General features: G+C 43.7%; 1 long non-coding RNA gene across 1 annotated transcript; it reads right to left on the reverse strand.

The window, feature by feature from the left end:
- Window positions 1-34,965: 34,965 nt before the first annotated feature.
- On the reverse strand, window positions 34,966-101,798 carry LOC146348056 (uncharacterized). Its single transcript, XR_014790512.1, has 4 exons — window positions 101,681-101,798; window positions 93,435-93,509; window positions 41,718-41,762; window positions 34,966-35,659 (listed from the first exon to the last, which is right to left on the reverse strand). It is a non-coding gene; the product is annotated as an uncharacterized LOC146348056 (long non-coding RNA).
- Window positions 101,799-144,179: the final 42,381 nt, after the last annotated feature.

The following is a 144,179-nucleotide window of genomic DNA, read 5'->3' on the forward strand; positions in this document are numbered from 1 at the left end:
CTCCTGGAAGAGATGAAAACTGTTTTGTTGATATGGATCAACACCAGTGCCTGAATTTTGGGACTCTTCTTGGTGGCATGGCTATGATTACTGTTATGATGAGTGCCAGCAGTTTGAAATTTAGCACTGGTGCTAATAGTTTTGCAACCTAGTAATGTCCTAGATAGGCTCTTCCATTTAGCTCTTCCATTCATTGCACACCTTCTCCTAGGATTCATGCTGACCACATTGGCTACAACCAAGTTCACTAACATCACTTCTTTGAGGGCTTCCCACCCATACCATCTGTCATATGGACTGAATCTCAGCATCAGGGCTGGCCATTGTTACGAGGCGCTTCCATAGTCCAAGATCCACAAAATGCCAGATTTTGGATATATCTACAAAAATATTCTACAGGTATAATGATGGAGAACTCTGGGGGAAATTCAGAAAACACAGGAATCTTTCTTTACTAAGCTTGCCACATTACACCCTGCAATCTAGTTAGTTGCAAAATTACAGCTTGAATTTGGACCTTCATGGATACTGTTTCTCCTGGGAAGTTATTGTGTGAAGTGGCTTCCCATGTAGTCCGGCCAATTTCATCCACACCAATATAACCACTACATAAAGGGGCTTGCAGGAGTGGATTGGGGGGGGGGGCGAGGAGACTAGATTTTTTTAAAAATGAAAACACTAATTTATTTCTTTATTTTGAGAAAAGATAAATCAATAGGCACACTGTTCATCTCAAAACCTCTGGACATCAGCCTATGGTGCTAAATTGCTTCATATTGAAGGATAGACACACTGACATGAAACACCAAAGTTGCTTACCAAAGAAAAATATAACTATCAAGCCATGGGGGTGAAAAAGGAGGAAATCCACAAGGGTATAGGGAGAGATGAAATCTAGTAAGTTTTCTCTTCTTCTTTTGGCTGTCAGCTCCTGTATTCTGTGGCTGAAAGCATGCAGGCTCTCAAATCCACCTGGTATGTTATTTCAAATTTCAGCAGTAGGGTGGAGAGAGAGTTGCTGTCATCTACAAATAAGATAAACGTCAGCCAGGTGCTGAGGAATTCACTTGGTCTTGCACTGCCTTCAGCTGAATGACAACTTTTCCATTATCATTATGGCTCAGATATTACCAAAGCGTTGCCCCTGGGGTGAAGTGGAATTCTGTTTCATCCCCATTTATTTAGCTGTATGAAATAAATACACAGTTAATTCATCTACATGCTTTGTATCATCCAAAATAAGTTAATAGAATTAAATGGGAATCACTTCAGAGGCGATGGGACCTCATTTGGTTTTATTATCAGCCATGTCACCTTCTTGCAGCAGAAGGAAAGGTGAAGCTGCCATTTCGCTCCTCCTCTCCCAGAACTGTCTCCCACAGTGGGCTTATTAGTTATTTATTAAATTTATTACACACCTTTCCCTAAAAAAGAGAACCAGTGTGGTGTAATGGCTAGAGTGTTGGACTGGGAGTCGGGAGATCTGGTTTCTAGTCTCCACTTGGCCATGGAAGCTCACTGGGTGACTTTGGGCCAGTCACAGACTCTCAGCCCAACCCACCTCACAGGGTTGTTGTTGTGAGGATAAAATGGAGGAGTAAGAGGATTATGTATGCTGCCTTGGGTTCCTTAAGAGGAAAAAAGGCGGGATATAAATGAAATGAATGAATGAAAGAAAGAAAGAAAGAAAGAAAGAAAGAAAGAAGACTCAAGGCATCTTACAGCAGGGTTTAAAAGAGTTAAAATAATTCAAAACACCTAAAAGCAATTAAAAATGCCAAGAGACCTGGTAAAACAACTAAATTAAGAAGCCCCATTAAATGCCATCTACCCAGGAGTAGAGGAAAGTCTTAACCTGGCACTGAAAAGATGACAATGTTGGAGTCTATGAAGAATTAGTGCCTGAACTTGCTTGTTTCCTTATCCCTCCCACCCCCCAGTTCCTTTTTCCTTTTGTATCTTGTCTGTTAGATGGAAAGTCTGTAGACATGTACTGTGTAGTTGTTGTTGAAATTTCTGAAGAACACCAAGAAAACTCCAGGTGTGTGTTTATAAATAAATAAATAATTCCGGATCTCTCACGCTAAACCAGTATATGTGATGAATGAGGAAGCATGTGCAGAATCCAATTCATTGTCCCAGTTCAACAGCCCGGCCTGCGCTCTTTTGAAAAAGCTGAAATCCAGCTGATCAGCTGTTCAGGAGGTAGACAGGGGCCTGAACCAACCTCCTCCACTTCCCTTTCACTACTGAGGTTGACCACTTAAGCATCATCAAAGAAAAGGAAGTGCAGTATCAAAAGAGGAGGACAACAGAGGACACCATTTTGTTTAAAATGTGCACATGTTACTGTATCTATGTAGGTGCACATTTAGAAATAATTACTGTAATTTTAATAGAAATACAGTACATCTCACCAGAACAGGGAAGACTGGGGCCAGGTGAGCGGTGTGCCTGCTCTGTCTGCAGTCCAGGTGCTAACTGCTGATGAGCAACTTCAAGGCCTCTGTTGCTCTCGTTTGTATGGTTCTTTAGACTGGACTTGGGATTGGACAGCCTTTCAAAGAGAGGACACTGTCAAACAAAGGACTGTCCTCTGTAAAGAAGGACACATGCCCATCCTATGCATCTCCCTCAAAAAAGCTGATCAGGGGATTTCAGATTGTGTGTGTGTGTGTGTGTTTTAAAGTTGTATGTATACAGCACATCTGTTCCATGCATGTTCGGCTGGAGCCTCTTCCAGGGTAGAACCACCAAAGATGTAGACATGTGACCGTCTATCTGCAGCACTTCTAACATGACCCAGATTCAGCTTTAAGTATCTGCTTAAGGCAGCATGGTGTTTGATACCATCTGCTCATTAACTTAAATTAGAATTCCTTGACATTAATGCACATGGATCACAAGGATTTTGCTAGCCATATGGCTTCCCACTTCTCAGCGGGTATCTCTTTGTTCAAATCAATTTCCCACACTTTCATGTAGCTTAACACATTTTCCCAGGTAAGCAACTGTAAAAAAATTTTTTTCTAGATTAGAGATACCATTTTATTATAACCCAGTGTTTTATTTTATTCTCAGAACTGGTCATCTCTCTGTTCACTTGCTGAATTAGAATTTTGGCATATCGGAAATGTTTTTCAATCACTTTTTAAAAATATTAGGTATTGTTTGAGCAGAGGCTCAGCTTCGAATCTGAGTTCCCCCCGCTATGAAGTGAACAAAATGGGTAATGGCTTTTGTCCAGCTAATTCAGAGCAAGAACATCAGGTCCTGGGTTCACCTGGATGTAGCCCTAGAATCTGGCATTGTCCCTTGGCAGGTTCGAGGAAGGGCCATATCTCAGTGGTAGAGCACCACTTTGCACACAACAGGTCCCAGGTTCAATCCCTGGCTTCTCCAGGTAAAGCTGGGAATGGCCCCGGTCTGAAACCTGTCTGAAACTCTGGGGAGCCAGAGGTGGGCAATGTTGCTTTCCAGATGTTTTGGCCTACAACACCCGTCAGCAACAACCAGCATATCTGATAGTGAGGGATGATGAGAATTGTGGGCCAAAACATCTGGACAGCTGCAAGTTGCCCACCTTTGGTGTAGACAGTGTTGAGCTAGATTGATCTGACCCAGTACAGGGCAATGTCCTGGGTTCCTAGGGCTCAGCTCTGGCACATGTGAAACAATGCCTCTGAGCATGAGCAGAGTACTATCCCCTCTTTCCAAGCCATACTCCAGACATCTGATATTTGGAGGCAGGTCTTCCTGTCAGAGGAATGGGTTTCAGGCAGGTTTGATCCTCTCTTTTTAGAAATGTATCAAGTGCCGTGCCAATTCCCCACCACCACCACCACCGCATTTTTGGACTATACCCATTCAATTTGATAGGAAACAAATTGCTTTGGAGGGAACAAATCAAAATAGAATAAAATTTCAATGACATTCTTAGGGGTGGGGTGCAGGGTTCTTGCACTTTCTTTAATTAAGAGGGGGTGTCAATGTCCTGTCTTTCATTGTACAATCATTTCACTGGTGGCCTGCGGCCTCCCCAGCTTCCTGGGCTTTAATTAAAGTCCAGGGGAAGATGTCAAGAGGAAACTCCTCCCATGGGGCTTCTTCAAATTAGGAAGTGAGGGCAGCCAGGGCGGCTGCAATGAGAGGGAGAGATGTATAATGTGGGGGCAGGGGGAATACACAGCACCCTTGGCCACCTTGCAAGCATAAGGTATGCTCAAAAACACAACCAAGAGAAATTCAAGTGAAGTTCTAGAAAACCTTAGAAATTAGGTAGAAAAATTGTACAAGAGCCAGTGTAGTGTAGTGGCTACAGTGTTGGACTGGGAGTCGGGAGATCTGGGTTCTAGTCCCCACTCAGCCATAGAAGCTCACTGGGTGACTTTGGGCCAGTCACAGACTCTCAGCCCAACCCACCTTACAGGGTTGTTGTTGTGAGGACAAAATGGAGAGGAGGAGGATTATGTACGCTGCCTTGGGCTCCTTAAATGTGGCAAAAAGGCGGGATATAAATGTAATAAATAAATAAATAAATAAATAAATAAATAAATAAATAAGCAAGCTTTCAGGAGGAAACTGGAAGAGGACAAATTTTGGCATACCACTAAAATGCAGCCAACTAACTCTGGACTAAAAAAGGGATGCAGATACATGTGGCTTCATCAGTGCTGGCTTTAAAAAACAAACAACCCTGAAGACTCATTTATTCCAGTCTGCATTTGGTGCATTTTGGTGTCGGAGGAATAAGTCCGGGGAGGGGGGAGTTCACTGAGCTTTCAGCAGCTTGGCCCCCTGGACTCCAGCTCACTAACCCGCGAGCTGGCCCTACTTGATCTGTATGAGTCAAGCCAGCTCACAGATTTTTGTCTCCCCCTCATCGCCAATTACACAAATTGCGGGTGCAATTTGTGCAAAATTAAGCATATTACCGCTGCAATTTGTGCAAACTAAGAACATTACAGCCACAATTTGCAGAAATTACACAAATTGCAGCCACAGGTGCAATTTGTGTAAATGCTGATGGAGGGAGAGGGAGACAAGAAATAAGCCCATGGCTCAGCTTGCAAATGCAAGCCAAGCTGGGGCCTCTAGGGAAATCCAATGAGCCCCCAAAAGGCAGGAGTCCCCCATGACAGCCCTCCCCAGCTTAAAATCATTAACTGCTGCTGCTACTACCGCTGTGTGTGTGTGTATTTAATTGCAATTGCATGTTCATGTTGTTGTAATATTGTCAGATGCCTTGGTCAGTGCATCCTGAAAGGCAGATTAAAAAACTCTTAAATAATAAATAACTAAACTCAGTAGAAAATGGATTGGAATCTAACGTGGGCATGCATAAGGGACACATGATGCAGGCCTCATCATGGGCATGAAGTAGACCTATGTTTGTCAAAATCCCCCCCCCCTTTCTAAAAGTATTCTGTTTGCTGAGAGAACTAAATGTATTCTGTTTGTTAATCCAATGAGCCATACTGGGAGTGGCATTTGGAAAAGACAATCTAAAAAGTCCCAGTGCATTCACAGCACACAGGACTCTTTGGATCCTACCATTAGATATTCAAAAATTCAGTGAATTACACAGGGCAAAACTATGTGTCACATGGGACAGCTGTGATTCGATATCTCAATTTCCAGTGCTACTTAGTTAATACCAATTTATATGACCGTTGTTAAAGTAGATCATGAGATTACTTTGCCCTAATTTTTCATGACGCCAAAGTCTTTATGGATGCATCATCTTGTGCTAAGAGCACCAATAATTTCCATGTCTTGAAAATCAAGATAGGCGACTATTAGGCCCATGAGAAGGAAGGAAAATATTGATTATTTATTCATTTCTATTATTTATATTCTACTCTTCCATATCAAGATATATGGAGGCTTGCTCATAAGGATTTAAAATACAATGCAATAAAATATCAAAACAAATTGCATCAATACAGGTACAGATGCATGAGGGATCTGTTTAATCTAATTCAGAGCTCCCTGCAACTTTTTAAAGGTAATCCCCCCCACATGCATCCCCCCCAACACACACACACACTATTGAAAGATCTGATCGTAGATCTTTCATGTCACATATGGTTTAGCTCTGTATCAGCCCAAATAAAACAGCAGTTGTACCAGTATATCCCAAGTAATAATAACCATGCCCATAGGGGGAGAGTGTGTGTTCACTTGATCGGGGATGCATGGTAGAATTCCAGTCTGTCTCTCTTGACACTCACGTGTATATGCTCACAAGCTGAGACCTACTTTTCTTCTTCCCTGATGATCTAACAATTAAGGGTGCAATCCTATGCATATTTAGACAGAAAAAACTTCTACAACTTCTTTCTGTCTAAATATGCATAGGATTATGCCCTTAAAGCTTTTTCTCAAGTTTGAATCCTGTTTGTCTTCGGTGCTGGATTTAATCTTGGCAAGTACTTTGGAATTTCTTCACTGCACTCTCGGTGGTAGACACAATGAAGACTGTTCTTGGGGCGAGAAGTATGTGAGTGGTTCTGCTCTGCACCAACCATCAGCAGCATCCATCTTGATTAGCAGTACAAGCAAATTGCTCTTTATTATGACTTAGGTACAGGGGAAACTTACTGGCCTTCTCTCAGCCAGGATAACAACAACCCCAGATTTCATTTCATTTCATTTCATTTTTTCTTTTCTTTTTCATTTCTCTACCACTCAATAGCCAAAGCTGTCTGGGCATTCACAAACATTGAAGATTTACATGGGAGTTATTTCTTTTGGCTTGGTGTGCCTGTTATTTGAAGTCAAGCATTGCTCCCTCTGCTGGCCCAGTCTCTAGTCATATGGTGCAGAGGGAAGGCCAGATTAAGGTAAAAGAGCTCAAAATTTCCTTTAGCAATTACAGCTTGGAGTTAAATTTGATTACAATTACTCCAGGGCTTAGGAGAGGCTCATGAACCTAGTAATCACATCTAGGGGTGTACGAAACCCCACTTACCTGGCTCCGCCAGGTTCCGCAGGTGGGGGAAGGCAATCCGTTCCTCCCCCTGGAATCCTTGACGGGGGGGAGGAGGCATCCTGCCTGGCCAGGCCACGGAGCCGCCAGCCGGGCCAACTTGCAGTGGGGCCTCCAGCCGCTGCCAGGCTGCTGCGGTCGCAAATGGTGTCCTGCGTAGGGGACGCCATTTGCGTCCCTACGCAAGCCCGTGATAGGCTACATAAATATTTACGTAGCCTATCACGGGCCAGCGTAGGGATGCAAATGGCGGCTGCTACGATGGCCACCATTTGCAGCCGCCGGAGCCGCTGGAGCCACAGCCGCAGCCAGGTAGGCTCCGTTTCATGGGGCTTTCACGGGGTGGTGGGGAGGGGGGCTCCGTTCCGCCATGGATTCCGGGGGGCCGAATTCACTGGAATTCGGCCCCCAGGGATCCATGGCAGAATTCTCTAACATCCCTAATCACATGTTTCAGCAAGAAAGCAGGTTATCGTTGAGGAATCTTTGTTAAGGTAGCCTTTCTTTTTAGAAAGGAGAGACATATCCAGCAGAGGGAAGGTGGTTGGAGCTGATCATTATCCCATGAGATATCCTGCAAGTTAAAATGGGGTCTGGTTTCTGTCTTTGTGTGCTCCTCCCCCTTCCCAGCACAAGCATATGTGTCTACTCAAAAGTAACTCCCATTGTGCTCAATGAGGCTTGCTCTGGAAATGCAGGTGCATCTGGACTTTCTGGGGAAAGGAGAAAGGAGCAGGGTAGATGGTGGGAAGCCTCTCTTATTGGTTGAGCAGCTGCCAGTCAGATGACGTTCACTCCCACCCCCTAACCCCACCAGGAAGTATGTTCTGTGAAGTGATTTTTACTGGTCCAGAAAATCTGCTTGTTGAACCCTGCTCATAGCAAAGCCAATTCCTTTTAAAAAATCCGGTACTCATCCATTAGCTTCTCCTTCCATTGTTGTGGAAACACAACCCTGGTTTTTATTTTACTTCTTAATATGTTTTTTAACTGGGGAGGCTGGCATCCTGCAAAGTGTTCTGCTGCTCTCCAGTGCCATCTTTATTTGGATTCCAAAGAGTGATTTTGTATTTTGGAATTCAGACACACACACACACCCCATACTTAGGTTCCTGGGCAAGTTTTCTTCTAACCTCACCAGTTTGCCTTCTGGGAAATAAGTGTTTTGCAGCCAGCCATGCCCATCATAGCAGCTATTTTATAAATGGGCAACACCACCCTATCTCATGGAAACCATTTTATGAAAGGGGAACCTGCCCATGGCAGCCATTTTGTGGGAGTCCCCACAATACTCTCTCAAAATCCCAAATATACCCACTGACCAAAAAAGGTTGAGGACCCCTACTGTAGAACACTACATAACAGATACCAAAACTGTCAGTCTGGAGATTATGTTAATTTTTGGATGCAATTAATGTGAATGTTTTTGTTATATAAATAGTGGTCAAGGAAAAGCCCCAGCAGACCTGGAATAGGGGGAGGGGGAATTTAACTCTTTCTCTCCCTGCCTTTGGTATGAATGACAGCTTCCCTTGAAATGCAAGTAGCAGTTTCAGAGAGGTGAGTTTTGTGAGGACCACAGCAGGAAGAGGAAAAGTTACATCCCCCCATTCTCCTGGTTCCAAAAGCATCCCTCAGCTGATACTGACATAACAAAAAAGTGCACATTAATTGTATTCACACAATTAATGGCACATCTAGGGCCAGCTAAAGCAAGTGTCCTATTCATGGCTGATAAATTTGCAAAAGAATTCTCATTTGCAATTTCAGACCTCCCTGTCACAGGAGAAAACAAAAATAACTCATTGCAGAGCAATCCATGCTATAGTTTCCCAGGATGTCCACAAAAACGTGATGCAAGCATAGATTTCCTTGAAGCACCTTGGGTAGCTCCTTTAGAGTTCTGACTGAAACTGGAGTAGATTCACTGCCTCACAGACATTGGAACCACCAGCCTCCACTGGTTACTTCCAAAGGTAGCCCCAAACCTCCTAAGGGAGGCTTCCCCAACTTGGCACCTTCCAGATGTGCTGCACTACAACTTCCCTTGCTGGCTCAGAATTGTGGAAGTTGCAGTCCAATACATCTGGAGGGTGCCAGTTCGGGGAAGGCTGTCCTAAGGGCTCCCCCAAGTTTGAGATGTGCCACTGGACCCTAAAACAAGTGATTATATCCCATCTGGAACAGACTCGACTCTATAGTATTATTTGAGCTAAAAGCAATGGATTTTTGGATTCACTGCTGATTAACCTAGGGCATGTTTCCACACTATTGGCTTCACTTTATTTACAACTTTGTTGAGATGTTTCCCCAATCGCAGCTTCTCCTTTTCCAGTTTCCACAGTGCTTAAAGTACAAGCTTATCATTGCTGTTGCCTGGGGCTCCTGGCTCTGTGCTGTTTCCACTGAGCTCTAATTGAATTATTTTCTTGATGGCTGGGTGGAGTCTGGGTTGGGTCTGATTACCTCATCAGTGTTCCCACCTCCTTGGCCATGTTTCCAGGACAATGGAATGAAAAGCTAATGGAGGAGTACAGGATTTTTAAAAAGGAATTTCCCCCTCTCTCCCCTTCTCCTTTCCGCTGAAAGTCCAGATGTGCCAGCATTTCAGGAGGAAGCCTCATTGAGCACAATGGGAGTTACTTCAGAGCAGACACACATATGCTGGAAAAGGGGGGGAGAACCCAAAGAGGGAAACTAGCCCCCATTTTAACCCAGAGCACCTCATTGACCACAATGGGAGTTACTTCTGACAAGAGAGTAATGGGAAAGAGAGTGAAACCAGACCCCATTTTAACACACAGGATCTCTATATGGAAGTTGTGAATGAGCTACTTCCTAAGGCAATGGACCGGAGCCTCAAGATCACGCTTAATCGCATTTAAGGGATTGGGCTTTGATACGTCACGTGTGTGTCAACTGAGGGGCTTCTCTGTTATTTCTGTGGTCATTGAGAGGGCAAGCCTCATCAGCACAGTGGGAGGAAACGCCCCTTGACTGCGGCCATGGGTTGTGATCTAGTGCTTATTTTCAATGATGTTTTAAAAGTTCGTCCTTTTGCAGCCTGCTCCAAAATGGCAATGAGACCTCCAGAAAACAGGGAGGGAAAGGGCTGGGTCACTGAGGTCAGAGCAACACACCCACAAAGGCTGGGCTACATGCTCCATGGGCAGGACTACAATACCGGACCCAGTGCAGTTGTGGACAGAGGTCAGTAATGGAGCCGTGGTAAGCTGGAAAAGTTGGATTATAAGCAGTCTCAGAAGAAGTGGTTGTTCAGTGATAAAATGCGGGGCTGGTGCTGAATAGCCACGATGTTATGGAAACACAGAGACCTCACCGCACAGCCAGGTTAGAGGAAATTGCTGGTGGAAATACAGCCCCACTTCAGCAACATAATGGTTTTCGTTTTACCAGCTCTTTGGGTTCGAGGAAGAATGTGAACAGAGATGGCCACATCCTTTCCTAATGAAAGTTGGCACACAGGTGCAGTCAGCTCAATACCTTGTGGAGCAGTGGTAGATGTTGAAGTGCAGGTGCTCATCACGACAACTCCCATAGCCCCGATCCCAAGGAGAGTCCAAAAAGTGCAGACAGCTGTGTGCCTTAACTGCCCATTCAAGACCAAGCCACCCCAAAATACTTTGCACTATAACATGGAGCAATATATTGTTACTGTGAAATTTTATTCTCCCCAGCTACTGTGAGGCTTGCAGCTAAACTCGGAGGGAACAGGGAAGCCTGAGGGGTGCGGGGAGATGATGTGATCATCCCTGCTCATCAAAAAGTGCAGCACTGTGTCTCTGTGAGCCCTGCTTCTACAACACCACTGTCTATACCTCCAAGTCAGCTTTTACTACCTAAGGGCTTAGTCTAGTATCTCATCACCAAGTTTCACTACAGGATTTAAACTAAAGGCTCATTAACACCAAGAACTAAGTCTCACACTCTGCCTTTTTCTGTAATTACTGCTTGGCAGGCTTTTATCTGATTACCCATTATTGTAGAGCACTAAACAAACCTACCCTTGGCTGGCCAAGAGCTTTTCACTGACTTCCTCCCCAAAACTCTGAAGGTAAGAGGTCATGGATGGGTCCCAAAAAGGTGCTTTTTGCATATGCCCATCTGGAAATACTCATCTAGTGGTGGAATGGCAAATAAATAAAACAAATAAATTGCCAGAAGACATTAAAGAGAGATAGAGCCTAATAGGATATTCTGATCCTCTACCATCCCCTCACAAGCAAAGTAGTTTTCATGTTGCATAACGGACTGTGCATCCTAGCTGGGTTTATTCCTCAGGTTTCTTGGCCATGTTAATTTTTCCAGTTGCTGATGGGTGGGAAACTCCTGCAGTTTCAGCATTGCAAAGATTCCTTTAAATATTTCAGTATCTGATAGTGCAATCCTATGCACAGAATTAACTCCTATTGAATTCAATAGAAATTACTCCCAGGTAAGGACATCCTAGAGAGTAAAGTCAAGTGGGCCTTAGGAAGCATTACTAACAACAAAGCTAGCAGAGATGACAGTATTCCAGCTGAGCTATTTAAAATCCTCAAAGATGATGCTGTTAAAGTGCGGCACTCAATATGCCAACACATTTGGAACACTCAACAGCGGCCACAAGACTGCAAAAGGTCAGTTTACATTCCAATTCCAAAGAAGGGCAACACCAAAGAGTGTTCAAACTACTGTACAATTGCGCTCATTTCACATGCCAGCAAGGTTATGCTCAAAATCCTACAAGCTAGGCTTCAGCAGCATGTGAACGAAGAACTACCGGAAGTACAAGCTGGGTTTTGAAGAGGCAGAGGAACTAGATATCAAATCGCCAACTTTTGCTGGATCATGGAGAAAGCAAGAGAATTCCAGAAAAATGTCTATTTCTGCTTCATTGACTACGCTAAAGCCTTTGTGTGGATCACAACAAACTGTGGCAAATTCTGAAAGAGATAGGGGTACCAGACCACCTTACCTGTCTCCTGAGAACCTTTACGAGGGTCAAGAAGCAACAATAAGAACCAGACATGGAACAACCAATTGGTTCAAAATTGGGAAAGGAGTACGACAAGGCTGCATATTGTCGCCCTGCTTATTTAACCTATATGCAGAGTACATCATGAGAAACGCCGGGTTGGATGAATCACAGGTCGGAATTAAGACTGCCGGCAGAATTATCAACAACCTCAGATATGCAGATGATACCACCCTAATAGCAGAAAGTGAAGAGGATCTAAAGAGCCTCTTGTTGAGGGTAAAAGAGGAGAGTGCAAAAGCTGGTTTGAAACTCAACATGAAAAAAACGAAGATCATGGCATCTGGCCCCATCACTTCCTGGCATATAGAAGGGGAAGAAATGGAAGCAGTGACAGATTTTATTTTCTTGGGCTCCAAGGTCACCGCAGACAGTGACTGTAGCCATGAAATTAAAAGACGCTTGCTCCTTGGGAGGAAAGCTATGGCAAACCTAGACAGCATAGTGAGAAGCAGAGACATCACCTTGCTGACAAAGATCCGCATAATCAAAGCTATGGTTTTCCCAGTAGTAATGTATGGCTGAGAGCTGGACTCTAAGGAAGGCTGAGCGCTGAAGAATTGATGCTTTCGAACTGTGGTGCTGGAGAAGACTCTTACGAGTCCCCTGGACTGCAAGGAGGTCAAATCAGTCCATCCTAAAGGAAATCAAGCCTGAGTGCTCATTGGAAGGACAGATACTGAAGCTGAAGCTCCAATATTTTGGCCACCTAATGCGAAGAGAAAACTCCCTGGAAAAGACCCTGATGCTGGGAAAGACTGAAGGCAAAAGGAGAAGGGGACGGCAGAGGATGAGATGGCTAGATAGCATCACTGATGCAATGAATATGGACTTGAGCATGCTCTGGGAGAGAGCGCAGGACAGGAAGGCCTGGCGTGCTATGGTCCATGGGATCACGAAGAGTCGGACACGACTGAACGACTGAACAAGTATGTGTAGGATTGTAGAATCAAGAACTGCAAAATGGTAGAAAGCAGTCTCTACAAATAATATTCATGCACACATACTCACACACTGATAAACTCCTCTGAACTCTGCTTAAAGAGTCTCTAATGATTTTGCATGTGTTCCAAATTATTCAGAGCCTAATTAACAGACTGCCTACCTTCTCCAGCCAACCTTCTGAGGGTAGCACACACAATATTCTCTTTCCACTCTAGTTCTCCAAAAGCACACGATCCTTTGCATGTAAGGATGACATACACTCACTCCTCTGTGATCCTAGACACTGAGTGCAGGAACCCAGTTATCCATGGAATTCAGTAAGGTCAGGGCCAGCCCAATATATTTTGCTACCTGAGGCAAAGGACAAGATGGCACCTGCTCCCCTTTCCATGTACTGACAGCTGAATTGTACTTCAACACTGGTGATGGGATAGTGTCCACCACCACACCTGAGGCAGCAGGTTAATTCTGGGCCCCAGAACAGGTTGTGTGGCATATATAGCTCTGCCCTCCAAAAGGGGAGTAGCCAGGGAGTTGAGGAGAAACAGCCCATGGGCAGCCCCACTTAGCACCTGCTGCCTGAGGCAATTGCTTCACTCTGTCTAAAGCTAGGGCTGGCCCTTTTAAAGATGGATAGCGAGAGGTGTTTCAAGCACAGATTCACCCATCCAGGCAGAGTGTGTTGAGTGCTTAGCTCTTAAATGTCTGGGTTTGAAACCCGTGTTTGTGGTGCTGAATTAGCATTGCCACCACTTTTTTCCTTGCAGGCTCCTCATCTTTAATAGCTACATGGCAGGCAAGCACCATGCTGGAAACAGCTATACCTGTTGAATTTGGGCACTGCAGGTAGACGAGAATTTCATTCCATTAACTTTTCATTTGTTTTTGTTTAATTTAATTTATCTGTAAATGGGACAGAAAGGGAAAGGAAATGCATGTGGAAGAAACCAAAACTGACTAATTTGTCAGTTGCTACTTCCAGCATTGATCAAGCTGTTCATGTGAATCAGATACAGATCTGCCTATTCTGCAAACTCCCTGACATTAGCTCTAAGCAATAATAGGGCAAAGAGTGATGCTTCCTTTAAATGAGACACTAACCTAACCTAATTGTTTATGGTAACCAATCACTCAGAGAGGAAACATCCAACTCTTTTACTTAATATTCATCTTTATATTAGAGCAGCATCCTAAAGCCCAGTCTAGATCAAATCTACTCTCAGCAGTTTTTTGTGTTTTTTTTGCAAAAATACGAAGCTCTTGCTGTTTTCTATTAACACTGGGTAAGCCATGTTTGAACACCCCATCCCCAGGCACAACTGCTTGTGTGTTTTTAAGTGCATGTTCCAAAGCACCTCATCTGTCAGCTGGGGGTTGGGCATGGCGGGGGGGACACACGCTTCCACTGCCAGTGATTGAGTTGTCACTCCACAACACCCCACCTGATCAATGTCACCCTGTGTATCGCACTTGTGGCCTGACAAATTTGACAAGAGTTTTTGGTGCAGTGGGCAGGGAAGCAGTCAGCGGATGGACACAATATGTTATTATCACTCTGCCAACTTAATGTATTATGACGTGAAACATTAATTGCTGGTTTGTTTAATAATCATTGCCAAAGAAGATGAATGTTTTGCAATTTAGAGCTTGTCTTAGTTACTTAAAGCAGCCCTGGTTTATCATTACTTCAGAAAAGCAGAACTATGAGGTGTTCATTCAGACTAAATTAAAGAAGTTTATTCAAAGTTTGTAACCACAAAAATAAGTTTAAGATCCACCTGTTCTGTTTTCCCAGCAATTCACAAGATTAGTCTTATAGTCTTTATGAACTATCCTTAATATGCATCTAGGGTAGCATTAAACTAGGTCTTCCCATTCTGTCCAAAGAGCTCTTCCACAAACAACACTCTGTCATATTTATTTTCTCCCTTCATCAAAAATTGACTTCAGAGTGGTATACAATAATACAGCAACAACAACAGCAACTACAAAACATCCCAAATAAAACCATAATACACAGAGATAAAAACAGCAGATAAAAGTGTACAGATGTACACTTTATAATTATAATTACTTTATAATTATCTGAGCATAGGAACCATGGGAAGCGATCACTGCCATTATCAAACATTATTTGCAACAACTATTCATTCTGGAGCTGTGACATTGTAAACTGACTAGCTCAGCCTTCCCCAACCTTGTACCCTCCAGATGTTTTGGACTTCAACCACCATCATCCCCAGCCAGCATGGGCAATGCTCAGGAATCCTGGGAGTTCTGGCCCAAAAAACTGGAGGGCACCAGGCTCAGGCTGGGAAAGGCTGAACTAGCTACTAAGGCCTCTGGGCAATTGTAGGACCTCAAGCTCTTACCCAGGAGGCTACACGTCAGCCCCCTCCCAGTTCCATTGACAGAACTGCTTCCATCAGTGGCACGGCAGCATCGGATACAACTAGGGATGTACAGACTGTGTAAAATCTGCTCCGTCTGTGTTTCACAAATTGTCAGGCGCCTTTTGTTCCGTTGTCCGCTCACAGGTGGATGTGAATTTTTTTCGTCATGTGGAAAAATACGCAAATAATTATGTAAGAGGTTTTGTAACAATTTACATAATTTAGGGAACAATCCTATGGCCACTAGATAATGGCTAGATGGCCATAGGATATCTTGTTTTCTGGGAACCGACCTCCCCCCACTTCCGCGCTGCCTCAGAGGCAGCACAGAACAGCCCCGCCCTCCTCACTCACAAGAGGAGCATGGAGAGGCCGAAAAGGGGCGTGGCTGGGGGCATTCCAGGGTGGGGAGGATGAAAATGCCTGTATGACACATCCAATGTGTCATACAGCAGCCTCCTTCCCCACTCAGCCCTCCTGCGGCTAGACAGCCACAATTGGCTGTCTAGCTGAAAATGCAGGGCAGGAGAAGAGCAGAGGGAACAATCCCCTCCATGCTTCTCCTGCCCTGCAATGCATAGGCAGTCACCTTCAAGTTTGGAGGCGGTCGCCTATCTGGATAGGACTTAGCCCTTACCTTAGTAAGTAACATTTAATGTACTGTCCCCTATTCAATTCCACTTTTCCTCAGTCGAAACTTGCATATTTTCCAATGAATAAATATACTTAAATTTCAGGAAAGTAAAAAAAAATCCAAAAGTCCACAGTCTCCATGTGACCTGAGGGGGTCGCTCTGCAGTGGATTTTGCAGGTCAGATTCTTAGAAATCCGAGCTCATTTTAGTCCGTCTTAAATTCACCAGAATCCCTAGATACAACCCACAATAATTAGCAGTTAGAATCTTGGAAAGCACATGGCAAACAGTCCTAGCGTTATCTTAACTGTAAATAGGCTTGTTCCATTTTGAAAGAATGTGAGAACCTACCATGTGGGCTAAGCAAGTCAACCCCTGAAACACAAAATGTCATTGGAGAGGGGTGGAATCTATAACATCCCATTTGGTACAGACAGACCAAGGTCTGAAAATCTTGTGAGCGCTCCATCACTTTGATATGCAATACTCTCTCAGTGCTTTAGAGTTCGGGTAAAAAATAAGGTTTCTCATTGGATGCCACTGCCTAATGATGACAAAGTCGGGGTCAGCCCTCTCATAAGCAGGGTGGTGAAGTGACTTCCTTCAGGCAGCATCGTGGGAAAGGCAAGGGGAATAGGTGAAAACAAGAACCGGTGTCCGGTGCAGCAAGACTTGGTAAAGTCTTGCCCCTAGCAGGAGTGGGACTGCCATTTGGGCTCTGCTTCATATAGCAACATGTCTTGGCCTAGACAAAGTTCTTACTAGAAAATGACCTTTACTTCCAGATTATATAGCACATTGTATCTGTGACCAAACAGCTTGTTCCCCTCCATCTGTTCTACTCACAGAATTTGCAACTAAACACATGTCTGAATTAAACAATTAACTGCAAACTTATGCTCACTTATTTGGGGGTAAATGTCATTGAGTTCAGTGGGACTTGGCTTTAAGTAAAGATGCATAGGTGATTTCAAAGCCCCAGAGTAATACCCAAAACTGGCAGCCTCCTAACACCAATGATGTTGTGCTAGTGAAAACCAAAACTGTCTGGCAACCATCCTGGAGAGCCAATGCCTTGCTCTGAGGGGTTCTCAGAACAAAGCGTTGACCCACCAGCACTCTGGAGAGCCCACATAGTCCAAATGCTTCACTCTGAAGAGTTCTTCCTCAGAGTGAAGCATTCTGGGTGAGGTGGACTTGGTGGTCTCCAAGGCCACCTCTCCACCAATGCCTTGCTCTGAGGAAAGACCCCTCAGGGCATTGAAGGGGTGGCAGGCAGTTTGGGGCAGGGAGAGGAGGAGAAGGTGGGAGGTCTGGCACCAGCACTGATTTCTGCTAGCCTAGCACAACATCATTAGCACTAGAGGAATGCCAACAAAGGATACTACCTTTACATGGCACAATTTACTCAGAGATAAGCCCCACAGAGTTCAATTGGACTTCTTTCCTAGTAAGTGTGTATAAGATGTAGGGTGGCCCAGTGAAAAAGAGGACTGAGCTCCTGCACCTTTGTGTAGAAAAGGGAATTTTAGGTGGTGTCAGTTGCACAACAATCTACATCTGCTGAAATTCCCTCTTCTGCACAACTGTTAAAGGTGCAGATGGGCAGTCCTCTTTTTCACCTGGCCATCCTAATTGAATAACAGCCTGAGGCATCAATCCTATTCACACTTACTAGAGAGCAAGTACCACTGAAAACAGTGGGAGCTACTTTTCGGTAAACATGCACATGATTACACTGTTACGAGATTAGAACATCCAATTAACAACAACAACAACAACATTTCTATCCCATCCTATAGCTGAAGCTCTCTGGGCAGTTTACAGAACTTAAAACATTAAAATACAATATAAAAGGTTTAAAAGCCATTTACATAAAAGCACACAGACAATATACACAAACAACATATAACTAAAACAACTTTGAACAGTCACTCATAACTAAAGACACATCCAAGACTGATTAAAACCCATCATGTGAGTTTTAAATAAATAGGGAGTGGTTTGTGAAACCAGAGTCATTTGACATTATGGCTGGAGATTGGAGATTATACAGGTTGGGGTATGTGTGTTAGGACTCTCAAACAAATTTTTCCAGCTCAAATTATCATTATTTCATCATTTTAGTGCAAGTACAACTGGGTAGAGATTAATAAAAAGAAAGAAATACAAGAGAATGCAACAAACTCTCCATTTCATTTTTATGAATTAGGTCTCATTAGCAGACATTCACTCAGCACTGATAATTCATATACATTTATGGTTAAGAGTAATTAAGATCTTCTTGAGGAGGAGGAAGAGGAAGAAATCTAAAACATCTGAATGCCATATGTGCTGCTTCATTATTCCATATCACACTTTGCATGGTCGCTTTCAAAGTTAATAGCATTGCCTCAAAATCTTTGCCTTTCAACAGCATTGACAGTGTGTTCATTAGGTGTTCTGAGCAGATGAAGGTACTGGAGGCAGGGAAGCTGTTTGCATCTGTGACAGCTCTTATAATTGTCTAGCACACCACAGTATAAAATCTTGAGGAAGGTTAACCCAGTTTTCTGCCTATCACCGCCTCCACTATGTTCCCTTTGTTTATGCAGAAATATGGAAGTTCTGGTAACCTGTAAAGGTAGAACAACACTTCCAGAAGCTTCAAAGAAATGTGGCTGAGTGGATGGCTCAGTGATGATCAGTGGTTAAGCACATGCTTGGCACACAGAAGGTCCCACCAGGTTCAGTCCTGAGCAGAGCATCTCCAAGCAGGGTGAGGAAAGACTCCTGTTGAAACCGTGCAGAGCAGGGCGGAGGGGCAGAAACTCAGGCCCAGGGCTGAATCCAGCCTGCCTGGGCCTATGGGATTCCCCAGGTGGCCACACACCCTCTTTCCAACCACCAAGCACTTGGTGGTTTTCCAACTTTTGTGCAGTTTCCCCCCCCCCATTCTAAAAGATTGAAGTACCTCTCCTAAGGCTTAGTTACCAGAAGTAAGAGCTTCAAGCTAAAATAAGCTGGGATGGGGGGCTGGCCCCATACTTTTTACCTTTGGCCCTGCCCCCTTTGCCTTCCGCCCAGCCCACCATCAGGATGCAGCCCCTGAGTGCTTCTCCAAAATTGAATTTGGCCCACATGTTACAACAGGCACTCCACCCCTGCTTTACAGGGACAACTGTACAGAAAAAACATATGGCTGCCCCTATGGGCAGGCCATGGAGGCAGCCATTTCTTTTTCTGCACAATTGCCCTGCAAAGGAAATGAAAATGATGTCATTTCCATTCCCTCCCTACCCAGAGGCATTTGAGGATCTGTATATAAGGAAGGCTGAGCGCCGAAGAATCGATGTTTTCGAACTGTGGTGCTGGAGAAGACTCTGACAAGTCTTCAGACTGCAAGGAGGTCAAACCAGTCCATACTAAAGGGAATCAACCCTGACCGCTCGTTGGAAGGACAGATACTGAAGCTGAAGCTCCAATATTTTGGCCACCTAATGCGAAGAGAAAACTCTCTGGAAAAGACCCTGATGCTGGGAAAGACTGAAGGCAAAAGGAGAAGGGGACGGCAGAGGATGAGATGGCTAGATAGCATCACCGATGCAATGAATATGGACTTGAGCACGCTCCGGGAGAGAGCGCAGGACAGGAAGGCCTGGCGTGCCATGGTCCATGGGGTCACGAAGAGTCGGACACGACTGAACGACTGAACAACAACAATATCCCTACTGTCCCTGATCTGAGCCACAGGCAGCTCAAGTCAGGGATGGCAAGGATATACAGATGTTATAAAATAAAAATCCATTCCATCTGTGTTTTGCAGATTGTCTGGAGCCTTTAGTTCTGCTGTCTGCTCATTCATGGAACTGGATATTTCCTGAATTTGCACAAATTCACACTTGCAAACATGTGCAAATCACACACACACACCATGCTCATTTTCATGCTTTAGCCTGTGGGGGGAATGCACATTTTCGCCTGGTGTTTTTTTTACTTTATGTATTTTTCTATAACTAAATTTGCATAAAATTCCACAACATTTTTAAAAAACAGTCCACAAGTCTGCAGAATCTGTGTGACTTGGGAAAAGCCAGTGTGCTGCAGAATCCGCAGACTGGATGCGTAGAAATCCAAACTCATTTGATTCCTCTGTGGATTTTTCCAACATCCCTATGCCTTGGCTTTGGCTGCCTTAATTATTTGCATCTGAAAAAAAGAAAGACAGATTAGCCAGCCAGCCACCCACCTCATGTCCTCATCTCAAAATAAAGCATCCCAGCATCACCACTTTCAAGGAAATTGCAATGCAGGCCCTATTGATCATGAATTTAATTTAATTTAATTTAGGGGGAATAATGATGTGAATGATTAACCTGAATGCGGGTAATTTATCAAAGGAAAATTCATTATGGAGCAGGATCTGGATAATCTGGGGGTTAATTAATTGAATAAGATCACTGATTTGGGTGACCCAGGTGGGGTGCAAATTGATTTAAGTATTTGGGAGGGGTAATCTGTATGAGAAATTAACTGGTTTGCCTTCCTTGAAATACAAATTCAAGCAATTATTTCCAAATTTGCATATATACATATAAATTAGCACATGCAAATTCCATGCAAATTAGTGTCATCTTTTGCCTTCTTTATTGGTGGTTCATGCTGCCCGCTTTTTTGATGATGTGTAACTGGCCACTCTACTTGATCATAGCACTATCACGGCTACAGGAATACAGTGGAGTTTGCTTCTGCCACCCTGATGCTAAACACATTTCCTAGGGAACAAGCACCATTTTTGGTGGGAAATGACAGTACAATTTGAAAGTAAAAATAATAAAACAAGTATCTCTAACCATGCACATGCCCAGCTGACTATGAACCCGTGCATGGGCGTTATGTGTGTATATATATATATGTGAAATCAAAGATGCTGGGGTGAGCAGCATTATTCCTGGTGGGCCCCAGCATGCCCATGCCTGTCCGGGTGCTGATGATAGGCCCATTTACTGCTGCTCCCATCACCTGTTGTTCTCTGGGTTTTGGCCCAGAGGTCTTGCTAGGGATGTCAGAGAAATCCGCAATGGATTCAAATGCGTCCAGTTTTCTATGAATCTCACCTGTGGATTCTGCAACAGATTGGCTTTTTCCAAGTTGCGTGGATTCCATGGACTTGCAGACCAGGTTTTTTACTTTTGAGGGGAGCTTGGTACAATATAGTATTTGCACTAATGCACATTTGTGCTAATTCACACTTGTGCTAATGTACATTAGTGCTAATTCATACTTGTGCTTATGTGCATTAGTGCAACTGGAACAAAATTCCCTACATCCCTAAAAAAATCCGATTGCGTTAATGAGCGGATGAGGGAATGAAAGACGCTTGACAATCCATGAAACACAGATGGACCAGGTTTCACAAAATCTGTACATCTCTAGGTCCAGCCCTAGCTGCCCCTCTGCTCACTGCAATGTTCCCCTGAAATAACTAGACAAAATGGTTTCTTTATTGAACCAAACTAGCAGTTTTATCCTTTCATTAGCTGCTTATATCAACTTGCTATATTTTCATTTACAGTTGCTTAAGTTGTCAATGGCTTTTAAAGGCTCTCCAACCATCATATGGCAGAATCTAGTGAAAGTGATTTGATAGGAGATATTTGAGTAAAACATAAATAATTGTGTGCCCATCATTGGGGATATTTTCAGCTTCTTGCCAGCCCAAAGGATGCTGTCCTGGATAAATGTCCTGGATAAACTGAAGCTAGCAGATGTAGCAGACTGACTATCAGCACTACAGTGCTATATTCTTGAGTCTGCCCTCATACATCATTTTCTGTGTTGAAATCAGTGGGATTGTCAAAAGAGAAGCGGAGATATTATTTTAAAACACTATGTTATTACAATAAAGGTGCGTGAGATAAGAGCTTGCCACTCTCCAGGTTAATGCTCCAGTACAGTGGTCACCAAACTTTTTTGATCGCACACCCCTATCAGCAAAAGTGTCTTGAGCACACACCCCTAGTATATGTATATTTATAAATGATATACCTGTACTACTGTACTAATATGTACATTATAAAACATATGCAAAAATAGAAATTAAAAAAGGATGAGATAAAGATGAAATAAATAAATTAAATTATTTTTAAAATATTGTTTAATGGTATAAAAAGTCTTTTTGCTCTCACTAAAAATATCTTGCTAATAATATTTTTAGTGAGAACAATGTGATTGAATAGGCTTCATTAGTTTTGAAAATCTTGGTTAAACACTTTGTGATACAGCAATTTGAAGGTCTAGTTCTTAGTTCAGTTTATTTTGATACTTGGTTTTAATGGGTGTCATAGCTGAAAAAGACACCTCACAAAGATATGTAGATCCAAATGGAAGAAGTGCATAATTGGCTGTGCTTGCTAAATCATGATATTTATTTTTCAGTCCTATCCACCAGTTATGCAAAGGTTTTTGTTGAAATTCAGCTAGTAAACTTCCAGCTTCCCTGATATCAATCAGTTGTTCTTGAAAACTAACCAGAAGGTGTTGCATTTTTATATTTTTAACAAATGGGTTGAAAATCCACTGAAATTCTTCATTTGGAAGATTTTTAAGCAGGTTAGAAAACTCCAGGTCCAAGTTTTTAAAGGGTGCAGATATGAGAGTTTCTATAGGTTACAGCACTTACACTTACATTGGTTTCAGCAACAAAATCGCATACCGATGGAAACATTTCCAAAATCCACTTTCAAAATGCTCTCCCCATAGCACAAGTTTCTTTCGAAAAGCAGTTACTTTCTCACTCATTGTTAAAATGTCACCTTTACCTTGAAGGGACAGATTAAGGGTGCAATCCTATTCGGATAGGCAGCCGCCTCCCAACTCTGGACTGCCCATCCAATGCACGGCAGGAGAAGCATGGAGGGGATCAATCCCTCCGCGCTTCCCCTGCCCTGATTGTGGCTGTCTAGCTGCAGGAGGGCTGAGTAGGGGAGGAGGCTGCTGTACGACACATTGGATGTGTTGTACAAGCATTTCCGCCCTCCCCGCCCCGGAATGCCCCCCGGAATTCCCCTTTTTGGCCACTCCACACTCCTCTTGCGAGCATGGAGAATGGGGCTGTTCTGCGCTGCCTCTGAGGCAGCTCAGAAGTGGGGGGAGGTTGCTTCTCTGGGAATCGACTTTATGGCAGTCTAGCCGCTGTCTAGCAGCCATGGGATTGTTCCCTAAGTGTGTTTATTTTTTCAAGAATATCTGCTAGGTAGCATACTACTGACAGCCACTTGTCATCACAGAAAAGATCAGCAAATTTGGAACAAATCCCCTTCAGAAGGATGGCAGCTGCTCCAGTACCATGGCTGAGCAAGCAACTGCACCTTCCTCTGCCATGCCTGGCACAGACTGGCGCAGTTGCTCTCCGTGCCCGTGGCAGAGGCGGGATAGGACTGGAGCCGAAAGAAAAATGCCACGGAGCTTTCCTCTCGGCTCCCATCCCATCCCATCCTGCTGCCTCTGTTGCTGCCATCATTGCACACAGTGGCAGCTCGTCGGGGCAGCAGGAGGCTGCTCAATTATCAGGTGGCTCGTGCACCCCACTGGATCATCTTGCGCACCCCACTTTGGAGACCACTGCTCTAGTAAGTAGAAAACAGTTCTTAAAGCCAAAGTTATGAGGTGTGGAGGAACCTTGTACCAACCTCACTCTCTCTTGGGTCATACGACTATGCTAGGACAGCCATGAGTCCTCTTTTATAGAGGACAGTCCTCTATTTGAAGAATTGCCAGAGGGCTGTCTTCCATTTTGAAGGTGTCCTCTATTTGAAGGGCTGTCCACTCCAAGTCTAGTATAAAGATTAAGTGCCATCAGAAGGAAGAGCTTGAAGCTGCCCATTAGCAGCACCTGGACAGCAGACTGAGTAAAACACCACGTATGTAAATTTTATGCAAATCAGCATCCTCTCTTGTCCTCATTTTTTGGTGATGTATTTCCTCTTTTTTGGTTATTCATAAGTGGACACCCTATGGTTGAATCCAGGAGCTGCCTCGTGCAAGAGGAAGGGACCTTCCATGAGAGGAAGTGTTCTACTTGCAGAAAGTCTCTCCACCTGTTTTGGGAGGATCTCACCTCCCCCTACCCCCATACTACAGTTCACCCCATTCAACAGAGTCTCCTGAGTCTGTGTAGTATAAGGGGCTGGAGGACCTGCCATGGTAAGGAGCAGGATGGAAAGTTCTACTCCCACCAGTGCAGTTGATCCAATGTAAGTATGGATCCAACCCCTAGACAATGCCTTTAATGTTTATCTTAATACCAGCATGGATCTGAACATAGTCCCAGTATAGACCCAGGGGTGGTGGTAGTGGAGGGTTCAGATACATGACTGCCTTCCACAGACTTGCTATTGGTAGACTCCAAGACATCTCCCCCCACTTTTGTAAAAACATCAACCTCATATTCTTATTTGAGCCCTCCCTTGAGCAAGATTTAAATTATACCAGGATGTATAGATGGCTCTGTACTATAGTTGGCTTATGTACATTTGTTTTTTTCCCCATCTTCAATTTTATTCTGAAACATTTAAAGCTTCTGCCACAGACCACTGGTTTACCAAGGATGTGGAGAAAATGTCTCTTAGAATGTACTCCTATGCATGTTTAGATAGAGAAAAGGCCTACTCAGTTACTCAAAGCCAACATAGATTTGCCAAGAACAAGTCCTGCCAGACTAATCTGATCTCATTTAATAATTGTAAGTATAACTGCTACTGTCCTGTGTGCATGATACTCTGCAGGCCTTCACTGCCTCACAGTGAGCAAGGACATGGCAGGAAGGAATCCTGTTTTCATTCTCCTCCACTCTGAATCATATGTGAAGTTTTTCCATTCCGCAAAAGACTTTTGCACATATATAGCTGATATTTCACTGAGCTAACCAGCATGACTTCTAAGATCTCTTTCCTAGTTAGCTACCATCACTAGTTTAGAAATACACTCATATCATCCTCATCCTGTTACCATGCTTACTTAACTGAGAATTCTATTTCTATTCCCTTTTGTCTCCTAGGCCGACCTACTGAGCTTATCTCATTTATCTCATTAAAAAAAATATTTCTGTATTAGAAAGATTAGAATTGTCTCTTTCTCTTAGTATCTAATCTTTCCTCTAACCATTTCAAGAAGAGTTTTTGTTTCTTCAGATTTATTTCATTTCTGTTCCTTTTTCTACAGTATATCTTCATTTTTTTGAAGAATCTCCCTTCTTTCCTCTTCTTAAGAAAAGCCAAATTGCTTGTGCAGATTCCCTTTGCGTATGCCTCCACTGCTTTCAGCTCTCTTCTACTATTTACTCTCTACTTATAATTTGGGGGGTGGGATGGGGAAGTCTTTCAAATCTTCCCCATGCTTCACCACACTTTTTATCCTGACCCATTAAAGACTTCAACCACCGCATTCTGTTACCAAGTTGATACGCTTTTCCTAATCTTCTGAACATTTTAATTGCCCCATGGTCTGAAAAGATTATAGGCTCTCTATCAGTTTGTTTAACAAGAAGCTAGAATGCCTGAGAACGCCAATAAATGAGCAATTCTTGAATATGAATTGTAAGGTACAGAGAAAAATGTGTGTCCCTACAGGTTGGGTTAAAGGACAACTATATCATAATTCTCAATTTTTTGGTAAGAAAATATTCCTGTGACCTTCCTCCTCCTGGGACAGCTGGTGATGATGGGATTTGTAGTCCAGCACATCTGGAGGGCACTGGGTTGGGGAAGTCAGCTCTGAGCTAAGTTTAATGATAACTTTTCTTAGGTTGAGTGGGGGGTGGAATTCCACTTGGGTCTCTTCCTAAAAAGATTTCACTTTCACAACAAGCGATACAATTTTTGTCATAAAAATGTATTAAGGGTGTATTGGGGGCAGATCCACTCTGCATGGTGAATTGAACTCCCTGTTGACCTTTAACAACAATAACTCTATCATTAAGGTCTGACAGGATGCCTTCTAATTTAGGTATTATTTATTCCTTATCAAGACAGCTGCTTCCTTAGATTTTGTACCTGCAACAGCTGAAAGGACTTCTCCATTAAACATAGTTTCCCTCTTCACCCATCTTTCAGTCTTCCTCCGTTGGAGCCTAGTCACATTAAAAGAAACAATCATTCCCTCTAACAGGAAACTCAGGCGCCAATGGGACTGAAACAGTGGGAGAGAGGTGTCATCATGCTCAGGTGAACACTGATGGAGAAGTACAAAACATTAAGAACTGGAGAGGGACAAAAACAACCCAATGAGGACTGAGCATGCTCAGTGGCTTCCAGGAGCCACTGAAAGCTGAGTTTTCACTGGAAAAGAAAAACAGAAAATGGGGTGGGGGAGTGAATAGTCCTGCATGAACCCCTTATCCTGGATGAAAGCATGGATGGCAGGCTACAGTCCTGACCAAGAGCACTCCTGTTAGGTGGTGAAGATATATTGACAGCATATTGTTATTGGTCCCACCTGTGTGTATTAACTCCGTTCTTTTAGAAAACAGCAAGCTTCAAAACAAAAGAAATAGAGATTCTGTCCCTTGTTAATGATCTGCTGCCTTTGTTATCTTTTATCACTTCTATCTGTGTAATTAATAGAAATAGAAGAGGCAAAGCAATGTTTAGGTGTCGGAGGGAGCAATCCTACGTCCGCTAGACAGCGGCTAGACTGCCATAGGATATCGTGTTATCTGGGAACTGACCTCCCCTCACTTCCACACTGCCTTGGAGGCAGCGCAGAACAACTCCGTCCCCCGTGCTCACAAGAGGAGTGTGGAGCGGACAAAAAGGGGCATGGCTGGGGGCACTCTGGGGTGGGGAGGGTGGAAATGCCTGTACGACACATCCTATGTGTCAAACAGCAGCCTCCTCCCCTGCTCAGCCCTCCTGCGCTAGGCAGCCGCAATTGGCTGTCCAGCAGAAAATGCAGGTCAGGAGAAGCATGGAGGGAACAATCCCCTCTGTGCTTCTCCTGCCCTGCTTTGGATAGGCGGTCGCCTTCAAGTTCGGAGGCAACCGCTTATCTGGATAGGATTGCGCCCTTAGAGAGGAGGAATAGATTTCAAGGTTTCCAAATTTTCTTCCATGATATTGCCTTCTTTCTGCACTTAGGTTTCCACTTCAGTTCCTTACTCTGGGCAGTATCCAAGCTGACATGAGCACTAACATAAATTGTGTTACGGTACTGTAAGAGATCCCTAGAGCAGCATCAATAGCATTAGCTGGCGCAATGGGTTTACCAGGGAATCGCATCGCACCAGCTAACATTATTGGTGTTGTGCTAGAGACAGTCCTTATGCCAGTGCAATATAATTTACATTAGTTCTTTTGACATGGATACTGCCCTATGCCTGTATATGCCTCCTTTTTAAGGCACCTAAAACTTGTTTGCCTCTTCAGTTGCTCAATCACATTTGTCTGTAAATATTATTAACTTAACTGGAGTCCCCCATGTATACCTAAGACCAGCTTTTTGGATGTCCAAAGTCAGGGACTTCACCTCTCCTCTGATTCAAAGTAACTGGGCTTTTACCAACCAGAATTTGTTTATGTGAACAATCCAATGAGCCCACATTGCCTTTGCTGCCCATATTCAGAGTCAGATATGCAGAGTGGAACAAAGACTTAACAAAGTGGAACAAAAGACTTAACAAAGTCTTCACAAAGACTTAACAAAGACTTAACCACAAAGACTTAACAAAATATATGAAACCACCCAAATTAACCACCAGAAGTATCAAACACTGGGTGCTCATTTTAGGCATATGTGGTGGGATTGTCCATTCATTCATAATTTTTTGAAGACAGTGTTACATAAATGTAAGAACAGGGAATATATAAATATTTGATACTTTTACAGTATCAATGAACAGTTTATAATATAGATTAATATTTCAAAAGAACTCTGGTACACATAAGAACAAGCACCGTATTAAAATGTGTTAGGAGCTTTGATTGTAACACAAAGCCCTAGAAAACCAAAAGTCCATTGCCAGCCTGTCTGCATGTTTACTCAAAAGTAAGACCCACTGATTTCAGTGGGACTTACTCCCAAGTAAGCATGCATAAGATTGTAGCCTGAATGGGCCAGAATGACTGAAGAGATCTTTATCCATAGCAGAAATTGATATATCAATCAGAAATCGGGGCAAAACATACATTGACTTGAAGCCAGACTTAACCATACTTCGCATAGATCTATTGAAATCAATGGGAGTTAAATAAGTCTAACACCCTTAAATAAGTCTAAGTGAACACCCTTGTTTAGAGGGTGTCTACTGGTAATATATGTTTGTCATTATATATTATAGTACACACATACATGCATCCCTACATTATATCTGATGACTGCCTATTTAGGTCTACCTATTTTAGATCACTAAAAAATGTCAAACATACAGGAGTATCATGAAAGATGATGGCAAAGCAAGCAATAACATGCACATTATTTTTTATGATAAATCTGAATCACTTGTTTTGATACAAAGTGGTCAGAAAATGAGGACATGATTAATTGAAAGGCTCAAGGACCATTAGGCTGGAATATAGAGCACATGTCCCAGATGCCTTTATTTTTCTGGGACAGTCTCCTAACCTTGATAATGCAGAATTACTGGCTGTTTAGGAACCAGCATTTTCATCATAATCCCCCCCTAATTTGTCTCTTGCATAGCATTTTCTCTGCCTGAGTTGTGTTAGTTTAAAAAGCTGAAATTGCCCAATGAAGGAGGACCCACATGTGACTTCACTATTTTGAACAGGTGTCTTTGTGGAGGAATTGCCTCCAGATGTGATGCAAAGCAGCTACAATCAGCTTTCTCTCAGTCAAAGCCACAAATATTGTGAGCCGGTGCTTACTAGTGGCTGGCCTCAGAAAGAATAAAATGGGATGTGAATATCAGTAATATAGGGTCAAGCAATAGGGCGATATGATCTCAGCTCATCTCCTGATGGACAGGAGCATAAAATGGGCTTCAACAGCTACAGTATATGATCTATTTACAGTCCTTAAATAATGTTAAAGTTATGCAATGTTTTCTTTCAGTATGGAATAACTGAGTCACATTTTCAAGGTGACAGATGAGAAGCTAGGCACTGACTTACTGCAAGGCTTTGTGAGGGGAGAAGACCATGCAAAGTGACAACCTTAAACCTTCTCATTAGCACTGTGCATGAGCCCAACTAAGTAAACAGTTCAGCCACTAAACATGCCTGATGTGGAGGAGAGAATCAGAGGCTTGCAACTCTGGCCAGGATAGACAGTAGCAGGGGGGCCTTGTGCCCTCTTTTACATAGGACAGTCCTCTATTTGAAGGTGTCCTCTGTTTGAAGGGCTGTCCAATCTAAGGCCAGCTTGAAGATAAAGAACCATCTGAAGGCAGAGCTGGGGCTTTAACTTGCCCATCAACTTCATCTTGCCAGCAGACTGAGCAAGGAAGGCACACTGATCTCCTGATTAAAGTCATCCCTACTATGGTGAGATATTTCTATTTAAATTACAGCAATTATTTGTAAATTTGTATCTGTTTCTGGGCAGAATTCAAAGTTCTGGTTATGACCTCTAAATCCTTATATGGCTTGGGACCACGCTACCTGAAAGACCAGATTTGCCCATATGAGCCTGGTTGGGTTCTAAGATCTTCTGGAGAGGCCCTTCTTTCAAGATCACCACCTTCAGAGACACATTTGGTGGCAACGCAAAGGAGGTCCTTCTTGGTCACCACTCCTAGGCTGTGGAACTGCCTGCTGAGGGAGGCTTGGTTCATTCCATCTCTGCTTTGCCAGAAGGCAAAGACCTTTTTAATCAAGCAGGCCTTTGGCATGTAAGCAGGTCTGTTGGGTTGGATGCTGATTAACTCTGTTACTGGTGTTTTTTTAATTGTGTTTTAATACATTTCTTTTATTGTAGTTTTAACCAATTTTATTCATGATTGAAAGCTGTCTTGACGGCCATTGGTAGAAAGTTGGGGTACAAATCAAATCAAATAAACAGCATATGCTAATTATGTGTAAACATCTGTTTTCTTTTGTCCTCTTTTTGGGTGATGTGTGAGTGGCCATCCTAGTTCACCCAAGCATGCTGAAACTTCTCTTATGTTTTCCAGCAGCCCTGTTTTGGCTGCAATACTATCGGCAATGCAAGTGGCCACCCTAGGCAGCAGGCAGCAGGTTGTCCTTCCCAAGAGCTTTCTGAGCTTGTTGAAATCTACGTGAGCAGAGAAAAGAGCACTTAAAGTTCCAATAACATGGGACCAGTGAATGGTCTGAGAGCACCTGATGTTGAAGAGTTGCTGAAGCTAGGTGGAGGCAGACCTGATCAGTCTTCTGGGATGGAAGATCACTGGGAGCCCTACATCAGAGAGTGACATAAATATGGCAGCCATGTTGTGAACTGGGACCAGCTGCTGCCAACTTGCTATGCCAGTACTTAGAACTTCACTGGCTACCAGTCTGCTTCCGGGCCCAACTCAAGGTATTGGTTTTGGCCTTGAAAGTCTTAAATGGCATGGGAAAGTCTTAAATGGCTGCTTTCTCTCTCATGAACCTGTCCATTCGTGAAGATCTTCAGTGAAGACCCTTCTCCAGTTCAGGATGTGGCTACTGGAGAGATGGCCTTTTCTGGGGAAGAAACCATAGTATTTCTCCTAAGATACTCACCAGGTGCCTGAATTATTGTCTTTTAGACACCTGGCAAAATCTGCTCTGTTCACTCTTACTTTTAATGGCATTTGATTTCTTCTAAGGTTACTGTTTGTTTGTTACTGTTATCTGCCTTCAGGTTTCAGCAACCAGATGGGATATAAATCTTGATATAAATCAATGATGGGGAACCTCCAGCTGCAGCCAGATGTGGCCTCTGGGGGGGGCATCCCATCCACAAGCTTCTCTTGCTCTTATCTCCGATCAGCAATCAGATATAAGACAATATTTAAAGTCAATCATCCTTTGAATGCCCTGCAAAGAATCCAGCTGATGCAGAAATTTTGAGCCGTACATTTTGTTGGGAGGAGAGCTGCTGCACAGTATTGAGGGGTGCATTTTGTGGACAGGAGACCTGCTTGTTTATCAATAGAAATACAGAGGTTTGGTATTTCAGACGCTATTTAAAAGTGCTACTAAATGATTCAGCCCTGCTTACTTCTGGGTAGACATGGAGAGGTCTTGTTCCACTTACTTCTGAGTAGGCTGTAAATGGTAAAAATCACTATTGGCCCCACTCACTCTGCCTTTGGCCCTGCCCACAGATGGAAGGCATACCTGAGAGCTTTCCCATTTTGCAATTTGGCCCCTGGGCCAAAAAAAGTTCCCCTCCTGATTAGATAGATAGATAGATAGATAGATAGATAGATAATGTGTGTGTCCAGGAATGCCATCTCCTCTTTCATTGAGTCATAATAGTCCAAAAATTATTTCCATGGGTGACTGAAGAGCCAATGGTTTTCAAAAGTAAAAAGAGAGAGAGGAACATTATGTAAAATTCATGATTTGTCTGTTAATGCAGGTAAATGAATAGTGTACATAATTGAATAAACAGTTGTTAATAATATTTCATTTTTCCAAATCTAAGTTTTCAGATATGTTTGGTGCTTGATACTTCCCATTAATGAACAGAGTAGCATTAATCATCACATTTTCCAAGAAAAGATAAATTAATGGATCAAAAAATATATGAAGTCAACAGCACAAACAAAACATAAACTGTGAAATTCTATGCATGCCTACTCAGAAGTAAGTCCTGTTGAGTTTAATGGGACTTACTCCAGGTATGTAACTGTGTGTGTGTATGTGTGTATTACAGCCTTAAATATCAAGCTTTTACTAAGGTAAAATATGTTATACACAAAAAGTAAATAAATTTTGCTGTACATTTTGTTATGCACAAAATAATGAGATAAACCTAGATACTGTAATTTCATGATAATTGTATACTTTTACCTCTGAAAAAAGTTTTTTAAAAAATTCCATTAGCATGAGCAATCAAAATTCGCAATTAAAATTAGACATTCTCAATTGCTTCCCAAATGAATCTTAGTAACTTCATTAATCTAGTATGATTAGGCAACTGCAATACTTAATGTACTGAGAAAGACATGTTACATTATACAACATGACATAGAAAGTTTTTTAGCTAATCCCAGTCTGGAAGTTAGTTTAACAGCAAATATTTGACATTCATATTGACCCCTGGACTTCATTAGGGAGCACAATCCTATGCATGACTACTCAGAAGTATGCTCTGGTGAGTTCAATGGAACTTACTCCCAGGTATGTGTGTAGAGGATTGCAGCATTACAGTGCAATACTGTGTATGTCTACTGGGAAGTAAATCCCATGGAGTCAAGAACATAAGAAGAGCCAAAGGTCCATCTAGTCCAGCATTCTGTTCATACACACAGTGGCCAACCAGCTGCCTACACAAAACTCACAAGCAGAACATGAGTGCAACAGCACTCTCCCACCCATATTCCCCAGCAACTGGTGTACAGAGGCATACTGCCTCTGATACTGGATGTAGCATATAGCCATCACGACTAGTAGCCATGGATAGCCTTCTCCTCTGGGAATTTGTCTAACCCCCTTCTAAAGCTATCCAAATTAGTGGCCATAACTATGTCTTGTGGTAGCAAATTCCATAGTTTGACTATGTGCTGTGTAAAGAAGTCCTTCCTTTTATCTGTCCTGAATCTCCCATTAATCAGCTTCATGGGATGACTCTGGGTGCTAGTATTATGAGAGAGGGAGAAAATGCTCTCCATGGGCAAGTGTGTACAGGACTGCAGTCGTAGTATCAGCAGAATCCAAGGTATCAGTATCTGGATATTGTGTATATGCGCCGCTCAACTGCATATTGACTTGGTGCCTTGGCTTGCAGACATGGTAAGACTAGAGAGGGAGCACAAGCTTATCCACCCTCCCACACCACACATAGAAGCTTCCATGTGAAATGGTGCTGGTGTGTGTAATGCACACATCTGAATAGTGTTCCCCCACCCTTATGCAATCTCTCCACAATGGAAAGGGGATGTGCCAACAGGACTTATTTGCACAGCCATTTGGACACATCGACGTCTGTTCACATTGAGCTTCCTATGCATGGTGGAGGACAGCAGCCATGCCCAAGGTTTACTCCTGTTCCCCACTGAATAGAGAACCTACCTACCCAGGCCATGTGTGATGCAGTCCTCAGTGAGGTCATATTAAGGACAGGGTAACTAAGACGACCACTTAGGCATTGCCAAAGAATGGGAAATGCAACGCACAAAGAAGATGAAAAGGGGAAAAGAGATTTGCATAGAACGGATATGTGCTAATTTATGCATATAGATGCAAATTTAGAAATAATTACTATAACATAAATAGAAAAACAATACATCTCACCATAGTGGGGAAGACTGTGACCAAGACTGTGACTTGGATGCCTGCTTGCTCAGTCTGCTGTCCAGGTGCCACCTGTCAGAGGGCAACTCCAAAGCCCCTATTGCTCTACCTTGATGTGCTTCTTTATCTTTAAACCAGACTCGGGCATGACAGTCATTCAGATAAAGGGCACCTTCAAATAGAGGAGTGTCTTCCTTAAAGTAGGACACATAGCCACCCTCAGGATAATTGGGCTGCATCCCATGACCCAGCATCTCAGGGGGACTACCAGTGTCCTAGGCCCACCTCCAAAATTTAGTATTTATTAGAAGTATTTTTAAAGGGCCCTTCATCCAAACAGATACCAGATACCACCAGGGTGGTATAGCACAGGCATGAAAAAACGAAACACGTCACACAATCTGATGACAGAGTAAAACAACATAATAAAATGTAACACTTATCTTATCATGTATATTCCCTTCTCCGCGTTTTCACTTGTGCACAAAAGCCCAAGAGGAAGTCCACACTGCCACTCACTGCCCAGAAATGGGTTGGGTGGCATTCCAGAGTATTCAAAATAAATTGAAATTATCTTAATTACCTAAATAAAAGCTCTGTCTTTGAGGGTTCCTTGGTTCGTTTCTTAAAGGGCCACTTCCTAGTATGCATTTGAATGAGATTTCTTATCTTCCTATAGTGTAGTGCTCTACAGATTAAAAACAAGACCGCTTGAGCAAAAACAAGTGCAGCTCAGAAACTCTGGGAGTGTCACTCAACCCACCCCAACCTCTGTCTAGCACCACCTCTGCTGCTGAGGTCTGTGCCATCCGCCCCTCGCCCACCACCTGCATGTTCAACAGCCATGTGAAGGGAACCTACATGCATACCAATATAGGTGCATAAAGGTCCCCCATGCAAGGGAGGTGGGAGGGGGCAATCAGGGTCCCGTCACAAAAAAAGGAGCTTTCCATGTGTATATCTGTATGCACGTAGTGCTCCTCCGCATGGTTGCTGAACATATGTCTGGCACGCACAGCAAGTGCAACCCTACAGTCTCCTCACATGTTCTTTTGATGTGTAAGGGGGTCCAAGTGAACCTCCTCTTCTCTCTGAGACTCCTGTTTTGGGTTTATCACATCAAAATTATAGCAAAAGAATACAGCAAAGTTTGAAAATGAGTGCAATTGAAGAAATATCCTGATGAGAACTACGTGCTGTCCCTAACCTTTTACCCAGAAAAAAAGTTTGAAGTTGCAACCTTTTATGTTATTAGTGGACCAGCTCACAGCTTATCTCAGCAAGCATCAAAAGTCCTATAGGAACTTTTCATACCATTGGAAGCTCCCCACAGAATGCAGTGCTGTTCAGGAGCCAGGTGAAGTAGCGGTATAAAATGGTGTCATTTTTTATTCTGAAGACTTAGGTCATGGATTGAAAAGAGAAGACCCTTTTACAACTTCACCAAAAAACATGGAAATAGGAAAAATCTGTGGCAACATTGCCAATTACATGTTGGGAAATTATGTGAATTATGCTATTCCTGATATGTTTGTCACATTTAGGTTTTCCAGTTTCAAATAGCAAGGCTGAATATTCATTTTCCAAATCATCACTGATTTATTTAAAAGAGCATCACTTCAGATCAATACAGTTGGAGAGCAGGTTGAATGCATTGATGTCAATGTCCATCAAAGGTGACTTGACAAAGAATTTACCATTTAATTACAAATTATGCCCAATTCATGTGTTAAACACACACAGAATGCTCATGTGTTGATGTAGGAGGGAACTAGCAACAGAGGGGACTAGCAATATAGTCCTACACCAGAGATGGGGAACCCCAGACCCTGGAGTTCCAATCAGGCCCTCCTGTGGTCCCAATCTGGCCCTCTGGGGAACCCCAGATGGCCGTGCCCCCTTTCCAAGATAACGTTAACTGCTTTTGGTAGGGTGGCAGGGGATGATCATCTTAGAATAAGCATGTGTATCATAAGAGAGTGGAGTTTAAAATATGTCTGAACATTATTAAGTAGAACAGGACTTTATATGCTTTAATATAAATTTCATATGTAAATGTGAATCCCATTGCAAAGTTTTGGAGGTGGAACCTTAACCATGTTTTACTGGGAAGGAAGGTCTTTGATCACTATTTGCTAGTCACCTTCGAAGACATGCATTGAGATCAGGAGAATCATCTGGAATTTCAGTTCACAGCAAGGAAGAGGATGGAGGCAAGGCAGATGTGCAAAGCTTGCTCAGGAGCCCCAGCTTCTCTCCCAGAAGTGCCTTGTTTTCCTTTTGCAATATTGAAGAAAAGTGCTGTTAGTTCATAGTGAAAAGTAAATAAAAATGTCATTTCATGTGCAAACAAATGAACTTGTCAGCTATGTTGCAATGATCAAAACCTACTAGTGGGAGATTGAAAATTCCATCTTCGTTTGTTCAGACTACTAGTCAGGCTAATTAGAGTAAATCTAATGCCGTAAGGACAACAGTGTGGGTGACTAGCCGGAGGGTAACACGGCTGCTTGAACAGAGCCCCATATCAGGCTATGGCAGAACAGCAATCTGTTTAGGCTGAAAACAGACATGGATGGTTGCTAGTCAGACGTACTCATCAACTACTTTAGCATTTTAACTGCTTTGGTAATGTAAATAAGGTGAACTCTGCTCACGCTCCGGGAGAGAACGCAGGACAGGAAGGCCTGCCGTGCTATGGTCCATGGGGTCACGAAGAGTCGGACACGACTGAATGACTGAACAACAACAACTGCTGCCAATATATTTTAATGGAAATTGGATGCAGTTCCATTAATTCTGGATATTGATCCAGCCATTCCCAGACTCCACCATGCGTCTGATGGTTCTTCCAAATGCTCAGGAAGCTTTTATTCTTCTTATGCTTTCATGCACAACTAGTGATGGCACCAGAGTTCAGAATTTAAGGGGTGGGCAAAATGGTTAACTGAAGACATACCCATATGCATTATACGCAAAACTGAAATCTCTGCTGAAGTTTGGACCCAGCACATAATAAGTTCACCCAGACACTAGGGCTGGATGGATCAGTCTACTTCCAGGCCATGTCAGTTTTGCATGTGTTCAGTTATAAGTTCATTCCGCCCCATTTCCATCCCTATGTATTAACAAAAACTGCATAAAAGTGTGCATTTAAATTGTATATATTTCCCCTAAAATATGCATTTTGTTATCATTTCCCCCTAAATATATACGTTTGTATGCATCTTTCACTGAAGTATGCATTTTGTATGCATTTCCCCTAACATACTCATTTTTGTATGCATTTTCCTCCTAAAATATGCATTTTTGTGTGCATTTTCTGAGCGAAGAATTCCACTGCAAAAGCTGGACAAGTGCACTATGTGAAGAATAACTGCATTCCAGTCTGTGTATTAGTCTGGGAAGTGTGAATGCTGTTGATCTGCTTAAAAATGCAGACCAAACAAAATTCTCCAATGTCCCTACCATACATTACTTGTTGCCCTTCCTTTCCCCCAAACATTTACTCACTTGTGGCCTCTATTTCTTCTTTGTATCTGAACTGGCATTATCCCAGGTGCCAGGAACCATGGAACATTAATTTCTAGGGCACCTAATGTCCATACTAAGTACTCAGGAACCCTGATAAAACTACATGTCTCAAGATCCCTGGTGCTTGGGACAATGTCATGGCCCAAGGGGCAGGCTCCTGATGATCAGGAGAAGCGTTTGAGGAAACCATAAAGTAGGAAGAATGGGCATGGGGATTACCTACAGCATGAACTCCGGAAGACAGAACTCTGGCAGAATCCTCAGTATGAGAGGAATCACACCAGATCACTGCCCCTACCATTCGTATGGCATGAGGATGTCACTCTACCCTCCTCCTCAGAGATCTACATACTCAGATGCTCCCCAGTTCTGCAACAGCCAGCGCTTGCAGAATTAAGCAGGCCACAAGATGGAGGTTGCCAGTTTATCACATAAGAAGGAAATAATGGCCAGGTTCATGGTTTTAGTGTGTATATGAAGATAGATAGATAGATAGATAGATAGATAGATAGCCTGTACAGCATGAAGAACACAGTGATGAAGTACACTATACCATACTCAGGGTGTATTGAAGAAGGGAAGGATAACTGCTTCTAGGAACTTTTTTTAGTGTAGACAAGATGATCAGGTTGAGATCGTATATAATTTTAGTTTACTATAGCAAAATGCAATGTATTTGTACATTTTTGTTGAAGTCACGTTGAATTAAGAGGAGTAGTTATGAGAGGGGTAGTTTGGACATTCTCCAGAAATTGTGAAGGAGGAGCATGAATGATTCACACTTCCTCTCCCAGAGCTTCCAGATTATATCTGAAGGGGTGGGGGACAGATGTGCATTTCCCACTTTCAAGCAAGACTCAAAAATTTGGGAAGAGGAAATGCAACAACAACCAAGGTAGCCATTGGTCTGTTGTAGCAAATATTAGCAGTCCTGTAGCACCAGAAATCTAACCAACATATAGTGACATGAACTTTTCTGGCCAAGAACCTATTTGTAATTTTGAGGACTCCCACTGTGTTTTGCAGTCACCATTGCAAAAATTCTCATTTCTAGTATCTTATCCAGGTACAGTAATTAAAGGGGAACCTTAAAAAAAAGTTAAAAAAAAAACAGTCAGTGGAATCCACATGACTTGAAAAAAGCCAGTCCGCTTCAGAATCCACAGTCGAATGTATAGAAATCTGAACTCATTTGAATCCATTGGGGAGTTCTCCAACATCCCTAGCTGCAGCCATGGGACTTAGTTGGGGGGGGCAGAATTGATGATGGATCCCCGTGACACCCTCCACTTCCTCTTCAGAGTCACTGTCCAGTAAAATCAGATGCTGACTAGGGATGTGTGAATACTCCTCAATCTAGAGTGAGCTTTACTCTCCAATTTTAACTCCTGCAGCAAATATGCAGAACATGCCTCACAAAATCTGCTTTACCAAAGTTGGATAGGAACAGGCTAGAATACATTAGATATAACACATGCTAATCACTTAAAAACAAATTACAAAACTATCATCTTTTACCCTTGGCAATATCTCCATAAGCTTGGTGGGCAGAACAGAAGACACTATCTCTCAAATAACAAAAGAAAGATAAATAACCCAAAGGCAACATTTGATTAAATTCATCATACTGGCATGCACACTTTGCAAAGGGAGAGAAAAATCTCAGACATCAACCTTTCATAAACCTTCTTTGCTTATTTTCTCAGGGCAAGTCAAAGACAGAGCAAGTGTTCCCAAAAAGCAAGCTACCCTGAAGTCATCAGGAAATAGATGGGAACAAATAAAGCCAGTAAAGAGCTCAACCGTCTCTGGGAGGTTTATTGAATTAAATTACTTTAGACAGTGGTCTGCATTATGTGAAGGTCAAGCGTTATTCTAATGAAGGCAATAGAGTTATGCCTTTGCAAATAGGCTAAAGATGTGATCCTTCGAACACTTCCTTGGAAGTAAAATCCACTGAAATCAATGAGATGTCCTTCCATTCAATGTATTTAGGATCACTTGCTAAGAGAGGGGGACAGACCAGGCTCAGAGATTGCAGTAATTTATTTCAATGAGTGCTTTGCTGATGTCTGCAGGGGTTAGTTTGCTTCAGAAAAATAGATGAGTTGAATCCCTGCAGAATGATTAACCTTCTTGGAAGTAGTAAACAAGGCTGGCATGGAATTGTTCTGCTTTAAAAAGGTATTTGCTTTGAGACATTGATTAGCACTGCAGCTTCCATTGATCCAGGTTCAGCAGCAATTCACTGAAACTGCACAATGGATCTGGTGCAATAAAACCAAAAAAACACAAATTAGAGAGCAGTCAATGTAGTTCTTCTTAAAAGGGCAACCAATCAGCAAGTGGAGGCAGCTCTTAAAAAGGGAAATCCTCAAATATATTTGTACATAGTTTCAAAACATACACACATGCTACCAGAGTGGATATCAAAGGGGAGAGGTGCTCCTCAGCAACTCCAGAGATCTGTGAGTCCAGTTCAAACTTTATTCCCCATTCAGATTCACCTAATCTGAAGTTGGGGAGGGAAGAAGTCAGGGTCAAGGCTGGTGACCAAAGAACCATATGTTGACATTTTCCTACTAATTTATGCAAAATATGTTGTTGTTAAATATTTGTAGAGCATTTTTGAGTGTTGAAAACACTTCACAAACACCATCTTTTTGGAATCCATAAAACAATCTTGCAAGATAGGTGAGTAGTATTATAACCAGATCGCATGGGATGTCAGGGTTGCCCTTGAGCGCAGTGATTGACAGAGTAGCTCAGAGTCTGAAGAGGAATCGCAAAACATGGGGGAGGAAATTTCTCAGGCCTGGACAGAGATGGATAGGCCTACTCCTCAAGCTTCAAAGGCACAGCTGGATGGAGAGGGCCGCTCTTCTCCCATCCCTGTGAGAGATAGCGAACAGGGAGGGGGGGGGGGTTGGTAGAGCCTGAATTCTTAGACACTAGATGCAGATGCAAAGACAAGAGAGAAATGGCAGGGGCAGAGCTTAGGCGATCTGCCTGATTGGCCTTGAGGGAACAGCTGTGCTTAGAGTCTTCACGAGATAGAGGCAGATCCCCCCCCCCTTAAGTTAGGACAGCAAGCTTGCCTGTTCTTCAGACAGTGGGCAACTTTCATAGCTTTCCTTTGAACTCCCTGAAGGTATTTCTTTTGTGTACTGTGGGTCACTGACAATTAGCATCTGAATGACCCATTGAATTAAGTGGATTAAAAGCCTTGGAATTGAAGTCTCTTGTCTGTGTTTTGAGTTGGCTTTTGAAGTTTTACAGCAGTGGCAAAGGGAAACGTGACAGCTTGCCCACTGTCTCAAGAACAGGTGAGCTTGCTGTCCTAACTTAAGGGGTAGCAGGGGATCTGCCTCTATCTCGTGAGGACTCTAAGTGCATCTGTTCCCGCCGGGCCAATCAGGCAGATCGCCTAAGCTCTGCCCCTGCCATTTCTCTTTTGTCTCTGCATCTGTGTCTAGTGTCTAAGAATTCAGGCTCTACCATCCCCCGCTGTCCCTGTTCGCTATCTCTCACTGGGATGGGAGAAGAGGAGCCCTCTCCATCCAGCTGTGCCTTTGAAACTTGAGGAGTAGGCCTATCCATCTCTGTCCATGCCTGGGAAATTTCCTCCCACACGTTTTGCAATTCCTCTTCAGACTCTGAGTTACTCTGCCAATCGCTGGACTCAAGGGCAACCCTGACGGGGGGGGGGGGGGGGCTGAGGTTGAAATAAGGCCACCTAATGAATTTATGGCAGAGGCAAGATTCAAACCAGGAACTTCATAATTCACAGCTGAGTTTCTTAGCCAGCTTTCTCAAAATCTAGTCTCAGATAGCTCAAGAACCCAAGTGCATAGCATCATCTATGCAAGCCAATACCTGGAGGAAAGATTATGGAGTAGTAGTGTAGCTATTTCTTTATCTTGCAAGGCAGAAGAAGGTCAAATCTCTTGGGATGAGGTATTAACCATTGTTCTTCTTTATATTACCTCCCCTGCTTCCAGGACTGTTTCCATGCATTATAACAACAACAACTCCTCTAAGAAGCTCAGGGTGATATACATGGTTCTTCCTCCTCCTCCTCCTCTACCACCACCACCACCATTTTATCCTCACAACATTCCTGATCTTGTAGTTGGAGGAGATGCACCCTCAGAGAATAAAGTGCCATCTTCAGATGGTATAAAATCCTCTTCCTCTAACATAGTAGAATCCAACTGCTAAATGAATGAATTCGGCATTCTCCAAATCACACAAAAGAGCAAAAGGTAGCTGTTTGCTTCATAAGAAAAAATGTCAAAATCCATATTAGGGCAATACCTTTATTCGGCCAACCAAGATGTCACAAAATAGTGTGCAAGCTCGCAAGTTCTCAAAAACTCCTGTTCAAGCTAGATGGTAAATAAAGACCAGGGTAGGGTGGGGGGTGGGATGGAGGGAGAAGAAGCTGGCTGAGGTTGAAGCCTGCAGCCTGCATATAGACATAGTTTTAAGACAGAATGTGGGAGGAGGGGGGGAGTCACCCAAATCAGGGACCTTGTGCAACCATGCTCATGATTTCTCTGGCTAATGTTGAGCAATTCCCTCTCGTCACTGCAGCCCCATGAGACACAGACCACAATGTTTGGGAGGTCCCCCTAACTTCTGGTGAGATCTTTGGGTGGGTGCAAGAGGGAGGAGGGGAAGGGAAACATCTGTTGTGCTAGCACTTGTGTCCCACTGGATATCACCTTGCATTCTGAAGCATTAGATTTCACCTTACGAACATGACATCGAAAGAATGGCTACAGCTATCCCCACGCACCGTATCTGGATGCAGCCACCTCACAGTTGTTGTGTCCAAGGCTACCTAGGAAGTAAAGTAAATCCAATTTTTCACACTGAAGGATACTGATGATATTTCTTTTCACTCCTGAGAGGGCTTAATAGTTTCCATGCATCATTGGTACACATAAGCTATGGATCTTTCCCACTCACATCTTCGTGCAGTATATAATATGAAATGTATTCAGAAATGGCAAAATGAAAAATAGTTTGACTGAAACAAATGATATATACATCTAGAAAACATCTTCTTGGGAGATGCTCTATGGTCCATATTAATTTTTTTAAAAAATGTATAACCCTTTAAAAAAAATCCACCAGAAATTGGTTTCATGACTGATTGGCATCAAATAATTACTTTTCTTGTTGAAGTCACAAAATGTGCACTGAAAGCTGGTTCGTAATGCCAACATACAAATATAACTTCCATTTTCATGTGCAGACTACTTGAACATCAGTACAAACCACACAGAGAGGGCTGATGCAAAGTAAAAGTGACGAAGTTCAGCTTGCATTTTGGAATTACATTCCAAAGAAAGCAATATTTCAGACACATCAGTGATAAGAATCACTAGATTTATGACCAAAAAAAATGTATCCTCAAGACAGGTGTGAATAGATCAGAAAAGCAGAAATGAAACTTTCACTCAGATTTTTAATCCTCCCCCCACCCCGCATTTTGGAGTAGGAATATTCACCTCACTGCTCCCTCACCCAGCGTATATTTTGTGCCCCACTGCTTTGCTTCTTTTTTTCTGGATTGTTTCCTCAGAGCAAAGTATGGCTAGTTTCTGTAGTGGCTAAGGACCTCAGTTCAGACATTTCTGGACCAGATGAATCCTGGGATAAGAGGCCTTTGGAAAGGGGAAAATGTTCTCTCTTGATATTCAAGATGACACCATTGAAAAATCGTTACCAGAAAAGTGAAAATATTGTGAGGAAGAACACTAGGGACTATATTCCCTTTGTCACCTTTCCCTTACTTCCCAAACTCTTTCTGTGCCAGTGTTCTCAGATTCAGGTTCCTCCCAAGAAAGTCCTTCCAAAATTCCCTCAGCTCCTGTTATCCTTTCTTTACCACAAAATCTGGCAGTGGGTACATCAGTAGACCCAAAACAAAGAGGGAACACGTCTCAGGATGCTGGAAAAATGAATGCTTTATTCCAAGATAAGCCCAACGTGCTTCAGCCCTGTTTTCTTTGGGCCTTCTTCAGGGGTCATATTAAAACAGCCCACAGAGATCTCTGATAGATGTAACTCATGAATTCAATAACTGGACAGTAAACCCCTGAAGAAGGCACCAAATAAAACAGGGTTGAAATGCATTTGTCTTATCTTGGAATAAAGCACTCATTTTCCCAGCATCCTAAGATGTATACTTTCTTTGTTGTGTGCTTGTAGTGGATGCTCTCCAGTTTTTTACATATATCAGTAGACTCACCAGCATGAGTATGTGCCTCATAAACAGAGAATGACCCCCTTTAAATGGAATCTAGTCTCATCCAGAGATGTGAAACCAAGAACACAACATCTCCCCACAGCACAGCAGTATCTTAGCCCGCACTGGGTTTCTGACCAATATCTGACTTGCTGTCTGAGTCAGGCCTCAGCCTTGCCTCTAGCTCCCAGTGATCCATCCAGCAACCTGAGGCTGTGTGTAACCCCCTCAATGCCTGCATGATTAGCACCACATGTTAATCACTGTTTGCTGGCTGTCCACCCATCACTGAATTTGTTTATTTATTTATTTATTTATTTCTATACCACCCAATAGCCAAAGCTCTCTGGGCGGTTCACAAAAATGTAGCTATTGCCAACACTGCAGGCAGTCTTCGCAGCCCTTCTCCAGCCCCCTTTTTATGAGTTTCAATCTTGAAAGGAAATTTCCCAGGCTCCAAAGCTGGGTTGAACGAATAACCCATATAAGGTACGGAGGCCCTTTCAAGAGGTCCTCGCCACATCAGGGAGAAACAGGTGCACAGACCCACACAATGCTTGCTGTGGTATAAAGCAAAGGAAAGAGAGGGATGCGACACACCTCTTGATTTTTCCTGCAAAGAACTCATCCTTATTGTTGTTGTTATTACATTTATATCCTGCCATGCTTCCATCGTGGAACATTAGATTCCCAGGTGGTCTACCCTCCAAGCACTGACCAGACCTAGACCTATTTAGCTTCAGAAAAGTGGCTGCCTCATTTGTCTTCAGACCATGCCCTGGGACCATGTTTAAGTTATCTGGTTAGCTACAGTGTGAAATAGGATGCTGGACTAGATAGGCCTTTGGCCTGGTCCAACAGGGCCTTCTTATGGCCTCACCTATGCAATGCTTAGGAAATGCATCAGGTAACGGCACCACATTGCAAGGCCTTGAAGAGCCTGGAATACATTTGAAATGCTTGATTTGAGAACTGACAAAACCCTGAGAGCTTCCTGTGCATAATGGCCAATTGTTCTTGGAACACATTCACAATGTTGCTTGGAGACCTTCTCCTGTCACCCTGCAACTGCTATGTACACAGAATGGCTTCTCAACCATTATGAAGCAATTATTTCTACATCTCCCTTCAGGATGCCAATTACCACTTTGGCCTCAGAAATTCAAAATGCTTTTTTCGAGATTCAGAATATTTACTATAGCCAATCCAAGCTAATGCAGCCTAGGTGAAAAGGGGCACACGTTTCCATTTTTTTATATGCATTTTAAAACTAAACAATTTATCATGAGAAACTCATATTTTTAACTGTGTTTATCTATAGTATATTCATTAAAGAATGTGAAATTATCTACTGTCAAAATGCTGCAGTGGCATCTCATTTTACGTGTATGCATGTTTTGTATTATATTTTGCCATTGTGTGGCTAGCAATGCCAGGAAAAGCATGAGTTCATGAAGTTTCCTCAATATAGAAAATCACACTGGTAAAGAGTGACTGCAGGCTTCTTCACACAGAGCTTTTATCCTGCTATTGAGACTCACGGAGGTTTGCGGGTCCTTTAGATGTCATCGTCAACCTCCAAGGCATCTCTCGCACTGAATGACCTTTATTCCATTTTTTAAAAGATTGGAGATAATGAGCTATCAAATTACAGCACTTGAGTTCCACTTGAATTTCCTTGTGAAAAAGGAAAAGGGGCAATAAGAAGGGCTAGACCACAGCACCATCTAGTGGCTGTATAATGAAACATATGGAAGACTCAGATAAGGGGGGAAAGGGGGGGGGGAGGAAGAATGTGTAAAGGGAGTCTGTCATGATCCTGCATTTAAAATGGAAGCAGAAAGCACCATTTTAAATGTGGGGTTTTAGGCTGGTGTAGAGATGCTCTGTAGCTTAGTGGCAGAACACATGCTTTGCATGCAAAAGGTACCAGGTTCAATCCCCAGCATCTCCAGGGAGGGCTCAGAAAGTCCTCTGAAACCTTGGAGAGCCGCTGCCAGTCAGTGTCGACAATACTGGACTAGATGGACCAATGATGTGACTTGGTATAAGGCAGCTTCCTAATGTCTATGGATGGAAATGTTGTGGGAACTGTGCATAACTGAAGAATCTGCAGAATTATTACAGCTATGTACATCCAATTATTCACACTTATACTACATCATCTACAGAGGCTCAGGCTCAGCCAAACTCAATAAATAGTATTTAATGGCTTGCCTGACACTAGAAAACAGAAGGTGACAGAAGTGTTCCAAACAAGAGGGAGAAAAATCAGCTCAGATTTTTACAGCCACAAGTGGTGGCTCATAAGTGATAGATCGTCCAGATCTGTTAGGTTCTTAGTGTTGCGGACTTTAAGGTCAAGCAACTTGTGACATAGGAGTTCCCTGACTGGAACTCCTGTTGTCTTTTTCTAATCACAGAACTCTCATGTCACATGTAGTTTGACATTTGGCAAAGCGGGGCTGGATGAGTAGAAGAAAGCAGGTGGGGATGTAGAGAGAAGGTGCATTTTATGCAATAAAGAACAGCCATGTAACTGCCCTAAGATGTGTTGCTCAGATTGATGAGAAACAGCAGGGTTGATTTGGGTGAAAGTGGGAGATGATTGGTACAGCCTGAACACCAGATAAGAAGATAAGAAGAGCTGTGCTGGATCAGACCAAAGGCCTAGCCAGTCCAGCATTCTGTGGACAGTGAGATGCCTGTGGGAAGCTGTCAAGCAGGACATGAGTGCAATAGTATCATCTGGTTCCTGTTCCCCAGAAGTATCAGGAGGCATACTGCCTCTGATATGGGATATATAGTAATATATAGCCATCATGACTAGCACTCATTAAGAGCCTTACTCCCCGTGAATTTGTCTAATCCCCCGTTAAAGCTTTCCGAGTTGGTAGCCAGCAATGCATCTTGTCATAGCAAATTCCATAGTTTAACCAGAAGGACTACCTTTTATCTGTCCTGAATCTCCCACCATTCAACTTCAATTGATGACCCTGGGTTCTAGCATTATGAAAGAAAGAGAAAAACTTCTCCCTGTCTGCTTTCTCCACACCATAAATCATTTTATACATCTTTATCATGCACACCTGCTCACCCCTTACATTGGCCACTTTCTAGTTCTCAGTACAGAAGCTAATCTTATGGACGTGTTACATATTATCATTAGAAGATCAGCTGTTTCACACATGAATTCCTTAAGAACTCTCAAATGGATACCAAGAGGGCCTGGTGATTTGTTTTTGTTTTTCAAATTTGTCAATAAGATCTAGAACTTCAGCTCTTATCACTATTATGTGCCTCAGTTCCTTAGACTCCCTTTCTGAAAATATCTGTTCAAGCAGAGGTATATGTTCTACATCTTCTGTAGCGAAGACAAATGCAAAGAATACATTCCACTTTTCTGCCATCTCCTTATCCTCCTTTAGTACTCCTTTAACTCCTTTGTCATTCAGTGGTCCAACCACCTCCCTTGCCAATTTCCTGCTTCTGAAGTATTTAAAGATTTTAAATATTCTTGGTCCTAATGTTATTGGCAAAATGCTCCTCAAAATCCTTTTTTGTATCCTTTATCATCTGCTTAAATTTTGTTTGTTTTCCTTTGTGTTAGCTTTCCTCAACCTGCTGATTTAGACATTCACCTCCCATGAGCCCAGCAAGCATGACCAATGGTTATGAATGCTGGAAGTTGTAGTCCAAAACATCCGACAGACACCAAGTTGGAGACAGCTGCTTTGTGTTCTCATTTTGGCAAGACTTCCAGTTTCTATAGGAAGCCTTCTTTTCTCCAATAGCTTCCTTGAGACTGCTCGTTAACCATGTTGGTCACCCCTTGGACTTTGTGTTACCTTTCCTGGCCTGCAGTATACATGCAATCTCTTCTCCTGTCTGCTTTGCAATGGAGCCCAGGAGCCTTGACTTTTCTGCAGGAAGATGTGCAAGGACTCCAATCCCTTCTGTTTTCTATATATCCAAGCCTAATTATCTTGTTCATGCAGGTTCTACACTTGCTTCTGATGAAACCTCTGCCACTTGCTGGATCTTAACACCATTTTGTCAGTAAATTTGGTTCTGCCCCATGGGTGTGCTATTGAATCATATTTCCTCTTGTTTTTTCTTTTCCTCTTCTTCCCATTTATTAACAGCAGTTTCCTCCAGCAAGTGTTTGTCATCCGCTTTTTTATTTCTAACTCTCTGATTTTTCCATGCTCTTAAAGCGATTGCTGAAGTATTTGATTTCTGATTACTCATGATTAAGCAACAGTAGGAATTGATTTGACAATAATGACTGAAGTTGTGTTGTTTTCTCCAGATGGGTTTCATTTTCATCCCTTTTCTCTGCACAGATTGATATATTATCCTTAGATTGTTGTGAAAGTCAAGGCTTTGGGGAAAAACCTAACTTGGTAGTCACATTTCTTCTATTTAAAGTACAGTCAATGTCATAGAGTATTATATATTGCAATTTGATACTGTAAGTTGAACAGCAGGTATTCAGATTTATACTAGAGCTATCCCACATTTTCATAATGGTTGATTATAAGAACCTAAGAAGAACCCTGCTGGATCAAGCAAAGGTGCATTTAGTTCAACATTCTGTTTCCAGCTGGGGCCAGTCAAATGCCATTGGAAAGCTCAGAAGCAGGACATGAAAGAAAAGCCACCTATAAGTTTGTTCCAGCATCTTGTATACTGCATCAGCACATGACGGTTCCATTTAGGCAGGCGTGAGCAACCTCTGGCTCTCCAGATGTTGTTGGATTATAACTCCCATTGGCCTGAGCAAGTGTGGTTAATGGTTAGGGATAAGGGTTGTGATCTAACAACATCTGGAGAGCCATAGGTTACTACTCACCCTTGCAACTAGGTATCCTGGCTGCTAGAAATACCATGAATTTCTCTATCCTTTTAGGGTCATAAGTGACTCTCAAAGAGGTGTAAAAATGCTAAAACTTTCCCCCCTAATTTGTGCCACATCATTGTAGTGATGGTCAGGCAACCTTCAGCTGGATTCAGAACTTAGTCAACACCCAGACTAGACTGTGCTTAAAAATAAGAGGGTTAACACACAGGGGCAATCTACATTACAACTTTAAACTGGTTTCAAACCTATTTTTAGTTATTACGGCTACCAAATACAGGAATTCTGGGAATTGTAGCTCTAGGAAGAGGGGCTGCTTGGGCAGGGGATAGGGGTCTCTAGCAAAGAATTCTCAGTACCCTCATGAAACTGCAGGATCCCTTTAGATAAACCAGTTTGAAACCAGTTTAAAGTTGTAATGTAGATGTCACAGAGTTCTAAATTGACTTGTTATTTAGAAGTTATACCATATCACATCCCCTTATATTCTTATCTAGGTTTTTTTTAAAAAAAACAACTTCGTAGCTTAGAGAAAGTTAAATGAACATGCGCATGTACACGCGCGCGCGCACACGCACACACACACACACAATTTTTAAGGGTTTAAGGCAAAATGGACACGATCAGAAAGCCTCACTCTTGGAAGCAAGAAGCTGTAGAATCTTTGAGTTTATCTGACCAAGCATCCACATCCAAACACCCTATAGATTATGCAAAGACTTTAAGGGCACTCTCTATCAGTCTCCCCATTTCTTGACCTTTTTTTTAGCTTATAGCCAGGCCAAAAGCTTTCCTCCCAGAAAAGCATCAGCATTAAAATGCAAATTATCCTATTTGGGCATTTGAGGCTCATTCAGATTGTATCCTCTTGCTGTAATAAAGACTTCTGTTGTCCACATTCATCTCCAGAAAAAAGGACTAAGCTCCTTTTCCCAGTGGCTATGGGAGACAGCAGTACATCCAAACCACACTCTCTACCCCCTGACTTTGCCAAAGCTCCTTGCAAGGGGAGCTTCCCAGCCACTACCTTTTCACCATGAACTGCTTTCATTTTCTCTCCCTTTGGTCAGGTGTTGACTGCATGCCATAAGAGCTTGTGAGAAGTTGTTAGAGAAGTGGGGATGGAGTTTCTACCCATTATCTTAGGGAAGCATCATCCAGAATATATAAGTAGGAGGGTAGGTGCTTTCCAAACTTCACAGGGTCAAAAGAGACATTACGTTAAATCCATATCTAGCAGCTACAGGCTTCTCCACAGCAGGGTTTTATCCTGCAACTTACTGGGGTGTTTGCTTCTGGATTCCTTGCAGGATTAAGATTGGCTCCTTACATGAGCTGACATGGGCTTTTTTTCTGGGACTTCCATTGTCTGCAAATTCTACAGGTTTCATTATATAGCCACTAGATGGTGCTGTGATATAGCAGAGATATAGTGGAACTACACAATTTCACATGGCCATTAAAGTGGATTGACATTTATTACTGCATTATCCCCAATCTTTTTAAAACCAGGATAAAGGTCAGAAAGCTCTGGAGGTTGATGGTGTCATGTAAAGGACTTCCATGAGTGACCAATCACAAGCGTGCAATAAAAGCTTCATGTAGAAATGTTCCCAATCTCCTTCCTTCCTTCCTTCCTTCCTTTCTTTCTTTTTACTGTACAGTAGGTACAGGGCCCCCAATCTGGATTGGGACCATAGCATGGGGGGCAGGGGGTCTTTTAAGAATTGAATTGAGCCCCCTGAGCCTTCTCTAGAGTAACAATGAAAAACAAATGTAACTCTGAATGAAAATTACAACATGTCGAGAATTTTCTAAGCTGGAAATTCCTCCAGTTGTCCCTCACTGCTCAACAAATGATACCAGCAGTGAAGACTTAAAAGCTTTGTAGCTTCACCCATAGTCCTTATTCTTTCTGCCATCTGAGAAAATGCTCCATAAATCAATCCCCAAGAACTGCCTTGAGTACCATCATAATCGTACATGACATAATCGGATGTCATGAGCTGACATCCAACAGGGAAATATATAACCTGGGGAAAATAGAAGGGCACATTTTGCAGTTACTAAGCAGCCAAGTTCACCAACATCCAATAACCATGAGCCAGGATAGATGAAGGAGGACAGACTTAGAAAGCTGGCATGTTTTTTTACATATTTAGATAATTCTCCCATTTGCATGGCAAAGGATATGAATAATGCAAGAATACGTTCACAAGGCGGAAGGCCAAGCAGGTGCTTAGTGCACATGGGTGGACATCAGCGGGACAGCTTTGTAAAGAATTGGAGCTATGCTGGCCAAAGCAACAAACAAATGCTGTAATGCAATTGGGTGGGAAATAAAAGTCAAAATACTGTAGCAAGGGCATCATTTAAGAAGGGCCCACCTGGGCATGGGCCCCGGATCTTTGTGAGCTGTCCTAATTGCCATTTAAAAAAAAACATTTTCCCATTGACTTGCATTAGAAAACAAAAACAGCCATAACCTTTTTAGTTTGTATGATAAATATATGCAATTTGGAGGCTTGGTAGCCCCCATGGAGCTGATTGAATATACCCAATTTCAGGCAGTTAGGTTGAGTGGCTTTTGTGCTAGTAATATTTGCTATTTCCAGGAAAATCTGTCAAAGCAAAGAGCTATTTTTTTTTGTGCTTCCACATAAGTGAATGAAATTTGGAAATCTGGCAGCCCTCATGGAGCTGATGGAAACTGCCAAATTTCAGGCAGTTATGTCCAGTCATGTTTGTGCTAATCACAGGTAAAGTTTGCTTGTAAAGTTTGCTTTTTTCAAGAAGATGCGTCAAAGCAAAGATATATATATATATATATATATATATACACACACACACACACACACACACACGTACGTGTGTGTGTGTGTGTGTGTGTGTGTAGTGCTTCCACATATGTGCATGGAATTTGGGGACCTGGCAGCCCCTATAGAGATGACTGAGCCTGCCAAAGTTCAGACAGTTAGGTCCGGTGGCTTTTGCGCTAGCCATGCATAAAGTTTCCTTTTCTCAAAGTCTAAAACAAAAGGTAAAAACTGTCAAGTCACCCAGGAGATTAGAGATCCAAGTCAGAAGGTGTTTAAGGTGACCATTAGAAGGTCACTATCCCTAATCTCTGGTGTAGGATTTTTTTGAGGTGCAAAAAACCTCTCTCCCCTACTTTTCTTTTCTGCTCTTACATGCCCACTGTTGGGAGGTTGCCTGCAATGAAATTTTGAAGAGGGAGAAGGAAGGGAAGAAAGAGCTCCATGTGAAATACTGGTATTTCACACAGCACCTGATTTTACTGCCTCGAACTGGAACCTTTGGCTTCTGCAGAAGTTTAGTAGCTTCAGTACAGCAAAGGATCCAGTCAACCTCCACAAAATTCTTTCTCCCCCTCCACTTTAATTTGTCCTAAATAGCTGTAGGATTCAAACAATCCTAAAGGGAAAGTTAGGACTATGTGGCATTTTGATCGAGAAACTACTGAGGCTTTTAAATAGGTTCTACAGTTTTAAAAAAGCTAGAAAAAGCCCTCAGCCACCACATCTCATAAAGTTGCAAACTCTGCACAGCCTCCTGAATTCCTCTGAAGTACTACCTTTCTGAAAGGAGCCACTTGGCTTAGGGAATTTTCTCTGCCCCCCACCCCCATGCACATTTCCAATCACCATTCTTCTTTTCTTCTTCCCTCCCCTCCCCTATCCTGTTCTTACTTCCTTTCTCTTCTTTATTCCACCCAGAGCATATCTTGGGGAATCCTTAAAGAGAATTCTCTTCAGTGGGCAAGAGAAGTTCTGAACTGTATTTGATTTTATACGAACAGACAAGAGGGTTAGTTTTTCTCCTTCTCACTCAAGTCTTTGAGAAAAGTGGGTTCACATGGTTGCAGAGAAACAAATCTGGGACTGTTTTGTTTGTCAGTTGCCATTATTCAGCAATAGGAAGGGCTGTAGCTCAGCGGTAGAGCACATGCTTGGCATGCAGAAGGTCCGAGCTTCAATCCCCAGCATCTCCAGGTAGGGCTACGAAAGAATCCTGAAACTTTGGAGAGCTGCTGCTGCCAGTCAGTGTCAACAATTCTGGGCTAGATGGACCCAGGGCCTGACTCAGTATAAGGCAGGTTCCTATGTTCCTATGAACAGAAAGCTTTTATTAAAAAAAAGTAGGAGTTCGGGATTTGTTTTTTACATGGAGGGGAGATAAATATTGCTAATTTATGCAATCCTATGCTTAGTGGTTAAGACGCTGAACTGCAGACTGGAAGGTCGGCAGGTCAGCAGTTCGAGACCCGAGTGCTGCGTGACGGAGTGAGCTCCCGTCTTCAGTCCCAGCTTCTGCCAACCTAGCAGTTCGAAAGCAAGAAATTGCAAGTAGATAAATAGGTACCGCCTTGGCGGGAAAGGTAACAGCGTTCCGTGCACCTCGGTGTTCAGTCATGCCGGCCACATGACCACGGAAGCGTCTTCGGACAGCGCTGGCTCTTCGGCTTAGAAATGGGGATGAGCACCGCACCCTAGAGTCGGACACCACTGGTTGGGGACACCTTTACCTTTTTTTTTTATGTACGCCTACTGAGAAGTCCCATTATGTTTAATGAGGCTTACCCTCAGGAAAGTGTGCATAGGATTCCAGCACAAGTTACTTTCGCAGGGAGGTTTGCACCTTGATGTTCTGCATGTTTACTCAGAAATAAGTCCTGAGTTGTGAGCATGGTACTGCAAGCTTAATACAGTGCCTACCCAATTCCGTCTAATGAATTGACTACCCTTTCAGCTCAGTCCTGTGCATGTTTTGTCATTTGGGGGAGGGGAGGTTGCATGAACTCTAGCTTCAGTGGTGATGGAAAGGCACTTAGTGCATGCTCAGAGTTTCTCGATAACTTAGCCCTAGTTTTGAAAACAGACTTATTGGCTGAATCCTCGTGAAGTCTTGGCACAAATGAAGTTATGGGGAAGAAGATGCAATGAGAGGTTGTGCATAACAAGGAGGAGGTAGAGGAGTGTTGCACAAAACAAGACATCTGTTTTTATGAAGAGTTGCTGGAGGATGGTAGGATGAGGAGGGATGGTTGTATAGAGGGGAATAGAATTGGTAGGGGGAGAATGTAAGTGCTCAGTGGTGAAAGAAAAACATTCTGCACATGCTCAAAGGCACAGTCTATTTAAGAACATAAGAAGAGCCATGCTACATCAGACCAAGGTCTATCTAGTCCAGTGTTCTGTTCACACAGTGGCCAACCAGATGCCCATAGGAAACCCACAAGCAGGACACGAGTGCAATAGCACCTTCCCACCCATGTTCCCCTGCTGCTAACATTGGTGAAATGTAAATAAATTCTAGTCATTCTAAATTAGAATGCATGTATATCCTTCAGAAACTTTGCAGGTTTATTGCCTAGGGGACACCTCTAATGACCTGTGCATTTTCATACAAATTTACCCAAAAACTATTGGGGAAGGGCTGAATGGAAAGGAAAGCAAATCACTCCCTCCCCCAAATTGGAGAACTCCCCTTCTACATGAACTGCTGCACCTATCCTTCTGCAACTTTGCTGGTTACTTACTTAGGGACAACTCTAAGCTGCCTGTAATTTTCAGAACAATGGTCCACAAGGAACATAGGGAGATAAGTATGTCCTCTTTTGGAGACCTCAAAATGTCAAGGCCACCGTTGCACAAAAACCCTTGTGGCTATCATTCTGAAATTTGGCAGGCTTGATCTCTTCTGATGGGGCAATGAATCCTGAAATTCTTATCCAATTCTTCCAAGGAATAAAAATGCTATTGGCAGTTCCCTTTAAAAGAAAATCTGCCTACCCAATTCTTATGTATGTATGTAATCTATACACACTCTACACACACACACACACACACACACACACATTAGATGTGTGCTTAGACTCATGTGTGTGGGTGTTATGGAAATGCAAATTTGTGTTATGGGTCTGTGCCCCAGTCTTTGAAGAACCTAGCAACGCCCCTGTACTGTAGTACCATTAAACAAATGAATGCCGTTTCTGAGCCTGGAAAATGGACTTCTGTTCTAGTCATAGTCTCCCAGAATGGATGTATGGTTCACCATCATTTACCTAGGGAGGTAGTGGGCTATCCCACACTGGACGCATTCAAGATGAAGCTGGACAGCCATCCGTCAGGGATGCTTTGTTAGATTCCTGCATTGAGCAGGGGAGTGGACTTGACAGTCTTATAGGCCCCTTCCAACCCTACTATTCTATGATTCTATGATCCAGATAGCCTAGCAGTCATCAGATTGGAATATGCATGTACACAAATGGGGGGGGTGCGCGCACGCGCAAATAAAGTGTGTGGGGGGAGTAGATGTCATCATTGTCTTTGGGCTGTGGCCCTGCATACTGCTGACATGTAGCCCCCAACATCTCTTCCCAACACAAATGTGACCTTCAGGCCAAGATAGTCTCCCCACCCCTGCTTTAGGTCATTGTGACATTCCAAAGATGTAGCCATCAAGAAGAACAGTATTTGCACAGGGCTACTTTGACGTTTGATTATATGAAACACACACAATGGCTATGGATAACCTGGGACTTGCGGTATTCAGTATATTGCCAATGGGTGTTTACTAACATTCTGTGGAAAAGACCACACTGTGTGCTTTTCTACATGAGGCATTTATTGTGTGCTCATCATTCCCTACTCATGGTTGCTTGCAGGTTCTTTAGATGATGTTGTGATGCTCCAGTTTCACTTCTGTGTCTAAAGAGCTCTTTTGACAAGTTTTTGTAGAGCAGGGGAAATGCAGTACTTAATTCTGTCAAAAAACTGAAAGTAGATACAGTGCATTAAGAGTGTTGTGTAGAAAAAACCACAATTACCATGTACAGTCCACTGCCAAAGCCTGTCACTGCAACATAAATATGAAATACTATCTTCAAAAGACAGCCTAATCTTCTGTAGCTACGATGGTGCAGGGCCAGACCCTTCTGTACTTTCCCGGTGCAACATACTTACTACTAGGCAATATGGGGGAGGCACTGCCTTTCTTTTGGATCCTGGTACTAGACCCTTATTGTGCACCTTTGGTCAGGAGGACACACATCTCTATGCACATCTGAAACTTAGTTTTCTGTGTCCAGGGCATAATCTGTTCAGGAACATGAATGAGTGGTGTGACAGATTGGTCCTTGCCTAGGCATATTATGATACAGGGTTTTTGTTTTTAGCTTGACCATGGATCTGCAGGTAACATATCCCATGCCGTATTCCAGGAACGAGGTGTCATCAAAGAAATTGTAAGTTTACAAATACTTGGTATCGACACAGAATTATTAGCTAGAAGACTCTGAAATCAGGCAAGTCTTTTTATCTTTTACTTCAAAACCGTAAGCAGTTACTACGTGATTCACATTTATTATTAGAGCATTGAACCTACAAAACATTGATGCATGAGGCCAGCCCTACCCAATTTTCCTACTCTGTAGCCTGCCCAGCACAACCTTGTCCCACTGCTGGGGAGATGAGATTTTCTCTAAAATCATCTGGGATTAGCTACACTTGGTGGACTAAACATGCAGCTGCACCAGTCCGTGGCAGCAATTTCTGTATGCCGACATGGGCAAACTTGATGCATGACTGGAAAGATACAATGCTGAGTATTTTCAGAGCAGAAACTCATAACCCATTGTCCACAATCCCAAAGTGGTTATCCTGCTAGGGAATACTTCTTTTCTTCATAGTGTGCTAAGATTTCCACTGCATTTTCTATGAAGTGCTAAATGACTTGCTGTGACTGGAATCCGCTCAGCGGCATCAAGTTAAAGTTCTGCAATGTTTTGGTGTCACACATAAAGGTTGTCTGCAGTTTGATTTTACCGGGTCTAGTGATCAGGAGAAAGTGGAGGTGATGGTGGAGTCAAAGGCTATGCTGCCCTACAATGCAAGGGAAAAGGCTGTCCCTGAGAAGGAAGAAAGCTGTGTTGTGAGTCTTCGCCAGTATTCTGAATTGGCTCCTGTGCCTTTATGAGTTGCACAGAAGGGTGAATTCTTCCAGTGGTGCCTTCCACCTCTGCTGAAGCATTGTGATCAGGCAATTCTAAGGAGGAAGTAAGTGCTAAAAGGCAGTGGGGTGGGATGTAGCATTTCTCTGATTAATCCAAGCTAATGAGACAGTTTGTTTGTTTGTTTGTTTATTTACATTTATATCCCACACTTTTTCCTCCTTAAGGAACCCAAGGCAGCATACATAATCCTCCTCTCCATTTTATCCTCACAACAACAACTCTGTGAGGTAGGTTGGGCTGAGAGTCTGTGACTGGCCCAAAGACACCCAGTGAGCCTCCATGACCAAGTGGGGACAAGAACCCGGATCTCCCATCTCCCAGTCCAACACTCTAGCCACTACACTACTCTTTTGCTAAGAGCTTCATGCTGGTTTACATTAATCATAGCAAAGGTAGCCATGTTCATCCATTTTTTAAAAAAACCCTCCAAAATCCACTCTCCCCACAACCCCTTGCTTTGGGTACCATGAACAGTTCTGGAGAATTCCAAAACCTGCTCATTATTCTGTGACATTTTGGTTGGCCCTAATAAAGATATTTCCCAACTGTGGATTTTGGAGTTTTTTCTTATCGACCAATCTGGCTACCTTTGCTTGTCATATTCTATAAAGTCTCAGATGGACTATGGAATGCTGTGGAGAGGCTATGGATGTGGGGACCATACTGACTAGATTTTTCTGTACATTGTATCAATGGAGCAAGAAAAACACATCTTTTTCCCACCCATGCATCATCCTCAGCTTTAGTTTAATCAGAAAATGACCCTGAATATTCAATGTACGACTCATGCTGAGGTTGAAAATTCAAAAAGTTTGCTTTTTTAAAAAAATAATTGCTTACACAATGTGTTGTGCCTCACCATCTCCATAGTGATTATGTAAATTATACAGTTAATTGCTGGACATAATATATAGAAATGTTCTAGAAAGCATGTCTGTCAATTTAAGAGAAGGAAGCGAAGGTTAAAGACATAAGAGCAGGGATGTTGCAAGCTAGTATAGATTCACTGTGCAGCTTGTTCAATGAAGTTACATAAGAGTTTGAAACAATTAAAGGCGTCTGAGCAAATATTCATGAGCAGCCATATAATGAGTGAAAGAGAACTGTGTACAAAGTACCGTGTACAAGGAGGTGTTTGTACAAATGAGTTCATATTAAAAGAAACAGACACACACATGCTTCACTGCCATGATGCAGTAAAGATGAAAAACAAATGGGCCACATTTTATCTGTTATGTCCCACCACCTTCCTGGCAGGACCAGCCAAGAACTGGACAAGTCCTCAGAGAAGAGGAAGAGCCTATTGCTGGCCCTAATACTTACAGGGTTCAAGGGGAGTCAGTGGACACCAATGACCCTCCCGAGACCACCAGCCTGGAGGTACCCTGCTTGAGGAGGCCTTAGGTTTGGAGGAACCAAAGCATTCTGACTAGTCTCACATACCCCTGCTGTTGACACACCAGCTCCTGTGAACAGAGACAGCAGTGTGTCTGAATGAACGCCCACCACCGGAGGCACAGTGCCTGTCTGGCCCTGGCAGCATGAGGTCAACTGTCCTTGATCCCTACTCATGAGGAAGAATGAGTACATTCCTCACAGGCTCCAGATCAGGGCCCTGATAACAGGCTAGCTAGGGGTGGAGAAGCAGTGCCAGGGCTGAAGCAACACCTCATGTTTGCTGTGCTCCTGACTGGACAGCTCCAGTGAACGTCCTGATCACTGGACCACTCCTGTGAACAAAGGATGTTGAGCCACGTAGCAGGGGTCATAGAAATGGGACATTACCATTGATTTACAAGACAAATCTCATGGTTGTTGTCACTAGCGAATGTGTGATATGACACTTCTTTTGCACCATAAACAGTGAAGATAAAGATTCCTCCATGTAAGGTGGGGTGTACAGCCTCCAGTCCAGGGGCTGCACATAGCCCCCAAGGCCTCAACTCCCCCTCTCCCCAATCCACAGAGAACACCGAATCCCCCACAATCACCAGTATCCCCATACAGATCACTCTTTCCCCATGGTTGCTAGCAGTGAGAAAACAGTGATCTGTATCAGGATACCTGGGGGGGGGGGGAGTGCATGACTGTGTGCATGCATGTGTATATATATGTATGTGTGTGTGTGTGTGTGTGTGCGCGCGTGCATCCCCTAAACCCCAAGTCAGCATCACATGTGGCCCTTGGGCCCAAAAACATTGTGCACCCCTGACGTAAAGAAATAAATGTAGGCTGAAATCCTGCATACACTGACAAAGGGTGAGGTGAGTGTTTGAGAAGGGGAGTCCAAAATCCAGACTCTGCCCTTTGAAATAAGATGGCCCAATTGGAGTTGGGTAAAGGCCCCTTTGAGCTTGCCTGACTTGAACTGAGGGCTTGCACCCTGTGAAGCTGTCACTTTGGCCTAGGATCATAGAGGACTTCAAGTGCCCATAACTTCTTCTTTGGCAAGGAACCATTTTAGGCTGCAAAGGAGTTCTCATGGAAACTCTGGGGCTGCATACACCTGGCTGTCATTTGCAGGCAGAGGGACCTCTCTTGACCATACTTGCTGCCACTTATGATCTCCAGCAAATAATGGCCACCTACTACCCTCTTCCTCAGGGGCAGCCCGAGACATTTTGCTACCTGAGGCAAAGGACAAGAAGGTACCCCTTCCCATTCCATGTACAAAAGCTGACTGGACTAGCAGATGATTCTGTCTTAACACTCATGATAAAACAGCATCCTGCATTGTACCTGAAGGCAGCAGGCTAACTTAGGAGGCATGGAGCAGATCACATTGCACAAAGCTCTGTCCTCTAACACCTTGCTGCCATCTCCCAGCATCTGCCACCTGGGGCAACTGCTTCCTTCTCCCTAATGGTAGGGCTGGCCCTGCCTGTCCTATAGGCCTTGGGAAAAGGGGAGGGGGCAACAAGAAAAGAGACCAGTAGCAAAATCAGGCTGCTTTGTGCATTCAATCAACCACTTAAAAAAAAAAACACCCTTCACAGTTTTTCAAATGGAACACTTTGAAGCAGCTCAGTTTATGTTGCGGCAGATTGGAGGTGTGAACCATGTCCCTAGTGCACACCAAAGCTAGGAAAAACAGAAAAGGGACCCAGTGTAGGACAGGGTACCATGTCATCTTTGCTGCTGCAAACTTCATAAAATTATGTCACCGGAGACTGTAGTGTGGGACAACCTGTGCAATGCTTGCTACAAAAGAACCCAAAATAGTTGCTGCCCTAGGTTTCAGTGCATAGCTTGTGTTTCCAAGAACTGCTTCTCTTCAGGCACTTTCTCAGGACACTTTGGCTCCTAGTCCTACTATCATGGCAGAGGGAGTATGTAGGGAGACAAGTGATAGGGTAGGATGGTTGGATGTGTGCAGTCTCATGACCTGGGATACTGTTGATGAGGTAAAATATGGGATAAGAAATTTAAATTTGAGAGTGCCAGATCTTTGAGCAAAGAGTGAGGCTAGCCGATTAGCCTCTGCTCAACACCAAATATTTGGGCCATATAACTAAGATGTCCAAAAGCAGAGATAGGCAACAGCAGACCTTACTTTCATTATCCTTTCCCACTGAAAGAGTGAGATACATCAATTTAGGGTCAGGTCCACAACAGCAGCAGAAATACCTGTTCATGACCATCTGATACACCACTTTGGGCTGAGGATCTCTGTTCCAGTTGGGATTACTGGTTCCCAGAACAGATGGACTCTGAAATTAAAGGCAGCTGGGCAACACAGACGAGGACTACCACCTTTACTACCACCTGATCCTATGCATTCTACTCAGAAGATCAACAGAGTTCAAAGGGAGTCACTCCTAGGTAAGTGTGCATAGAATTGCAGTATCAGGGGCGTACAACCTCAGGCTCTGGGGCCAAATCTGGCTCTCTTGGGTTCCCATGCCAGCCCTCCAGGGTTCCCCAAATGGCCCCACCCCCTTCCCCATGACTGGTGGTTTCCCAGCTTTTGTGCAGTTTTTCCCCATTCTAAATGGATGACATGCATCTCCTGAGGCTTAGTTACTGGCAATAAGAACTTTGAACTAAAACATGCTGGTGTTTTTTGTATTTTGGCCCTGCCCCATTCCTGCCCACACTGGAATGTGCCCCTCAAAAGCTTCTTCAAAATGGAATTTGGCCCTCAGTGTGAAAGAGGTTCTGCACCCCTCCTCTACATCCTTGCAGGAGCTGTATGAGCAGATACAGTCAAGATTACTCTTGCATTAGTTCTCTAGCTATACACAAACTCCTTCCCCACCCAAGTTAAACCTCCAATAAACTATTTTTATGTTGCAAAACTCAAAACAGGCTACTTTATTCTGTAATTGCAGTTGCATATTTTAGCTGTATTTTTCTAGTCATGCCTTCTTTCCTGTTTCTTAGAAAGAAACTAATACTATGTTTTTATTCAGATGAGAAATCTTCCTTCATATATTAGTCACTACTTTTACTGAGAACATCTCTACACCAGCCTAAAATCCCGCATTTAAAACGGGGCCTTCTGCTTCTGTTTTAAATGCAGGATCACGACGGACTCCCTTTACAGGCTCGTCCTTTCCCTCCTCCTTTCCCCCCTTATCTGAGTCTTCCATATGTTTCATTACACAGCCGCTAGGTGGCACTGTGGTCTAGCTCCTCTTATTATGGGTTTTCCTCTTTTCGTGGAGGGAACTCAAGCAGAACTCAGGTGCTGTAATTTGATAGCTCATTATTTCCAATCTTTTTACAAATGGAATAAAGGTCATTTAGTGCGGGAGGCACCCTGGAGGTTGACAACATCATCTAAAAGACTCACAAACTTCTGTGAGTGAGCAATCTCAATAGCAGAATAAAAGCTCCTTGTGAAGAAGCCCTGAGACTGGTAAAAGGGCAGATTAAACGTACAGTCTTTAAAGCAGCAGGTACTGATGCTCAGATTTGAAAGCCAGTGAAATATTAAGAGATGTGTATACTCTAGCCGCTTGTAAGCATGGGTGGGATGAGATGCCTGATCAATTAAGGAAATGTCTCTTATTACATACAAATACCTGTCACCTATTGTGAGTCCAAAGAAATTCCTTCATTGTCCATGCAAGCACCAGAAACTCAATCCAACAACAGTTAGTTGTGACTATGGCTGAAATCTGTGCACCCTTGCATGGGAATAAATACCATTTAATGCAGGGGAACTTATTTCTGAGTAAACATGTATAGGATTGTGCTGTAAGTTCTTTCAAAAGCAATGAGACTTTAGGGGCAACTAACTTGTCGTATCGCTTTCAATGGACTTAGTCAGGACTAATTTGTGCTAGCCTGCAGTGAAGGAATACAAGTGATAGTTTGAACAACATTGTTTATTTTACATGAACTTTCAGCCACAGGAATTAATTTAATTGAAGAGATATAGTCCACCTGCAATGAAGCCATGATAAAAGTCAAATTACAAGCATTGTGCACACACTTTTGACAATGATTAAATTACCATATTATACTGTGCCAGTTACACTTCTGGTAAATAGTCATCATTCAATAACCAATAAACACTCCTGAGTCCTAATCTACGTATAACTAAGCTGATAAATATGCCATGTTAGTAGCCATATGCAATCTCTTCAGTGTCCTAGAAAACATAGGAATGTTTTCTTCTTTGGATTAGGATTATGTACTTTCTGAATTTATCCGAGGTAAGACATATGGCCTCGTCTTAATGGCGCTCTATTCCCTAGAGAATGATGACCAGAAATACATCTGCTCTGGTTGTACCAAGGTTCTTCCTGCCTCCATAAGCTCTAGCAATGTATTAGTTGTCAGAATGAGGTCAGAAAATAAAAATTTAAGTCCTTGAATGAACCAAAGTTAGCTAATCTCCCATAGTTCTCTTCTCACAGGCTACGTAGTAGTTTAGTAACATTTCTTACTTCCTACATACATTTTTCTGAATTACAAAGTAAACAACTGTTTGTTACAGCAGAAGGAAATTCAAGTGGCCTTTTATTTATTTATCCAAATCATGAATTCACATCTGTCAAGATAAAAAAAGAGAGAGACGTTTCTTTTTATCTACACTTAGAAAAGAGCAAGCAAGAGAAAAGAGATAAAGAAATGGCATTATCTATTACTCATCCTCAGTCCAGTTTCAATGAATTAATCATTAGAGACAGCTATTAAGATGTTTTTTCTGAAGGAGCTGGACTCCTTTTTAATTATCCACTTCCCACTCTTCTCATACACAAATAAAAGGTTTCAAATAAAATTGTTGGAATGAGGAAGAGGACAGAAATTAAGTTCTTAAATGTAATAAACATAATTGTCTTTTCTTTTTAAAAAATCAAGCCCAACAAATAAAGGGGGATTCAAAATTATCTTTTCTCTTCAAATAAATTTTTCCCCCAACACCAGCTTGTGAAATGGACAATGGAGAGTAAGGTTAAAAAATCCATGGCACAATATTAAGTTTTAGTACAACATGGCACCTAATTCAGAAGCTTCAAGTTTCCCATAGCTTCAAAAGAAGTTGTGACTAACTTCAAAATACCACCACAGATACAGCCCATACCATCCCAGCAAGCAGTATCCTCCTAGCACAGTTTGCTGGAAGAAAATGAGTGTAATTTGATGTCATTATTCATTTGCAAGTGAAACGGGGATATGCTAATGTGGTGGACTTCTCTGAGCAGTGTATGCTAATTCACACCATTTATCTTTCTGCCTGCTGTGTTATTTGCTTCTATTAAAGTATTTCTCCCCTACTTTCTTTCCACAGAGACTCGGGGTATGTCCAGACAGCTATTCTAAAAGTACACGTTCAGTTCCTACTGTTTACTTGTGCCAGGCCTCCATTTTCTGTCACTCCCCCATCTGTCTTCCTTTCTGTAACACAGGCCACTGCCAGCATAGGACTGGGCAGTCTGCAGAGCTGCAATAGTCATACAGTGTGGAGTAAAGTTTTACTGAGATTTTTTAATTGCTCTGTATTGTTTCTTTTACCTTGTTCACCATCTTGGGAGGATTCTACCCATAAAAGCAGCCTGAAAATAACTTTGAATAAACAGTGTACCCGCATTTTCAAAATGCTCACGTACTTGGTTTCACACATTTCTAATCTATTATTATTATTACTACTACTACTACTATTGGAAGGCCTGGCGTGCTATGGTCCATGGGGTCACGAAGAGTCGGACACGACTGAACAACAACAACAACTACTACTACTATTACTATTACTATTACATTTATATCACGCATGCACCTAACCCAAAGCACTGGAAGCTGCCAGATGAAGGTGCCCTGAATGATAAAATTTTGAATTACAGCAGTACCTACAGCTCACTGTACTTAGTGCAGGTGAAAGAGCTGCTAGGCTAGGCACATGTCCTCTTTTACAGGGGGCAGTCCTCTATTTGAAGGGTTGCTAGAGGACCATCCCCAGTTTTGAAGGTATCCTCTATTTGAAGGGCTGTCCAGTTCAAGTTTGGTAAAAAGAACCATCAGAAGGAAGAGCTGGGCCTTGAATTTGCCCATTAACAGCACCTGGATGGCAGACTGAGCAAAACACACAGTGACAGTCTTCCCACACTATGGTAAGATGTATTGCCATTTAAATTATAATAATTATTTCTAAATGTGCATCTATACATATATATTAGCATATGCAAATGTTATGCCAATCACTGTCCTGTTTTGCCCTCCTTTTGGCAATGTGTCTCCTCTTTTTTGGCAGTTCATAAGTAGTCACCCTAGAATAGGCAGGTTTCAGCGCAGTTGGTCCTGCCTGGCCACGGAGGCCCTAGCAGCTATGTGCTGATGCTAGCCTGCTCCAATAAAATCTGATTTGAAGAAAAGGGATGAAGGAGGTTACTGCCTTGCAATCAGAACAGTGCTCCAGAGTCCTGAATCACCAGTGGTTATCCTATGCCTCAGGGTTGCACAGATTCATCTTGAATGTATAACAACCTGACGAGATTAAAAAGTTTGTTAATGGTGAAGATTCAAGAGGTTCAAATGACAATCTAGCCCAATCATTGCTCTAAGGTAGGATCTTCCATGGACAGACAGATACAGGAGGGGGGAGAGGGGGGAGGGAGAGAGTTAGCCCATATTCGAACCCATGGCCACTCACTTGTGGGGTGCCACAGGGTTCCTTCCTCTCTCCGATGCTATTTAACATCTATGTGAAGCCGCTGGGGACTATCATCAGGAGGTTTGGGGTGCGGTGTCATCAATATGTGGATGACACACAGCTCTACCTCTCATTCAAATCTTCACCAAGGTTGGCCATAGAATCCCTGCCCAAATGTCTGGAGACGGTGAGTGGCTGGATGGGGAGGAATAAGCTGAAGCTGAACCCTGACAAGACCGAGGTACTTTTGGTGGGAGACGAGGAGGCTGGGGGATGTTGACCTGGTGTTGAATGGGGTACGGCTACCCTTGAAAGACCAGGTCCGCAGCCTGGGGGTCATTTTGGACTCCCAGCTGTCCATGGAGGCTCAGGTGTCAGCTGTGAGCTGGACAGCACTGTATCAACTCCATCTGTTACGGTGGCTGCGCCCCTTCCTTCCTGACCATCTGCTCCCATCAGTAGTACATGCCCTGGTCTCCTCTCGTTTAGACTACTGTAATGCACTCTACATGGGGTTACCCTTGAAGATGGTTCGGAAGCTGCAGCTGGTACAGAACGCAGTGGCTCACCTGATTAAAGGCAGCCACCAGCTAGATCACATCACTCCAGTGCTGAAGGAGTTACACTGGTTACCGCTTGTTTTCTGGGCCAAATTCAAGGTGTTGGTTTTGACCTTTAAAACCCTATATGGTTCCGGCCCAGCCTATCTTATGGAGCACCTCCAGCAACACCAGACAGGCTGCTTAACAAGATCAGCCTCAGATGGCCTTCTCTCTGTCCCATCAGCCAGGACAGCTAGACTGGTGGGGACGAGGGAGAGGGCCTTTTCTGTGGTGGCCCCCTACTCTGTGGAACTCCCTCCCTAGGAACTCCACCATGCCCCCTCTTTAATGAGCTTCCGCCGTGCATTAAAAACGTGGTTGTTCAGGCAGGCATTTGGGGTGGGTTAGGGTATTTTAGAAAATGTTTTATTGTAGAATTTTATTGTTTTAAACTGTTTTATTGTGTGCTTGTGCATCGCGCAGAGTGGCTGGGTGACCAGCCAGATGGGCGATGAATAAATTTAATAAATTAATTAAATTAATTAATATTATTTAGAGCAGAATGTGACACAAGCAGAGAAAGGAAGGTGCAGCATGCCAGATGAGCCAGTAGGAGAAAAAATGATTGAGCAAAGTAGATCTAAATGAGTCAAAGATGTAATCAAGGAGAATGGGAAAATAAGGGGAAGCATTGTGATATAAATGATTTTTAATTTAATGTCAGCCACCTTAGACATTAGTTTAGTGAAAAGATGGGATTTATCTATTTTGAAATATATTAAAGGTGCAATCCTATGCATGTTTAGTCAGAAAAAATGGTCCTACACCTCCCAGCATGTCCCAGCCAGCCAGGGAGTTGTAGGCTATTTTTCTGTCTAAACATGCATAGGATTGTGCCTTAAATGAACTTTAATGATGGTTGTTTTGAACTAGTAGAGCCTGTGAACAGCCAAAGTAGAAGTCAGACTTTACTATGCTGGGGAAGACGCATTTATCATTAAGGAGTGTCACGTCCCCCCTCCCTCCCCCCCCCCCCCGTATTCCCACAAAAAGTCTGTCTGATAACAGGAGGAGAGTTGATTTCACTAAAGAAAGCCTGGGAAAGTGGTGAGAAATGGTCCATTTTGTAAACAACCCCAGCTTTACAGAGGTTCAAAGATACTTATTCAGTGCAATGCACAGTGTGGGTGTGAGAGGGTTCTCTGAGTCACAGCGCTGAGGCTGATGTAAAGAGAGACCTATTAAAATAGCAGCATGTGCAAAGTAATATCCAGAGAACAAAAGGAACACTGAAGGTCACCTATTCCTTTCTTGATAATAACACAAAACCCTGAAATGTCACCACTTGAGCTAGATTTCTCCACTACAAAGTTAAGTGTTCTCAATTTTATATATATATATATATATATATATATATGCGTGTGTGTGTGTGTGTGTGTGTGTGCGCGCGCGCGCCATGCATATCTCCTATAAATGTCTGGATCCTGTATAATTAAAATCCCACACATCACATTTCATAGTCTCCCGTTTTCTCCCTACAATTATAAATCACAAAATCACAAAAATGAGGTGGGAAGAAAAGATCCTGCTCCTCTATATAATATGCATTTGTCCCTGCATGTGTGTATGAGCTCTGGTGAAGGAGAGAATTTGACTTCTGGTTTGAATGGTTATCCAGTTACGGAATGGTAATAATCCTGGTACAACCAGGAAATTTGTTCTCAGGTACAGGTGCAGTTGCATAGACAGATCACTGGAGCCAGCAAGAGACTCATACTTCAGCTGATCTCCTGATGATCACCATTTAAGGAGCAGAATAATAAGCTTTCATACTGCCACCTCACTCAGGATTATAACCTACCATCACCATACCATGTAAATAAACACCATGTATTTATTTACATGGGGGGGTGAACCTCTTTCAGTCTGAGGGCAGAATTCAGTTTCGGAGGCACTCTCAGGGGCTGCAGTCCAGTAGTGGGCAGGGACGAAGGCAATAGGACTGGTACCAAAATGCCAAAAATACCAGCATATTAGCTTAAAGCTCTTACTGCTGGTAGCTAAGCCTTGAGAGAGGCATTTCAACCTTTTAGAATGGGGGAAGGGGCCAGGAAACCACCAAATGGGAGGGGGAAAGGGGATGGGACATGGACAGGGCCAGCATCAAAAGTAGACATGCTTGGGCACCGGCCGAGGGCCCACACCTCAGCAGGAGCCCACTGACAAAGGCCCCCTGGGTTTGCTTCTCCTCTTTACCATTGCTACCTGCTTGTTCACCTGCTTCTTGCACTTGCTCAGAGAACAGTGGTGGTGGGAAGGAGAAATAGTAGATGTTGCTGCCCATTTGCTTGCTAACTCTCTGCCTGTCAAGCAAGCAAATGGTAGCAATGATGAGGGAGAGGATGAGGAGCAATAGAAGCAGGTGACAATGGCCATGAGAAGGTCAACTCACTGAGGGAGTACCACAAGCTCTACACTCTGGAGAGCTGGGTATGGCCCCCGGGCCTGAGGTTCGCCACTTCTGCTCTACAGTGTAGACATTCATATATTTTCTCAATAACATGTCATCCTACCATTCCATCAAGGATGAAGCACTTAAAGTATCTGTAACTTTGGTGCTGTCAGCTGAGCAGAAAACAAACCCAACTCTAAAACTGTTTTTCATTCATTATAACTTTTTAAGCTCTGCACCTATCCATCTGAAATTTTACAGGTGGCTTCCTTAGAGGCACCTCTATGATGTTAGCATATAAATTACCCTCAAAACCACAAGAAGAGTGTGAGAAGCAAATCCCTTTTTAGTCCTCTGCCGCCACAAAGAAACAACCTTAAAGATGCTTAGCACAAAACTGCTGAACCTATCCTTCTGAAAATGTTCAGGTTTCTTTCCTAGAAGCACCAATATTTTCATACAAATTTCCCACAAAAAAGAACAAAAAGTCCTTTTTTGAACACCCCCCACCTGCCAAACTATAAAGACTGCTTTTGCAGAATCTCTCCCTGCACTTAACTGTCTGAAATTTGGCAAGTTTCATCCTCACACAGGGAAACTATTCCTGCCAATGTCATTCAATTCTGCAAAGAAGCAAAAAGTTATCAGTAGTTCCTTCTTTTAAAAATATCAAGATTTAAAGGCTACTCTCACACACAAAAATCAAACCTATGTGTCTGAAATTCAGCAGGCTTCATACCCTGAGAGGGGGCTACTATGCCTGCAAACCTCATCCAATTCTGTCAAAAAGTTATAGCTGGGTTGTTGCTTTATGAAAGTCAAGGGGGAGGCATGAAACTTTGTTTTTCCAAAGCTAGGTTCTGATTCTGACCCAAGTTGAATCATATGGCCTCCTAAGTGGGGCCTTTTCTACATTGTTAGAGCAGGGTCCAAACTGAATCTTGTGATCAGTGCACACTGCTAATAGAGAATGTGTCTCAAATCAACTATGTCTCTTCATCCATCAGAGAGGAAATATAAAATTGTCTCCAATCCAAATACTCTAGCGTAACCAGCTTGAAAATTAGGCTCTAACCTATGAATGAAGTCTTTATTTATTTCAATATTTAAATGCTGCTTTCTGGGCAAGAAGCTCCCTTGTGGTGGCTCACAAAACACAGACGCAAAATATGTAAAATAGCAAACGAACTCCACCCAGACCAGCAATCCACATAACACATTTTAAACAAATATGGTATAAAATAAGAAGCAGTGGCAATTATTTTAAAGATCCAGCCCAAATTCTTTATTTATTTATTTATTTATTTATTTCATTTCTATACCGCCCAATAGCCGAAGCTCTCTGGGCGGTTCACAAAAATTAAAACCAATCAGCACACAATAAAACAATTTAAAATATATAGAACATTAAAGCCACAATATAACAATGCAACCACAATAAAACCTAGCAGCAGTGCAGGAGTTTAAAATACAGATTTAAAACAGCAAAGCTAAAAGTTCAGAAAGCTAAAATGCTAAAATGCCTGGGAGAATAAAAAGGTCTTCACCTGGCGCTGAAAGGAATACAATGTAGGTGCATTACAACTTTAATGTAATTAAAAGCGGACTGGTATAAAATGATATTAAGGGCCATATATAAATGACTAAAGAGGTGGACAAGTGTATATCCTGTGGGAGAGAGTTCTACAAAGATGGGGCCGTCACTAAAAAGTCCCCATCTCTTGTGCCCAGCAGTATGATGGACCTTCCTGGCAGGCCTATAAGCAAAGCCTCAGAGGCTGATCTTAATGGCCAGGCAGGTTTGCGCAGGTGACGATGTTCCTTCAAATAACCTAGTCCCAAGATATTTAGGGCTTTAAAGGCAACCAAAAATGCACCAGCAAGCAGTGCAGCTGGCACCAAATAGGTCTTATATGATCTAATCACGTTGCCCCCACAAGCAACCAAGCAGCTGCATTCTGTACCAGCTGAAGCTTCTGAACTATCTTTAAAGGCAGCCCCATGTAGAGTGCATTACGATAGACTAGTATGGATGTAACCATGGCATGAATGAAGGTGGCAAGGTCAATTTTATCTAGTGATAGCTGCAAAGCAGCCAAAGCTGATATAAGGCAGCCCATGCAAGCCACACCACCTGCACCTCCAGGAGAACGCCCAAGTTGCAAACTTGGTCTTTCACAGCAAGTGCACCCCCATCCAGCACTGGTTCTACACCTCCATCCACATCTGCAGATTTTCCCAATCCACAGAGTACTGGGTAAACATCAAAGTATTGCACACTGTTTAGAGACATGTTTTCCCAAAAGTAAAGTATGGCTGTGAGAGCTGGACTATAAGAAAGGCTGAGCGCCGAAGAATTGATGCTTTCAAACTGTGGTGCTGGAGAAGACTCTTATGAGTCCCCTGGACTGCAAGGAGGTCAAATCAGTCAATCCTAAAGGAAATCAGCCCTGACTGCTCATGGGAAGGACAGATACTGAAGCTGAAGCTCAAATATTTTGGCCACCTAATGTGAAGAGACAACTCACTGGAAAAGACCCCGATGCTGGGAAAGATTGAAGGCAAAAGGAGAAGGGGACGGCAGAGGATGAGATGGCTAGATAGCATCACTGATGCAATGAATATGAACTTGAGCACACTCCGGGAGGGAGCAGAGGACAGGAAGGCCTGGCGTGCTATGGTCCATGGGGTCACGAAGAGTTGGACATGACTTAACGACTGAACAACAACAGGTATTTGCTTCACATATTGCATCCTGAATATGATAACTGCAGACATCCTGGATGATTTTGGTGAGGGGAAGTGCACAGCTGAGGATCTAACTTATTCAGCCATGGCACATCATTCATTTCTACTGAACAGATTAGAAATGAACAGTCTCCCAATATTGCCAGCACTGAACTGAAGCTACAAGTTTCCAAGTAGCAAGAATCCGGATGATATCTGACATGATGCACATTATAATTTCAGAAGCTGTTGTTATTTTCCTGTAACATTGCCACTGAAATAGAAAATGATTCAGGTTTGCTGTTTACTGTTGGCACATCCATTTCCCAGCACAGTAAAATATGCTGAAAAATAATTAAATACAAACATGAAGGAAATGAACACAGATATATAGTGCCAAGCATAATTTCTCTGGAACTGGCAAAAATACAGGATTGAACATCCTCAGGTGTGATCTACAATTTAGCCTCAACTTTTTCCTCATGGTAATGGGCTTTCAGCAAAGGCTGGACTCCTCTGGATTCCTTGTAAAGTATACTCATTTCCCCCTACAAGCATACTTGGGCCTCATCTGGTAGCATCCCAAACAGCTACATCTGTGACGATCTACTCAGTACATTTTAATTGTAAAATCTGCTCAGTGCATTTTAATGAAAATACAGCCTCCACTGCAGGTTGGATGCTTCTGTTATACCATACAAGTTTATGTTCATCATTTTTGCAGTCATGTCTATCACCAAGTACATGTTTGTAAACCCCAAACTTAATGGGACTCGCTTACTACTAAGATCTAGTAAATAGGAGCGGGATAGTTCAAATTGGAATGGTCAAATCAAAAACAGGTCATCTGATCCAATTCAAATTATCATAGTTGTCATATGATAACTGCAGCCATCACATATCATGATTGTGTAAAACTGATAATTTAGATTAGTAGATAGATATTTCTTACAAGGTGAACATAATACCAATAAGTGCAAAGAGGTTTATCAAGTGTTAAGCATACTACGATACGTGGGGCAGCGACAAAGCTTCTGGCAGCAACTGACTGAGCCAATGTAATGATATAGAGAACTGGATTGCTTGCAACAAATGGGTAACTGCTTTCTGATTAAGAGAAAAATGCTTAGTGTGCTTAGACAGAATTAAAGACATTTAGGGAGCAATCCTATCTAGATAGGTGGCCACCTCCAAACTCGGAGGTGACTGCCTATTCAAAGCAGGGCAGGAGAAGCATGGATGGGATCGTTCCCTCTGCGCTTCTCCTTTCCTGCTTTTTCGGCTAGACAGCTAATTGCTGCTGTCTAGCCGTGAGAGGAGAGAGCAGGGAAGGAGGTTGCTGTACGACACATTGGACACATTGTCGTACAGGCAGTCATGCTCTCCCCAGCCTGGAACGCCCCCAGCCATGCCCCTTTCTGGCCGCTCTGCACTCCTCTTGCCAGTGCTGAGGACAGGGCTGTTCCACGCTGCCTCTGAGGCAGCGCAGAAGTGGGAGGAGGTCGGTTCCCAGAAAACGACATATCCTATGGCCATCTAGCTGCTGTCTAGTGGCCATGGGAGTGCTCCCTTAAAATACCTTATACTGGTCAAAGCAGCAAGGAATGAGAGCAATGGGGAAAGTATTCTGTACCAAATGCAAACACTGATCTAAGTACCTATATGTAAGGGCTGCTTCACACACCTTTAAAAATAATATGTAAGAGGGAATTTCAGCAGGTGTGGCTTACATGACAAACTACAGTGGCTGAAATTCCCTCTTCTATGCTGCTATTAAAGGTGCAGGAGCCCTGTCTTTTGCATCTGACCACCCTAGTGTAGAGCACTTCAAACATGACAGTATACTTCATGTTGTACACTCTAAATCCATAACCTGTAAGACAGTGTTACATATGTGTGCATGTGTGGTGGGGGATATACTTATTCTAACTGTGGAACCGAATTAGGGGAGAACGAGTTTGTAGCGGAGAGAGAGAGCGAGAGCAAGAGAGAGAGAATGTGCAAAACAGGGGCCATAAAATCAGTTAACAGGATTTTATTTGAAACTGGAAAAGCGTTCTTTCATAACTAGTTCTGTGGCTGTTTGTTTCTTCTGCCTTCTGGTCAAGGAAACTTTAAGAGAAACATAAATTTACCACCATACCACAAATTCTAGTTAAAATTGGTAGATTGCTTAACCCCAAGCTTTTGAACCAAAACTATAGTAAAAAAAAAAAAATAAGCAAGCTATAATAAAAATGGTGCAAATTATTTCAACTAAAAACTTGTACGTTTCAGTCAGAAAAGCCAGCATCAATCAAGAAACCCAAAGTAGGGAGGGGGGAAATGCTATTAAAATAGGCAGTGTGAATAGCTATAGCCCTATGCACCTCAACATCTAATGAGGCCTGGAGAGCTCCACCTCCTCAGGTACGGTCAAAATCCTGGAGTCGGCTCTTCTGGCTACAACTCAGAACAGGCTAGCTGGGGAGCAATAGGGAAACTGGACCACCCAACCAGAGGAGGAGACTATGTGGAGTTAACCTCTCCTCCCTCAACAAATGGTTTGCTCCTGCCAATTACTAAAACCTCGAGTCTGCCTGTTCAAAGGGAGATAGTTGCTCACAAGGACCTAACAGACACTAAATGGATGCTGCTGCTTTCCTAAATAGGTAGTAGGCTTTACAATGTAGAGCCACATCTCTTCCCCAGCCCAGGTGCAAACCATTCCTGCTAGCAGGCCAAGAATCTAGGTCTTACAGCAGACACAGATTAAAGGGACGATAGAAGATGGGAGCAGCTTTTCACATGTGCCTGTGTTCTGTACTGTCCTGCACTGTCTTCTACTGAGTGGCATATCACAATGGAGGCTGGTGGCTCCAATTTCAGTGGGGCGGTAAATCCATTCTGGGTTTCAGTCAGAACCATCTAGAATTATAAAGGAGCTATCCTAGGCTCTGAATGAATTTTGGGGATAGAGCTCAGCACTTTGGATAGCTCCTTTAGAGTTCTGGCTGGTTCTGACTGAAACCCAAAATGCATTCAAAGCCCCACCAAAATCAGAGCCACCAGCCTCCCCTGGCAGTACATCCCAAGCAAAGATTGTTGATAACCGACAGAATATCACTAACATTCTCCCCCTTCCACATACTTCCTCATATGACATTTGTATATATTTTTGCCCATCCAAAAATATCAGAGCCAGTGTGGTGTAGTGGCTAGAGTGTTGGACTGGGAGCCAGGAGATCTGGGTTCTAGTCCCCACTCAGCCATGGAAGCTCACTGGGGGACTTTGGGCTGGTCACAGACTCTCAGCCCAACCCACCTCACAGGGTTGTTGTTGTGAGGATAAAATGGAGAGGAGGAGGATCATGTACGCTGCCTTGGGTTCCTTAAGGAGGAAAAAAGGCAGGGTATGAATGAATGAATGATCCTGCAGCAGTGGTGACCATTGCAGCAGTGCTTATGATGGAGATCCCTGTTTCTTAAAGTCTTGATCTTATTCAAGAGCTCATTCTTATAAAGCTTATTCTTACAGTTACTCTTGTAAAGTTTATTCTTACACACTGAATGATCACTACGCTGCATATGCAAATGCCGTCAAACACCTGGCTCTTAGTTAATACACTTTGCTAATGCAAGACTGCTGGATGGGGGTAGGGGGTGTATGTGTGTGATGCTTCTAAAGGCAAGATCCCCCAGAGACATGTGTGTAGTTAACGTTTGTGTCTATGTTTATGATGTGTGATTTTCTATCATTATTCAATTGTAAGAAAATCTAAAAGTGAGTATCTGGGAAATCGTCAGTAATGCTCACCAGTGACAAATGCCCCTAATTCCCCAGTACATGGTTGAAGCTGTAACTGAATACCTGCCAGCAACATTTATGAGCACATTTTTCTGCCTTCTTAGCATTCATGCAGTCAGTTCTCCTATTCATTGCTGTCACTAGGAAGCACCATATCTATCCCCATTACCCAGAGTTGTGATTAAATCCCTCAATCAAAATAAAAAATGAGACTTCTGCTTTGAAGGAGCTGAGTGTTGTAGTTCGATAGGTGGCTAGCTAATGTGCTTGGCTCAGAATACATTTTGGAAAAGTGTTATCCAACAGCCACCATACAAAACTGTCTTCCATAGCATCACTCTCAGATGTTTTATTATTTATTATTTCTATACCACTTTCAGTGAGCAAAATGCTTTACATTTATATTCTCATTTATCCTCACAACAGGCTTTTGAGAGAGATTTGACTGAGAGACATCAACTTGTCTAAGGCCATCAAGTGACCAGAAATACAAACCTGGATCTTTCACATTCAAATCTAACATTACCTGCAGCTTGGCACCGGTCCACAAAATGCTTTACAAATCTTCCCTTTTAACTTTACAACAGCCCTGTGGGGTAGGCTAGCCTGACAGGTGGCAATACACCCAAGTAAGCTAAACAAAATCAGTTCAAAAATATGTAAACTATATAATCCTGGAACTGCAAAGTAGAAGATTCTGGTATAAGATGTATCTTTCTTGCTTATGGCAAGTCTGTGCTGTTCCAAAAATTAATATATGGCAGGAAGATGTTGCCTTTATTGTCTTACTGTTGGAGAAACCATGTTTAATATATAACACAATAGTATCTGTTCTACTGTAGCTTTAAATTCAAAGGTTGGCATGGCAACAGATGTTCCCACATTGCTGTGACTGCCTTGTGCTGCCATTTTGTTCAGGATCCCTGGTGACTTCAGGATTAACCGCCTCCACTATTTCATTTTGAATAACTAAGTCAGAGTGTGTGTGCAGGGCACTAGAGCATGAACACACAGCTGACCCCTGGTACGAGCTGTGCGCTTTGTATTTCGTAGCTGTTCTGCAGTTTTAAAGTATGACTATGTGCAATCAAAATGATTTTGGGCAGTTCCAAGCTTCAGCATGAAGGCTGGTTGGTTTAGAGAAACAAGCTGGGATCAGAAACTGTGGAGTGAAGTTGGCTTGTTTCCCTAAACCATAGTTAAGACTAACCACCACAGTTTATCTGGGTTCACACATAACAAACCAGTTCGTTGAAAACAGAATCAAAAGCTTCTGATCCCTTCCTCATGGCCATACTAGCAGAAGAGAATTCACAAGTCTGAGGCTTATTCATGTCCAAATGTAATCATAAGGTATAGCTGGCAATCTTCTTGCTGCTGTAAGACGTTGGCTGTCTCTGAACTCATTCTCATTTTCTGTGTTTTATAATTGTCTTCGAATGTGTTTTCGAGGAGCACTGATTTAACTAACTTGGCAGTGGCACCACATTATAAATGGAACAGAATTGTGTAGGTTTTAGCATTATTAGCAGAACTGTAGTTCTAGGTACACAGAAAGCTGTAACCTAATCAGAGCCCCAGCAGGATGGAAACAACATTACAGCCAACACTGAGCAGGGGTAGTCTGTCAGGGAGGAATCAGAATGTCATTGCGGCCAAGGAATCAGTCCAGCTGATGATGTAAAAATGCATTGTTACTTCTAGAAGAACAGGCATGATCTGGAGCAAGGAGAGGCAGGGAGTAGGGTGGCTGGATGGATCAAGGCTGTCAGGGGTGTTTCTGAGCACAGGGAGTGGGATAGCAGTTCAGATTCTGAAGGAAAACCATCAGACATGGGGGAGATGTTTTCCCAGGCTAGTCCAGATATGAGTAGGCCTGCTTCTCAGGTTACAAACGTACAGATGGCTGAGCTTGAGGGTCCCTCCTCCCTCCCGCCCCCCATGAGAGGCAGCGAACAGGAGATTGACCTAATAGATGCCAGGCACAGGCTCAGAGAAAAGAGAGAGAAGGTAGAGGCGGAACTTAGACGGTCTACCCAATTGGCCTTGCATGAGAAGCTGCGCTTAGAGGCCTCATGAGAAGAGAGGGACCTCTCCCCCTTAAGTTAGGCTAGTGAGACCGCCTCCCTCTTCAAACAGCAGGCAACTCTCATAAATTCCATTTGGATCCCCTGAAGACATTCCTGGTAGATGGAGAGTTTCTCTGAGAATTTGCATCTGTATGACCCTGTGAAGTAATGGATTAAAAGCTGTAGACTGAAGCCTCTCGTCTGTGTATGTTTGGGTATTAAAGTGAAATGGGGGATAAAGGAATCATGACAGCTTGCCCACCTTCAGAATCTGAACTGCTATCCCACCCCCTGCACTCAGAAACACCCCTGACAAAGGCCACCCCAAGGCATTTTGCTGCCTGAGGCAATGGACAAGATGGTGCTGCCCTTCAGTGTACAGAAGCTAACTGGCTGGCAGTTGAATCTTACTTCAGCACTGGTGATGAGATAGCATCCTTCACCATACTTGAGTACTGTCATGGCTCAAGACCAAGGGCCCTCAGAGACTGAGGTTTCTAGTGGCAGCCACTTTGAACAGGAGTCAGACCCTGTTCCTGGACCTTCACAAGTGGGATCATCCACCCTGGATCCTTCACCCTGCCCTCTCACTCCCCGTGAGGCACTTCTGACTCTGAGGAGTGGACCTCAGACTCCCTCAGTGAGCAGGAAGGCCCTGGGGAACATTCCTCAACCAGCTCTTCACTCCCCAGACCTTCAGCACCTAGAAGAAGCCAGTGACTGCAAGAAAGGGCACTGGCCCTTTAAAAAGCCAAAGGTAGCACTTGAGGAGGTGGAGCACCCAGAAGGACACTCCTGGCCTGGCTATAAAACCCTGACAGTTGCTCTCAGCCACTGCTGGATTAACTTGTTAGAACTATAGCTGCAGGATTGCTCTCCATGGTCATGAACTCATGTCCCATGTCCTGCCTCCTCGCCTAAGGTATTGTCCAGAGGGGATGGCAGAACCCCTGATGGAATATGACAAGATGTTGAGATTTGTTCCCTGCTGAGCCTGAAGAGTTTCTATTCCTCTTAAACACATTGATGTTGGATATTTCACCATGCTAGGTCCCACCTCAGCCCAGCCAGGTCCCCTAAATCTAGTTCCATACCCCCTGACAAATCATCTTAGAATAATGTTAATGTTAATGTTAGTACAAGGGAGAGGACCTTCTCAGTAGTGGCCCGACACCTCTGGAAACAATTTCCATCAGGGGTTCTTCAGGCCCATTCTTTACAAGCCTTCAGGAAAGCTCTGAAGACTCACCTGTTTTCACTGGCCTTCCCTTAAGTATGGGCTGTTGGTTTTTACTGTTAAGTTTTGCTTTCTGTATTTTAGTGAAACACGTTTTTATGGATTTTTAAAAATGGTATCTGCTTCGTGTGGTTTTTATCTTATATGCTACCTTGAGAGGGTTCTACCCTTAAAAGTGGCCTAGAAATTATTTTAGATGGATGGCTGGATGGAGAGAGAGAGAGAGAGAGAGAGAGAGAGAGAGAGATGGTGGGATTGGTAGTGGTTTAATACAGAGAGATTGAAGTGTTTCACTAGTAGCCCAAATAATGCCTACACACCTTGTTTTGAATCATTAATGTATACAGCATAAAGGAAAACATGCACTAAAAGAAGCAAACAACACTTCTAGACCCAGGATTATGCCAACATATATGGGAAGGAAACCCCAGGCACATTTCAAGTGTTTGACATTAGAGTGTGACAAAATGTTCTCAGAGGACACATTGAAATTGTCATTTATCAGCATAAGATATTAACCAGATGCTTTATATAACATTGCCAACTTAGTAGACAGATCTTTTCATATTTTTCCATTTATCCCAAAGAGACATTAGCTCATCTTCACTGCAGCTATATATATATTTTTAGACATTTTAAAAAACATTCAGTAGCAGGTCCTAATGGAAGAACCTTTAGTATTCCAGTACATGGTAAGGCTGAGCCAAAAGTATTCACTTTTAAAATTTCTTTATCACTTGTATATTTTTAAATGCCCCCCCCCCTTACCTTTATGCATTTTTTAAAATTGCATGGTCATGCTCCGTGATGTGATTATATCTAGCATCAGTACATAATGATGTGGCATTTAACTGGAGATGGAGATCCATGGGCCACGCTGAATGTGATAGTGCAAGTCCTCTGTGGAAGGATCTTGTCACTGCTGAACCCCTACAGAATTCGGGGAGGGGGTAAAGTGCCATTCGGTTGGGAAGGAGAAGCCCATATGTGCCTGTTTATAACTCCCCTTTAAGTCATTTCTCTTCTAGTGGTGCTCTGTGACCAGAAATACCCTTGGGGGGGAGGGGCAGCTTCAAAAGTGGTTTCAGGGAACAACTTTAGATATACTATATCTTTGTTAAGTTGCAGTACTGTTCTTTATTTAAATTATTGTATTGGGAAACAAAATGTAAATGTACATATTAAAAGTGGCTTCAGGAAAAAAAGCATGAACTAGATAACAGTTTGGCTTCCTCCCTACAGCTAACCCATGCTGCACTTTAAATTTACCCCCACCTACCTTTGCCTGTGCTCCAGGTATAAAGATTCACCTTGACCCAGGTTGGATTATGCCATGTCGTATCTAGTTTCAGCCTTATACCTAGAGTGGCCATGTGTCCTCTTTTATAGAGGACAGTCCTCTATTTGAAGGGCTGCCAGAGGACTGTCCTCTATTTTGAAGGCATCCTCTATTTGAAGGCCTCTCCAGTCCTGGTCCAGTATAAAGGTAAAGAACCATCAGAAGAAATAGCTGGGCCTTGAAGTTGGCTATCAACAGCACCAGGACAGTAGCAAGGCACACAGGTCACCTGGTCACAGCCTTCCCCACTATGGTGAGATGTAGTTTTTTCTATTTATATTATAGTAATTATGTCTAAATTTGCATCTATGTACATGAATTAGCATATGCCGATTTTATGCAAATCTCTTTCCTCTTTTTCTTCTTTGTGTGTTGTATTTCCCATTCTTTGGCAATGCCTAAGTGGCCATCCTAGTTACCCCATACATTATTTCTAAATGTGCATCTATACATATACATTAGCATATGCAAATGTTATGTAAACCTGTGCCCCATTTTGTGGTGATTCATAAGTGGCCTCTCTACTTATTTCAATACCAAAGACTGAGAGATAAGTGGAAATGAACAAAAGAAAATGGCGGAAAGCAATAAAGGGGAGAAATCAGCATAACCTAAGTACTGCTTCAAAATTCTGTCCCATCGAAAATACAAATTTTGATACTCAAAAGGGGGTGGGGGTTATGAACACTCAGGGAAACTAGAGGAGAAGATAGTTGGATCTCCACTTGAAAAGGGAAGTATGACTCTGCTGCCTGAGACCCCCATGGTAAGTGGGTGAGAGAGGAACCCTTTTGCTATCCACCAAGGGTTCCAAGATGACAGTCAGCTCAGCACAAATAGGAATGAGGGTGCTTCTTTTGACTTGAGTATCCTGCAAACTGGGGAAGCAGGAAGGTGGATGGGAAGGAATGTATCACCCTTGTATTAGAAGTTCATGAATCGTGTAACCAAGTATTGACTAGGACTAGAAATATATGATCAATTACCTTGAGCTGACAAGCAAGACAAGGAGAGAGTCCCTCAGGTTCTGTTCCTTGTATGTAAATTGCTCCGGCCTCAGATTTGTCTATCACTTCAACAAATCTAAATTCAAAGTAACAAACTAAGGGGCAGTAGAGGATGAATAAACACACCCTTTGTGTATTAACACTGCTGACGTGTGTTTATTATTGCTATTCAGGAACTGTGTGATGATTACTTTCTATAACTTACTAAATACGTAAGCAGGAATTGTTGCTAGGTAACACAAAGCAACGTCACTGGTTTTTCAGGCACTATTTGACCGAGGAGGAAAAGCTAGGGAGTTTCACATGTTATGTTGTGTAGGACATGTGCAGTCATCATTCCCATCCTTATGCTTAAGCCACAAAGAATCTTGTGGTTTTAAAGACATTCATGATGGCAAAAGCTTTCATGGCCCACAGACCATTTCATCAGATGCATGAAGTGTTATCCAGAGTTGTAGTCATACTGTTCCTTTGATTTTGTGCAAGTACAAACTTTTCAAAGTAAAAATAAATAAATCAGAGGTTACATTCATGAACACTCATGCACATCTTTTTTGTCTTTAAAAAGTTCGCATACTTGTCAGCTAGTGTTCATTTCTTCTAGATCTTTTTACTTCTTAAACACAAGAAATGCAGCTCTATATGGACATTATGGAGTATTTGGATTCAGTTCAGAGTGTCTTCTAAGTTTGTTTTTGCCCTGGATCATATCTAGAATCGTAGAATAGTAGGGTTGGAAGGAGCCTACAAGGCCATCGAGTCCAACCCCCTGCTCAATACAGGAATCCAAGTCAGAGCATCCCTGACAGATGGCTGTCCAGCCTCAACTTGAACGCCTCCAGTGTGGGAGAGCCCACCACCTCCCTAGGTAATTGGTTCCATTGTCGTATTGCTCTTACAGTCAGGAAGTTTTTCCTGATGTTCAGTCAGAATCTGGCTTCCTGTAACTTGAGCCCATTATTCCATGTCCTGCACTCTGGGATGATCAAGAAGAGATCCTGGCCTTTCTCTCTGTGACAACCTTTCAAGTACTTGAAGAGCGCAATCATATCTCCCCTCAGTCTTCTCTTCTCAAGGCTAAACATGCCCAGGTCTTTCAGTCTCTCTTCAAAGGGCTTTGTTTCCAGTCCCCTGATCATCTTTGTTGCCCTCCTCTGAACCCTCTCCAGTTTGTCTGCATCCTTCTTAAAGTGTGGTGCCCAGAACTGGACACAGAACTCCAGATGAGGCCTAACCAGTGCTGAGTAGAGGGGAACTAGTACTTCCGGGGATTTGGAAGTTATGCTTCTATTAATGCAGCCCAAAACAGAATTTGCCTTTTTTGCAGCCACATCACATTGTTGGCTCATATTCAGCTTGTGATCAACAACAATTCCAAGATCCTCCTCGCTTGTAGTGTTGTTGAGCCACGTATCCCCCATCTTGTAACTGTGCATTTGGTTTCTTTTTCCTAGGTGCAGAACTTGGCATTTATCCCTATTAAATGTCATTCTGTTGTTTTCTGCTCAGCGCTCCAGTCTATCAAGATCACTTTGAATTTTGTTTCTGCCTTCCAAAGTATTAGCTATCCTGCCCAATTTTATGTCATCTGCAGATTTGATCAGCATTCCCCACACCTCCTCCTCCAAGTCATTAATAAAAATGTTGAAGAGCACTGGGCCCAGGACTGAGCCCTGCGGTACCCCACTCGTTACCTCTCCCCAATTTGAGAAGGTCCCATTGATAAGCACTCTTTGAGTCCGATTCTGTAGCCAACTGTGGATCCACCGGATCGTTGTTTCATCTAGCCCACTTTGAGCTAGTTTGCTCATCAGGATATCATGGGGCACTTTGTCGAAAGCTTTGCTGAAGTCGAGGTATATGATGTCTACAGCATTCCCACAGTCTACAAGGGAGGTTACTTGATCAAAAAATGAGATCAGATTCATCTGGCAGGACTTGTTTTTGACAAATCCATGTTGGCTTCGAGTAATCACTGCATTGTTTTCAAGGTGCTTCCAGATGGATTGCTTTATCATCTGCTCCAGAATTTTCCCAGGGATTGATGTCAGACTGACTGGTCTGTAGTTCCCAGGTTCCTCCTTTTTGCCCTTTTTGAAGATAGGGTCAACATTAGCCCTCCTCCAGTCATCTGGCACTTCCCCCATCCTCCATGATTTCTCAAAAAGAATAGACAGCAGTTCTGAGAGTTCTTCTACCAGTTCCTTTATTACTCTAGGATGCAGTTCATCTGGCCCTGGAGATTTGAACTCATTCAAAGTAATTAGGTGTTCCTTGGCCATACTCCTATCAATCTCAGGCTGCAATCCTGCCCCTTCAGCCTGTACTTCGCCTTTGCCAGGGGGGTCATAGACCCTCTTTTGGGAGAAGACTGAGCCAAAGTAGGAATTGAGCACCTCTACCTTTTCTTTGTCATCTGTTATCATTTTGCCATCCTTATTTACTAGCTGAACCACCATTTCTTTCCTGTCTTTTACTATGCATGTAGCTGAAGAAAGCCTTTTTGTTGTTTTTAGCATCCCTCGCTAACCTCAGCTTGTTCTCAGCTTTAGCCTTCCTGACACCATCCCTGCAATGCTGTGCTACCTGCCTGTACTCTTCCTTTGTTACTTGGCCTTCTTTCCACTTCCTATATGTGTCCTTTTTTGTTTTCAGGTCATCCCTAAGCTTTTTGTGAAGCCACATTGGCTTCTTCTGTTGTCTTCCACCTTTTCTTCTTGTTGGAATTTTCTTCTTGTTGGAATCTAGAACATCTTTCTGTCTCCATGTCTTCCAAAGTGCACCATTTCCATCTTTCTTGAAAGCAGAATTAATATTTTGTTTTCTGTTATTCTTACCCATTATATTATCTGCTCATTCCTTCCAAGGATAGAATCATGAACTTACTGAGCTTTGGAGGAAAGATTTTACTTCTGGTCTGATCTTTACATCTGGGTTTCATTCCTCAGCTTTATCTATATAATTAGTTTTCTAATTTTTTAAATTATCATGTTTAGATTAACTTTTATGCTTACCTTTCCTTTGGGTCTCTCTTTCTGTACTTTCCCCCTTCTCATGGGAATTGTGTATGACTTGTGTGTGTTGCCAGTTATGTCAAGATATCCTATTTTTTTTTCCAAAGTGAAGACTAATTTATTTGTTTTTAAATCAGTTTTGCTCACCAAAACTCCATTGTTCCAGATAGCTTTACAGTGCGTACCCAAATTATATTTATCACCTCTTATGCTTCCCAAAAATGCCTAATAAATCTTATTTCTAGCAGAGACAGTTACAGAAACAGAAAATGTGATCCAATTTTGTGTGTGATTATGGGAAGCAAAGAGCCTAATTTAAGGACTGCTGGGCACAACAGCAATGTAATTCTGATCAAACGCCTGAAAATGATACATTTCTGTCTGATTTCAACTAAGCCTGCAATCCTCTACACACTTACCCGGGAGTGAGCCCCATGGAACAAAAAGGGGCACACCAACATACATATGCATAGGATCAGACTGTGTTTTCACATTAAAGAATTAAGGCTGCAATGCCTGTACACACTGACCTGGAAATAAGTCGCGTTGAACTCAGTGGGGCTTATTTCTGAGTAGACATATACAACTGCTCTGTACAATGCAATCCTATACATGTGTACTCAGAAGAAGTAAGCCTCACTGAGTACAACAGCACTTACTCCCGTGGCTGTGTGTATAGCAGCCTCCTCCAACCTGGTGCCTTCTAGATGTGTTGGGCTACAATATCCATCATTCTGAGTCGTTGTGGTGATGGGAGGTGCAGTCTATTGCATCTGGAGGGCACCAAGTTGGGGAAGGCAGGTTTATAGGATTGCAGCTGAAATCCCATTTGAATCTCACAGTATTCTCTTTGGGCTCCCCCCCCCCCATTTTCCATCCTCTCTTCTCTGCACCTTGTTACTATTTCCTCAGTTTCAAACATTCCTTTAGTCTATTTCAGCAGCTTCCTCAATGCCTTTCTCATGTTACCTTTTTTTAAACATACCTTTATGTCACTTTCTTTTGCACATTCATTAATTGAAACTGACCTAATTTGACATTGAAACTCCCTCACCCCTTTTAATGACTGCCTTAATTTATGTTCCTGCCTTCTTCTCTCTTTCTTTCCTTCTGTTAACAAGCGGTAAGGTTTTGGCGGCTGCTTCTGGATTTCTGCCACCTCTTTTGTGTGGGACACCATCACAGCCTTCCTTCGTGAGGGACGGAGTGCGAAGGATTGGGACTGACACTTCCATCCCTTTCTATTTGAGGATTCCTTCCTCAATAATGTTTAAAAATTACCTTTCCAGGCCCAATCTACATTGCGCCCGCCACCACGCTAATTCAGTGTCCCGTCGGGTTAAACGCTCTCACATTTTTATGTGATTATCCTCACTCACCCATTTTCTCCGCTCCACTCCCTCCTCGAACGCGGGAGCTTGGTTCACACTCCAGCGCCTCGCAGTTCCCCAGCTCCAAAGCAGGGCCGCCCTGATTGGAGGAGTGGCAACTCCTCCCGCCTCCTCCGATAAACCGCCCACCCTCTCATCAACTCGCCTCGCCTCGTCTCGCCTCGCCTCCCCTCCCCTGTGTCCTTCCTCAGCCGTTCGCTGTAAACCTCACCACGCCTGCGTCACCTCGCCCCATTGATCCCCTGTTAGCTCTTTCTGGACACATTCTATCTTCTTTGGTGTCCGAATCCAGCTGGAGCCCTGGGTCCAGAACTGGCAATGTTCTACAGGCTGCTGTTTCTCTCTGCAAATCTCCTGATATGTACTCTCCAGGAACTGATCGCTCTGGAAAGGCTGTCACCTGAGTGGCAGATGTCTCGTCTCCAGGTACTGTGCTGCTACCGCCATCACAGTCAGAACTTGTGGTTCAAGGATGCTTCGAACCATGTTGACCGTGGTGCACAACGTGGCTCTTCTCCCCATGCCTCGGGTTTTCCAGAGGTATTGGGTGCGCCTGAGCAGCCAGGACTGATGGGAGAGGCTTGTTCTACAGGTGTGGAACAATGAGCACTGGATCGAGCACTTCAGGATGCCTTGTCGCACCTTCTTTCAGGTGATTGGTGAGGCGGCCCCGCTCTTGGCCAGATGCTCGACACAACTGCACAGAGTGATCCCTGTGGAGAAGAGGGTGGCCATCGCCATTTGGAAGCTCACCAACCATGCCTTGTACAAGAGTGCAGCGGAGCAGTTCAGGGTGGGGAAATCCATGGTCGCGGGGATCTTTGTGGAGGTGTACCTTGCTCTGAAGCATGCTCTACTGTGGAGAATGGTGACCCTTGGTGACGTGGATGCAGTGAGTGCAGCTCGGGGGGGGGGAGGCGCATAGCTTTTGGGGGGGAGGGAACATCTTCGATGCTTCAAATCTTCGAAGAATTGAAGACCTGTCTAATGTGTTGGTTTTTATTAGGTTGGGTTTGCATCTTCGAAGAATCGAAGCTGTGCTCACTACAGCACGGTATAGGCGAGGTTCACATCGGGGGATGGGTTCTTGTCTGCATAGTTTTTGAGAGCTACTCCCCGGTTCATGGTGATCACCATCCTCCTGGACGCGTGTGTGTGTGTGTCGGGAGCGCATCACACAACCCTCGCAGCGGGTGCTGTGTGCTTTATGCTTGACGGGGCTTGTCCGGGCAAGTGTGTGGGGAGATGGGGGCACAAGCAGGATGCATCTGTTGCTTGGCAACGGCCACTCATGCTTTGGCTGCCTCCAACCAAATATGGTCTCTCCTCTTTCTCCAGGCGATGCTCGGCTTCTCCGCCCTTGGCTTTCCTGGTGCATTCGTGGCTTGTGACAGGACGCATATCTCGATCGTATCCCCGATTAGACAGGGCAGCGAGTTTATCAATCGGAAGCACTACTACTCAATGCTTCTGCAAGGCACAACAGACTACATGGGAAGATTCATCAATGTCGAGATCGGGTGGAGTGAGCGAAACCACGACGCTTACGTCTTTCATAACTTGGCGCTGTGCGAAGCGATGGATGCAGGGAAGTTTGTGCCCGGGAACCCAACGTGGAGAGCGGGCGGTGTGCTTATCCCTCCGCTGATCCTGGCCGACGGAGCTTGCCCCATGCAACGTTGGCTGATGAAGCCTTTTGGGAAACACCTCTTACCAGTGGAGGCTCACTTCAACCAGCGCCTCAGCAGAGCTAGAAACGTGGTGGAGCGCACTTTTGGCAGGCTGGAGAGAAGGTGGAGATGTCTCGCAGGACGACTGGAGGTGGCAGAGGAAAACGTGCCATCAGTGATTTCTGCCTGTGTCATTCTCCACAACATATGCGAGACTAACGGGGTCACTTTGACAGAGGCATCTGGGGACAGTAAACGCGTGGTGTTGGACACCCTGGGGCTTCCCTACATGAATGACGACCAGGTGCATAATGAACGGGGGAACGAGGTCCGCAGGGCTCTTTGCTAATTCATGTGGGAGAAAAGGGGAGGATTGCGGTGAGGGGACATCTCCTGGGAATCCCGTTGTGTTTGGGCGGTTGGTGGGCTCGTGGTTTCAATGTCTGCCTTGTTTGTTGCTTGCCCTTGATTGCTGCCCCGTTTTTGTTCATGCCTTTTCCTCTCTGATTAAAACTGTTGGAACAACCATAATTGGCTCCCGCCCCTCTCTTCTTCGTGCATGCAAGAGACAGTGGCTGCCCCCCCCCCACTTTCCGAAAAGCTTCTTCAAAGAATCGGAGACTCGGAGCTTTGTCGACAGGTGGTGCTGCGAGGAAAAAGGGGAGGCGGAACGCTCTATGGTCTTGTCAAAACTGCCCCACTGTAGGGATGTCAGAGAATTTTGCCACGAATCTTGGGGAGGCCGAATGCCAGCGCATTTGGCCCCCTGAAATCGGTGGTGAAATGGTCTGCCCCCCCGCCCCCCCGGGACAGGACTTACCTTGGGCGAATCTTCCTGGCGGCAGCGGCTTTGGTGGCGGTGCGGCGGCGGCAGCTGCGGCGGCCAGTCTTCCGACCGGCTGCCACCACCGCCACCATTTCCAGTAAAAAACAAAACAAAAAACATGATAGCCTATGTAAAGATTTACGTAGCCTATCACGGCTAGATTTTTAAAAAATACCGTGATAGGCTATGTAAATGTTTACGTAGCCTATCATGGCTGATTTAAAAGAAGAAAAAAAAACCACGCACGTACGCAAATGGCGGCGCCCATGGGCGCCGCCATTTGTGTTCCTTATTTTGACACATCTTAGTCTATGTAAACATTTACGTAGACTAAGATGGTGAAAATAAGGGGAACACAAATAGCGTAGACGCTACACTATTTGCGTTCCCCTTATTTTCGCCGTCTTAGTCTACGTAAACGTTTACGTAGACTGACGGCGAAAATAAGGGGAACACAAATAGCGTAGACGCTACGCTATTTGCATTCCCCTTATTTTCGCCGTCTTAGTCTACGTAAACGTTTATGCAGACTAAGCCGGCGAAAATAAGGGGAACGCAAATAGCGTAGCGTCTACGGTATTTGCGTTCCCCTTATTTTCACCGACTTAGTCTACACAAATATTTACGTAGACTAAGACAGGCCAAAATAAGGAATGCAAATGGCGGCGGCAGTAGCCGCCGCCATTTGCGTACACGCGTTTCGTTTTGTTTTTTGAGTCAGACGTGATAGGCTACATAAAGATTTACATAGCCTATCACATTGTTTTTTGTTTTTTTTTTAACCTAGCCATGATAGGCTACGTAAATCTTTATGTAGCCTATCACGTCTTTTTTTTTTTTTTAACACTGGAAATGGCGGTGGGGGCATCCGGTCGCAAGACCAGCCACCGCCGCCGCTGAACCACTGCCGGAGCCACCACCAGAGCCGCCACTGCCCGGAAGATCCACCCCTGGTAAGTCTTGTCCCAGGGGGGATCTGTGGGGGGGTGGGGGGGCAGGCCGTTCTGACATGGAGTTCAGGGGGCCGAATGCACTGGCATTCGGCCTCACCGAGATCCGTGTTGGAATTCTCTGCCATCCCTACCTGGGCCACAGCACCTACCCACATCCTGCGCCTCCAAGGGAAGGTGATCCTCCTCTTCCTGTGATCCCTCTGGCATCTCCAACGTTTCCCCTTCCAGGGGGTCCATCTCCGGGGTTTCCACGTGCACTGCGCCACAAGCAATCTGCAGTCTCCCAACCACATGCTTGGGGTGAATGGTGGCATCCCCTCGGAGAATGCTGTGGAGCTCCGTGTAATATGGACAAGTGGCCGTGTTGTTCCCTGAACAGGAGTTATGATTAACCACCTTCCTGTACTCCTGGTGCATTGACTTTTTCTTCCCCCTGCACTCAACAGCGCTACGGGTGTGGCCCCGCTCAGTCATCTGCCTGGAGATCTCCTCGAAGAAGTCCAGGTTCCTGTGGCTGCTACAAAGCTGCTCCTGGATCTTCTGCTCCCCCCAAACGTTCAGCAAGTCCACTATCTCTGCACGCCTCCACGACACCTCTCTTCCCTTGCTAGTGGAAGCCATCCTCTGTTGACATGGATGGGGGAAGGAAGGGTGGCCCGATGCAGTAGATCTTTCCAAGAACTATACTGGTTGGGATTTCAAGTGGCGGCAGTAGGATCTCCCTGCCATCGAGGGTTACCCAGGGGCCCTGTCAGGGTGGAAACTGAGCCAATAGAACCCCAGAGCAGTTCTGATTCTGAGGAGGAACAGCAATCTGTGGGAGAGGAGCGCGCTCATCTCTCACAGGCACAGCAGCTGGCAGAGATTCCTCCTGCCAGCATTCCTGAGAATGATAGTGACCCTGGCAGTGAGAGAGTGCTGGAGGGGGGCTTGCTGGATGCTCGACACCAACAGCGACAACAGTTGGAGGGTGCAGAAAGGAGGTGTAGCGCTTGTTTGGCGCACAAGCAACGGTCGCGTCCCGAGGACCCAAGGGAAAGAGGGAGGATCTCTTCCTAGCCCATAAGTTCAGGGTCTTCCCATGATTCTCCTTCAAATGGGGACCAACTGCCTAACCTGGAGCATAGGCTACTCTGCTATCTTTTCCCCAGTGCTGTTCCTTGCTTGGTCGCTGGTGATTAGCATCTGAAAGAGTCATTAAGTTGTAAAAGGATTAAAGCCTTGAAAAGAATCCTTTTGTCTGTGTCTTGAGTTAGCTATTGGAGTAGACTGAAAGAGGCAGCTAGGTCGCTCCTGACAGCTTGGTCCCCATTCCTCTTTTTTTTTCTCTCTCTTCTCCTACAGCCTATGGAGGTTGCCATGGACCCGGCAGTGCAAGCTCTCGTGCAAGAGAACCAGGCTCTTCGTGATCAAGTGGCTCAACTGATGACTGCTGTACAGAATCTGCAAGCTGCGGTTCAACCCCCACCACCTCCAATTCCCCCACGCCGCAAGCGCCCGGTGGCTTTGCCAGAGAAGTTTTCTGGGGAGAAAGGACTTTTTCAGATTTTCTGGGCCCAATCGGAGCTGTACATGTGCCTACGACCTGAGGATTTCCTGACATAACAGGTTCGTGTGGGCTTCATCATTACCCTACTTTCAGGCATGGCAGCTAAATGGGCTTCAGGACTTCTTCTTGCTACTGACCCCCTGCTCGAGGACTATCAAGGTTTCAAGGCAGCAATGGCCCATTTTTTTGGTGACCCCCTGCGCACGCAGATGGCTTCTCGGGAGATTCGCCGCCTCAGGCAGGGCAAGGACTCAGTTTCCAGCTACACGACAACTTTTCGCTTGCTGATGCAGGATTTACAGTAGAATGATGCCACGCTGGTGGCTCAGTTTTTGGACGGTTTGAACGACAAGATCTTGGATGAGTTGGCGCGCATGCCTAGCCCACCTACTTTGGAGAACCTCATCCAGACCTGCCTCCAGATAGATAGTCGGCTGGGGGGGCACCGGCAGAACCAGCAGGGCGCCGGGGGCCAAGATTTCCCTCCTCCCATTCCCCCACATTTCTTGCCCCCTCCCCCACCCCCTGCCCCTGCAGTGGGGCAGAGGAGACCCCGATGCAGCTGGGAGCTACCTGAGCCCCGCTGCCGCCGGAGGAACTAGAGTGGCAGCGTGCAGCGCGCCATTGCTTTTAGTGTGGAAAGTTGGGACATTTCACCAAAACCTGCCACACTAGACCCGCAGCCTCATTGCCTCCCCTTCCACTCCTTCCTCCTCCTCCTGCTCCTCGTCCCCAGGCCTGACTAGGCTGCCCCGCAAGCCTGTTGAGGGTCTCCAATGTGGGGGTCGGTTCTCCACCAGGTGGGTGCCTTCTGCAACCCCCCTCACCCTCCCATCTGCTATTGCATGTTCACTTCCGCTCCTCCCAGTGGGGTGGGGTGGAGGCCCTAGCTTTAGTGGACTCTGGGGCTACAACCAGTTTCATGGATGAAACGTTTGCTCTCTTCCACAAGATTCCTACCCTGCCTCTTCCTGCCCCCTTGGCAGTGGTGACCATCGATGGGCGTCCTCTTTCTTCGGGCACAGTGACCCGGATTACAGCTCTGCTCACTCTGCGCGCCCAGTCCCATGTTGAGCAGATTCAGTTTCACTTGGCCAAGGTTCCCCAATACCCAATCGTGCTGGGTGTTTCCTGGCTCTCTAAGCATAATCGTCAGATTTCTTGGGGGCTTCAGCAAGTAGAGTTTGCATCTCCCTACTGCCTGGAGCACTGCCTCCCGACCAAGGCGCCAGTCCCAGTCCAGGCCTTAACCCTTTCCTCCCCCTCCTCATCTGCTTCTGGCAGTTCTTCAGCTACTATGATACTCCCAGAGAAGTATGTGGCTTTTCGGGATGTTTTCGGCAAGAAGGAGGCTGACCAGCTCCCCACCCCACCCTTTTGACTGTGCCATTAACCTCATTCCTGGGGCGACCATCCCCGCTGGCCGGCTGTATTCAATGTCGGAGCCAGAACTTCGAGCTCTGCGGGAGTTTTTGGACACAAACCTCAGCCGTGGCTTCATTCGCCCCTCCTCCTCCCCCGCCTGCACCCCTACCATGTTTGTGACCAAGAAATCGGGCGAACCCTGCCCAGTGCACAATTTCAGAGTGTTGAATTCGATCTCGATCCCCGACAAGTACCCCCTCCCCCTCATACCTGAGATGCTGGAGCGCCTGGGGCAAGCCAAGATTTTCACAAAGTTGGACCTGCGTGGCGCCTACAATCCGATTCGCATCCGGGAGGGGGATGAGTGGAAGACCTGTTTTGGCACCCGGTACGGAGCATATGAATACCTAGTGATGCTGTTTGGGCTCCCCTGCAGGCCCCGCCCCCACATTTTCGCGTTTTATTAATGCCATCTTCTGGGACTATTTGGATACTTTCCTCATCTCGATGATTTACTTATATTTTCTGAGGACCCCCATGCCTATCAGCACCATGTCTCCACCGTCCTCCAGTGCCTCCGCGAGCACCATCTTTATGCCAAGCTGGAGAAATGTGCGTTTGACCTAACCTCTTTGGACTATCTTGGCTACATTATCTCAGCTGACAGTATCAGGATGGATCCTGCAAAGGTCCAGGCTGTCCTCTCCTGGCAGGCTCCATCCACCAAGAAGGACTTGCAACATTTTCTGGGGTTTGCAAATTTTTACAAAAAGTTCCTGCCCAGCTTTGCTCAGCTGACATCTCCTTTCACGGACCTCCTTAAGGGCAGGAAATCTCCTTTTCATTGGACGGCATCTACCCAACAGGCTTTTGAGGAACTTAAGAAGCTTTTTAGTTCTGAGCTGATCCTGTTACATCCTGACCCGAGGAAGCCTTTTATAGTGCAAACTGATGCCTCTGACTTTGCGGTGGGGGCGGTGCTTTTTCAGCCAGATCGGGCAGGCGGTGGGTTGTAACCCTGCACCGACCACTCCAGGAAGCTGAACATGTCTGACAGGAATTATACCATCTGGGAGAAGGAACTGTTGGCCATCAAGTCCACTTTGGAGACCTGGTGTCATCTTCTGGAGGGGGCACAGCATCCAGTCAAAGTTAGAACTGACCATCGCAACCTGGAACATCTTCAGACAGCCCATGCCTTAAACCAGTGGCAGATTCGGTGGTCGCTTTTTTTTTCCGGGTTCCACCTTAAGATTTGCCATGTGAAGGCCTCCGACAACCTACAAGCAAATGCTCTTTCTCGTAAGCTGGACCTTCAGCCAGGGAGTGAGGGAAATCCCCCCCCCCCTCTGATTCTTCCCCCCCAGAGCCTGGCTTTAGCTGCGGTGCCTCACTTTTGGGAGGAGCTCCTTCACTCTGCACAAGCTCAGGATGCTTTTGTCTGCACAAAAGTGGAGGAATTGGGGCTAGCCTCTGCCCCCCCACTCTACCCCCTTCTCTTTGCGAGGTGGCCTGCTTTACCATTCCGGCCGGGTCTATGTGCCTTCTAGACCCCTCCATGAGAGGGTCCTCCATCAGTGCCACGACTCCCCCACCGCTGGGCATTTTGGCTTCGCCAAGACCCTGCACAGAGTGACGTGGGATTTTTGGTGGCCTCATGTGTGTCGGGATGTCAAGACCTACGTTGCCTCCTGCCCAACCTGCCTTCGGGTGAAGGCCCCCTCAGGCAAGCCCACAGGCTTGCTTCACCCCCTGCCTACCCCCTCAGGACCTTTGAAACTGCTCCCCCTTGACTTCATCACTGACTTGCCTTGCAGGTGAGTGAGAGGGGAGGTATTGGGTGGACAACCAAACCCAGTCCCCCAGTTGCAGAGACGGACCCGGCTGGCGTCGCCAGTCCGCAGAGGCCTTGTAGGCTGTCTTGGCTTGCTCGAGGGAGTCCCATAAGAGGTGGTGTACCACTCACAACTCCTCTAAAAAGTCATGGGCCGCCAGCACCAAAGAGGGAGCTAGGGTGGATGGGAAAGCCTTGGGGTGGTAACCAAAATTGGCAAAAAATGGAGTTTGGCGGGTGGAAGCATGGCAGGCATGTTATAAGCAAATTCTGCGAGAGGCAGCAAGGAAAACGAGTCATCTTGCTGGTAATTGACATAACAGCGCAAAAATTGTTCCAGAGTCGCATTGGTGCGCTCGGTCTGACCATCCGTCTGTGGACGGTGAGTGGGGGAAAGACGGAGCATCACATGGAGAAGCCCAAGTAGGTCCCTCCAGAAATGGGCAGTGAATTGGGCCCCCCTATCCGAAATGAGACCCTCGGGCCATCCGTGAAGCCAGAAAACATGCGCCAAAAAAAGCTCCACCATCTCCTTGGCTGTGGGCAACCCAGAGCAGGGGATGAAACAGCCATCTTAGAAAACAAATCCACCACCACCAGAATAGTGGTCTTACCACTAAATCTCTTGATTTAGGGAGACTTGCTGCAATGAGATTTGAGAATTGCAGTTTTCTACAATGTACCATAAAGAACACCTGTAATTAGCTCAAATGGTTCACTTCACTGGTACTGCTTACTCCAAAGTTTACAAATACCCCTGTCTGGGCATTCATAAGCTTTTCTGCCTAATTCCATTTCTTCAGGTTAATGATCTACATAGAAAGGAGTTATACAACTCAGAACTCAATAACAGCCCATGACTGAATGACAACCCATGATTCAATGATTTAATGATCTACCTAGAAAAGAGCTATACAACTCATGACTCAGCAACAACAACCCATGATTCAGAGCATCTGTACACCAGCCTAAAATCCCACATTTAAAATGGGGCTTTCTGCTTCTGTTTTAAATGCAGGATCACAACGGACTCCCTTTACACCTGCTTCCTTTCCCCCCTCCTTTTCCTCCTTATCTGAGTCTGCCATATGTTTCATTGATCTAGCTCCTCTTCTTGCAGCTTTTTCTTTTTCAGGGAGGGAACTCAAGTGAAACACAAGTGGGGTAATTTGATACCTCATTATCTCTGATCTATTTAAAAATGGGATAAAGGTCATTTAGTGCTGGAGATGCTCTGGAGGTTAACAACATCACCTAAAGGGCCCACAAACTTCTGTGAGTGAGCAATCTCAATAGCAGGATAAAAGCTCCATGTGAAGAAACTCTCAATGACAACCCATAGTCAACTCATACTCTGTTCCCTAGAAAAGAGATTATTCTGCAGCAATGTCTAAAAGAATTTCTTTTGAAGCCACAACATTATGGATGGTTATCTTCACAAGTGTCAGGAAAGGCCAATCATTAAGTGGGCTTACCAGCAAAGGCACTTAGGTTCTTTCATACCTTCTGGTGCATTTGTATCAAGTCAGACATTCCAGCAGCAAATTTGCTTTGACTTGTAATCTTCACATTTGGAGGCTGAAAATTAAATTATATTCCTTTAAGATGATGAATGCTACAGGGTTGCTTCTGCAATCGTAGTAGAAGCCTGACATGTTTTAAAGGCAAATTAAAATCAATGAAAAGTGAGTGTGTGTGTAGTATTACAACCATTATAATAGAGATCATGCTACTTTTAATATCAGAAATGTGCTTCTATTATTCCTGGTGTTCCTATTCATGCTATTAGAAATGTTCCGGTTGCATATATAATGGGTAGCATTAGGTAGACATGAAAACATAGATTTTGGTGTGTTACGAATATATGCAAATGTATCCATCATAAGGCAACAACAGCAGGAGTGAGAGCAGCTTACAGGTTGGTTAGAAGGCAGCTTGGCTTACTGAACTGCCATTATAGGTGTCAGATCCCAATATGAGATGCAAACTGGTAATCCTAACAGGGCTGGCCCAAGACGTTTTGCTGCCTACGGTGAAGGACAAGATGGTACCCTGCCAGTTCATAGCCTTTGCATCTGAAAAAAATGAACTCGGTTTGTGAAAGCGGACTTTTAAAAAGGCTGTTAACTGAATGCGATAAACAGGAATAATAAGTAGTCTCAAAAGCCATTCTAGGACCATTCTGGAATAGTTCCTGCCATTATTTATTAATACTATTTGCTCTCTCTAATCAGGCAGATGTTCACCTCTGTTTAATTTCCTTCCTGTATGTAAAATTCATAATTAAAGCAGAATGTTCATTCTGCTTAACCTGATTGAAAAATAAATAAAAATTACTCTTAAAAATACAGTGCCTTTATTCGTTAGAGGAATGAGTGTGTGGGGATGCTTCTAACACTATAACTGCTATGCATTGATTAAAGTGCCTTTTAATTTTGTTCTGTAAGAGGATCTGCCTGTATAATACAAATAATTAATCAGCTGACTAAAATAAGTACTTCCAGAGGAAGTTCTTCATTTGTACTATTCAGTATTATAATTTCATATTGTAATAATGTATCTATCAACTATACATTGTGGGGGGGGGGCGTTGCTGCTTACATTGCCATTTTTACATGGCTGACATCTCTCAAACAGAAATATATAACAGGATTTGTAAACATATAATGTGCGGTGCCAAACAAAGCTTTGATATGTTGAAAATGTGACATACCTGGAAAAGGGAGTTACATGGTTTGGCAAACCCACTTTATTTTCCAGTAATGATAGTGAAAATTAAGGATGTTTAGTAGGTTAAGCAAAATGTTGGCATAAATCTGTTATGCATGCAAGAAAGGATCTTTGCTACAATGTTTGCATGAAAAAGGTAGATACTTCAAAAGCCACCATTGCTCTGATTTCATTTACAATCCCTTGGTATTGGTCCCTTGGTGTTGAGGTTATTCTATTTTATTTTTAAAAAAAACTGAATTGCCCTGACTGGCTAGGTGTAAAACATGTTATAAATAAATGTTACAAAGTAACTTCTACATAAAAGGGTAATGATAAAGAGCAATTGGATCTCAAGCTAAAATACACCATAAATGAGCTCAGCTCTGAAGTTTTGCTCATGTTCTTTTTTGCCTTAAATATTACTGTGCAAACTGCTGAGAATATCAGTCCCCAAATAGCCAGAGAAGTCAATGTGAGAGCTCACACCAGAACAGGCCTGAAAGAAAATATCTTCCTTTACAGCTATGAAACACCAACAGCCAAATAGGTCGTAAGGTTTTATTCTGGGCAAGCTTCTGTTGTGCTTCCAAACAAGGCTTTTAGGGCTCAATCCTATGGCTGCTAGTCAGTGGCTAGATGGCCATAGGATAAGCTGGTTCCTGGGAACTGACCTCGGAGCCCCCGCTGCCTCATAGGCAGCATGGAACAGCCCTGCACTCTGAGCTCAGAAGAAGAGCGTGGAGTGGCAAAAACGGGGTGTTCCTGGGGGCGTGTCGGGGTGGGGAAGTCGGAAAGGCTGGTACAACACATCCTACATGTCGTCTGGCTTCTGCTTCCTGTGCTTCAAAGTCCCACGGCTAGACAGCCAATCCTCTCCATGTGTCAGGGTTGGATCTGAGCCCATAGAGTCCCAAAGCAGCTCTGATTCTGAGGAGGAGATACAATCCATGGGAGAGGAACTCTCTCAGGTTTCAGAGGTGCAGTTGGAGGGGGAGCCCCCCCCCTCACATTCCTGGGAGCGACAGTGACCCTGGCATGGAAAGGGAGGGATAACTTGAGCTTTTAGATGCGAGGCGCAGGCGCAGGCACAAGCGAGAGGTTGCGGGAGCCGAGCTGAGGCACTCAGCCCGATTGGCTTGATGTCAATAGCTGCGCCCCGAGGCGCCATAGGAAAGGGGGAGAATTTCCCCTCCTACTCCTTAAGTTCAGGGAGTTGCCGCACTTTTCTCCAAATGGAGACCAACTGACGTCCTAACTCTTAGAAACCCCTGGTAGGCTGTTCCTTTGTATTTCCTCTGAGTCTCAGGCAGTTAGCATCTGTAAGCTTCATTAGGTTGAATGGAAGTAAAGCCTTTGAAAGCAGCCCATTTGTCTGAGTGTTGATTCTGGCTAGTGGAAGATTCAGAAGACAACAGGGGCATTCCTGACAGCATGCTTCTCTTGCCCTGCATTGGATAGGCGGCCGCCTATCCTGATAGGATTGCGCCCTTAATGTGCAATTTCCCTGCCCCATTCACAGACTTTTACAGGGGGTCCAAGTGACCATTATTCACCTGTAATTCTCCTCTGTCTTCCCATCACTTCTTCTGCCTTTTTGCTTACCATGAAAAATCTGTTAAGGATGAAAAGATGGAAGAGCTGCACACTGCCTTCTGATTGTTGGTGCTAAAGCCCCTCTGTCTGGAAGCAATCTAATAAAAGGATGAAAGATCCAGTCTGCTTTCTTAATTAGCCACACCCCCAAGATCTGCCATGGGAAATCGGACCAAAAGTTACAAGCACGTGGTCAAAACCATATTGTAGAGAGAAAAAGGGTAGGGTGGGAAAGGTGTACTATGCCATTTCTATGCACAGCAGGTTTTCCCCCAAAACTGCCTTCCATGCTTCACCTGCTTATGATGTGCATAAGCACATGCTTCCACACTGGGTGAACCACGAATAGGGATGGGGGAGAATTTCTCCCCAAAACTTCGGGGGGCCGAGTGCCAACGCGTTCGGCCCCCCGAAATCGGCGGTGAAATTCTCCGCCACCACCCCCCCGGGATGGGGCTTACCTTTGACGAATGTCCCTCCCGGCGGCGGGTCCCGGCGGCGATTCGGCGGGTCTTCGTCAGGGGCGGGGGCAGCAGCCAGTCTTTTGACCGGCTGCCGCCGCCGCCATTATAAGGAAAGTAAAAAAAAACCAAAACCCCTATTTTGCTATTTGCGTTGCCCTTATTTTCGCCGTAGTCTACGTAAATCTTTACATAGACTACAGGGACCAAATAAGGAACGCAAATGGCGGCGCCGTATGGGGGCCGCCATTTGCGTACGCGCTTTTTTTTTTTCAAAGTCACCCGTGATAGGCTACATAACGATTAACGTAGCCTATCACGGCTGACTTTGGAGATCTAGCCGTGATAGGCTACGTAAATCGTTACGTAGCCTATCACAGGGACGTTGTGTTTTTTTTTGTTTTTTTTTCGCGGCCAGGTAGACGGGGCACTTCTACCTGGCCTGAATTTCAGCTGGGCGAGGCGGGGCGCCTCGCCCCCCTCGCATGAACTTCGGGGGGAGAACCGAAGCGCCTCCCCCCCACCGCGAAGCAAGCTTCGAGAACAGGTAAGGGACTTTCGTCCATCCCTAACCACGAACTCCTCCAGGTACATGTCAGCCCAGATAGGATATCATATTCACCACACAATCCAATGAACGTAGCATTTGATCCTTCCTGACATTTAGAATAAAAAGCTGAAAATTGCAGGGTGTGTTCATTTAATAGCTGTGATAAATACACTGAAACTCCCCAAAAAACAGCTTGGGGAAAAGCTGCCGTATTGAAAAATGGTTAATTTCTGTTTAGCTAAAAGCATCCATATATCAGAAACTAATGAGACATATCTAAAACTAACAAACCAAACTGTTCTTGCTCTAAAATGGTCAGAAGATATTGGAGAATAATTTTGGATAAGTTTTTAAAACCTAGAATTTTAGGGAACTTTCTCTACATTTATCAGAGCTATCAAGGAACATCCTCAGCAGTTTTTGGCTTTTTATTCTAAATGTCCAGGTTGAACAGTAATTTCACTGAACTACATTTACTTGGAAGACAAAGTACATAATATTGTTATTAAATACTGCTTTTTAAAAAAAAATTCAAGTGTCTGCAATGAATCATAAAATGAAATATGAACAATTTGCTCATAGTATAGCACCAGTTTCAATATGGTGAAAGTTGAGAGATAGGTTTACTTTTGTACTGTGATTAGACTGCAGCCATACATTTTATTGCAACTATCATTGTTTCTACTTCTGCAGTTCAGGGGTGAGTGGGTATCCTTATGTAGCCAAAACAGCATCACCCACATTGTCCTCCTGCTTTGCAATCAACACTACAGAGAATCAAAGCTTCAGGCTATTATGACTTTATTTTGCTAAAGGCTAGCCTTTCTACAAATGCGGGTTCAAGGAAGGTCTCAGACTGCCCCAGGCACTGAACAACTAATCTGTGATTTCCAAATATGGAAGATGAACTGGAGGGTAATGAAGTTTCCAGCAGTTTGCTGGTGAACCTCACAGCCAAACTTGCCTTGCAGCGATGAGCCTCCCTGAAGGTGGCTCCCTCCTACATTGGCTTCTAAGAGCGGCTATCCTGGCAGAGCGTCTGAGCCCTGTCCCTAACTCCTCCCACTTGACTTGCGACACGCCCTAGCATCTCTCAAGTCATGCCCGTCTTCCTCCTCCTCGGAAACTTGAGTTCTTACAGTGGAGGAAGGAGGCAGTGACTTGGCCTGGGCCATCTGTTTGTCAAGGCCTTGGGAGGAATCTCTCTGGGCACCTTGGAGCTCTGCAGAAAGTTCCTCTCCCAGACTCTGATATAACTGTTCCAACTCTGATTCAGAATCAGAGGTGACAGATATCTCAAGGAGCTTAGACTGATCCCTAACATCACATAGTTGAGGGAGGTATCAGCAGGCTTGTGTCCTGAGCATGCATCTGGAGCAAGGAGCTGGAGCAATGGCTCAAAGGGAGCTATTTACCCAGCAAAAGTCTGGGATGGAGATGTACAGATTTTGTTAAATCTGTTCTGTCTATATTTCATGAATTGGCAGGCGTCTTTCATTCCATCATCTGCTCATTGATGGAATTGGATTTTTTTTACCAGTATTTTATTCTACTTGCACTAATTCTCATTAACACTAATGTGCACTTGTATAAATGCACGAATGTGCATTAGTACAAATCCCCTCCAAAAGTGGAAAAACTGGTCTGCAAGTGTTGCAGAACCCAGAGTCAGAGAGACCACGGAGTGAAGGAAAAAGAGATTCTTTATTTAACGCGCGGGCTTAAGGCTGGAATCGTTTCCAAAGAGCCAGAAGCCCTGATTTACATTAGCACATTGGTTTTATAGACATTGTGACACATATGAAATGGCTCCTCCTCTCCCTCCCGCATGGGGTTGCAATCCTCAACATTTTTTCTCTTAGCACTATTGTTTATAATACAAGAACTGGGTTATAGGGTAGCCATGATAAGGAGAGAACAGAAGAGAACAGCAGAGAACAAGATATACAATTGTATGACCTTTGACAAGATAAGGAATTCCTGTGTCTCGTCAGCTTACAACAATATATTCAAGGGAGAAAGAGCTCAGCAAGAACATGAAGCATGAGACTGCATGAGGCTACTTAGTCTGACCCCTGATATGGCTGCTACACAAGTCCAAAGAGTCTGCACAACTCAGAAAAAGCCAGTCCACTGCAGAATGCGCAGGTTGGATTCATAGAAATCCAAACTAATTTGAATCTGTTGCAGATTTCTCTGACATCCTAGGGGGTGTTTCCACCAGTGATTTACTCCATGCTGGCTGTGTGTTGAGGTCGTTAGGGATACATGACATCATGGCCATCCAGCAGCCACCCCAGAGCTTATCAGAAAAAAACCAGATTTCCTGAGACTGCTTGAAGTCCGATTCTTTTCCTCAAGTTGGGTTCTCCTCAGTATAGTTGCTGTATGCCGCAACCCTCGCATTTACCTCAGGTATGCTAGGCCTGCCTAGGGGTGTGCCTTTCACCATGACCCCGATCAAGGGGTGTTTCCTGTGTGTTTCCCGCCCCTGCACAAACCCATTAGTGTCTCCTCAGAAGTAACTCCCATTGTGATCAATGAGGCTTGCCCTCTGAATGCCCACATCAGTACTTCCAGAAATCTCTCTCAGTTGAAATGGCACAGTTTAAAACCCAGTTCCTTAAGTGCTGTAAAGCATGATCTCAAGGCTCTGATTCTCCATTGTTTGCTTTATTGCCTTAGGAAGTAACTACTTTGAGCTTTTGTTATAGAGATGCTGCAGGTTCAAATGGGGGCTGGTTTCTGTCTTTGTGTTTACTGCTCTGTTTCCCACAACAAACCCATTAGTGTCTCCTCAGCAGTAACTCCCACTGTGGTCAATGAGGCTTGCCCTCTGAATGCCCATGTCAGTATTTACAGAGATCCTCCTCAATTGAAATGGCACAGTTTAAAGCTGTGTTTAAAGGGGGCTGGACTTGATGGTCTTATTGGCCCCTTCCGATTCTACTATTCTATGATTCTATGAAAGCCCAGTCCCCTAAGTGCAGTTAAGCATAATCTCGAGGCTCTGATTCTCCATTGTTTGCTTTATTGCTTGCGGCAGTAACTAATTCACAGCTTCATTATAGAGATCCTGCACAGTATCAGTTTGGTTAGAAAGGGGGCTGGTTTCCCATCCCTGTGTCCCATCCCCCCCCCGTCTTTCCCAGCACAAGCATATATGTGTCTACTCAGAAGTCACACCCATGCTGTTCAATGAGGCTTGGGGCCTATTGGGAGGCTTGTCTTACAAATGCGCACAAGGGGAAGTAACTACTTCACACCTTCCTTACAGAGCCTGGGGGTGGGGGAAGCCTCTCTTATTGGTTGAGCAGCCCCTGCCACTCAGATGACATTCATTCCAACCCCAACCCCTACCTGGAAGTAAGTTATGTGAAGCCACTTAGGATGGTGCGATGTACACCCTTGTGGAGCCCTGCCTGGACCAAAAGCGGCTCCTACAAAAATGTGGGTGAGCCACTCCTCCCTTCTCCTTGCGTTGTCATAGAAACAGGGCACTAGTCTGGAAGGAGACCAAGGCCTTACGTACATGCTGCCAGCTACCTCTCTTCCTGGTTCAGCAGTTTCAGCTGGGTCTGCTCCTTATTGTCTGCTGCTGATACTTTTCCAAATAGACCCTTGCTCCTGTGTAGATCCTGGGCAAAATGGTCTTCTGGTAGCCAGGAAGATACTGACAACTCTGAGGATGTGTTTCCACCAGCGATTTACTCCAACCTGGCTGCGCAGTGAGGTCTCTGTGTTTCCATGATGTTGTGGCCATTCAGCACCAGCCCCGCGTTTTAACGCGGAAAAAACACGTCTTCTGACACTGCTTATAGTCCAACTTTTCCAGCTTACCACAGCTCAATTACTGACCTGTTTCCACAACTGCACTGGGTTCAGTATCATAGCCCTGCCCATGGAGCATGTAGCCCAGCCTTTGTGGGTGTGTCGTTCTGACCTCAGTAACCTAACCCTTTCCCTCCCTGTTTTCCAGAGGTTTCATTGCCATTTTGGAGCAGGATGCCAAGGGACCAACTTTTAAAACATCATTGAAAATAAGCACTAGAACACAGGCCATGACTCCAGTCAAGGGGTGTTTTCTCCCATTGTGCTGAATGAGGCTTGCCTTCTCAATGACCACAGAAATAACAGAGAAGCCCCTCAATTGATACGGCACATATCAAAGCCCTCAATTCCTTAAATGCGATTAAGCGCAATCTCGATCCATTGCCTTAGGGCGTAAGTCCTTCACAGCTTCCATATAGAGATCCTGTGTGTTAAAATGGGGGCTGGTTTCTGTCTTTGTGTTTACTGCTCTCTTTCCCCCAACAAACCCATTACTGTCTCATCAGAAGTAACTCCCATTGTGGTCAATGAGGTGCTCTGGGTTAAAGTGCGGGAGAAAGGGGGGAGAGGGAGGAAGCCTCTCTTCACAGCAAAGCTGATACCTTTAAAAAAAATTGGTACTCTTCCATTAGCTTCTCCTTCTGTTGTCCTGGAAACACAGCTGAAGAGGTGGGAACACTGATGAGGTAATCAGATTCAACCTAGACTCCACTCAGACTCCACCCAGCCATCAAAAAAATAATTCAATTAGAGCTCAGTGGAAACAGCACAGAGCCCCAGGCTGCAGCAATGATAAGCCAGGTCTTTCAGGGCTGTGGAAACAGGAAAAGAAGAAGATGCGATTGGGGAAACATCGCAACAAATTTGCAGAGTGAAGCCGATAGTGTGGAAACACACCCTGAGTCTCTCACCTGGTCTACCCCCACCTATATTCCAGAGTGATGAGGGGGGAGAGTCAGATGTCAGGGTGGATACTGAGCCCATAGAGCCCCAGAGTAGTTCTGATTCTGAGGAGGACCAACCACCCGTGGGAGAGGAGCTCGCTCATCTCTCACAGGCACAGCGGCAGGGAGAGATTCCTTCTGCCTGCATTCCTGAGAGAGATAGTGACCCTAGCAGTGAGAAAGTCGGGGATGGGATCTTGCTGGATGCTCGGCGGAGATGGAGGGAGCGGCACCAGATGGAGGGTGCCGAGAGGCGGCGCTCTGCCCACTTGGGGCTAAAACAACAGTCATGTCCCGAGGATCCCCGGGTAAGAGGGAGGACCTCTCCATTGCCCCTAAGTTCAGACTGTTCCCGCTCTTCCTCTTCAAACAGGGACCAACTGCCTTACCCGAAGCTTAGGCTACTCTGCTAACTACCCCAATGTGTTTCCTTGCTTAGTCACTGGTGATTAGCATCTGAAAGAGTCATTAAGTTATAAAGGAATAAAGCCTTGGAAAGAATCCCTTTAGTCTGTGTGATGAGTTGGCTACTGGAGGGGACTTAGCACCCTTGCTGCCTTCTGAAATCCTCAAGTAGCCAGAATCAACACACAGATGATAGGTCTCTTTTCCAAGGCTTTATTTCCATTCAACCTAATGACACTTACAGATGCTAATTGCATGAGCCTAATGAGGGAAACTTTAGAGAGCTGCCTACTTGGTGTTCTAGCCATAGTGAATCAGTTGATCTCCATTTGGAGGGTAATGGCGGGAAGCCTCTGAACTTAAGGGCTACGAGGCGAAAGTCCACCCCTTTCCCATTGGGCATTGGGGCGCAGCTGTTGACATCGTGCCAAGCGAGCTGAGCATTCCTACGCCGGCACCTAGCATCCTGAAGCTCCAGTTGTCTCTCCCTCTGCCTGCCAGGGTCACTACCACTCTCAGGAATGTGATCAGGGAGGGGATCTCCCTCCGGCGGCGCCTCTGAACAGCGCGCGGGTTCCTCTCCCACGGTTTCTATCTCTTCCTCAGAATCAGAACTGCTTTGGGGCTCTATGGGCTCCGATCCAACCCTGACAGAACCAAGGCAAAGTTCGGGATGGGGTTGAAGGAGTTCTTTAGGACCCCAAATGAGACATCCCTGTGATGAGATTCATCAGACTGCCCCAGGTTTTCTGTGAGAGTGGGATTTGCTGCGGAATCGTAATCCTTCTCCAAAGAGGTCTTCCCTGAAGTCAGATCAGCCAGTAGCATGGCAGCTTAGGAAAACTCCAAGGTTTACAGAAATAGAAAGAAATCTGGGGGGAGTGGAACTAAGGAGGTAATCTCCACCCAAAATAATCTAATGAGCACTGAGCATGCTCAGTTGCTGCAGAATGCTGAGACTGTTGGGAGGGGCAGAACATAAAAACAGGCAGTGGGGAAAGATGGAATGGAATGTCCTAGACAAGGGCATGGCTGGCCAGCTGGCTAGAACACTGAACCGGATCAACCCAGTCTACAATAATTTTTGTAGGTCCCACTTGTATATTTTCTGTAACTCCTTTTCCACTTCTATACCCACAGACAGAAGCTTGTGACTTGTGTTGCTTGCTAGCAGGCAACACAAGGTTATCAGCATCACTTTCACTATTGCTGGAGTCAACAAGTAGGTTTTCTGGTCTTTCTTTTTTGTGCTAAATGAAGAGCACAAAATACTCACTGAGACCTTTAAAAATATTGCTTAGCCTAGTCTTAATTCTGCTACTCCCCTTCATGGATCACTGCCTTGTTGTGGCGAAGGGGCTTGTGTAACTCAGTGAAGCCATAAGCTATGCTGTGCAGGGCCACCCAAGATGGACAGGTCACGGTGGAGAGTTCTGACATTCTGACAAGGTAAGCTGGAGGTGGTCAAACACAAGATAGCAAGATTGAACATCGACATCTTGGGAATCAGTGAACTAAAATGGACAAGCATGGGCGAATTTAATTCAGGTGACCATTATATCTTCTACTCTGGGCAAGAATCCCTTAGAAGAAATGGAGTAGCACTCATAGTCAACAAAAGGGTGGGAAAAGCAGTACTGGGGTACAATCTCAAAAACGATAGCATGATCTCAGTACGAATCCAAGGCAAACCATTCAACATCACAGTCATTCAAGTCTATGCCCCAACCACTGAGGCCGAAGAAGCTGAGGTTGATCGGTTCTATGAAGACCTACAACACCTTCTAGAACTAACACCAAAAAAAAAAAGGTCCTCTTCATCATAGGGGATTGGAATGCTAAAGTAGGAAGTCAAGAAATCACCGCGATAACAGGCAAGCACGGCCTTGGTGTACAAAATGAAGCAGGACAAAGGCTAATAGTGTTTTGCCAAGAGAACACGCTGATCATAGCAAACACTCTTTTCCAACAGCACAAGAGGCGACTCTACACATGGACATCACCAGATGGTCAATATTGAAATCAGATTGATTATGTCCTTTGCAGCCAAAGATGGAGAAGCTCCATACAGTCAGTAAAAACAAGACCTGGAGCTGACTGTGGCTCAGATCATGAGCTGCTTCTTGCAAAATTTCGGCTTAAATTGAAGAACGTCGGGAAAACCACTAAACCGTTCAGGTATGACCTAAATCATATCCCTGATGAATATACAGTGGAGGTGAGGAATAGATTTCAGGGATTAGACCTGATAGACAGAGTGCCTGAGGAACTATGGACAGAGGTCCATAACATTGTTCAGGAGGCAGCAACGAAATCCATCCCAAAGAAAAAGAAATGCAAGAAAGCCAAGTGGCTGTCTGATGAGGCTTTACAAGTAGCTCACGAAAGAAGGGAAGCGAAAAGCAAGGGAGAAAGGGGAAGATATATCCAACTGAATGCAGAGTTCCAGAGAATAGCAAGGAGAGACAAGAAGGCCTTCTTAAATGAACAATGCAAAGAAATCGAGGAAAACAACAGAATGGGAAAGACTAGAGATCTCTTCAAGAAAATTGGAGATCTCAAGGGAACGTTTTGTGCAAAGACGGGCATGATAAAGGACAAAGAAGGCAGGGACCTAACAGAAGCAGATGAGATTAAGAAGAGGTGGCAAGAATACACAGAAGAACTATACAGGAAAGATCTGAATGTCCCTGATAGCCATGAGAGTGCGGTCACTGATCTTGAGCCGGACATCCTCGAGAGTGAAGTCAAGTGGGCCTTAGGAAGCATTAGTAACAACAAAGCTAGCGGAGATGACAGTATTCCAGCCGAGCTATTTAAAATCCTAAAAGATGATGCTGTTAAAGTGCTGCACTCAATATGCCAACAAATCTGGAACACTCAACAGCGGCCACAAGACTGCAAAAGGTCAGTTTACATTCCAATTCCAAAGAAGGGCAACGCCAAAGAGTGTTCAAACTACTGCACAATTGCGCTCATTTCACATGCCAGCAAGGTGATGCTCAAAATCCTACAAGCTAGGCTTCAGCAGTATGCGAACCGAGAACTACCGGAAGTACAAGCTGGGTTTAGAAGAGGCAGAGGAACTAGAGATCAAATCGCCAACATTCGCTGGATCATGGAGAAAGCAAGAGAATTCCAGAAAAACGTCTATTTCTGCTTCATTGACTACGCTAAAGCCTTTGATTGTGTGGATCACAACAAACTGTGGCAAATTCTTAAAGTGATGGGAGTACCAGACCACCTTACCTGTCTCCTGAGAAACCTGTATGAGGGTCAAGAACAACCGATTGGTTCAAAATTGGGAAAGGAGTACGACAAGGCTGCATATTGTCACCCTGCTTATTTAACTTATATGCAGAGTACATCATGAGAAATGCCGGGTTGGATGAATCAGAGGTCGGAATTACGATTGCCGGGAGAATTATCAACAACCTCCGATATGCAGACGATACCACCCTAATGGCAGAAAGTGAAGAGGATCTCAAGAGCCTCTTGTTGAGGGTGAAAGAGGAGAGTGCAAAAGCTGGTTTGAAACTCAACATTAAAAAAACTAAGATCATGGCATCTGGCCCCATCACTTCCTGGCATATAGAAGGGGAAGAAATGGAAGCAGTGACAGATTTTACTTTCTTGGGCTCCAAGATCACCGCAGACGGTGACTGTAGCCATGAAATTAAAAGACGCTTGCTCCTTGGGAGGAAAGCTATGGCCAACCTAGACAGCATAGTAAGAAGCAGAGACATCACCTTGCCGACAAAGGTCCGTCTAATCAAAGCTATGGTTTTCCCAGTAGTAATGTATGGCTGTGAGAGCTGGACTATAAGGAAGGCTGAGCGCCGAAGAATTGATGCTTTCGAACTGTGGTGCTGGAGAAGACTCTTACGAGTCCCCTGAACTGCAAGGAGGTCAAATCAGTCCATCCTAAAGGAAATCAACCCTGAGTGCTCATTGGAAGGACAGATACTGAAGCTGAAGCTCCAATATTTTGGCCACCTAATGCGAAGAGAAAACTCCCTGGAAAAGACCCTGATGCTGGGAAAGACTGAAGGCAAAAGGAGAAGGGGACGGCAGAGGATGAGATGGCTAGATAGCATCACGGATGCAATGAATATGAACTTGAGCATGCTCCGGGAGAGAGCGCAGGACAGGAAGGCCTGGCGTGCTATGGTCCATGGGGTCACGAAGAGTCGGACACGACTGAATGACTGAACAACAACAACATGGTTTTCCCAGTAGTAACGTATGGCTGTGAGAGCTGGACTCTAAGGAAGGCTGAGTGCCGAAGAATTGATGCTTTCGAGCTGTGGTGCTGGAGAAGACTCTTACGAGTCCCCTGGACTGCAAGGAGGTCAAATCAGTCCATCCTAAAGGAAATCAACCCTGACTGCTCATTGGAAGGACAGACACTGAAGCTGAAGCTCAAATATTTTGGCCACCTCCTAATGCAAAGAGAAAACTCACTGGAAAAGACCCTGATGCTGGGAAAGATTGAAGGCAAAAGGAGAAGGGGATGGCAGAGGATGAGATGGCTAGATAGCATCACCGATGCAATGAATATGAACTTGAGCACGCTCCAGGAGAGAGTGGAGGACAGGAAGGCCTGGCATGCTATGGTCCATGGGGTCATGAAGAGTCGGACACGACTTAACGACTGAACAACAACAACAATTCTGCTACTGTGGGTACTACGCAACAGGGCACAACCGCTAACATAAATTAAAGTGCGCTATCATAAACTAGTTTGATGCCACCAGTGTTAGCTGGCACACCATTTTCCTGGGTTCTTCCTGTTCAGCTATTTATCATATTTTTAAGTGTTGTATCGATCGCTATTATTTTCTCTGAAATACTTTTGTAAGCCACTGTAGGACTGGTAATGCTGAAAAGTGGGATATAAAATGTCAAAGTAAACAAGAATACACATGGGAGCACTGTTGACATTTCATTGCCCCTTCCACCTTAGTGAATCATGGTGCATTTAGCAATTCAACCAAGAAAGTGCCATTACTAGTTTTCTTTATATCTAAGGCACGTTCCCAGTGGTGCAGCTGGGGCTGGAATGTGGGGCTGAAGTCTAGGGCCCCATCAGCCTGGGAGTGGGGTGGGGGAATTATTATCTAGAGAGCAGCCAGTGAGGGGGCAGTGGCAAATAGGCCCCATGTCAGCACCTGGCCCAGCATGGGTAGGCTACGGCCCACCAGGGTTGACACTGCTCGCCAAAGCACCCTTTCTTCTTATTAAAAAAAAAAAAAACATTTGAGAGTTCAGGGGAAGTCGATGGTGCATGTGCATGGTGACAGGTGCTCATTTTATTAATTTTACTTTAAATATATGTTATCCTTTTTCTCCAACAAAATGGCGCTTGTTCCCAAGTAAATGTGTTTAGTATCAGGGCACCAGAAACAAAGTCCATTTTATTCCTGTAGTCATGATGGTGTCATGAATTAAAGGGATTTAAAATAAAAACTGCACATGCTCAGAGTATTTCTTTTTTTTAATCAGGGTTGGCAAACAGTTTTCTTTTTGGTGGTAGTAGTGGGGAACTGCTCCAATATATCAGGAATGTAGAAGCAGTTGTGAAGCAAGGAACAGTCAGTGGTTGGGGGACGAGGAGAAATGTTAGTTGTGTGTTCACAACTGAAGTAATTCACATGGCTGTGTAAAGGGACCCCCATAAGACCATGAAGTCCAGGGTCCAAAATTGCCTAGCTACTCCCCCCCAAAAAACAACGTAAAACAAATCAGTGAAAGTGTTCAGAAGTTCTACTATGAGTCTTGTACACACATAATAAAGTTCCTTTAATGAGATCTTGCACAGTTCAGCAGACACTGGGGACCATTAGATTCTGTGTGTGCAATATGAACAAGCAAAGTTTGTGCTTCCATAGTAACAGCATCTGAATAATTTAAATAGAGCAGCTTACAAATCAGCCTTTTACGAAGGCATATTTTATACAACTGTGACAGGCCTTGAAAAAGCCTGTCAAAGATAGGTGCTCTGTTGTCATTGGAATGATGCCTGCTTCAATTTTAGCCCCTAAGATCCGCAAGTAGAGCCCTCTATGAATGCAGCACATCCGAGAGACATCCTCAGTCATGTGTATTCTCTCAAGTGCATTCTTGTGGAATTCCTTTAGATTAAGATAGTAGTAATAACATGAGGGTGATTTAAGTAACAGTGGATGCTCTAGTAGCAATCATGGTGAATGGGTATCAAGAATAACAGTCTCTACAGCATTGAGAGAAAGAAAAGGTCATAATTTGTTTTGTCTGTGGTGACAGCAAAGGTAGCTTTATAAGGCTGCAATCATAAATTAATTTACTAGGAAACAATTCCACTGAACAGTAGGTCTTACTTCTGAGTAAACATGCTTAGGATTGTGTTGCACACATGCTTTTGCATTCCACCCAGCAGACCCACTATCATCACCTCAGGGCTTTTGCTTTTAGTCCACTATACTGAAGAATGACAGATCTATCTTTCCATTATTTGGGATTCCCTTATATAGATCTATGAGGAACATATGTGCATAACATTATTCTGCCTTAGTGCAAGTGACTGGATGGCATGGCATTCAAGTTCTTCCCTGTTGCACAGCTTGTGTTCATTTTAAACTAAATGCCAGCTTATGGGTCAAAATAAATGGTAGACATGAAGAGATTAATTTTTTTTAAAAATCAATAATATATTGCCTTTGTTGAAGCATCAGGACAAATATATCAAGTGTATATTCCCCACCCCCTTCATGGATCACTGCCTTGTTGTGGCAAAGGAGCTTGCGTAACTCAGTGAAGCCATAAGCTATGCCGTGCAGGGCCACCCAAGATGGACAGATCATGGTGGAGAGTTCTGACAAAATGTGGTCCAATGCAGAAGGAAATGGCAACCCACTCCAGTATTCTTGCCAAGAAAACCCCATGGAACGTATCACAAGGCTAAAAGATATGACGCTGGAAGATGAGACCCTCAGGTCGGAAGGTGTCCAATATACTACTGGGGAAGAGCAGAGGAAAAAGTAGCACCAGAAAGAGTGAAGCGGCTGGGCCAAAGCCGAAAGGACACTCAGCTGTGGATGTGTCTGGTGGTGAAAAGGAAGTCCGATGCTGTAAAGAACAATATTGTTTAGGAACCTGGAATGTCAGATCAATGAATCAAGGTCAGCTGGAGGTGGTCAAACATGAGATGGCAAGAATGAACATCGACATCTTGGGAATCAGTGAACTAAAATGGACAAGCATGGGCGAATTTAATTCAGGTGACTATTATATCTTCTACTCTGGGCAAGAATCCCGTAGAAGAAATGGAGTAGTACTCAGAGTCAACAAAAGGGTGGGAAAAGCAGTACTGGGGTACAATCTCAAAAACAATAGCATGATCTCAGTACGAATCCAAGGCAAACCATTCAACATCACAGTCATTCAAGTCTATGCCCCAACCACTGAGGCCGAAGAAGCTGAGGTTGATCGGTTCTATGAAGACCTACAACACCTTCTAGAACTAACACCAAAAAAAGATGTCCTCTTCATCATAGGGGATTGGAATGCTAAAGTAGGAAGTCAAGAAATCACCGGGATAACAGGCAGGCATGGCCTTGGTGTACAAAATGAAGCAGGACAAAAGCTAATAGAGTTTTGCCAAGAGAACATGCTGATCGTAGCAAACACTCTTTTCCAACAGCACAAGAGGCGACTCTACACATGGACGTCACCAGATGGTCAATATCGAAATCAGATTGATTATGTCCTTTGCAGCCAAAGATGGAGAAGCTCCATACAGTCAGTAAAAACAAGACCTGGAGCTGACTGTGGCTCAGATCATGAGCTGCTTCTGGCAAAATTTCGGCTTAAATTGAAGAACGTCGGGAAAACCACTAAACCGTTCAGGTATGACCTAAATCATATCCCTGATGAATATACAGTGGAGGTGAGGAATAGATTTCAGGGTTTAGACCTGATAGACAGAGTGCCTGAGGAACTATGGACGGAGGTCCGTAACATTGTTCAGAAGGCAGCAACGAAATCCATCCCAAAGAAAAAGAAATGCAAGAAAGCCAAGTGGCTGTCTGATGAGGCTTTACAAGTAGCTCACGAAAGGAGGGAAGCGAAAAGCAAGGGAGAAAGGGGAAGATATACCCAACTGAACGCAGAGTTCCAGAGAATAGCAAGGAGAGACAAGAAGGCCTTCTTAAATGAACAATGCAAAGAAATCGAGGAAAACAACAGAATGGGAAAGACTAGAGATCTCTTCAAGAAAATTGGAGATCTCAAGGGAACGTTTTGTGCAAAGACGGGCATGATAAAGGACAAAGAAGGCAGGGACCTAACAGAAGCAGATGAGATTAAGAAGAGGTGGCAAGAATACACAGAAGAACTATACAGGAAAGATCTGAATATCCCTGATAGCCATAATAGTGCGGTCACTGAACTTGAGCCAGACATCCTCGAGAGTGAAGTCAAGTGGGCCTTAGGAAGCATTAGTAACAACAAAGCTAGCGGAGATGACAGTATTCCAGCCGAGCTATTTAAAATCCTAAAAGATGATGCTGTTAAAGTGCTGCATTCAATATGTCAACATATCTGGAACACTCAACAGTGGCCACAAGACTGCAAAAGGTCAGTTTACATTCCAATTCCAAAGAAGGGCAACGCCAAAGAGTGTTCAAACTACCGCACAATTGCGCTCATTTCACATGCCAGCAAGGTGATGCTCAAAATCCTACAAGCTAGGCTTCAGCAGTATGCGAACCGAGAACTACCGGAAGTACAAGCTGGGTTTAGAAGAGGCAGAGGAACTAGAGATCAAATCGCCAACATTCGCTGCATCATGGAGAAAGCAAGAGAATTCCAGAAAAACGTCTATTTCTGCTTCATTGACTACGCTAAAGCCTTTGATTGTGTGGATCACAACAAACTGTGGCAAATTCTTAAAGTGATGGGAGTACCAGACCACCTTACCTGTCTCCTGAGAAACCTGTATGAGGGTCAAGAAGCAACAGTAAGAACCAGACATGGAACAACCGATTGGTTCAAAATTGGGAAAGGAGTACGACAAGGCTGCATATTGTCACCCTGCTTATTTAACTTATATGCAGAGTACATCATGAGAAATGCCGGGTTGGATGAATCAGAGGTCGGAATTAAGATTGCCGGGAGAATTATCAACAACCTCCGATATGCAGACGATACCACCCTAATGGCAGAAAGCGAAGAGGATCTCAAGAGCCTCTTGTTGAGGGTGAAAGAGGAGAGTGCAAAAGCTGGTTTGAAACTCAACATTAAAAAAACTAAGATCATGGCATCTGGCCCCATCACTTCCTGGCATATAGAAGGGGAAGAAATGGAAGCAGTGACAGATTTTACTTTCTTGGGCTCCAAGATCACCGCAGATGGTGACTGTAGCCATGAAATTAAAAGACGCTTGCTCCTTGGGAGGAAAGCTATGGCCAACCTAGACAGCATAGTAAGAAGCAGAGACATCACCTTGCCGACAAAGGTCCGTCTAATCAAAGCTATGGTTTTCCCAGTAGTAATGTATGGCTGTGAGAGCTGGACTATAAGGAAGGCTGAGCGCCGAAGAATTGATGCTTTCGAACTGTGGTGCTGGAGAAGACTCTTACGAGTCCCCTGAACTGCAAGGAGGTCAAATCAGTCCATCCTAAAGGAAATCAACCCTGAGTGCTCATTGGAAGGACAGATACTGAAGCTGAAGCTCCAATATTTTGGCCACCTAATGCGAAGAGAAAACTCCCTGGAAAAGACCCTGATGCTGGGAAAGACTGAAGGCAAAAGGAGAAGGGGACGGCAGAGGATGAGATGGCTAGATAGCATCACGGATGCAATGAATATGAACTTGAGCACGCTCCGGGAGAGAGCGCAGGACAGGAAGGCCTGGCGTGCTATGGTCCATGGGGTCACGAAGAGTCGGACACGACTGAACGACTGAACAACAACAACAACAATGGCTTTGGTGCACAAAATGAAGCAGGACAAAGGCTAATAGAGTTTTGCCAAGAGAACACGCTGATCATAGCAAACATTCTTTTCCAATAGCACAAGAGGCAACTCTACACGTTGTCATCACCAGATGGTCAATATCGAAATCAGATTGATTATGTCCTTTGCAGCCAAAGATGGAGAAGCTCTATGTTGTTGTTGTTCAGTCGTGTCCGACTCTTCGTGACCCCATGGACCATAGCACGCCAGGCCTTCCTGTCCTGCGCTCTCTCCCGGAGCATGCTCAAGTTCATATTCATTGCATCCGTGATGCTATCTAGCCATCTCATCCTCTGCCGTCCCCTTCTCCTTTTGCCTTCAGTCTTTCCCAGCATCAGGGTCTTTTCCAGGGAGTTTTCTCTTCGCATTAGGTGGCCAAAATATTGGAGCTTCAGCTTCAGTATCTGTCCTTCCAATGAGCACTCAGGGTTGATTTCCTTTAGGATGGACTGATTTGACCTCCTTGCAGTTCAGGGGACTCGTAAGAGTCTTCTCCAGCACCACAGTTCGAAAGCATCAATTCTTCGGCGCTCAGCCTTCCTTATAGTCCAGCTCTCACAGCCATACATTACTACTGGGAAAACCATAGCTTTGATTAGACGGACCTTTGTCGGCAAGGTGATGTCTCTGCTTCTTACTATGCTGTCTAGGTTGGCCATAGCTTTCCTCCCAAGGAGCAAGCGTCTTTTAATTTCATGGCTACAGTCACCGTCTGCGGTGATCTTGGAGCCCAAGAAAGTAAAATCTGTCACTGCTTCCATTTCTTCCCCTTCTATATGCCAGGAAGTGATGGGGCCAGATGCCATGATCTTCATTTTTTTAATGTTGAGTTTCAAACCAGCTTTTGCACTCTCCTCTTTCACCCTCAACAAGAGGCTCTTGAGATCCTCTTCACTTTCTGCCATGAGGGTGGTATCGTCTGCATATCGGAGGTTGTTGATAATTCTCCCGGCAATCTTAATTCCAACCTCTGATTCATCCAACCCGGCATTTCTCATGATGTACTCTGCATATAAGTTAAATAAGCAGGGTGACAATATGCAGCCTTGTCGTACTCCCTTCCCAATTTTGAACCAATCGGTTGTTCCATGTCTGGTTCTTACTGTTGCTTCTTGACCCTCGTACAGGTTTCTCAGGAGACAGGTAAGGTGGTCTGGTACTCCCATCACTTTAAGAATTTGCCACAGTTTGTTGTGATCCACACAATCAAAGGCTTTAGCGTAGTCAATGAAGCAGAAATAGACGTTTTTCTGGAATTCTCTTGCTTTCTCCATGATCCAGCGAATGTTGGCGATTTGATCTCTAGTTCCTCTGCCTCTTCTAAACCCAGCTTGTACTTCCGGTAGTTCTCGGTTCGCATACTGCTGAAGCCTAGCTTGTAGGATTTTGAGCATCACCTTGCTGGCATGTGAAATGAGCGCAATTGTGCAGTAGTTTGAACACTCTTTGGCGTTGCCCTTCTTTGGAATTGGAATGTAAACTGACCTTTTGCAGTCTTGTGGCCGCTGTTGAGTGTTCCAGATTTGTTGGCATATTGAGTGCAGCACTTTAACAGCATCATCTTTTAGGATTTTAAATAGCTCGGCTGGAATACTGTCATCTCCGCTAGCTTTGTTGTTACTAATGCTTCCTAAGGCCCACTTGACTTCACTCTCGAGGATGTCCGGCTCAAGATCAGTGACCGCACTCTCATGGCTATCAGGGACATTCAGATCTTTCCTGTATAGTTCTTCTGTGTATTCTTGCCACCTCTTCTTAATCTCATCTGCTTCTGTTAGGTCCCTGCCTTCTTTGTCCTTTATCATGCCCGTCTTTGCACAAAACGTTCCCTTGAGATCTCCAATTTTCTTGAAGAGATCTCTAGTCTTTCCCATTCTGTTGTTTTCCTCGATTTCTTTGCATTGTTCATTTAAGAAGGCCTTCTTGTCTCTCCTTGCTATTCTCTGGAACTCTGCATTCAGTTGGATATATCTTCCCCTTTCTCCCTTGCTTTTCGCTTCCCTTCTTTCGTGAGCTACTTGTAAAGCCTCATCAGACAGCCACTTTGCTTTCTTGCATTTCTTTTTCTTTGGGATGGATTTCGTTGCTGCCTCCTGAACAATGTTATGGACCTCTGTCCATAGTTCCTCAGGCACTCTGTCTATCAGGTCTAATCCCTGAAATCTATTCCTCACCTCCACTGTATATTCATCAGGGATATGATTTAGGTCATACCTGAACGGTTTAGTGGTTTTCCCGACGTTCTTCAATTTAAGCCGAAATTTTGCAAGAAGCAGCTCATGATCTGAGCCACAGTCAGCTCCAGGTCTTGTTTTTACTGACTGTATGGAGCTTCTCCATCTTTGGCTGCAAAGGACATAATCAATCTGATTTCAATATTGACCATCTGGTGATGTCCATGTGTAGAGTCGCCTCTTGTGCTGTAGCTCTATACAGTCAGTAAAAACAAAACTTGGAGCTGACTGTGGCTCAGATCATGAGCTGCTTCTTGCAATTTTGGCTTAAATTGAAGAACGTCGGGAAAACCACTAAACCGTTCAGGTATGACCTAAATCATATCCCTTATGAATATACAGTGGAGGTGACAAATAGATTTAAGGGATTAGACCTGATAGACAGAGTGCCTGAGGAACTATGGACGGAGGTCCATAACATTGTTCAGGAGGCAGCAACGAAATCCATCCCAAAGAAAAAGAAATGCAAGAAAACAAAGTGGCTGTCTGAGGAGGCTTTACAAGTAGCTGAGGAAAGAAGGGAAGCGAAAAGCAAGGGAGAAAGGGGAAGATATATCCAACTGAATGCAGAGTTCCAGAGAATAGCAAGGAGAGACAAGAAGGCCTTCTTAAATGAACAATGCAAAGAAATCAAAGAAAACAATAGAATGGGAAAGACGAGAGATCTTTTCAAGAAAATCGGAGATATCAAGGGAATGTTTTGTGCAAAGACAGGCATGATAAAGGACAAAGAAGGCAGGGACCACACAGAAGCAGATGAGATTAAGAAGAGGTGGGAAGAATACACAGAAGAACTATACAGGAAAGATCTGAATGTCCCTGATAGCCATGATAATGCGGTCACCGAACTTGAGCCGGACATCCTCGAGAGCGAAGTCAAGTGGGCCTTAGGAAGCATTACTAACAACAAAGCTAGCAGAGATGACAGTCTTCCAGCTGAGCTATTTAAAATCCTAAAAGATGATGCTGTTGAAGTGCTGCACTCAATATGCTAACAAATTTGGAACACTCAACAGTGGCCACAAGACTGCAAAAGGTCAGTTTACATTCCAGTTCCAAAGAAGGGCAATGTCAAAGAGTGTTCAAACTACCATACAATTGCGCTCATTTCACATGCCAGCAAGGTTATGCTCAAAAACCTACAAGCTAGGTTTCAGCAGTATGTGAACCAAGAACTACTGGAAGTACAAGCTGGGTTTCGAAGAGGCAGAGGAACTAGAGATCAAATCGCCAACATTCGCTGGATCATGGAGAAAGCAAGAGAATTCCAGAAAAACATCTATTTCTGCTTCATTGACTATGCTAAAGCCTTTGATTGTGTGGATCACAACAAACTGTGGCAAATTCTGAAAGAGATGGGAGTACCAGACCACCTTACCTGTCTCCTAAGAAACCTGTACGAGGGTCAAGAAGCAACAGTAAGAACCAGACATGGAACAACCGATTGGTTCAAAATTGAGAAAGGAGTATGACAAGGCTGTATATTGTCTCCCTGTTTATTTAATTTATGTGCAGAGTACATTATGAGAAACGCTGGGTTGGATGAATCACAGGTCAGAATTAAGATTGCTGGGAGAATTATCAACAACCTCAGATATGCAGAAGATACCACCCTAATGGCAGAAAGCAAAGAGGATCTAAAGAGCCTCTTGTTGAACGTGAAAGTGAAGAGTGCAAAAGCTGGTTTGAAACTCAACATTAAAAAAACGAAGATCATGGCATCTGGCCCTATCACTTCCTGGCATATAGAAGGGGAAGAAATGGAAGCAGTGACAGATTTTATTTTCTTGGGCTCCAGGATCACCGCAGACGGTGACTGTAGCCATGAAATTAAAAGACACTTGCTCCTTGGGAGGAAAGCTATGGCAAACCTAGACAGCATAGTAAGAAGCAGAGACATCACCTTGCCGACAAAGGTCCATCTAATCAAAGCTATGGTTTTCCCAGTAGCAACGTATGGCTGTGAGAGCTGGACTCTAAGGAAGGCTGAGCGCCGAAGAATTGATGCTTTCGAACTGTGGTGCTGGAGAAGACTCTTACGAGTCCCCTGGACTGCAAGGAGGTCAAATCAGTCCATCCTAAAGGAAATCAACCCTGAGTGCTCATTGGAAGGACAGATACTGAAGCTGAAGCTCCAATATTTTGGCCACCTAATGCAAAGAGAAAAGTCACTGGAAAAGACCCTGGTGCTGGGAAAGACTGAAGGCAAAAGGAGAAGGGGACGGCAGAGGATGAGATGGCTAGATAGCATCACTGATGCAATGAATATGGACTTGAGCACACTCTGGGAGAGAGCGCAGGACAGGAAGGCCTGGCGTGCTATGGTCCATGGGATCACAAAGAGTCGGACACGACTGAACAACAACAATATTCCCCCCACGCACTATGTAATCAATGTATTTATAATAAAGCCAAGCAGATTTTTCTAACAGGCTTTAAGATCTGAAAAGAACAGAATCATTCATACATACACATTTATTTCTGATAATATTTTTGCCATTTTCCAAAATCAAAGAAAAACAAATAGAAAAGCATGCATCTGCAGAGTCTTCTGAAGCAGTCACTGAAAATAAAATACTGTAATAATTTGAGATGTGAACAGCTTTGAAGATAAACTTATATACTTCTTAAATTCCAAAGGCTTTTTATTATAATTTTGTATTATGTTGCCAGAGATAGAATTTTAAAAATCAAGGAAGACTTCCAAGTTAATATCACTTTCACCGGCAATCTCTTTTCAGATTTGGTCCCTTGTTTTCAACAGCCACTTCTAATTTAAGGCCAGCTTCAAATGTTACTTTTCTGGCCTTTTGTCCTCCTCCCATGGTTGACTGACATGGGACATTAGTTAGGCTCTGATGTTCTGCCTCATAAGGGTTACACAAATCATTCGAGGTTCTTCTCCTGCAAGCACTAGCTGGTTCAGCGCATTGGCACTTCTCCATTTTCCATTTCCTCATGCTGCACCACAGGCTACTCTGTCTAATTCTCTGATGTTTGGAAGTATTCCCTCACCGGGAGGGAAGGGCACTGGAGGATACACAAAACAAACGCTTCCAATGTGGCCATTTGGACCCTGGACAACTTCCCCTATTAGTTAATTATGGATTGAGCATGCAGATGTGCTGGGTTCTCAAAAATGGGCCCAGGGAAGGGGTTTCTGCAGAGCGGAGAAGAACACCCTGGTCATCAGGAAACCCACCACTACCACAAAAACAAGCTGAGGGAAAGGGCTGTACATGTACAATTTCATTACGCTGCCTTAGCAGCAGAGAGCAGCATGCAAGTGTGAGCTCCCAGCCACTGGAGTTGGAGATTTGACAGGCAAAAGAGGAGAAATTGGGCTGGGAGGCCAAGTGCACATTTTCCCAGCCCGGTTGCTCCCTCAAACAGATCTTAAACTGTGATGGGGGGAAGCCCTGGCAGTTTAAAGGGATGCAGGGTAACTCAGATGTGCATCTAAGTGCAAATGGGGTCTACTGTATTTCATCGCTTTCAAAAGACTGCACATTCAGATGTGCATCGAAGTGCGCATTCCACTGAAAACAAGGCAGTGCAGTGCAGATAGATCATAGCTGCTTGTGCATTCAATTTCAGGAAACCACAAAAATGTTACAGACTACACTTCCATATTAATAATTACAATCTACAGACAGTATGAGCGATTGTTCCAGTTGTATTGTAATAACTGAAGTTGATACTAGGGCATGTCTGTTAGTTTAAAGTACAAATTAACCTTTCAAATAAATAATCAAATAAAAAATAAGCCTTTGTTGGGGAAAAATCCATTATAAATGCACAACAACCTTCCCCATACCTCCAGTTGCTGGCTGTGCTGGCTGGGGGATGCTGGGAGTGGTATTCCAACACATCTAAAGGGCACCAGGAAGGCTAATGAACCATGTGCTTCTCAAACTACAACAGGACAATATCATTCCAAGTTTGGTTTAGTATCACTGAAAATCAAAGGAACTAAGGGTGCAACCTTATGCATGTTTGGGCAGAAAAAAGTCCTACAACAAGAAAAAAAAAGTTGTAGGGCTTTTTCTTTCTAAGCAGGCATAGGATTGCGCCCTAAGATAATTTAAGTGCAATTACTTAGGTTTAAGTTATATTTCAATAGGGCTTAGGACCAAGCAGCAAAATTCAGTAGCAATGCTTGCTGAAAGTGCCAGTAACGAGAACGATCAATATAGCTGGAGTGGTGTTATCATCAGCTCCTTGTGTCATTGGTATGTCTTGGTATAAATTGGGCGTGAAAGGCCCAGAGAAGGGAGGGTAGAGAATACAGAATCAAGGATCCAGGCTCATGCCCTTCCAAGCATGTAGTTCTCCATTCTTATTTGATAAGCTGCTGCATGGCAGCAAATCGTGGGATGAAGAGTTTCATGGTAATATCAGCTTGCTTCTGGAAGTGGGCAATTTCTTAATTCAGGGCTGGACAAATTGCAATGCGTACCACATTTCCTATGCTTTGTACAGGATGTGCGCCTTGGTATAAGATTTTTGAAGTTGAATATTATCACAGATTAACAAAACTAGCAATTATTGTTTACCTTCAGACCCCCACATAGCTCTGTGTTATCTGGAGGACTGTATTAACAAAATGGACTAAGAACCAATCGTGAGTTTATCAGCAGCCACAAAGGTACGTATGACAACTGGGGGGAAAGCAGTGATTCTTCTGGTTTCAGACTTTTTAAAAAGGATATGGAATACTGTTAAGATGTCAAAGCTGACCTTTCATATAAGGCACCATACTGATGTGCAAATTTAATCAAGAAATGGATACTGTTCATAACGTTTTGGAACAGTAAGTTCCAAGATTGTGTTCATCTGCATGCATTTTTCCTCAATGCTGTGAATCACTCCTTATATGTTTCTTCAGTAACCCGTTGCCTCTTTTTTCTGCAATTAAAAAAGAAGAAAAGAACAGAAGCCAGTTTAAATACTGACAGGCAAATCATAAATTCCAGCCTAAGAAACATGATTAGCAGCTCAATCCTGTGCATGTCTACTCAGAAGTAAATGCCACTGACTTCAGAGAGACCTACTGCAAAGTAAGTGTGAATAGGATTTCATCCCAAGTATTTCATTGAGATTTACACATAAACACGGAGCTGTATAAATAAAATCTCTACGTGCAACTTATGTTTCCTTCATGTTCTGATTACTAGATTTGCTTTTAGCCCTGAAATAACTGGGCACTCAGTGAGTGCCTGCCTCCTCTTTCTGGAAATAGCACATATAATACATAAATACTTGAAAGGCAAATCAATACAGCATAACCTTATTAGGGAAGACTCCTTCTCTCACACATTTTAAATAGGCTGTCAAAAGTGCAGGCCTAAAGTCGCTTTCTGAATACCAATGAAAATCTGTACATGAGCAATTTCATTTGTATGTTTTTTAAAGGATTAATTTTTTAAAAGCACCAATTTCTTCTCTTTTATTGGGGATGCTACACATTTGTCAATTTCATTAGCAGCATCAAATATTTTGTCTGTGCCTTTTTGGCTTTAATTATTTCAGTACTCAAACGAAATCGAATAATCATTCACCAAAAACAATCACTGTGCTACAGGGTGACAGTGGTTAAAATGGTAATGTTTTATTTGCCTTTTCTTAGCCATTATCCTTGAGTATAATTGTTTTGATCATAGGACTGCATTTCATTTGTTGCTTCTTTGATTGATGGAAATGGGGCTGCAGTCCTTTCCGCTGGGTGAATAAGAATTCATCTATAACAACCAGATGAGTTGTGTAACCACAAACTTTGCAACTGGGCAGAAAGTGCGTTGCAGGGGGTGGGGTAGACACTATGGGTATGCTGAGAAGGTCATAAGCCAATGCAAAAAAGCAGAGCCTACATACCTATTGTTTGACATGGTTAAATTAAATGTATTTAATTATATAACTATTAAATTTAAATATAACTGCATTACAAGTTAAGTATGGGCTTGCTAATCACCCCAATTGTCAGAACAGTAGAATGCATCAGGCTGTTTATTACTGAGTATACTTGCTGTGCATTTATACGGATAGCTGAGGTAGAGATGAACTTCAAAACAAAAATGAAAGGTGAATATTCAGGGAAGAGCTAGTTCCCTGCACTGCCTGGTCCTGCATTAAAGCTCTGATTCTGGCCTATTTTGAATAGGCTCCCTAGTGCTCTCTCAGCTAAGCCTGCTTTACAGGGTTGTTGTAAGGATAAAGGGGGAAACCGTGTACACTGTCCTGGAGCTCCTTGAAGGAAGGATGGGACAAAAATGAAATAAAAAAGGAACAAATCAGATAAATTTCTCATTTGGGGAATATATAAGATAAACATGAGGTTTGAATGTTGTATCGTTTTCAGACAAGGAGGAACACGTATCTAGGTTTTAGCTGTTAATTTTGTTAGAGAGATATTTGCTAAACCCAACTTCAAGCTCTGTTTTGGCAGTTGTTCTGTGGGGGGGGATTAGTAATATGGGAGTAACAGTTTTATTCCCATGTGACTGAATGTACTATTTATGTTTCTTGACTGATACTCCCCCAACAAAGAACGAATGAGTTCAAAATGAATTGGGATTTGTTCTGAATAAACTCTGTTCTGCATCTTGGCAAATATTGTTCTGTCCAACACTGTGACAGCTTCCCTCTTGCCCAACCATATGTTTCCCTGAGCAAAAGCAAAATGACCTGGTAATTATGGGTGCTTTCAAAATCCCTCCCATTGCCACAATTTATTTTCCTCAGTCTAAAACTGTTTAAAATAATGCAGCAATTCAAGCTATTTAATTATAGCTGAGAAACTATTTGATACTCTCAATTATCCTATAGACGTACATTAAAACTACTGAGATGACACTGTAGATTTAAAAGGTCTTATTTCTGATCAGCCCGAAATCTTCCAGCCATGAAGATGTGCTAACTAGATAATAGATATGCTACACTGAGCTGAACACATCAGAAAAATACATCTGGCTAGTCAGCAAACAGCTGCAGATGATTTGCCAGGGCTTTGCGAGGGGCCCATTCCTGTTTTATAGATTTACATACCTTATGAGATCAATGGAACTGCAAAGAAGTCTTGGTACAAAACAGGGGTGCCACATTTGACCCATTGACCAGGTTTGCACTATCACCACAGCCTACCGTGACTTGTTTAAGCCATGGTGGGTTGTGGCATGTGCCAGCATGTGCTGAGCAGCTTTTGAATATTCACCAGAACCCAGCAGGGGTGGGTTGTTGGTGTGTTTAGCAAACTACCCAGAACCCATAGGTTGTTTTACAGTTGTGGGTGGTTTGTAAACCACACCAACAATCCACCTTTGCCAGGTTCAGACGACACAACAAGGTGTGGCTGCAGCTTGAAAATTCAAAATGACTGCCAAAGTGGGCTACCTGATCATGCGAACCTGCCCATTCAGTCATATTATCTTCAAGCTAACCTCCTCAAGGTTCCACCTGATATTAGTCTCAGAAAACCAAAAGCCCAGTGGTCACCTAGTAAAAGCATAGTGCTTTCACAAAACATTTTTGTAAACATGAAATTTCAATTAACGATACTTCATCTGGCAACATGGATCATTCATTCCGATCATTCATACCAAAATTAGTATTTGACGTCCACAATAGCAAAACAAAAAGGAATGGAAGGAAGTAGAGGGAAAATTTACACTGCGCATAATCTTAATATGAATTGCTTTTAAAATCATATATTCTATAGAGAAGATAAATAAGAGTGCAAGCTATAGTTCATATAAAAAGGAGTTCTACAAATGACAGAAAAACATGTTGTGGAATGGAGCAGCTAAAGCTTATGCTTCATCTCTCCTTTATCCACAGTATTTACTGCACAGTATGGAGTCGGAAGGGAGACATGGTCTTCAAAGACCTGGATCATCTGCTCCACTCCATGTCTAGGTATGTTTATTCATAATTCAATTTTCCCCAGGACAAGTTTGGTGTAGTTATGATTTCTGTCTCCAGTTAGTCCATCAACTTACAGATAAAATTTACAGTTTCAGATAAAAAGAGGTTCTAGAATCAAGGCTCTTCGTGTTATATGTCAACACTGCCAAATACATCTGCAAAAAAATACATTGTTTGCTTAAAAAAAACTAAACACCAATAATATAAATTGACATAATTTATGCAGATTCTTTGGGCTGTGAAAATATCACAGTGCAATCCTACAGATGTCTACTCTGAAATAAGCTCTGAGTTCAATGCAATTTATTTCCAGGTAACTGCATAAGAGTGCAGCCTTAATTATTTGGCAGTAGTTGGACATCTTTAGCAAGGGGTGCAATGATAGGTGTGAGTAGTAGTAGGGTTGTTAATGATTACTTCAGGCAGAAACAGTGTGCATGTGTGTGTGTGTGAGACAGAGAGAGAGAGAGAGAGAGAGAGAGAGAGAGAGAGATGCACACACTCCATTCCATTAATATTGGATCTTTGGACACAAACTGCAATAAAGACTAGAAACTTATTTCCTTTAAAATTAGAAAAAAAACTAAGTGGAGCATTTAAATATTCCATGTTCTCTGCCAAGTATCCCATTTCATGTGAAATTCTGAGCTCAGAGAATAATATAAGATGAACAGCCCTCCATATAATTCTGCTTTTACCACATCCGACTATTGCAATAGAAACATTTGCATCATGTTTCATACTTTCCAAATCTCACAAATTTTGCATCCTTATGTCTTCATTAAAGTTCAAATCAGGGATGAAAAGCCAATCATAAAGAGCTCAGTTTATGTTTTCAAAAAGGTTGGCTTCAGAAGTAGGTTCCATGATGCTTTCTGAAGATCAACAGCTTAAAACGGTTCTGAAATATGCTTAAAAATGTGACTGCAATGTGAAATTAAAGACTGAACTAAAAAGCACTTTTAGTTTTAGTCTGTTTTAACATAGTGCATTGCTTTATGACAAAGACTCATTTTTAAACCTCTGGGGCTGGTGATTGTCATGTATCATTTATCTTTTTCTGAAATGACACTCATTTAAATAGTTATACCTTGCAGAAACTGCTAGGGATGTGGATGTCTTTGGACTGATGCAGCAGCTCCTGGGAAGCCTACAATCAGTTTAGCAGTCAGACTGCATATCCTTTTATAACCTTCTGCACCTTGTGCTTATAATATTCGTTTTGTCTTCATTGATTTATTAATGCTCTGCTCACTCATAAGCATAACATCTATCTGTGGTTCACAGAGGGATAAATTAATTCTACTTTATTGGTCACTCATGGCTTACTCAGGCATTTAAGAGCACTTCATAATGTTCAACGCAAGATGAATAAAGAGGATCTATTCTAATAGTATTTATTTCACTCACTCTCCCAGACTATATTTCTGCTTATATACAGTGCTGATGTTTTATATTTCTTGTTCTACATGTTACTAACATTTAATGCACTCGGAAATGTGGATGATTAGGATTCTTTGTTTGTTTACCTACGGTACTTTTATACATCCCAGAGTAGCCTCAGATTAGCACCCAAAGACTTCATCCCAGACCTAACCTTGTGATGAGCAGAGATAAGGTAAAGAATGAGAAAGTTGGCAAGGTCATATCTGGGAAACACAAGAGTGAATTAGCCAACCCTCTTGGCCGAGGTTTCCACATTGTCCACAATGTATAGACTCTACTATGTTATAAATAGCAACTATGCTGAACTAGCCTAAACCCATTTCTACTATAGGAAAAGTACCCATGCTGAGCACCATAGAGTGCCTGCTGTGTTTTACACACACACAACACACAACACACACACACACACACACACACACACTAACTAACATGTTGCTAACCCATAGGGTTGTATTCAATGTTGGTCCTACTTAGAATAAATCCATTACAATGAATGGGACTTAAGTTAGACTAACACTGGGTAGAATCCATTGGATACAAGCCAAAGTTTAACGAAGTCTATGATAACAAACAAATAACAGTTAATCACCGTACTGTTACAGCTATCCCATTTTTGTTAAAAGGAAAAAAGATTTGTTTGCATATATGTGTATATGTACTATCTGTGAGTAAGTGTCGTTGAACTCACTAGGGCATACTTCTGAGTAGATATGCATAGGGTTGCACTGTTGGTGTCAAGTAACTTGAAGTCATTTAATATCTGAAAGGTAGAATATATTTCTTCCATCAAAGTTTAGTTAACTTAGGCCATGTTCCCATGACAACTGAAGGGTGAAGCAAATGAAGGAATACCGGAGTTTTCATGGAATCGGCATGGCTCCGCGCAGGGCTCCATGAAGGACTGCACTGCACCATTATAAGTTGCTGACAGAAACAAACTTCCAGGTAGGGTGGGGGGATTGGAAGTGAACATCATCAGACTGGCAGGGGTAATTCTACTTTATTGGTCCCCCCCCTCCAGGCTCTACTCTCCTTAATGGCAATCTTGGGAACAGGCCTCACTGACCACAATGGGAGTTATTTCTGAGTAGACTTCTCAGACCAATGCCCCATTCCACCCATTTTTTCTCTCCTTTCCCTCTAAATACCAGGCTACTACATTAGCAGGTACTCCTAAATAAATGCACTATCACGCGATAGTGCAAATGCATGAGAGTGGATTTTTGGGAACAAGCCTCATTGACTACAACAGGAGTCAGCAGGCACCACTGAACTAATGTTCTATCGCGCGATAGCGCAAATGCGTGTTAGTGCTATTTCCTGATAGCGTGATAGCGAGATACTGACATAGAGGGTGTGCGTATTGATGGAAGGTCTGTGCAATAGTGTTATAATGGTATAGCACCTAAGCATGTAATACAAAAGCTGAACTATGAAGCTTGCGAAATGAGACTGAAGGACACAAAGGAATATTAGCCGTGGATCCTCCCCACGTGTAGTTCTGGGGAGGATCTAAGGACGACCTGAGATAAAGCTTATTTTCAGGCTGTGCTGGGAGTACTTGCTCGCCCACAAGAGCACACTTATATGCACTAGTGATCTAGCACTTATTTTCTTCTTTTTTTAAGTTGGTCCCTCAGCATCCTGCTCCAAAACGGCATTGAAACTTCTGGAAACCAGGGAGGGAAAGGATTGGGTCAATGCGGTCACAGGCAGGTGAGTGACACACCCCCATGAGCAGGGCTATACGCCCCCATGGGCAGAACTATGGTATCCAGGCAAGTGTGGGTGATGGAACACACCCCAACAGGACAATAACCAAGCCAAAGTAAAGAGGAAAAGTCGGACTATAACCAGTCTCAGAAGAACCGTTTTTTCCACGATAAACTCCAGGATGACTGCTGGATGGCCACGGCGTCATGTAAACTGCACAACCTCCACACACAGCCAGGCTATATTAAATCACTGGTGGAAATCACCCTTAGTTAAAATCTCTTGATTTCAAACCGATACAGAGGCTGGGAGAATCAGGAGTCTCACTGAATTCCCGGCAAATAGCTATAGGATTGCATCCTTAATGCAAACTTCAATTTCATTTAATATGAATTTGAGTTCTCAGACTTTTAGGAAAAAGTTGTGTTGGTGTTCTTGTTTTATATTAAACAGATGAAGACCCGTGTGAGATTTTTGCTTTTTTTTCTATCACACATGGGTGTTCAATCCTTTGTTTAAATGAAAATGTCTCTATCAAAGTTAAAGTACTCCTTGATTTCTGAAAAGATGCTCATCTGCTTGAACTTCTCTTACTCTCCTTTGCAGTTAATTGTATGTGCAAAGTGTTTCTTCTCCCCATACAAAACAGAAATGGACTGTTGAGCCCTACTGCAGATAGTTATGGGAAAAGATGCTGTCGGAAGCCCCCCCGCTCCCGCCATAGTCTATTGCTTGTATTCTTGACATTACCAGTGTAGTACAACAGAACCTAGGGCAAACTCAGATCTTACAAATAAACAGCAACCGTGGGGTACGAGTGATTCATGTTCTCTTGTTTTGTCCATTCTATATAACCTGCAAGGTAGGAACTCACTCATGTTCTCCACTATCAAGAACTGTTGGGGCAAGAATCAAGATCCTATGGACCTATGCACTGCTGCCCCTTGTGGTGAGCCACTGGACTACAGGCTGGAATAGTCCCTAGGTAGTAAATGGGGACTGGGGTGACTCCACCCACCAAGGCTACCATTTGCTTCTCTCACCTGGAAGGATTATGAAGACTTCCTGCTCAGGCTGGGGTGGTTCCTGGGCAACAGCAGTACTTAGTATGTGTCTGGCTCTGCTCAATGGCTTATGACTTTCAGTTCCTGGCTCTTGTTCACCCTATGTTCCATCTTTGGAAGCCACATGAGACCTACAAGGTCCAGAAGCATGCCCAAGTCTCACTGAGATGTGAAAGCCCCTGCTTTTCATGAAAAACATGAAGCACAAATGGAGGAAGTGCAACTCACTCCTACTTCCTCTGTGACCACTTTTTTGTAATAACCAAATCTCATCCTACTGTCACAACAAAAGCATTACACACTTTGTGGAATCTTTAGCATCCCATCCAAAGAGAGAATGGATTTAAATATAAATGTCTGCCAAACTGTGGTAAACAAACACAAATATCGTATGTGAATTCATCACTAGAAATTAACTATTTCTAAAGGATCTTTTTAAATAATGGGAAAGTGCTTTAAATATTGGACTGCACTGAAAGTTCCCACAGTTTGAATTTCAGATTAAATGTATCGTTTAGGTAGTGGTGAAAAAAAACCTCAATTGGGAGAATATCCAGTTTAATTATATATATATATATATATATATATATATATATATATATACACACACACACACACACACACTTAACAGTGCTGCATGTGTTTCCTCTGACTGTTACCGTGTCTTTTCTCCTTGTTGACCTTGATCTTAGAGTGATCCAAACCAATCAGGTAGTGAATGTGATTAGATCACAGTGCTAGGTAGCCAGTCAAATTTGGGCACACGCCAACATCACTGCTTAGTTTTATTTAAATTTAGCACCTGATTAGCTTATTCCTGTTCTTGTACTTTGTGTAAAGGCAATACAGCAGCATGTGTTGAAAAAGCACGTAATGATCAAATGACAAACACCAACATAGGAGATCCCTCTTGCTTTTCTGCAGCATGTTCAATAGAATGCAGAAATGCTTGTGGGACACAGTAAGAGAAGTCAGCCTGCAATAGTATGTCATTTTGCAAAGACGTTTCTGCTGAAATTGACAGCCCTACAATTTATTAAGTGCAATACAATGGTTAGCTATCAGAAGGAACTGTATAGAACATTAATATTCTCAAAAACCTCACAGTCTACTTTCTCAATATTAAGAAGATTCTGGGAAAACATTACAATGCATCTTCATCCATTTCCCTTCCTGTCAGCCTAGACTACTGTTAATTCAAATTCAAATCATACGTAAGCAATCCCTCTATGGCAGTGAGGCTTCAAGGCCTATCAGTCAGGCATGAGAGTCTGTCAAGCAGTAACTGTAAACTTACTGCAGCACAGAGGCCTGTAAAATAATTTTTGTTTAGAAGATGGAGATCTGGGGGAACTATTAGAATACTCCTCTTCTTTACAGAGTAGGGTTTGCTACGTCATAACTGAGTGGTGTATTAAAGTTGTTAACATTCTGCAGGAAAATGCATTAAGGCTTACGTGTCTCATTTAAGTAGTACAAAAATATATATATAGCCCCATTTTTGTAAAGTCTCTATAAATAAACCAAGAGTCATTATTTTTTCCCTTATGATATTAGCCACCGGAAAAGGAAGTCATTATTTCAATTGCTCTTTATTCGAAGGGCAACATTAATGTGTAGAATCAGGCATGCATATTCATGAGGGACAGTTTCTGTTTTGCACGCTCAGGCTGCAATCTTAAACACGCTTACTTGGGAATAAGCCCATAGGAAACTTACTTCAGAATAAACATGTGTAGGACTGTGCTGTCAAGTGCTCTCAAAGAACATGAATATTTTATGTATTTAGTATCAAGAAATATTTATTTCTATGCTGCATTACCTTATTTATATACCAGTGGGCTTGGTGTAAATCCAACACAGAGATATCAGAAAATTAAATAAACCAAATAGTTATTTACATGGATTAATGTGAGCAGAAGAATATGGGGGTGTGGGAGGAAGAATCCTTACAATTTGGAATGATTAAGAGGCATGGTTAATAAGATTTCCAGTGTAACTGGCACTGAGAAGATAATAATGTGGACACCAGGTGAATTTCCTTAGCGGGATCATTCCAAAGCCAGAAGGCCACCACCAAAAAAGCCCTCTTTCTTGTTGTTCACCCTTCAAACCTCAGATTGATGGGGCACTCGAGAAAGGGCCTCTATAGATGACCTAAAGGCACACGTAGCTACATGCAGGAGGAGGCATCTAGTCAGATCCTAAGGTCTCAAACCGTGTAGAACTTCATATGTCAAAACCAGCACTTTGAATTAGGCCTGGAAATGAACTGTAAGGCAGTGAAGGCGAGAAAAGGTCAATGTAATTTGGTCATAAACCCTGGTGCCAGTCAGAACTCTCGCAGCCATGCTTTGTACTACCTGGACTTTCCAGGCTGTTTTCAAAGGCAGTCCCATCTACGATGCACTACAGTAGTCTGAACAGGAGGTTACCAGAGCATGTATCATAGAAAATAGATTATCCACCTCCAGAAAGGGTCATAACTTTGGTCTCACAGTGTCAGACCCTCCCTACAGAGGTGAGGGACCCATTATGATGGACAGCCCCCCGCCCCGAGACTATCTGAAGGATTCCTGAAAGCTCTGGGGGATTTTCCAGTAGCCAGAGCCAGCAATTCTACTGAAGTCCTTGTTGCACTACGGAATGGCAAGGCACTACAGGGGATCAACACAATAGCTCGTTGACACTGTGGAGTTTGGATGGTTCCCTGGATTACCGAGGAGCTTCAAGCAATGAAACAGGCTGAAAGATGGCTAGAGCACAAGTGGCAGAAGACTCATCATAAGAGTGGCTGAACATATATGAGAGCATATAATCGTTCCTACTTTGTGGCAATGAAGGTGTCGGAGAAGGCTTACTTTGATGCCTCCACTGCATCCTTGAATAACTGTACAGCTGAGCTCTTCTGAGTGGTTCAGGGGTTGTTTTCTTCTACTCTAGTGAATCCAATCTTGGAGCCCTCGGAGGCCCTCTATGATGGGTTTACCAAACATTTTGAGGATAAAATCACTCACCTTCATGCTGACTTGAACAACACCATTGATACAGTGTCTGTTGAGGTGTCCAGTGTATTGTCTTGTCCTGTGTTGTGGGATCTGTTTCAGTTTTCAAAGCCTGAGGATGTGAGCAAGACACTTGCATCTGTGTGACCACCACATGCTCTCTCTACCCTTGCCCATCAAACTAGTCACAGGGTACTGAAAGCCTGAATAAGAGGAGTGATGAATGCATCATTTCATGATGGTGTTGTTCACCCTACCTTGAAGGAGGCAATGGTGCAACTGCTCGTGAAAAAATCCTCCCCTTTGGGGGTAAAGTGCTTGAGGCTGGTGGCGTCTCAGTTGCAGTTGCTCTTGGATGAAGCTGGTTGTCTTGATCCATTCCAGTCTGGGCTTAGGTCTGGTTTTGGTCCAATACATCAAGATTAATCTTTTCATTTGTCCAAGATTTGGCTTGCAGAATGTAACTAGATCTAGTACCTTAAAGGCACAATCCCATGCATGTTTAGACAGAAAGAAGTCCTTCAACAGCAGGTGTTTGAAACATGCCAATTTCCTGCCTCCCAAACTGCACAAGTGACAAATGCACTGAAAACTTCGTTCCCTATCACTAGAATCTAGTGCCAGTGCTTGTCAACAAAGATTGTCCTCTATGGATTCTGGAGATCAGAAGCCTAACTCATTGGCTTTCTGGGACCTGTAGATTCCATCAGCAGCACTTACTCCCACTCTCAATCCTCCTGTATTGCTCCTTCTATCGTGACTTATGCAAAAACATGATTGACCCTCTTTTATCAGAAGTGCCAAGTTGTTCAGATGCCTTTTTATTTCTTTCTGATCAAAATGCATCCACCACTCCTAGTGCTACCAAATTCTGTGCTGCAACATGCAAATTCGCCAGGAACTGACTTCCGAGACTCTGTAATCCTACTTGGGGGTTTGCAATATGATCATAAACTTTATAATATTGTTTCCCTATTATATCCTACCTTGTTTTTATTTTTTTCTCTTATGTATTCTATGTGTATTTCATGTGTTCTGTGTGTTTTTACTTATCATGCTGGTCATTGACCATAACAATAAATGATTGATGGATTGAGACTCCCACAGATCCTTATTATTATTAATGCTCTAGCCCACGCTTGGGTAGCTGTGACTATGACGACTCTGGGTGCCTCCAGACAGAGGGCTCCTAACACTACCAGTGAAGAGGCATTGTGCAGCTATTCCAACTTTTCTTTCTTAGGGCGCAATCCTAGGCATGTTTAGACAGAAAAAAAGGCCTAATATGCCCAGCATCCCTCTAGCCAGGTATGCTGGCTGGGGAATGCTGGGAGTTGTTGAACTTTTTTCTGTCTAAACATGCATAGGGTTGCACCCCAAATGCGGTCATTTGTCTAAGGCAGAGCTGCAGAACCTCTGGCTCAGGATCTCAATCCAGTCCACTGAGGTGCTGCACAAGGCCACACTCCTTTCCCCCAACCACTGATCATTTGGTGGTGTCCCAACTTTCATGCCATTTTCCCCCTTCTAAAAAGCTGAAATGCCTTTCCTAAGGCATCGTTACTAGCAGTAGGAGCTTGAAGCTAAAATATGCTGGCAGTTTTGGTATGGGCCCCACCCACCACGGGAATGCAGCCCCCAAGAGCCTCTCCAAAATGGAATTCGGCCCCCAGGCTGAAAGAGGTTCCACACCCCTAGTCTAAAGGACCTGCATAGCAAATCAATGCTAAACCCACCTGTCTATCCCTCTGCATATTAACCTTCATTATGATAATTTCCCTATCCCAAAAATTATATCCAAATGCAATTAGGCATGTTAACACTCTCATTAGACATTCCTTATGAGAGGTTAATTGAAAACCAGTTCAAACCCATGAGAACGGATGGTTAAAAGACTTTAATTAAGGTTTGGAAAGGGGGGGAAGTTAACCATCGATGGAGACTGCATTTTCACATAGGCACCTTCCAGGTGTTTGGTGTCTTCAGAAGGTAGCCGAAACCATCCAGACCTGATTGTTGTTCATCAAAATTAGAACACAACTTGCTTTGCTGTTGCAACAATCATTTCTGGCCACCTCGTTACTTGGAGTGATGAAGATAGATTATGTCAATTGACAGAAGCGCAACAGAAAATGATTGAGGGGCTTGAGGGATGTGATCTATGAGGAAAGACTAAACACTCATTTTAGCTGTCACCAGTATAAATACTCAAATTCTAGGCTAAGTGTCTAATAAAAAGCAAATGGGACATGATAACGTCTAAAAATATTTAAGGATCTAAATAACTAAGATGGATGGTTCTGAACTGCAATGGGAAGATGATGTAAGTAGATTCCACAGCATTTCTTCCTTGAAACAAACATGCTGGTGTTCATATTGTCCACTTTTATATCATTATGTGCTCTCCACTTTGAGCAATGAGACACATCTGGGGCAATGTTATGGAGGTTTAGTTTCCTTTAACTGAGAGAACACTGGAGACTTCTGTGTCTCTGCAATATCTGCTTTATTTACAGATATACGAACAGAGCATGGTGAAAGCTCCTAGAGCAGGCAGTAGTTCCTCTGACAACAACTTGTATGACTTGCAGCCCAAGGCTGCATCCCATATGTCTGCCTCTGTCTCTCTACCTCTCTCCATTCAAAGGCTCAGAACTGCTCTTTCTCCCTCAGTCTCACCCCAGGGCTGATCTCTCCTCAGCAGGCCACTCTCAACCAAGGTGCCAGCATTGTCACAAAGGTGGTACTGGAGGTAAGGGTTGGCTATCCCTCATCACTACAGCCACTACAGCTTTGGGGAAGAGATCTACCAGCAATTCTCAGCTGGTCTTGTTTCCCAGGATTCTCTGAAGGTCTGCTCTCCCTAACTGTACAGCTTTACATGCAACAGCCTCACATTATGCCTTACCAGGGGTGCATGATTTTGGGAAGAGGCATGTGCCTGTTCGCTCTTCTCCCACAGGAAGAGAATGGGAACCATTGTTCGGATGAACTGAGCCAAAGTTTCCCATATTCATACATTATACTTTCTACCTGGGAAACTGGCTTAAACATAAGACACTTTAAGCTGTAGCATTGTTCCATTCCATTAATAGAGCATCTTGTGAGGCTTTTATAAAGACAGATTAAATTTTAAAAAACAGGAGGATTTTCTCAAAGGAACAGGCATTTTATTGAGGACGAGTAGACCAGGAGGGACCACTGCCCCTTTCTACTGCTGTGTTCCTTTACTGTGTCTGGCATTAAAAGGCCTCTGCTTGCAAGCGGTTTAGGTTTGTTATAACAACCTACAACTCATTGCTGAAAAAAATCTCCCTTTTTTGACAATTGCATAGTTGTGCGCATGATAATTCTGTTATAAAAGTCTTTAATGGTGGTCAAATGCCTCTGCAATTTTAAATATATAAAAATTCTCTTGGATAGCTGATTGTGTGTGTGGGGGGGTCCTTAGAAGTTCCCAGATTTTTGTGGTTCCCCCCACCCTCAGTAATGACTTGAACAGGAAGCTTCACAGTATAAAGGAGGTGATGAAAGGAAAATGGAGGGGCTGTGATGCTCTTTCATCTACACATATAAGAGTAGGTGTGGAAAAACAGTTTTATCTTTCTGCTTTCCAGATTTCTGTTTTCTCTTCCTTGAATATGATATCCTACAGAGAACCAGTGAAAGGTATTTATAGCATAGAACACAGTAAGCTTGTTGCTAGGCCCTTTCTGCCTGTGAAACATAAACTGGCATCGTGCGGCCTTTGTACAGCAGCCTTGGAAACAGCAATTCAGTCAGAGAGGAATCCAATTTTAGGATGCAAACATGCAGCTTTGATTGTTATGATATTACTGAAATGAGGATGACTTATTTTAGATTTGCATGACTTTTGGAATTTGATTGTTTGTCTGTGTGCCATCTGGGTGAAATGTTGGTATATAGGCAGACGGTCTGTGACGGTCCAACCACCCAAAGTGGTACTAGAATTCTGAAAGCTTTTAAACTGCTTTATTTAAACTGCCATATATCTGCTTTAAGGATGTGCAGTTTCATTGATTCATCAATTCCAGATTTTCATGTCCCTTTGGGTAGTCTCTAACCACTGTGGTCTTCAGCATCTTCTTCCTTTTTGGTAATTATCAAACATATTAAGCACCTTCTCTTCACTGCGACTATAGCTGCAATCCACTATGCATTCTGGAACATCTCAGGGAAGATCTCACTAAGATCATAAGGCAGTGGGACTGTTCTGGCGTAAATGGAAACAAAAAAGGAAGATGCTGCTAAAAAGGATGTTAGTCTTTCACTGTATCCTTCTTCTATTGAAGAATTATCCCTGTTAACATTTTACCTTATCTCAATGAGTTGTTTAATATCTCCCAATTAACATTTCCCCCTTCATGGATCAATGCCTTGTTGTGGAAAAGGGGCTTGCGTAACTCAGTGAAGCCATAAGCTATGCCGTGCAGGGCCACCCAAGATGGACAGGTCATGGCAGAGAGTTCTGACAAAATGTGGTCCACTGGAGAAGGAAATGGCAACCCACTCCAGTATTCTTGCCAAGAAAACCCCATGGAACGTATCACAAGGCTAAAAGATATGACGCTGGAAGATGAGACCCTCAGGTCGGAAGGTGTCCAATATACTACTGGGGAAGAGCACAGGGAATTTCCAAGTAGCGCCAGAAAGAGTGAAGCAGCTGGGCCAAAGCCGAAAGGACACTCAGCTGTGGATGTGTCTGGTGGTGAAAAGAAAGTCTGATGCTGTAAAGAACAATATTGTTTAGGAACCTGGAATGTAAGATCAATGAATCAAGGTAAGCTGGAGGTGGTCAAACATGAGATGGCAAGATTGAACATCGACATCTTGGGAATCAGCGAACTAAAATGGACAAGCATGGGCGAATTTAATTCAGGTGACCATCATATCTACTACTGTGGGCAAGAATCCCGTAGAAGAAATGGAGTAGCACTCATAGTCAACAAAAGGGTGGAAAAAGCAGTACTGGGGTACAATCTCAAAAACGATAGAATGATCTCAGTACGAATCCAAGGCAAACCATTCAACATCACAGTAATTCAAGTCTATGCCCCAACCACTTAGACCGAAGAAGCTGAGGTTGATCGGTTCTATGAAGACCTACAACACCTTCTAGAACTAACACCAAAAAAAGATGTCCCCTTCATCATAGGGGATTGGAATGCCAAAGTAGGAAGTCAAGAAATCACCAGGATAACAGGCAAGCATGGCCTTGGTGCACAAAATGAAGCAGGACAAAGGCTAATAGAGTTTTGCCAAGAGAACACGCTGATCATAGCAAACACTCGTTTCCAACAGCACAAGAGGTGACTCTACACATGGACATCACCAGATGGTCAATATTGAAATCAGATTGATTATGTCCTTTGCAGCCAAAGATGGAGAAGCTCTATACAGTCAGTAAAAACAAGACCCGGAGCTGACTGGGGCTCAGATCATGAGCTGCTTCTTGCAAAATTTCGGCTTAAATTGAAGAACATAGGGAAAACCACTAAACCATTCAGGTATGACCTAAATCATATCCCTTACAGTGCAGGTGATGAACAGATTTAAGGGATTAGACCTGATAGACAAAGTGCCTGAGGAACTACAGAAAGAGGTCCATAACATTGTTCAGGAGGCAGCAACGAAATCCATCCCAAAGAAAAAGAAATGCAAGAAAGCAAAGTGGCTGTCTGATGAGGCTTTACAAGTAGCTGAGGAAAGAAGGGAAGCGAAAAGCAAGGGAGAAAGGGGAAGATATATCCAACTGAATGCAGAGTTCCAGAGGATAGCAAGGAGAGACAAGAAGGTCTTCTTAAATGAACAATGCAAAGAAATCGAGGAAAACAGTAGAAAGGGAAAGACTAGAGGTCTTTTCAAGAAAATCGGAGATATCAAGGGAACATTTTGTGCAAAGACGGGCATGATAAAGGACAAAGAAGGCAGGGACCTAACAGAAGCAGATGAGATTAAGAAGAGAATCATAGAATCATAGAACAGTAGGGTTGGAAGGGGCCTACAAGGCCATCGAGTCCAACCCCCAAAGGTGGAAAGGATACACAGAAGAACTATACAGGAAAGATCTGAATGTCCCTGATAGTCATGATAGTGCACTCACTGAACTTGAGCTGGACTTCGTAGAGAGTGAAGTCAAGTGGGCCTTAGGAAGCATTACTAACAACAAAGCTAGCGGAGATAACAGTCTTCCAGCTGAGCTATTTAAAATCCTAAAAGATTATGCTGTTGAAGTGCTGCACTCAATATGCCAACAAATTTGGAACACTCAACAGTGGCCACAAGACTGCAAAAGGTCAGTTTACATTCCAATTCCAAAGAAGGGCAATGCTAAAGAGTGTTCAAACTACCGTACAATTGCACTCATTTCACATGCCAGCAAGGTTATGCTCAAAAGCCTACAAGCTAGGCTTCAGCAGTATGTGAACCGAGAACTACCAGAAGTACATATACCTCGACAATATACCTCGACTTCAGCAAAGCTTTCGACAAAGTGCCCCATGATATCCTGATGAGCAAACTTGCTCGAAGTGGGCTAGATGAAACAACGATCATGTGGATCCACAGTTGGCTACAGAATCGGACTCAAAGAGTGCTTATCAATGGGACCTTCTCAAGCTGGGGAGAGGTAACGAGCGGGGTACTGCAGGGCTCAGTCCTGGGCCCAGTGCTCTTCAACATTTTTATTAATGACTTGGAGGAGGAGGTGCAGGGAATGCTGATCAAATTTGCAGATGACACAAAATTGGGAGGGATAGCTAATACTTTGGAAGACAGAAACAAAATTCAAAGTGATCTGGATAGACTGGAGTGCTGGGCAGAAAACAACAGAATGGCATTTAATAGGGACAAATGCCAAGTTCTGCACCTAGGAAAAAGAAACCAAATGCACAGTTACAAGATGGGGGATACGTGGCTCAACCACACTACGAGCGAGAAGGATCTTGGAATTGTCGTCGATCACAAGCTGAATATGAGCCAACAATGTGATGTGGCTGCAAAAAAGGCAAATGCTATTTTGGGCTGCATTAATAGAAGCATCGCTTCCAAATCCCGGGAAGTACTAGTTCCCCTCTACTCAGCACTGGTTAGGCCTCATCTGGAGTACTGTGTCCAGTTCTGGGCACCACACTTTAAGAAGGATGCAGACAAGCTGGAGAGGGTTCAGAGGAGGGCAACAAAGATGATCAGGGGACTGGAAACAAAGCCCTATGAAGAGAGACTGAAAGAACTGGGCATGTTTAGCCTTGAGAAGAGAAGACTGAGGGGAGATATGATAGCACTCTTCAAGTACTTGAAAGGTTGTCACAGAGAAGAAGGCCAGGATCTCTTCTTGATCATCCCAGAGTGCAGGACACGGAATAATGGGCTCAAGTTACAGGAAGCCAGATTCCGGCTGAACATCAGGAAAAACTTCCTGAGTGTCAGAGCAATACGGCAATGGAACCAATTACCTGGGGAGGTGGTGGGCTCTCCCACACTGGAGGCCTTTAAGACGAGGCTGGACAGCCATTTGTCAGGGATGCTCTGACTTGGATTCCTGCATTGAGCAGGGGGTTGGACTCGATGGCCTTGTAGGCCCCTTCCAACCCTACTATTCTATGATTCTATGATTCTATGATTCTACAAGCTGGGTTTCGAAGAGGCAGAGGAACTAGAGATCAAATTGCCAACATTCGCTGGATCATGGAGAAAGCAAGAGAATTCCAGAAAAACATCTATTTCTGCTTCATTGACTACGCTAAAGCCTTTGATTGTGTGGATCACAACAAACTGTGGCAAATTTTTAAAGAGATGGGAGTACCAGACCACCTTACCTTTCTCCTGAGAAACCTGTACGAGGGTCAAAAAGGAACAGTAAGAACCGGACATGGAACAACCAATTGGTTCAAAATTGGGAAAGGAGTATGACAAGGCTGCATATTGTCGCCCTGCTTATTTAACTTATATGCAGAGTACATCATGAGAAACACTGGGTTGGATGAATCACAGGTCGGAATTAAGATTGCTGGGAGAATTATCAACAACCTCAGATACGCAGACGATACCACCCTAATGGCAGAAAGCAAAGAGTAACTAAAGAGCCTCTTGTTGAGGGTGAAAGTGGAGAGTGCAAAAGCTGGTTTGAAACTCAACATTAAAAAAACGAAGATCATGGCATCTGGTCCCATCACTTCCTGGCATAAAGAAAGGGAAGAAATGGAAGCAGGGACAGATTTTATTTTCTTGGGCTCCATGATCACTGCAGACAGTGACTGTAGCCATGAAATTAAAAGACACTTGCTCCTTGGGAGGAAAGCTATGGCAAACCTAGACAGCATAGTAAGAAGCAGAGACATCACCTTGCCGACAAAAGTCCGTCTAATCAAAGCTATGGTTTTCCCAGTAGCAATGTATGGCTGTGAGAGCTGGACTCTAAGGAAGGCTGAGCGCCGAAGAATTGATGCTTTCGAACTGTGGTGCTGGAGAAGACTCTTACGAGTCCCCTGGACTACAAGGAGGTCAAATCAGTCAATCCTAAAGGAAATCAACACTGACTGCTCATTGGAAGGATAGACCCTGAAGCTGAAGCTCAAATATTTTGGCCACCTAATGCGAAGAGAAAACTCTCTGGAAAAGACCCTGATGCTGGGAGAGACTGAAGGCAAAAGGAGAAGGGGACGGCAGAGGATGAGATGGCTAGATAGCATCACCAATGCAATGAATATGAACTTGAGCACACTCCGGGAGAGAGTGCAGGACAGGAAGGCCTGGCGTGCTATGTTCGATGGGGTCAAGAAGTGTCGGACACGACTTAACGACTGAATGACGACAATAAACATTTCCTCAGTACCATTACTAGCCTAAGCTATAATGTAGGCCAATTAACAGTCCAGTTAAATTGGCTTTCATGGTAGCTCTATTGCTTTGTACCTATGTTTGTATGAATGCATGTGTGTGTATATGTACATCTATCTGTCAAATGAGAAGACACTTCCTGTATCTCGTGCAGGTGCATCTGCCCCCATCCTCTGGAGAGAAAAGCCTAGAACCTGATCTAGGTTATCATCAACCGTCAGGAACTAGAAGACTCTGTCATATACATACACCCACGCATCCCTATTCCTAGGGCCTCAGAGTGGAAAAATCTAGCTTCTTGAACATATTATAAAACGATTTTTGGATGCTTCACACAATTGGGCCCCCTCCAAATGTTCTGGATCACAACTCTTAGTATTTCTGACCACTGGCCATGCTGGCTGAAGCTGGTAGGAGTTGAAGTCCAAAACATCTGGAGGGCACCAGGTTGGAAAAGGCTGATTGATGGAATGCTCTTTAAACATATTAAGTCACCTTTGCCACATCCATAATTATCATTTACAATGCATGCATTGCCTCTAATACATCTTCTGGCAGGCTACGTATCTAATTCTATTAATGAATATAATTCCCCGCCCCAAATATACTAGGAGCACAGTCCACTAGTCACATCCCCAGCATAAGTGCAAATGAAATTAACTGAATTTGACCAAAAGCATAAATGTGCTCCAATTTGCACTGCACGCATTCATATACGTAGGACTTCCAGAAGAGGACCTGATTTACAATGGGTTGTGACCTACAACACCATTATACAAACCACAATTTTCTGAAACTCCTAATGATTCAAATTCACTCTTTATCTACCATGTAGCTTAGATCAATATTTATTTATACAAGCCAGGTCTTTGGTTTTTCTATGTTGTAGTGTGACCAAGAAATTGCCATGAAGATGAAGAAATAAAGCTATGCAGATAGAGGCATAGTGGTTCTCAGTGGATCCCATGGAGTTCTGTGGAAAGAAGTAAAGGTGGTGGGTGGGATCTGCACCAGACAATGATGTCACTTGGATCAAGGGCTAGAGTTAGCCCCACTTCAGTGGTATCTCTGATAGCACTCATATAATTTCTAGCATGTAAGTGAATGGCTCAGGGCCGGCCCAAGATTTTTCCTGCCTGAGGTGGGGGACAAGATGGCACCCCCTCCCATTCCATGAACAAAAACTGACTGGAGTGATAGTTAAATCTTTCTTCAACACTAGCAGTGGGACATCCTCCAGCCTCCCCACAAGGCAGCAGGCTAACTTAGGAGGTACAGAGTAGGCCGCATTGCCCACAGCTCTCTCTTCCAATACCTCGCTGCCATCTCCCAGCATCTACCACCTGAGGCAACTGCCTCACTCTGCCTTATGATAGGGCCGGCCCTGGAATGGCTGCCTTTCTGAAAAAGCCTGAGAGCATGAGATGCAGACACCTTGCTGAAGCTAAGCAGGTCTGGGACTGGGTCTGGTTAGTGCCTAGATGGGAGAGACTGCCTGGGAGCCTCATGTACCCAGCTTTGAATTCCATGATTGAAGAAAGGCAAGATATAAATGTACTAAATGAATAAAAAATAATAAATTACTGTATATGGGGACAATAATACTGGAGGATGAAACCTATCCATCCCACTTTACTAGGCAGCATGGTAGAGTGCACAGACACACATAATGCCCCCACACAATATACAGGCAGCCCCTTCATACCCATTCTGCTTGTCATTATAGGCATTTTGCTAGTCCTATGTACATTTCATCCCTCTTTACTCCAAGATTGATTAGTTGAATATTTGGATAATGGACAGTTTAGTACTACTAGTTATCAAGTATAACAACATCTGGTAGAATACTGTTTAGTCGGATAATTTGTTAAGAGTGAATGATTAGAATCTGTAATAAATGTAGAGATGACCAAGTGTATTCTTGTACTGAATTAATGTTTTACAGCTTTTAGGACCTGTGTGGGCTGACTGTTCTACTGAAATGTTTTAGTGCCATGGAAACGCTGGTAGATATTTTCTCTTAATTGCATGAATGGTTGACAGATAACAGTGCCGCACTATAGAATTAAGCCCTTGATTGCCAATGAATTGTGCCCAGAGTGAGGATGAAGCAGGGAGCAGAGAGAGCTGTACACCAATCTGGGACAGAAAAAACGCCACAACTTTATTGCAAATGTAGACACTCAGACTCTTTGGCGACTCTTTATCTTCTTTGTTGGTTTGTTTAATGTTATTGATTTTGATATTACATACACACAGAAATTATTGACCATGGATTCATCAACTGGTGCAAACATCCTCTGGGTGAAATACTGGAAGAACGTGTTCCTCTCATTCCAGGAATATTTTACATGAATAGGTTAACGGAGTGAATACACAGACGCATGGGAAATTTCTATGAAATTAACACTGCAGATAAATGGAATAGTTTGATTCTTCACTGGCATAGTCATTGTGATTATATGAAACTTGACAGAACACTGGTTTTGACATAATTAGAAAAGGATGTTTGTTGTGATTGTTTTCTTTTATGTACTAGATTTAATAGCTTTGTAATGGATTTTCTACAATGGAAATAATAATATTAATAATAATTTCATATTTTTAAAAAACAGTTTGGCAACTCCAGCAGGGACAGATTTGATATTTTGTCAGTGTAACCCAGATCACAAGCTTGTTAACCAAACATGGAAGGAAATGGCCGCATGAAGAGGCCAATACACATCAAACACTCACTACCAGTTCTTTCCCAATTTTGGGTACATTTAGCCTCTTAAGAAGCCAGACACACACATCCTTTGGGGATTGTGTCCCTTCCCACCCGTCACTCAAAGGTGTAAGCAAAATTTGGGTGACCTAATGTTGAGGGTAACCTTAGATTTGCTCAGCGTAGCCAGAGCAGAGATTGCAGCTTCAGGACCTTTTTTTCCAGCAGGCATAAGGTGACAGAGTTGGAATCCAGCTCAATACAACTTGCTCGACAAGCTCTCCATATTTTTTTTCCCTCTGTAAAGGAGGGACCAAAGTCCCTGGCCAGATGTTGGAAGGCCCCCAGCAGTATCTTGCAGTTGTCAGACCCTCTACAAACCGGTCAGACATCGTTAAGGTAATGGGGAAATGTGACCCAATCTTTTGGCAACTGCTCAATGGAGGAGTAGAACATTTCAAATGCAGCTTGAGCTATCAAACACTCCATAGGCATGGCTCTGTCAAAGTAGTACTTTCCTTGAACAAGATCCCTAGCAAGTTCAAGTCCCCCAGGAACACAGGGAGCAACCAGAACACTGATAGTTCATCGCACATTGCTGACACTGTCCCAGATAAGCAGTTCATACTAGCTGCAGTGCCTGGCTAAAGGCAAAGGAAAAAATAACTCTTTATACTCAAACCACACCGCTTGGCAACTAAGCTGCCTAAAACTGGGATTTCTAAGGATAAAACAAAAGTCCAAAGGACTGCATGGGGCTTGAAGTCATTGGCAAATGTGCAGCTTCAAACTTCACCTGGAATTGTAAGGATGAATGTAAATACAGCATGAATTTGTCTGATGATCTAGTAGAAGAGTGTTAACTCCCTGTGTAGCTAATGCTCAGATTTAATTCAGATTATTACAGCTCTATCAACTCTCATGCCTCACTATCCCTAACAGCAATACTAATGTCCCAGGAATACTAACGTTAACATTAATGGGAGCGATTCACACCCATCAAAGGGAGAATTGCATTCCTTAAATTGCAAGCAGAGCTCAGTTTAGGGACAAAACCTTATATCCAAGAAACATTCTCTGTTAACCCTATCCTTGTGCTCAATACCCCTCAAATGGGAAAAATATAGCTAACTGTTACCATGATGCTTCACTCCCCAGAAACTGTTCTCTGACTAGATGGATGTGGGTAGTTTGGCATGCTTCTGTGGCATTACTCAAATCTGCTTTGATTTTATTTTCACTTCATTACATTACTCTTACCATCTTTGGCATTTCTCATACTTCAGATTCCCTTATATTCTAAAATTGGACCTGTCAAAAGTGAAACTGGGCAGTGGGGGAAGGGAACATACATCAAAACCAACTTAATTAAAACTGGATAAAATGTCATATATTTTCATAGCACTGTATAAAGGCTTAAATAAGCACCTTCCTGATAAACGACGATGCAAAAACAACAAAGAACCTCAAGAATAAAGAATGTACAAGGAGCAGGTTAAAAAGTACCTCTTCAAGTAATTTTTAAAGATCTATTGAAAATATCAGATTAACTGAAATATGAAACGGGCTGTGTAAGAAAATACCTGGCATTTGCTTCCCATCCAGGACAAGAGTTCATTGCCTACTATACTGGAGGATAGGAAGGAATTTTCACATACAAATGCAGAATGGGAAAGGATGGCTTTCCCCTGTCCTATGTGACATAATTCTCTAATTTTATGAGCTAGGGATCAGTGGGTGGTAGCTCTGAGCCAAAATCTGGCTCCCAGAGTGATACTGTTTGTGTCTCCCCCCCCCGCCCCCGCCCCATTGCTACAAAACGTGCCAACAATCTGCTTTGAAGGGTAAGGACGATGATATCCTAATTCACCACTTTTCACCCTGCCACAAAGCAGGCCTCAGTAAAACTGCTGACTAGGATGTAAAGGATCCCTTACATCTGGGGTGGCCAACCTCAGGCTCTAGAGCTGCAAGCAGCCCTCAGAGAGAGTAGTGTCAAAGAGCAAGAAAGAAAAGTGCATGGCAGAAAGAAAGGGCCCCCGCTCACTGCTGGTTTTGGACCTGTCTGCCAGCATGCAGCCCTTGACAGCTTATCTCCGAGGGAACGTGTCCCTCAGTAGAAGAAAAAGTTTCCCCACCTTAGCCTTACGCACACTCTGGGATAGTGAACTTTGGTTCTGCTCTCTACTTGTGGCATGCATAATCTGGATGAGGTGGTTTGTGGATAAGAGGATGTGCTTAAGACGAGGTGTCGGACTAGATATAACTTCTCCTCCTCCGCCAGTGCCAACCCCAACTCATTGCAAACCTCTGCTCAGTTCTTAGTTCTACTGAGAGTCACTATAGCCCAGATCACAACAGAATTTAGGGCTTGGACCTAGGTAATCTAAATCAGGGTGGGCAACACCCCCACACACCCAGCCATTTTTGCGGAGCCCCCTGCCCTCACTGAATTTGCCACTGTGGTGGCAAAAGATCCAGAGATTTTGGAAGAAAACAAGGCACGTGAGGAGTGTGGGCCTTCTTTGGAAGGCACAATTCTGTTTGTAAACAAGGCATGTGCTCCCCAAACACCTTGTTTCCTTCTGAAATTGTGTGTGTGGGGGGGTACTGCTGGCAGTGGGAGCCATTTTGGAGGCAGTAGGGGAAGGGCAATATGACCCCGAAACCCCCAGACGTTTCCCTTCCCTAGTTTAAATCCTTTCTTGGTCACAAACTGAGGCTAGATCTACACTAGTGCTTTTTATCAGTATTGAAGTGCACTGATAACTGTTAGTGCACATAACACATTCTGTATACCGCTTTTCT

Source organism: Heloderma suspectum, chromosome 4 (assembly GCF_057233095.1).
Source record: "Heloderma suspectum isolate Gila_16-S chromosome 4, 16-S_ref, whole genome shotgun sequence".
Classification (NCBI taxonomy): Eukaryota; Metazoa; Chordata; class Lepidosauria; order Squamata; family Helodermatidae; genus Heloderma; species Heloderma suspectum.